This window comes from Peromyscus leucopus, chromosome 15 (genome assembly GCF_004664715.2).
Source record: "Peromyscus leucopus breed LL Stock chromosome 15, UCI_PerLeu_2.1, whole genome shotgun sequence".
Taxonomy (NCBI): Eukaryota; Metazoa; Chordata; class Mammalia; order Rodentia; family Cricetidae; genus Peromyscus; species Peromyscus leucopus.
The window spans coordinates 57,093,231-57,235,351 of NC_051076.1; the positions used below are offsets into that span (position 1 = coordinate 57,093,231).

The 142,121-nt window shown below is 46.0% G+C and overlaps 5 protein-coding genes and 1 pseudogene across 7 annotated transcripts in view; 1 reads left to right on the forward strand and 5 right to left on the reverse strand.

The window, feature by feature from the left end:
• Positions 1 to 15,729: 15,729 nt before the first annotated feature.
• Nucks1 (nuclear casein kinase and cyclin dependent kinase substrate 1) lies at positions 15,730 to 43,712 on the reverse strand. Of its 3 annotated transcripts, none has more exons than XM_028876521.2 (7): positions 43,611 to 43,712; positions 33,827 to 33,876; positions 30,246 to 30,351; positions 27,291 to 27,346; positions 22,910 to 23,062; positions 21,919 to 22,068; positions 15,730 to 20,740 (listed from the first exon to the last, which is right to left on the reverse strand). In XM_028876521.2, the coding sequence occupies exons 1-7, from the start codon at positions 43,625 to 43,627 to the stop codon at positions 20,541 to 20,543; spliced, it is 732 nt and encodes a 243-aa protein (XP_028732354.1). In that variant the 5' UTR covers positions 43,628 to 43,712; the 3' UTR covers positions 15,730 to 20,540. The 3 variants fall into 3 exon arrangements, with proteins under 3 accessions (XP_028732354.1, XP_037067322.1, XP_037067321.1); XM_037211427.1 differs by lacking the exon at positions 43,611 to 43,712 and adding an exon at positions 42,757 to 43,043; XM_037211426.1 differs by lacking the exon at positions 43,611 to 43,712 and adding an exon at positions 42,757 to 43,005 and having other exon boundaries at positions 21,919 to 22,065.
• Positions 43,713 to 47,261: 3,549 nt separating this feature from the next.
• LOC114698028 lies at positions 47,262 to 64,323 on the reverse strand (annotated as a pseudogene).
• Positions 64,324 to 78,840: 14,517 nt separating this feature from the next.
• Positions 78,841 to 84,521, reverse strand: Rab29 (RAB29, member RAS oncogene family). The gene is made up of 5 exons (XM_028876519.2): positions 83,969 to 84,521; positions 81,525 to 81,596; positions 80,653 to 80,834; positions 79,838 to 79,959; positions 78,841 to 79,566 (listed from the first exon to the last, which is right to left on the reverse strand). The coding sequence occupies exons 1-5, from the start codon at positions 84,090 to 84,092 to the stop codon at positions 79,452 to 79,454; spliced, it is 615 nt and encodes a 204-aa protein (XP_028732352.1). The 5' UTR covers positions 84,093 to 84,521; the 3' UTR covers positions 78,841 to 79,451.
• A 14,298-nt stretch (positions 84,522 to 98,819) lies between these two features.
• Positions 98,820 to 119,941, reverse strand: Slc41a1 (solute carrier family 41 member 1). Its single transcript, XM_028876516.1, has 11 exons — positions 119,558 to 119,941; positions 117,030 to 118,012; positions 108,507 to 108,614; positions 107,507 to 107,578; positions 106,812 to 106,956; positions 106,518 to 106,664; positions 105,689 to 105,836; positions 104,793 to 104,872; positions 103,737 to 103,871; positions 103,313 to 103,461; positions 98,820 to 101,124 (listed from the first exon to the last, which is right to left on the reverse strand). The coding sequence occupies exons 2-11, from the start codon at positions 117,402 to 117,404 to the stop codon at positions 100,939 to 100,941; spliced, it is 1,545 nt and encodes a 514-aa protein (XP_028732349.1). The 5' UTR covers positions 117,405 to 118,012; positions 119,558 to 119,941; the 3' UTR covers positions 98,820 to 100,938.
• Positions 117,767 to 120,169, forward strand: LOC119089098. The gene is made up of 2 exons (XM_037211045.1): positions 117,767 to 118,010; positions 119,556 to 120,169. The coding sequence occupies exons 1-2, from the start codon at positions 117,791 to 117,793 to the stop codon at positions 120,167 to 120,169; spliced, it is 834 nt and encodes a 277-aa protein (XP_037066940.1). The 5' UTR covers positions 117,767 to 117,790.
• Positions 120,170 to 129,943: 9,774 nt separating this feature from the next.
• Pm20d1 (peptidase M20 domain containing 1) overlaps positions 129,944 to 142,121 on the reverse strand; it is a 27,105-nt gene continuing 14,927 nt past the window's right edge. The window contains exons 11-13 of the mRNA XM_028876515.2: positions 137,057 to 137,225; positions 135,347 to 135,446; positions 129,944 to 133,401 (exon numbers count right to left, since the gene is read on the reverse strand). Of these exons, the coding sequence (XP_028732348.1) occupies positions 133,278 to 133,401; positions 135,347 to 135,446; positions 137,057 to 137,225 (393 nt within the window). The 3' untranslated portion in view covers positions 129,944 to 133,277. The remainder of the gene's footprint in view (positions 133,402 to 135,346; positions 135,447 to 137,056; positions 137,226 to 142,121) is intronic.

The following is a 142,121-nucleotide window of genomic DNA, read 5'->3' on the forward strand; positions in this document are numbered from 1 at the left end:
GCTGGTGGTGGTGGTGGTGGGAATGATGAAGATGATGAAGATGATGATGATGATGTGGTGGTTTGAACAGGAATGGTCCCCATGGACTTAGAGATCGGAAGGCTTGGTCACCGGGGAGTGGCACTATTTGAAAGAATTGGGAGGTGTGGCCTTGTTGGAGAAAGTGTGTCACTGGAGGTGGGCCTGGAGGTTTTCAAACATCCAAGGCAGGCCTGGTGTTGCTCTCTCTTCCTGCTGCCCGAGGACCTGGAGGTAGACCTCTCAGCTCCTTCTCCAGCACCGTGTCTGCTTGTGTGCCTCTGTGCTTCTCGCCAGGATGAAAATGAACTAAACCTCTGAAATTGTAAGCATGCCCCAGTTAAGTGCTTTATTTTGTAAGCATTGTCATGGTCATGACATCGAACACCAACACAGATAGCAATAGAGATAGAATGCCCAGCCTAAGGGTAGATGGACCCGTTGGGTCTAATCCCTACTTGTGAATGTCTCTGTTTGAAGCTTGCCTGGACTCAGAGAACTGCCTGCGTCCACCTAGCAGCTCACTGCCTAGGCTAGGCCCCGTCGTCTGTGCTCTAGACCCAGCACCTCCCCCAGTCGGTTTCAACTAGCCTGCCTCAGTGTCTATGTAACGGGGAGGGAGGCAGACAGAACTAACAGCTACTCTGGGGCTGTTGGGAGTCAAAAACTGTATACATACTGTCTTATTTATTCCATTTGATCCTCAGGACAAAGATCCGATCTCCATATTATAGACTAGGAGATGGAGTCGCAGAGAGATTGACCGTCTCTCTAGGACACACAGCCAAGAATGTGAGAGGGAGTGGGAGTCAGGTGGGTCCCCCCGAGCCCTGTTCTCACCTCCATCAGTGCTTTGGCATGCTGCAGGCCATCTTCACCTTGCCACACACATCAAACTACACTTTGGTAATTTATTTATTTTATTTTATAGGCCTTGCCTGCATGGATGTCTGTGTGAGGGTGTCGGGTTCACTGGAACTGGAGTTACAGACAGTTGTGAGCTGCCATGTGGGTGCTGGGAATCGAACCCAGGTCCTCTGAAAGAGCAGTCAGTGCTCTTAACCACTGAGCTATCTCTTCAGCCCCCTCAAACTATGTTTTGTTCTCTTGTAGTTCTTTTTTTTTTTTAATATTTATTTATTCATTATGTACACAGTGATCTGCCTGCATGTACGTCTGCAGGCAGATGAGGGCACCAGATCTCATTACAGATGGTTGTGAGCCACCATGTGGGTGCTGGGGAATGGAACTCAGGTCTTCTGGAAGAGCAGTCAGTGCTCTTAACCTCTGAGCCATCTCTCCAGCCCCTTTCTTATAGATCTAACCACCTTGTACTGTGGCCCCTGTCTTTAGGTGAGTCCTTTTTTTCAAACTGGGCCTTGGCTTTTGGTCATTGTTTTGTGCAACTACCATGAGTTTTTTCCTCCTCATTTTTCACTTCCCCTCCCCCTCACTGGGAGCGAACTCATTATCTGCAGCCACTACCAAGGACTAGCAACTGAGGGTCCACGGTGTGCCCAGCAGGATGCTCACTGAATAAAATCCCGCCACTGGCATAGGTGGGCACATAGCAACCTTCTCTTGCCTATCACTAAGCTAGGGGGAAACCCACATGTCCTTCAACAGGTGAGTGACAAAACAGATTGGGGTACTGTCTTAGTTAGGGTTTCTATTGCTAGGAAGAGACACCACGACCACGGCAACTCTTATAAAGAAAACATTTGATTGGGGTGGCTCACTTACAGTTTCAGAGGTTCAGTCCATTATCATCATGGTAGGGGGCATGGCGGCGTGCAGGCAGACATGGTTGCTGGCTACATCTTGATGGATCAGAAGGCAGCAGGAAGTGGACTGAGACCCTGGGCAGTATCCTGAGCAAAGGAAACCTCCAAGACTGCCCTCCCACAGTGACACACTTCCGCTCCAACAAGGCCACACCTCCTAATAGTGCCACTCCCTGTGAGATAATGGGTGTCAATTACATTCGAACTACCACAAGTACTGAGAGACCAGGAATAAAAAGCAGTGAGTTACTGATGCATGTCATTGCTTGGTTAGCTCCACAAACGATTGCGTTGAGAGACAAGCATCCCCAAATCACACAAAACATTCTGTTTAAAAGATTTGTATTTATTTATTTTATTTGTATTTATTTATTTATTATTTGTGTTTGTGTGCACACGTGCGTGCGTGCGTGCGTGCGTGTGCACGCCAATGCCCATGGAGTCCTGAAGAGGGCATCAGATCCCAAGAAGTTATAGATGATTGTGTGCCACCCAGTTTGGGTGCTGGGATCTAAACCCAGGTCCTCAGGAAAAGCAATTCCTCCCGCCCCCCACCCCGCCCCTTTGAAACATTTTGAAACAAAACTTTAGCTTTGGAGGCACAAGAAGGGTGGTGGGAGCCGGGGCGGTGGTGGTGCACGCCTTTAATCCCAGCACTCGGGAGGCAGAGCCAGGCGGATCTCTGTGAGTTCAAGGCCAGCCTGGGCTACCGAGTGAGTTCCAGGAAAGGCACAAAGCTACACAGAGAAACCCTGTCTTGAAAAACCAAAAAAAAAAAAAAAAAAAAAAGAAGGGTGGTGTGTTGATAAAGGTCAATATGGGAAATCCTTGGAATGTGTAGCATTCAGAACTTGATTCTAGTGATGATTGTTTATATATACATTGTATAGAACTAAACACGCACGCACTCACTCACTCACTCACTCACGCACACACACAGGCCCACTCATCTGTCAGCTTCCCCTCCTTGCTCATCGGACTCTCTGAGTAGGAGTGCTGGATGCCTCAGTGCTGATGCCTTGCTGATATCATATTGTATTCCCACAAATTGTTATCTCTGGGAGACAGGGCAGAGTGTGTGAGTGGGCTTTCTAAATAGATACTTATTCTCTTTTCTTCCCCTGTATATCTTGGTGTTGGGTAATCAAACCCTGATTCTGGGCATGCTAGGTAAGTGTTCTAGTTACTACTGAGTTATATTCTGGCTTTCTACTTGCCTATTGGTTTTCTGAGAAGGGGCCCCTTTACCACAGACTCATAGAGATTGACTTGCCTTTGCTTCCCAAGTACTGGGAGGCATGGGCCACCACACACACACACACACACACACACACACACACACACACACACACACCTGCCCCCGGTTTTTTAAGTAAGAGGATATACAATTGTCAAAGTTTAAAAAAATGTTTTCTGAGAAAGGGTCTCGTGTAATCCAGGCCTTGACTTTTGGTCTTCCTGCCTCTACCTCCCAAGTGCTAGGATTATAGGTATGTGCCACCAAGCCTAATTTAGGCAGTGCTGGGGATTGAACCTGTGGCTTTGTGCATGTTAGACAAGTATTCTATCAACTGAGCTACATGTCCACATCCACAGTAAATTTTTACACAATACATATGTGCGCACACACGAATCCAAAAGTCCTTGCTTTTCTGTTTTAAAATTTTTCTTTTTTTTTTATTTTATGTGCATTGGTGTTTTGCCTGCAGACATGTCTGTGTGAGGTTGTTGGATTTCCTGGAACAGGAGTTACAGACAGTTGTGAGCTGCCATGTGGGTGCTAGGAATTGAACTCATGACCTTTGGAAGAACAGTCAGTGCTCTTAACCATTGAGCCATCTCTCCAGCCCCCACAGTAAATTTTTTTTTGGCTTTTTTTTTTTTTTGTTTGTTTTTTTGTTTTTGTTTTTGTTTTTGTTTTTGTTTTTCAAGACAGGGTTTCTCTGTGTAACGTCCTGGCTGTCCTGGAACTTGTAGACCAGGCTGGCCTCGAACTCACTGAGATCTGCCTGCTTATGCTTCCCAAGTGCTAGGGTTAAAAGCGTGCGCCACCACCGCTCCGCCCCCACAGTAAAATTTTTAATTGAAAAAAAAAAGTTTGGCTCAGTGGTTTGTGCAAAGCCCTAAATTCTGTCCTATGGGTGTTAAAAAAAAAAAATAGAAACAAATGTTTTTGTGAGATCAAGAGGTCTATCCTTCCAGGTGTAAAAAGTCTCCAAAGTATCCCTGCTTCTTCTCCTTCCTGTTTCTGAAGGATCTGGCTGACCGTCCTGGTTCTCCTCAGGGAAGAAACTGCTAAATAGCCAGCAAGGGACCATACATTCACTCCTCTTCCTCACCTCCCATCCCTGTCACCTCAAGGCTGGTGTTTGAGTTTTCTGGAGACCTGGAAGAGATGACCGAAAGAGGAGAGAGCCCGGGAGGCAGGGGCCCAGAGCCTGCCCCCCCCCACTCTCTCTTCCCTCCCTCTCTCCAGTGGTCCCCGAGGGTCACATCCTGCACCGTCCTGTAGCAGCAGCCACTCTAGGGGAGCAGCAGCCCAGATGTTTCCTGTCCCCACAGCTGTCCCCTCACCTATGGTCCCACAGGGATTGTTTTCTAAAAGCCACCTGCCAGGGACAGCACTGACCGAGGAAAGCCTCCTGGCAGGGGTGCTCCTGCAGGCCTGTCCCGGGACCCCAGCCAAAGCCACCTGCTCCCCCTGTGTGGGTGCTGACCAGCCAAACTTAAAACAGCCAGCCTTGTGCCCAGGAGCTGTCCACAGCCATGGCAGGGGACAGCCACCCTGGCGGCCGCTGACAGGCTGAGATTAAGAACGTTGACCTCTTCAGGGCCCTCCTCTACCATAGAATCTCGTCTTTTCTGGAATTGCCCGCGTCTCAGCTTTGCCCGGGGGCAGGTTCGGAAGCTTCTGCGGACTTGAAGGAAGTGGTCTCTGTCCCAGGCTAGGCTCCCCACAGGGATAGGAAAGAGAAACTGCTTTTCCTCCTTTCTTTCCTGGGGCTCTCACGAGGAGGGGGCACCAGGAACTTGAGTTTCTCATCTCAGCCCAGAAACTATTTCCTTCCATTACAGAAGTGTATAATTTGCCTGGGGAAAGGGGAGAACTCCGAGAAGGAAAGCATCCCAGCGCCCCGTAGTCTATCTTTCTTGTTAGGGTTCAGAGAACAGTGTCTCAACAGGAGGGCCCCAGAGGCCTCAGTTGAGGAGTTCTCTGGTCTCCTGTCTCTCGTTCTTCATCTGCCATTGAGACAAGCTACGGACGCCAGACTTTCTTCCCTCCCTCAAGATGGGCCAGAGATACTGAGGTCCTTTCCCCAAAGCCAGCCCTCTTAGGTCAAGGTCAAAGACCCCCTACTCCAGCAGAGTCTCACTCCCCATTTCACAGAGAGGTCACGGAGAACCGAAACAGCCTTGCTGGGCCCTCCTTGGTTGTCACTGTGCCACACCATTTTCTACACGCCTGTCCCTTCTTCATCAACTCAACATAAAGAGACCGTTCCCTATGGGTCTCGGGCCTTCAGTCTGACGGCTCAAATATCACGCAAAACTTTGATGACGTAAATACACTTTCTTCTTTCATTAACTTGCCTTTTGTTTTAATGAAGGGCAGGGACAGTGGTCAGCCCTTTCCTCCTGGCATAGGCCATGGACACGAAGGCCCTCTGGGTACCTGGGACATGTGGTAAACTCTCTAGCAGTGCTACACTGAGCATGCTCTGTCAGGATACAAACGTGAGTCGGCCTCCGTGGGCTAAGTGGCATTCCAAACTGGCCTGGCTGGGTAGCTGGGTGGGCTGCGGTGGTCCATATGGAAAGCCCAAGGCTTGCCTTGGAGTCCTCTGAGCTGGGTATGGAAAGTGGAGACCAAGTGTTGGGGATCTTCTCATCAGCCAGCGCTACCCTTGACTCTTAGCAGAGGCCCCCGGAACAAAAGCTTCACATCACTGGGGGGAAATCCCAGGAAACTATTAGGTTGATAGTTTTTGACTCAAGGCGGGTTTTGTCCCCTGGGGGACATTTATGTGTCTGGAGATATTTTGTATTATACCATGGGCGAGCGGTGTTGTTGGCACCCAGTGAATAGAGGCCAAATTTGCTGCTAAAGCGTCCTTCAGCACACAGCACAGGCCCCACAGAGAGTCAAGGCTGGGAGGTCCTGATCTAGGTAAACCAATCCTCCTGAGATTTCAGTTGCAAATTTTCCCCATTCCAGAATGAGGCGTGAGCCGACCTAGACTCCCAGCACTTGGGAGGCTGAGGCAGGAGGATTGAGTTTTGTACTCTGCAGTCTCTCCAGGGAGCCAGAGGTACCTTACGTGGTACTGATGGGCTATCCCAAGTATAGTCTGCTCCGCAGACTCAGGCTCAGCCGGTGTCCAGCAAAAGAGAAGGGAGAGCGTGTAGGATCCTCCCATGAGCTACCTGCCCACCCTTAACCCTGCACCCCAGCATCAGAGCGAGCGGACCGGGTAGGAGCTCATGACGATGTGTCCCTTACCAGAGTAATCAGGGGGATACTAGTTATCTGGCATTCCCACCTGCTCACCACCCATGGTCCCTAACCAGAATGATCTGGCCAGCCAAGAGAACGTGGGGAGGCAGGCCTGGCTCGTGCCGTTCTAGATTCTAGGACATTCCAACAAGCCCTTCTGTGGATCGCTCGCGTGTGTAAAGATGTCCAGAAGCACCTTGTTTACCTGCTGGCTCTCAGGATGCGTACTGGTAAACAGTCAGCGCCTGAGGCAAGGCGTGCAGGAGGCCCAAGGAACACTGAGTGCAAGGCTGTGTGAGTCCCAGCTGGCACTCCCTTTCACGTGTTTACCCAGATGACGCCATCATTCCACCCTTAGAGAAAACAGCCAGAGAGATAGCTTCCCCGTGCAGCAAGAATGAAGGGCACTGTGGCTCCCTTCATTGCTCCCGGCTTCTGCTCGGGGCGTGTCGTTAGCCGACCGCTCCTTCCCCAAAAGAAAGCCTTCTGTGAGCCTTCGCGAGGTGTTTCGTGTGTGCTCCAGCCATGCTGAGAAGCAGGGGCTGCAGACAGCTCACAGCTGCAGACACTGGAACTCAGGGTGGGGGGTGAAGTGTCTCACCGAGGCCTTGGCTGGTGAGCGGAGGACCTGAACTCAAGCCCAGGCCCCTGGTTTGGCCTCAGGCTCTTCCCACCTAGCCTTTGGTTACCTGGTGCTTCTGCCAGGAGCTGTTCTGGTACACAAGCAAAGGGAACCAAACTGCAATCGATCCCTGTTGACTTTAGTCAATAAATATTTGCTCAGTGTTGGGGTACCGGGCTATATGTGACAGGGGGCACATTGTTTAACCATCTCTAGATCCTGGTTTCAGCCTCTTTAAGTCAAGGACAGCCGTGTTACCTGGACTTCCTACATCTGTGGTAAGGAGTCATGAGATGGGAGCTACTCTTTCTTATTAGTGAGACTCAGGGTTAGGAGTGCCAAGTGGCAGCCCCAGTGAGGGTCGACGTCATTACAGATGAAACTGTGTGCTCCGGGCACCACTCTCGAACATGAGCACCTGTGGTTTTCAAAGCCATTTGTCCAGTTGTCTTTCTAGATAGAGCAGAAGGAAGAATCTAAACAAAGCCTGAATCTGTGGGAGGTCTAATAGCAGGTGGGATTCTTGGTGAGTACGTGCATGTGCCTGTTATACATGCGTGGTGCATGCACACAGATGTATAGGTGAGTGTGCCTGTGCACACACATACGCAACCCAGAGTAAGACATCGGGCAGGTGTCTTCTGCCACCCCCTGCTTTATTGCCGTGAGATAGGGTCACACTGACCCACAAGTTCACTCTTGGCTAGGCTGGCTGCTACTCAAGTTCTCCAGATCCATCTGGCTCTGAGACCCAATGCTGGGGTTACAGGCATGTTCAGCTTTTCATGTAGGGGCTGGGTATTCAAACTTAGGTCTGCTGAGCGGTGGTGGTTCACACCTTTAATCCCAGCACTTGGGAGGCAGAGCCAGGCGGATCTCTGTGAGTTCAAGGCCAGCCTGGTCTACAGAGTGAGATCCACGACAGGCACCAAAACTACACAGAGAAACCCTGTCTCAAAAAACAAACAAACAAACAAACAAACACACAAATAACAACAACAAAAAAACCCCTCAAACTTGGGTCCTTGTGCTTACAAAGCAAATACTCGTACCTATGGAGTCATCTTCTCAGCCCCCTTTATTTGTGTGTGTGTGTGTGTGTGTGTGTGTGTGTGTATACACCTGTATGTGTGTGCACTCATATGGGCACACATGGAGGGCACAGCTTTCCAGAGTCTGTTCTCTCCGTCTACCATATGAATTCCACGTGGGGTTGGACTCGGGTGGCCAGGCTTGCAGCAAGCACCTTTCTCCACTGAAACACTAGCCAGTATTGAGGGTTATTTTTCTGTTGGCCTTTTTGTTGTTGTTTTTAGACAGGGTCTCAGCCAGGCATTGGTGGCACACACCTTTAATTCCAGCACTCAGGAGACAGAGGCAGGTGTGGACCTCTGAGTTTGAGACCAGCCTGGTCTACAGAGGGAGTTCCAGAACAGCCAGGACTACACAGAAAAACCCTGTCTCAAAAAACAAACACCAACACAAACAAACAAACAGAAGACAGGTCTCATCCTGTAGACCAGGCTAGCTTAGAAATCACTCTGGAACACGAATTGGCCCCAAACTTGTAGCTTCTGCCTCAGCTTCTGGAGGGGTGGGGTGACAGTTGTGAGCCAGCCCAGTGTCCACTGACAGACAGGACTCCTAAGACAGGATACAAAGCAGAGGAGTCAGAGGAGGAGTGTGATGGCCCCACGGAGGAGAAACAGGTCACTTCTATCCCTGGTGACTCCAACAGGGGGATGAAATATCCCAAGAAAGAAAAAAATGTATTACTTCCAGCCCAGAGAGGAGTCTCAGTGGGCAAAGGCACATGCCATGCAAACCTGAGTTCAAGCCTCAGAACCCACAGAAAGGTGGAGAGAGAGAACTAACCCCACCAAGTCGTCCTCTGACTTTCCATGTGCATGGGTGGTGAAGAAGAAAGGAAGTATTTCCCAGGAATGGCAAACGGAGATGCAGTGGTAAGATCTCACGGGGGCTGCTAAACTAACCATCAGTTCCCAATACCATGACTGCCCATGTCAGTAGCCTCACTCGGGCCAAGGCCGCCGGGGTGGTAAAGAGGAGCATGGGGGAGGGAACCATGAGAATTTAGGGCAGCTGATCCTTGGGCATACTTTATATTGGAAGTGGCTATATTGGAAGGATCAACTGGAGGGCTTGTTAAACCTGAACTGCTAGGTCCTGTGCCCAGTTTGGAATTTATTAGGTTAAGGCAGCACCCAGGATTTTACATTTCAGACAAGTTTCCAGCTAAGGTTGAGGCTACTGGCCAGGGCCATGTTTGGAGAGGCTCTGATATAAAGCACTTTTATGGGCAGCCAGGGTATCAGTTTGCAGAGTCCTTCCTTAATACTTAGTTCTGTTCTGCCTGGTGGATTAAAAGAGATGAATACACTTAAGTTCCAAACAATATCCTGAATTGGGCGTGATGGCACACCCCAAGTTCTAGCACTAGGGAGGCTGAGGCAGGTTAGGCTACTGTCTGAGGCAAGACTGTCTCAAAACTAAAGAGAAACATTAAAAACTGATTATCGGTTTTTATCAGTTCTACAAGAACTGGAGAGAGCTAAGCCTGGCGGGTAGAATACTATCCTAGTTTTCAGCCTTTTTTTCTTTTCTTTTCTTTTTTTTCAGTACCACACTCTTAATGGGAACAAAAATACCGTTCTCACGACCTCAAATGCTGACACTTGTCCAAAATGTCTAGTGAGGGGAAGCGTGTGTCATGCACATTAACGGAATTCAGTGATAGCAACTGAGCAGAGAAACTGAAAATTTGACTAAAGCCCAAACGAACAATCAGATAACACAAGAGGAACTTGGGACTTCTGGGAGTTATCTATCTAAAAAGCACAAACGATGCTCACACCAATCTGATGGAAGAGCGGATGACATGATAGCAGGTTCCTGACTGACTATTTATACAGGCTGACCATTGCCCAACAGACATAAATCAAACTCTTCACTATCTGCTGAAACTGGGTCTTTGTTCTCTGCAGATCGTGGGGGAGGAAGGCATCCATCTTGTAGCTTGTTCCTGGGTTCAGCTGCCAAAATACTGTTAGTCATAAAGGGACTCATGATTGGGCCCCAGAAAAAGCATTTCTAGTGAGGTTTTAGTATTTGAGAACATGAGGCATTACATTTCATCAGTTAAATGGCCCTGCACACCCACTTTTGTGTCTTCCTTTCTGTTTAGATCCCAAAGGCCAAGACACCAAAATAGGGTCATTTCACATACCAAAAATATGCCATTGTTTCCATTGCTGAGGGTTGAACCCAGGACCCCACACAACACCATGATCAGCAATCGATTTACCACTGAACGCTGCCCTTACCCCTTGACAGTTTTGTGTTTGTTTGTTTGTTTGTTGTTTTTTTTCCAGACAGGGTTTCTCTGTGCAGCTTTGGAGCCTGTCCTGGAACTCACTCTGTAGCCCAGGCTGACTTTGAACTCACAGAGATCCGCCTGCCTCTGCCTCCCAAGTGCGGGGATTAAAGGTGTGTGCCACCGCCGCCACCTGGCTCTTGACAAAGTTAGACATACTTGTCAAGTATTTGCAGACCCAGATCAACATTCTCCCATTTGAATATACCTAATAACTAGGAATACAGTTTGGAATCACTGGGCAAACTTCCTTTTTCCCTTAAGAAGCCGCAAAGACGAACGCCAATGCTTCTGTGTCCTCCCACTAAGAAGAAACTCCACCTCAGCAGTCAGTACAAGGGGCTCGGGTACCACTGTCACTTTCTCTCCCTTCCAAACCACGCTTCCTGTGGGCCTGTTAAAGATTACCTTCCTGCGAGTGTGTTCTTACTAATAAATAACTCATTTATGCTCGAGACAACGCTCAAGGCTTCGGTGTCGCAGGAATGGGGTTTAGACTCCAGCGCACCTTGCTTGGAGATAACATTGCTGCTTTTGTGGAGCTGGCCGGGCCACAATGCCCGCAGCGATGGCGTACAGACAGAGCCTGCTTTCCAGCCCGCCTTGGGCTACAATGTCCCTTTGAAGTCGAGAAACAGTCTCTTATTATCCTCATTGTAGGAGAGGGCAGGGGAGTGGAGGGTGGAGAGGCCGGTGACTTGCCCAAGATCTTCCTGTAAATTTATATTGTGACTTACCAAAACCAGCCACAAAACTGGGGGCGGGGGGGACAGCCACAAAACTCTGAGAAAAAAAAACAAACGAACAATACAAAACAAACCAGCCAGAAAACTGAGAAAAAAACCCAGCCACAAAACTGAGAGGGGAAAGAAAAAAAAAAAAAAAACCAGCCACAAAACTTTCCTGAGAAGAGTGACGGTGTGCATGTGTTGGGGTGTGTGAAATCAAACTTGTTATGCTACAGTGAGAACCCTGTGAGGTCCCGCTGCCCCATACCTGCCAGTTCTCTGCCACTTAGGTCAGTTCCCCGGGGTAATCTAATGGTCTATCTTGAGCTTTAGTTTCTTAAGCCATAAAAATATCGGACATGTCAATATTCAGAGACCCAAACTGCTCCTAGACTGGTACCTGCCAAGAAATGTGATGTATCCTTCATTTAGTTGGGGTGTGTGTGTGTCTTACAATCTAGTTGCCATAATTTCCACTGTCAACAAAAACTGCCGGCCACTTCTGAGGAACGGGCATTCTAGGAACTGCTGTTCCCACTGCCGAGCATTGCTAGCGTGTCCCCACTCAGACTTAAGTTTCCCAGAGTGAGCACCTACTTCTCAGACTGCTTAACAATGTTGACTTCTAAAGAAGGCTAAGTAGCCCAGCGGCCAAGTAGTAGGCTTTATTGCTCCGTGGGAGTGGGTGGGGAGAATCCAGGACTACTGGGTGTGAGAGATGGCCTGCTTTGCTCACGGCCCAACACTGACCCATTGTGCAAGATCTAGGACAATACCCACACTCTTGAACTAGATACCGTCTTTATCCTGCATACCTGAAGCCAGACCAACGTTCACAATAGAGCTTTGGAATCTAAGCTCGACACTGTTCCAGGTTTACAAGGAAATGCTGTTTGTCTTGTACTCAGGCCAACTGTGCAGCTCTCTACAGGACAGCTGGCTCCCCATCCACCTCCAGGGGACTGGTTCACATCTAAACAATGTACTTGTCTCAGAAAAATCTAAACCCATAGAAAACAACTGTTCATTCACAAAAACAAGGGAAGGAATAAAGAACTAGCAGCAGGTAACACCAGAAGCAGGAGACAAAGCTAAGACACTCAGCCTATGGTTGGGACGGGACATGCAGCAGATACAGTTAGGCACCTATTCCTAGGTGCTGATCCAGGATCTAAACAGAATGTCGAGGCTGATCCCAGCACTCAGGAGGCAGAGATAGGTGGGTTACTGAGTTCAAGGCCAGCCCAGACTACAAAGAGAATTTTGGGCCAACCAAGGCTACCTAGTGAGACTCTGTCTTAAAAAAAAAATAAAAGAAAATAAACAGAATGTCAACTGAGTCTTTGAAGACATTTAGTGACTTACAAAAGTTTTGTTACATCACTACTTTTAATTACTTTGGCAGTAAAACCATATTTTTTTTCTGTGCTCAGTATTTTTGTTCAGTTAGGTTAAATTAGTGAACTGCAGAATCACAGAGCAAGGATTCTAGTAAGTACCACTGTGTGCGTGGTCTTTGTTAAAGACCAGTGTTTCAAAACTTACTTTTGGTTAGGTATTTCACCAGACATTATCAGCTACATGTGGGTAAGAATCGCCTCTCACTACATATCTAGTCAGCTAGGATTACAAACTGGTAGTCATTTCCCCCTAAAATTCAAACCATCATTTTTCTTGGATCAATGACTGCACTCACCTGCTCTGGACTCCTGTAGTCAGGAGCACACACAGACTACCTATTCCTGTTGCCGCCCCAGATGGGAGAAATACAATTAGACACATACCATTCCACCTCAGCCAAAGAAGGGTCTTTTTCCTTTTGCTTTTTTTAGTGTGTGTGTGTGTGTGTGTGTGTGTGTGTGTGTGTGTGTGTGAGAGAGAGAGAGAGAGAGAGAGAGAGAGAGAGAGAGAGAGAGAGAGAGAGAGAGAGAGAGAGAATGAGAGTACAGAGGCCTTGAGAGGCCAGAGGCCTTAGATCCCTTGAAGCAAGTTACAGGCAGTTTTGAGCCAACTGACGTGGGTGCTGGGAATTGAACCTGGGTCCTCTGGAAGAGCAAAAAGTGTTCTTCACCATGGAACCTTTTCTCCAGCCCCCAAAGAGGTGTCTTTCTTATACACCTGAACAGAAAGGGCATATATATGAGTGTGCACACTCTCTTCCACACACACTTTAAGAGCTAAAACATTACCAATTACACACGCGCACACACACACACCCTTGCTGTTCCTTAGATAACTTAATAAATCATCATTCCAGTGCCTGCGTAGTAGAGCACTAAGTCAAGGCAATCATTTCCAACATTCTGTTATCACACTTAAAGTAACTATTTGCTTTACTAGGCTGGAAACCCTGGCTATACCCTCTAGCTCCCTGTCCACAGAATTAGCACAGCTTGTATTCCACAATATTTGTCCAGTACTTCACTATTGAAACAGGGAGCACACCCCAGAGTACAGATTTCTCCTGGCAGTGGCCCAGCCAAAGCATGCTAAAATGGGTAGCTGTCCACTGGGCTGAGAGAATGGAGGGAAAGAGAAACATGCCATCAAGATCAAGGAGTGGCTAGCTACTACATTTTCTCAAGAACAACGCTCTGTATTTGTTGCATGAATACTTGTCAGTGCTGAGACCTTCAGCGTGGGGGACACAACTGCTGAAGTCAACACTTGTTTCAAAACAGGGCCAAGAGTTCACAACTGAGCTCTGAAACCTCAGCGCACACATTCATTTTAGGATGCTGTCTGCAAAGCTTCAGAATTCTAAAGGGAACAAGCGCAGGGGAACACGTGCCTGACTCAAGAGATCCTGTTTAAAACCCTGGGGACTATTGCTCCATGTTCCAATGGACACATTGACCACAGACTGTCACGCAGAGGTGGCAGGCTGTGCTAATAGAAGGCTGATTGATAGACACAGGATCTGAAAATGAGCCAGAAAGCAGACATACCACTAGCTCAGTGTTGACAAACACTGCCCTCTATTGGCAGAGAGCAACTGTGTCAAGTCAAGCTGATTGTTTTCAATGGCCATCTTTGAGACGCTAGCTCTGGATATCCAAGAACATGTCCTCTTCTGATATCAGCAGGCACACATGAAAGCACAGATATACATGCAGGCAAAATACTCATACACATAAAATAATACAATAGATAATTTTTGTTCAATAGATAAATCTTAAAAAATTCTATTGGCCAACTTTAACCTGGTGTATATAACTCCATTAAGAATATAAAGTTTTGCCGGGGCAGTGGTGGCACACGCCTTTAATCCCAGCACTCGGGAGGCAGAGGCAGGAGGATCTCTGTGAGTTCGAAGCCAGCCTAGTCTACAAAGCAAGTTCCAGGACAGCCAGGACTGTTACACAGAGAAACCCTGTCACCCCCCCACCCCCAAATTACACACACACACATCTGTACACATACATACATACACACACACACACACACACACACACACATAGTTTTAGCTGGACAGTGGTGGCACAAGCCTTTAATCCCAGCACTCGGGAGGCAGAGCCAGGCGGGTCTCTGTGAGTTCAAGGCTGGCCTGGTCTACAGAATAAGATCTAAGACAGACACCAAAACTATACAAAGAAACCGTCTTGGAAAAAAAAAAAAATAATCCCAGTACTGGGGTGGCAGAGGCAGGCAGATCTCTGAGTTTAAGGCTAGCCTAGTCTACAGTGAGTTAGGGCAGCCTGGGCTAAACAGAAAAATCAAAACCAAAAAACATACCTTTAATCTGAGCACTCAGGAAATAGAGGCAGGTGGATCTTTGTGAGTTCAAGACCAGCCTGGCCTACATAGTGACTTCTAGGACAGCCTGAGCTATGTAGAGACCTTGTCTAAATATATGTCTAAATAAATATTTATTCATGGAAGATACAATAATAGCAAACATTTGTCTATTTCGACAACCCAGTAAGAGAAAAAGTTGGTGAGGGTGCCCAAATAGCCAGTCTCTGCCCAGTTCTACAGCGGGGTCACGCACCATGCTCCCCATCCCAGCACATCACAGACAGGTCCATGGTTCTTTACTCTTGGGGAGGACCTTTTCCTTAAGAAAGTGATTATGATGTCAGTAGCTGTCTGGTATTGTGTCTGTTACAAGATGGCTCAGTGTAGTTCTGGGGGCTATTTGGCACTGTACAGAAATGTGTTCTGTGAGCATAAAAAGCACGAATTTTCATTACATATCTGATTGTTCAACTTCAATTGCCCTTCTCACTTTGGAGATGAGAAAAACTGCAAACCAGAGTTCCTCACATACCCAACCCCTCTTAGTCAATCAAAATTAGCCAATCTATTGTCTTTTAGTTCAATGTTCCAAAATATTGACTTCTGAGGCAAGATATGAATTCCCTTTTCAATAGGCGGTCAATGAACAATGTGGGAAACAGCTGTCCACCCTTCAAGTCAGACGTAGTGATGGGCCAAGGTAACTGCTGCACAAGGGTCGGTGGATTTGCTTTGAATATCCCAAGAAGCACACAGAGCACACATCTGGGTTACAAAAGCCCTTTTATAAAGCCATTTTAAAACAAAACAAACCAAAACGTTTACAAAAGAAAAGAAAAAGATACAGAAAATAACTTGCTTCATATGTCCCCAAAAAGAGAAAAAAAAAATAAAGGGGACAATGCCAACATGCTTAACAATAAGGGGTACTTTTCTTTTTTTTCTCTTTCTTTTTTTTTTTTTTTTTAAATACAAAATACAAGCAAAGGATACACATATTTAAAACAAAGTTCAGGAGAAGACAGCAGTCCTGGAAATCCTCCAATCAGAGCAAAGCAAGAGTTTCTTTTTATGTAGATACATACAGACTGGGATATGTAAAAATGAAGTATCACATTAGACCATCACACAATTCTACCAATGCATGTTGCACCTATAATTCACAAACATGGTTAACAAATTCATGTTCACTTCAACTTGGTTTCATTTAAATTAAAGGAAAAAAGCTTTAAATAAAGTGGTTACATTCAAACTTTAACTTCCTTAGTACCATGCTGCACATTTCAGCACTGCTAAGGTATTGCAAGAATGCCCAACCCTCTGATGTCTGATCATGTGTCTAGCCACACTGAAATATGAAAAAAAGGATGCCTGGCTTTCCGCCCATAGTCTAGGATACAGTTAGGCTAGCTCTCTGACCCCTCCTGCTCAGAACATGAAAGATTAAGGACTAAAATCAAGGAAGACTGGGAGGTTTTAGAACTGGCAAATGAAGTCTAAAAGATGAATCAAGGCAAACAATTACTGAGATTGTGGCTGCTGCGTAACCTGGCAAGTCATGCCTTGCAGGAATTAAGCATGTAAGGTTTGCTGCAACATGTCCATGGTAAACTGACTATGTAGAGCTCTTATTTACAAATCTTGTAACAAATACTTCCAGAGGAAAAAGGAAAAAATTCACTAACTTCCAGAAGACAAAGGTTTAATTGCCAGACATTTACAAACACACACTCACACATACCCACACCCACACCACACTTCAGGGTTTTATACATGTTATTTTTAGGGCATGACTGAGTACTATACTCCCCAACCCATCAAAAAAGGAAGGAAAAAAAAAATCCCAATTTACCCTCCCCCCAAATCTAGAAAACCCTCCCTCACCCGATATACAAAGTGTCTGCACAACTGTGGTGCTCTACAGCCATATAGAGCATGCTCAAACAGATGTCACCGGTTCAGTTACTCATTGGCATGGCAACAGATAGGCATATGGGACCCCCCTCCCCAATAGTGGTTATTACAATCAGCACCACTGTGAATTAGGCTTTAAACCAAAGTATAATTAATGGATTTGATATTCAGAATCATGTATTTTGTTTCCTAAGACGAAGGGAAAACGAGGTTGAAATAAGAACATGGCTATTGATAGCTTGACATCCCAATACTAAAAAAAAAAAAAATCAACTCCCCATCTTCAAGTAACTCAGCAGCTTCCTCTGGAGAGAAAATGACAATACTCCACCCTCAGGAGCAGCCAGTGGCCGTTCAGTTCCCTCTGGCGAAGTGCTCACTGCCTGTTTTTGACCTCCCTCTAAACACCATGAAGAGCCTACCTTGGATTTCTTCCTACCCATTCACAGGTGGCAATGTATTCAGCGTAGCTTCCGGTGCTACAGGTAAAAAGAACTGTTCTAACAGACACTCCACAACACCAACAAGGCTTTCCGTTGCTTCTAAATTCTGCTCTTGCAGCAGCCCCTGAACCTGAGTTTGTTTACACTACTCCCCTCTCCAACCTGCTGGCTGAAAGTCCACCTGCCACCTGCACGTTCATGGTCATAAAAATAAAAACCTATCTTAAAAAAGTGTCACCTGTCATGGTGGCATTATTCCCAGCAGTATTAAGAGTGGAGGGGGAAGGACTCCCAGCCAGGCTACACAGTAAAACCGTGTTAAAAAAAAAAGTCAAGTTCAGCTGACTACATCCATCAAAAATCTTACTAGATTATAACCTCAAATTTTACTACTGATTTGTTATCTGGAAGAAAACGCTATTTGAACTAGTACCAAATAGAAATATTTTAAGACTGAAATAAAACAGTTGTTTAAAAAAAACAAAAAACAGGAGTTTAAATGAGGCAGCCTAGGGTACACAAAATGCTGTGTTGTTTGACTTTTTAAAGAAAAGGTGTTTGGCAGGGGATTGATTCTCTTACCATTCTAGAAGAAACATCCTACTATTAATTTTTTCTTTGTAAGGTTAATTCTGAGTGGGAGGTATTTAAAATATATCCATCTGAGGTGGAGGGTTAAAAGCAGCAGTAAGTTACCACCGGGGGAGACAGAGGCTTCCATTTCCGGACGGGGAGAGAAAGGCTTTAAACAGAGCCTTGAGAACTTGAATGTAGTGTTAGTCAGCAGAGCTGCAATCTGTTAGAGGTAAACCTAGCAGAGACTAGATAACAGACAGGCACCTTCAAATGAACACCCCATTTCCTGAGCACTGCAAAGCAAGACAGTGAATGCATTACCACCTCACTATAGGCACACAGGGGGGGAAAAGGCGGACAGTGAGCCATGGAGGTGCCCAGCGCCAGTCATTATGAGCCTACAGCTGTGACCTATCTGCTGTCGTTATTAGACCTAACTGCTAAGCACCTGTTTCCAGTTGAGTCACATTAAACGTCTTCCTATTTGCATGCATGATTTGAAGGAAGACAGTGTTACAAACAATGAAGTGAAAGCAAAGGTCATTCATTCAGAGCCTGTGTGCTCACTTGAGACACCAATCAATCTAACCAGCCTATGATTAGAAAATACACTTTTCAAGCTAATGAATTAGTTTTAAAAGGGCCTCTAAACAAGAAGCCCAATCAGACATAAGTAACCTTCAAGACAGTATTATTTCTCAATTACAGGTAGATAAAAATCAGAGGTTAGTGCAGATTAATATATTAAAGAGACTTTAAAAACCGAGGCTAAAGTTGAAAGACGCCCTACCCACAAATTCTCATGAAGCATGACCTAAGAGAAGCCCAAACGTCACTAGGAATGTAAGACTGAGTTGTAAACCGCTAAAAGGGAGAGATGCCTGGTGGAAACAACGGTGAGTCTCCTCTTTGCTTAAGGATGAGTACCTGAGCAAGCCCACGAAAGCAAACAGATAATCTGTAATACCCCACTACACAGCTCACAACTCTACTTCCATTCCATAATACAATAATCCAACCACTTATGTTCAAGTTTCTAGTTTTGGCCATAATTAATACTCATTTATTAACAGTGCAGGGTTGAAATGACTCTGCCACTAGGTGTTTTATTTATTTTATTTATTTTTAAAGCAGATCTAAGAATGTTTTTTAAAGTGTCTTAAAAACTTGAGTAAAAATATTTCTTAAATAACCCTTTGTCCTATGAACACCTATAAGAAATGACATTGTCTGAGACAAACATGTCACTTAAAAAACACAAAAGCAGAATACTGAGGGAGCAAATTTAGCTTAAGTGCAGAAAAATATACAGAAATTAATTCCACTAAATCTTTAATTTAGTAGCATAATAGGACCCCTAAACTTTGCTTCTATTGGTGCATGAGATCTGAATGTGGAGGAACAAACCTATAGATCTATGTCCTGATGCTCTGCTAAGGTGTCTAGACTGTTATCAATGGCACAAAGGCACCCTAAAATGGTTCACTAATCCTGCTGAGGCTCAGGCTCTTGCTTTAAGAAACATGAACAAAAAGGAGGGGCTCAGAAAAACTAAGAAGCAAAACAATTCCACAGTATGGAAGCAGCATTTAACATACTCCCATGCTGTCAGTAAATGAAAATAATATTCCATGGTAGAACTTCGAGAATTTGAAGTAGCAGGACAAAGTTGTGAGATGTGTTATCATAGTATGTTACTATGAAGAAAAGATTTAAATATCAAAAGGAAACTATTTCTATCCCCAAATAAAACTGGCATGGTTCATGGGCCCTTGAAAACATTTATAACATAAAAGAATTTCAATTATCTGTATTCATAAAGGATAAATCTCAATCCTTTACATCTGAGCTTCACATTAACTCAAACTTTATTGGCTTAAAACTTTAACATCATCAGCCTGTAAAGAAATGCACTGTGAAGTATACACTCATCTTGTCATCAAAATTCTAGAGAATCTTTTTAATTTTTTTGATCAGTGGTAAAATTTTATCCAAAAAAACAGGATATATATATAATATATATATATATATTTTAAAAAACATGAATCGATGAAAACATGAATGAAATATGAAATTAATGATGATTCTGGGTTCTGGTGGCCCCTTTTTTAAAAAGACTGTTATTGGGACAGAAGGACCACTGGCTCTGAGTCTGAGAATAACAAGTAAGAAATAAGAAAGCCCACACTTGCAGACAAGCTCCAGGAAGTCTACTCCCTCCACACCCAGAGGATAATGTGAGTACTCAGAGTTAACAACCCAGAATTCATGTTCACCTCCAACTGCCTCCTCAGCCTAAGTTTAGAGTCATGATTCTTTTTGACATTTACATTTTAGACATAGAAGCTCATGTTAAATGACAACTGGTCTGTCAAAAGTACAGGAAAAGGAAGAACAATAATTTTCAACTAAAACCTTCCTAGTTTTTCTGATTACTGTTCAAGTTGCTACTCTTTAGCAAAAAGCAGTTTCCATAGCGTCCATCTCAAATCTTATTGCTTTACAGCCGTGGGATTCCTAACTTCCATTAAAAATACAAAGACAAGCAGTCAACCCAGTGATTAATTGACATGGCTTTCATTGGGAGAGGGGGAGGGAGGGGTTGGCAAAGAAAGAAGACCATTAGACAAAATGGCAACTTAAACATTTCAACATACAATGGTTTTGGGAGTGAAAGAAAGAGAGATAGAAACATTATTTCAGACAAAGGAAACAGCACTGAAAGCCCATGAGTCAAGCCACAGCCAAACCGTGTCCTATGCAGGTTTCCTTTTTTTTTGTTTTTTTTGTTTGTTTTTTTAAATAAAATCTCTCCCCAAACATCACTTTTAATCTTCCCCAGATGGGGCTTCATCTTCAGACCCTTCATCTCCAGACTTCTCAAGTGGAGGGCTTGCAGAGGTCTTCTTTTCTGGAGGGCTTTCTGCTTCCTCATCCTCTTCTTTGGGAGAAGGAGTTTTTTCCTTTGATGCCTTTGAAGCCGTGGGACGACCCACTTTTCCTTTGCCTTTCACTGGACTGGGCGTCACTGAAATACAGGAAGTAACAATTTGGAGATGGAAAGAGAAAAAAAAATGCCTTAAAAAAATCAGTGACAAAAATAAAAGTTGGTAAGTATAAAAAGCAATTCCATCTCTCTCTCTCTCTCTCTCTCTCTCTCTCTCTCTCTCTCTCTCTCTCTCTCACACACACACACACACACACACACACAAAAAAAAAAAAAAAAAAAAAAAAAAAAAAAAAACACAGTCCATAGAAAAAGCATATTACTCCTAATGAGGATAATGTAATGTTCTCAGCAGAAACTGGAGCCAAACAGTTTTTGGAGCTCCATCATCCTTCAAGGTATGAGGAGATGAGTCAAAGTTTAAAACAGTAAGAAACTCATGAATTGTATTTGCCAGAATAAAACTATAAGCAAATCTAGACTTCTGGTTTAACAAACTAGCTCCAACTAGGAAAGTACCTGGAAGAAAAAGGCTTGAAGACCCAAAAATGACTCCTTATTGTCAAGGGTGGTTGTTTTTACTGTCAGTATTGTTTCATCTGACAGAACAGAGCCCTCCCTAGCTGCTGGGAACAACCACAGAGCAGTCAGTACTACGTGAGCACAGTGAGGCCACTATGCCCGATTTGTGTCATTCCCACATTCAGGAATCCAAGTCCACAGTTTTTCTTTTTCTTTTATTTTCTTAAATATTTATTTCTATGTGTACTGGTGTTTTGTCTGCATGCATGTCTATGTGAGGGTGCCAGATCCTCTGGAACTGGTGTTATAGACAGTTGTGAGCTACCATATGGATGCTGGGAATTGAACTGAGGTCCTCTGGAGGAACAGCCAGTGCTCTTTATCACTGAGCCATTTGCCAGCCCTTTCTTTTTACTTTTTTCAAGATTTTATTATTTTTAATTATGTGAATATGTGTGCGCCTGTGTGTGGGTATGCACACGTGTGCAGGTGCCTATTAGCTGTGAACATGAACTTGGGTTCTCTGGAAGACCAGCCATCATCTTAATCAGCAAGCCATCTCTCCAGCCCCCAGTAGTCTTGAAGGGACCAAAGGCAAATGTGAAAGCCTTTTGGATTTCTTGTACTTCTACCAAATCCCAGGCCAATGCCGAATTCGCAACAATGAACAATCTGTGTTGAGAAGCTTAGTTCTTAAAACATTTAAAGAAATGTGGTTTTACTTTCACAGGCCTTACCTGTAGCCTTTAGTCTGGGCTTGGGCATTTTCTTTTCTTTTCTCTCGGGTCTGGACTTCTTGACCATCTTTCTGTTTTTCTTCTTTGAACTACCGTAGTCACTGTCGTCATCATCCTCCATTAGGAAGTCTTCATCACTGCCAGAGTCTTCTGAGAGGAAAGAAGAATTTCAACGTCCAACTTAAACGCATACATCCTTCCAAGTGACCAGGAGAGCGCTGAGAGTGACTGGACTCTGTAACAGGGAGGTCCGCTACCAACGGGGCTGGAGCTGCCCCGGGCCCACCGGAGAATGAGTAAAGTGTGGACACAGTATCTTGGAGTAGGAAGAAACTCTTTTTAAAGTTCAGGATTGGATAGATTTACTGCCAAATTCTGATTTGTTAAAAAAATTTAATTTTTCACTTATATAAATATAAAAGTGTGAGGGATGCTCTAGAAGAGGATATTGGATCCTTTGGAGGAAAAAAAGCTAAGCCATGTCTCTCTCTAGCCTTATAGTTTTATCTTTTTGTTTTGTTTTAGAGACAGGATCTCACGATGTAGCTCTGACTGTCCTGGAACTCACCACTCTAAACCAGAGACCCGCCTGCCTCTGCCTCCTGAGTGCTGGGATTATAGGTATGTCCCACCAAACCAAGCTGCATAGTTCTACCTTTTAACTCATTAAGCAGATTTTAAGAATCTGCTTAATGCAAGAGACTGAATGAAACATTTAGCATCTCAGAAAACGCCAAGGTCATAACTACAACTGCAAAGGAGGACAGAACCGCAGCTGAAGCTCCACTGACACGATGAAGCCCTCCATCGAGTACTTGCCTAGCACGCACAGAGACCTGGGTCAGACCCTCACTTCTCCATAAAAATTAGAAGGGGTGGTGCAGGCAGACCAGCAGTTCAAGGTCATCCTTAGCTATACAATAAAGTGAGGCCAACATGGGCTACAGGACAGCCTGTCTAAACAAACAGAACAGTTGGTAGCTTCACGTACTCTCCTGGAATGGTGCCTCATCGTCTTCTTCTGGCTCTTCCTCACTGCCGACATCTTCCAAGAGCATCTCTCTCTGTTTAGAAGCGGCTTTTGACGCTGCCTGTCGTTGCTGGCGAACATTCTTATGATCATCTTTTTCATCTTCGCTGTCATCTGCGATAGAAAAGTTACTGTGATACAACAGTCTGCTGACAGGACAGAGTAACAGCTTAACTTCATTAAAAAAGGAATAAAATCTATCCTTAAAAACTCCTTAAAGTAGCTCGAGAGGCAGAGGAAGGCAGATCTCTGTGAGTTGGAGGCCAGTCTGGTCTACAGAGTGAGTTCCAGAATAGCCAGAGCTACACAGAGAAACCCTGTCTTAAAAAAACCAAACAACAAACAAAAATCCTTAAAGCCAGGCATGGTGGTATATACATCTATAGTCCCACCTAGAGAATGAAGAGTACAAGATCTATCTGCACTATATAGAGGCCAGTTTAAAAAAAAAAAAAAAAAAAAGAAAAATCCAGCAGGGTCTGTGGAGGCCACCATCAAGCAGGAGGCCTTGGCTGGCAGGAAGACATCCATGGGGCCCCTGGCGCCTTGCAGCATCAGTCAGGTGGGCTTCATTATGATAAGCCATTATGTGGTGGAGAAATGGGAGATAAAGAGGAACAGAATGGTCCATGTGTTATGAAAAGACGCATAAAACAAAAAATGCAGATGGTGAGGAGCAGGCTGATGTTGGAGGCCTGTTTGCCACCTGGGACCATAGTGAAAGTAGTGAGTAGGCTGAAGGCCATGAAGGCTGCTGCCAAGGGCCATATCTGGGTTCCTGTTGCCAACAAGTGCCACGTTGATTCCACTGGTCTGGACCGCCTCCTCGGGCTGTGTTGGGGTTGTGTGCTGGACATTACAGCAAGAGAGAGATGGCTGAACCCCAGCCAGGGTGAACCGACCTCGAGGGCATGGATGTAGGGGAGCTGACTCCGCCCCCTCGCCTGAGGTGGGTGGCCCAAGTGGCCAGGAGTGACCAGCTCAGCTACCACCCAGGCCCATAGCTGGGCCTTGGGGTGGCCCACCCTAGCATCTACCCCATCTAGGACCTGCTGGAGCCTGTGAAGGGACCGATTCTGTGGAACAACACCCTCAGGATCTCCTAAGACTCGGGGCGGCCACAGGATATCCCAGAGGAGTTCAGGTGAGAATCCAGTGATTATGTACCAGAAACCAGAGGCCTTAACCAGACTAGTGTGACTCATCGTAATAACATTTCCTAGTAAAGCTGACTGGACAAAAGGGTGTACCATGCGAGACACCAAGGCCCTCAATGCCATCAGGACAAATCAAGAGGTGTTGGAGAGGCGGGAAAGAAGGAGAAGCAAAGGTTTGTTGTTTGTTTGTTTTGTTCTTATGTTTGCTTGCTTGTTTACTGTGTTTTGTTTTCCTTGGTGTGGGGCACTGCAGGGGTGAGGGAGGGATTAAGGGGGGACTGGGAGTGAGCAGAACTGGGGTACAGGATGTGAAATTTTCAAAGAATCAATAAAGAAGTTAAATTAAAAAAAACACAATAAAAAACTTGCAAAATAGAGTGCTAATGTTAAGAACCAACTTAAATTAAAAATAAATGTACTTGTAATATATAAAGACCTGGGTGGCCTCAAAATTACAGACGACTACCTGCCTCTATCTATCATGTCTGATATAGGAATGTAGTTTTCAAAAACTGTAAAGCTGAATTAAACTATGAACACTTAAATTTACAACTGTATAATCCTAAAATTATCAATTATGTCAATTTACATTTACTGGTTTTAGAAGTTAAAGTAAGAAAAATATTTTAAAATAGAAGCAGTAAGTAGGCCTTTCCAATTATCTCTATCCCAAGATATAAAACACATAAAAACAATGCTAAATTATAACTCCTTACAATAGATTGGATGACCTTTCTAATTTAGATCCAGGCAAAGGGAAATCTTTAAAAACACATTCAGATGAGCTAGATAAAAGTCTGAGGAGGACAAGTTTATAAAAATATACTACAATGAACTAATTAGTGTTTCATTAATACAGTTATTTAGTCTGCTAAATGAAGGCCAAGATGCTAGCCTCCCAGCTCTCGACTAAGCTTTATTTTAGCAGTCTCTACTTAGGCTCTTTAACTGTAAACTTTTAGGCTTCCCTACTCTATTAAGGTTTAGCTATCATACTTCCAAAACAGTCCCATAAGCTGTTTTTCTTCTGAAAACAAACAAACAAACAACCCCAACCCCAACCAAACATAAAAAACCCCAGGGTGCTGGAGAGTTGGCTCTTCAAATAAGAGGACTTGTTGCTTTTGAAGAGGACCCAGATTCAGTTCCTAGCACCTACTTGATGGCTCACAACCATCTTTAACTCCAGCTCCAGAGGATCCAACACCCTCTTCTGTTCTCTGTGGACAGAAGGCAACCTATACATACATGTAGCAAAAACTCATACACATTAAAAAAAAAAAAAAAAAAAAAAAAGAGGTCAGACAGACAGTGGTGGCACACAACTTTAATCCTAGCACTCAGGAGACAGAGGCAGGTGGATCTCAGAGTTTGAGTCCAGCCTGGTCTTCAGAGCTAGTTCTAGGAGCAAAGCTACAAAAAGAAACCCTGTCTCAAAATGCCAAAAACAAAAACCAAAAACAACCCCCAAACCAAAAACATAGCATCTTTTATTTATTCTTTGAGAATAAAAACATATACATAAATGCATTTTGATCTTTCTTTCCTTTTTTTTTTTTTTTTTTTTTGAGACAGGGTTTCTCTGTGTACTCTGGCTGTCCTGGAACTCTTAATCTGTTCAAATCTGTTCACCTGCCTCTGCCTCCCTACTGGATTAAAGGGGTGTGCCACCACTGCCCAGCATGCATTTTGATCTCATCTATCGCCTATTACAGCGCCCCGAGGCTCCCCCAGCCCGTCACACATCCATACTAATTTCATGGTGTGTGTGTGTGTGTGTGTGTGTGTGTGTGTGTGTGTGTGTGTGTGTGTGTTTTACTAAACCAGCAAGTCCAATTAGTGCTGTTCATGTGTGAAATATATGAATGGGTGTGAGGCTTTCCATTAGAGCATGAGCAACTTACCAGTGGCCAGTTTCCAGTAAATTATGGTTGGGGCCTTATAAGGCTCTCACCCACTCCATGGTCAATGTTTAACCATTTTTAGTGCCAAAGATCTCATCTAGAAACACTTAGAGAATAAAGCTGACTATGGCAGACCCTAAACTAAAATTGAGTTGGCAAAAGTTGTGCTTAATACAAGCACAGAGTCACAAATTTTGAAGTATTAGAAATCTTAATAAAGGTAAGAAATTCAAATTAGGGCTCACAAAGCAAATGAATGCCAAAGCACATTACATTGGTCAAAATTAAAATAGCCAGAAGCAACAAGGAATACAGAAAGTGGTAAGCCACCAGATACGGGTTCTGTAAAAGCAGCCAGCATTCTAACTGCTGAGTCATTTCTAGTCCTTCTATAATTTTTTGACAGGATCTCCTTATGTAACTCCTGGCTGGCTTTGTACTTTACAGCAATTCTCCTGTCTCAGCATCCAGAATGTTGGTATTAAAGGCATATTCCACCATACCTGATTCACATGAATTCTTTCTTTTTTTTTTTTTTGGTTTTTTGAGACAGGGTTTCTCTGTGTAGCTTTGCGCCTTTCCTGGGACTCACTTGGTAGTCCAGGCTGGCCTCGAACTCACAGAGATCTGCCTGGCTCTGCCTCCCAAGTGCTGGGATTAAAGGCGTGCGCCACCACCGCCCGGCATGAATTCTTTTAATTAAATTTTTTACAAAATATTTTTTCTATGGCTATCATTTCAAATGACATTTACTTGGTTTGCTGTAATTTCTTTATTCATATAAAAGTTGAATAGCAGCTGGGTATGGTGGCCCACATCTTTAATCCCAGCAATGAAGAAACTGAGGCAGTTGGATCTCTGAGTTTGAGGCCAGCCTGGTCTATATGAGTTCCAGGACAGCCACGGTCATATAGTGAGACCCTGTCTCAAACAACAAAACAAAATATTTTTTTATGTGCATTGGTGTTTTGTCTACATGTATGTCTGTATGAGGATGTCCAGTTTCCTGGAACTGGAGCTATAGACAGATTAAACTGCCACGTGGGCAGTGAACCCCAGTTCCCTGGAAGAGCAGCCAGTGCTCTACTGCTGAGTCATTTCTCCAGCCACCAGAATAAAAAGGTCTTAATCTCAATTTTGCATGAAAATAACCTGTACATATTACCTGTGTGAAAACAGAAACATTCCTGTAACTCCAGTATTTGAAAGTATTTGACATACAAAACCGTTTGTTAATAAATGAGTATATGAATCATTTCTACTGCAATAAATATAGTTTACCTGCTGAGTGAGAATCATCCTTCTTAGTCTTCACATCTTTTTCTTCTGAGTCTTCACTGTAAGGACAAAAGAAAAAATGCTTGTAAGTCTTAGATCCAAGTCTAAATGATCGATGGGCAGGGTGGCTACACTTGTAATTCCAGCAGTAGGACTGACATAGTGCAGACCCATCCTGGATTTTGTTGTTTGTTTTTTGGTTAGGGGTCAGGCAGAATCTCAATTAGCTTTAGGCCAGGCTGAACTAAAGAACAGAACCTAAGTTGGGTATAGTGTCACATGCCTTTAATTTCAGCACTTGGGAGGCATTTCTGTACATTCAATGACAGCCTGGTATACAGGAGGCTTTGTCTTTAAAAAAGTTAAGACTCAGCCAAGGCTACACAGAGAAACCCTGTCTCAAAACAAAAACAAAAACAAAAAAAAACCCCCCAAAAAAACCCAACAACAACAAAAGACTCTTGTCTTGAAAAAAAATTGCAATCAGATTTCCAATATCAGAATTGAAAAGTACCCCTCTTACATATAAATTGTTCAAACAGGGTCCAGGCGGTGGTGGCGCACACCTTTAATTCCAGGACACAGGAGGCAGATCTCTGTGAGTTGGAGGCCAGCCTGATCTGATCTGCAGGGCAAGTTCCAGGACACCCACAGCTGGTTACATAGAGAAACGCTGCCTCGAAAAACCAAAAAAGTTCAAACAGATGCTGAGGAATGAAACTGCTTCATTATTCCCTTACCTTACAGGGATGCTTAGTGAATAGGTGTAATTTTACTCCTTATGGAAAAATAAACCGAGTCCAAGACTCAACAGGAAAGGGAGTAAGTATCTTAATCAAACAAAAACCGAAAGGCCAAAGGCCCAGTTTAATCCTTCTTTCCAGGAACACGACAAACAAAATTAAAAACAAAAAACAATAAAGGAAAGTTTATAAATCGAACTTATGATCAAGTGTATGACTTTTCTCTGGCTATTTCAATAAGCAAAGTCAGAGAAAAACCCAATTTTTAAGTAGAAATTAATAGAAAACTCAATAAAACATTGGCTTATAGATTTAAGATCAGCCCAAAGGCTAGCCTGAGCTAATTGAGATTCTGCCTGACCCCTGACCAAAAAACAAACAACAAAGAAAAAATTCAGGCCAGATATAGACACTGATGAGACAATGTAACAGACCATAAATAGTTCATATTTAGGAGAAATATAAGTGAATATAATAAAAAAAAAGTTTCTAAGTTGGGCTATTTATTTTTTTCCTGGAGCTGAGGACCGAACCCAGGGCCTTGAGCTTGCTAGGCAAGTGCTCTACCACTGAGCTAAATCCCCAACCCCAAATTGGGCTATTTAAAACTATGTAAGAGAGATATACTCTAAACTTAAGAAGATCTGTCTCCCAGTGGCATAATATTGATTTTCTCAAAAATCACATTTCTGAAATTCTCTACTAAAAACATTAGAAGTTAGGTATATAAACAAAACAAAAACTATTCAGTAAATGAATATATTTATAGTGATTTTAATATTCTAGGAGTCTTAATTTTGTTTTAAAATTATTATTTCATGTATATGGGTACTTTGCATGTGTCTGTCTGTGCACCAAATGTGTGCTGGTGCCCATCAAGTCCAGAAGATGGCATTGGATTCCCTGAATCTAGGATTACAGAGTTATGAGCTGTTATGTGGATATTGGCAATAGACCCTGGGTTCTCTAGAACAACCAATGTTCTTAATCACTGAGCCGTCTCTCCAGCCACCATAAGTCTTAGAATGATTGAGAAATATTATTTCATTCTTTGAACTGCTTATCTGTATGTAATAGGAGCACCTGGAAGTGGTATAAGCCTGATGGTTAAAGTGGAATTTGAGGTCCACCAGGTATGGTTTCAAAATCTGCTGGTCAATTTGCTTATTAACACCCTGCTTCTTTCTTTTTTTCTGTCCCCCCCGCCCCCCAGTGCTGGGATTAAAAGTGTGCGCTATCACCACCACCCGGCCCCTGCTTCTTTCATTGAACCCCTCAACCTAAGATGTGTTGTGAGAACTAAGTAGCAATGTACATTAAGCAGCACAATACAGTCTGACACTAATATTCTTCCTCCATCATCATCATCATCATCATCATCATCATCATCATCATCATGTCTTAAAAGTTATACACTCTGAAAAGTGTTCACTTTGAAAACCAGGAGAAAAATTCTATCATCCTGCTCTCAATGTAGATGATCTCAATGTAGTTATGTTACAGTTAAATTGCAATTCATGTGAACATATTTGTAAAACTAAAGGAAGAGGTTTGGAGAATGTTTGTCCAGGACATGTAAGGAAGGTCCTGGTTCCATTCTTAGCACTACAACAAGAAAAAAAAAAAAAAAAAAAAAAAATTAGGGAGAGGCAAGTATCTAAAATGATTTCTTGAACAAGACAGACTCATTTTGAGAGTAAAATTCAACAGGGTACAGAGCTTAGAATTCCACAAGCTTTAGTAATGGTTCTGCTATTGATCACCACAATGAAGTGTCAATACCAACCTTGGATAACAAATTACAAATTTAAAACATTCTTTTGGCTCATGCTCCTAAGTTTGAGGAAACAGCAAAAAACATTCTTAGAGATCACTTCTATCAAAAGTTCAGACCAAGTTGCTTCTGGGGATGAGGCGGACCTGCAGACCTACAAGCACAGCCTACAGAAGGTGAAACAGACTACATATAGAAACTTCACCCAGTTACAGCTTACAAACTGCCTTCATTTCAGAGTTCTGACAATGTAACTAGGAAGATAAAAACAATAATGGCGCACTCGGGAGGCAGAGCCAGGCGGATCTCTGAGTTCGAGGCCAGCCTGGGCTACCAAGTGAGCTCCAGGAAAGGCGCAAAGCTACACAGAGAAACCCTGTCTCGAAAAACCAAAAAAAAAAAAAAAAACAAAAAAAAAAAAAAAACAATAATGGCTCTTACCTGTCTTCTTGTGAATTCTTTCCAGATCGCCTCTTATTTTTAGCTTCTCGAGGAGATGATCGAATTTTCTTAGCAGGAGGGCCTGAATCTCTTCCATAATCTTCATCTAAACAAGCAATTTTTCAAATTCAGTTAATTATGACATTTACATGCTGAAATCACACATTACTGCTCATACTATTTAAATAAATGGGACCAGATTTCCCTCATGGTTTCTTTAATTAAAAGGGGGAGGGGGAGCTGGAGAGATGGCTCAGTGGTTAAGAGCACATGCTGTTTTTCCAGAATACCCAGGGTTTAATTCCCAGCACCCACATGGAGGCTCTCAACTCTAGTTCCAGAGAATCTAATGTCCTCTTCTGGCCTCTATAGGCACCAGGCATGCATGTACACGAAGGCAAAACAAGCAAAAACGTACTCTAGAAAATTCGGACTAGGAGTATTTATTACCTAATATGCAGGAGGCTGAGCTCTATCTCCAGTACCACAAAAATAAATAATTTTAAAATGGCCAGCGAGATGGCTCAGCAGTTAATAGCACTTGGCTGTGCAAACCTGAAACCTGATTTAGATACCCAGAAGAAATTTTTCTTCTAATCTCCATATGTCCACACTCATACATACATATCACAGGCAAGCACATACAACTAAAAATAGAACTTTAAAATTCCTCCCCAGTCCCACCTATTTTAATCCCATTTTACACATTATTGTCTGGTCCTTATATACATACATTTTATATATTTACACCACAGCTTATCATTTTATACCATTCCCATTTAATTTATGATTTTCCTATATTTCAACACCTTCATATTTACTCAAAATTCCAGTAATACGGGTTTTATTATAAGTGTCTTAGGAAAAAACCTAAAATCTACAATCTTAGATCAAGTAAATTAGTAAATTACTTTTTTTTTTTTTTTAAAGTTTTTTGAGAAAGGATTTTTCTGTGTACAGTCCTGGCTGTCCTGGAACTTACTCTGTAGACCAGGCTAGACTCAAACTCATAGAGATTCACCTACCTCTGCTTCCCAAGTGCTGGGATTAAAGGCGTGCAGCAGCAGCAGCAGCACCACCGCCGCCGCCGCCCAGGTATACATTACTCTTAAATTCAAGTATTAAATATATAATGCACTCTGGATACTTATAACTTTAAGAAAATACCTCCAATTGTAAAAGCCCTGTAAGAAAACCTCACCTTAAAACACCACTCCCACATACAATGGAGAGAAACTAGAAGTAGTATGGGACTTCACTGATTATTAAATTGCTGGATTCACTATGAATTCCTTAACAGAATAGCCTAAGCATTATCAGCAATATTATTTTAATTATGTATGTGTAGGGTGTATGTGGTTATGTGTATGAGCTCATGCATGCTAAGAACTGAACTCAGGTCCTCTGCAACAGTAGTATATGCTCTTAACTATAAGCACCATATTCTGCTGCTTAAAAATAACTAAAAGAAGAAGAAAAAAAATAGACCTAAGTGAGTGTGATAAGAGCAGTGCCCAAAATTCTACAGCATGACCCTTAACCATGCCGGGTAGTAGGGTGCACACCTTTAATCCCAGCACATGGGAGGCAGAGGCATGCAGATCTCTGTGAGTTTGAGGCCAACATGGTCTACAGAGCGAGTTCCAGGACAGTCAAGGATACACAGAGAAACCCTGTCTTGAAAAATCAAAAATGGCCGGGCGTGGTGGCGCACGCCTTTAATCCCAGCACTCGGGAGGCAGAGCCAGGCGGATCTCTGTGAGTTTGAGGCCAGCCTGGGCTACCAAGTGAGCTCCAGGAAAGGCGCAAAGCTACACAGAGAAACCCTGTCTCGAAAAAACCAAAAAAAAAAAAAAAAAAAAAAAAAAAAAGAAAAATCAAAAATGACCCCTAGCCACATTTAAAAACAAAACAAAAACCAACCAAACATTGATTTGTGTGTGTGAGCATGCCTGCCAAGTTGTACATGTAAAAGACAGAGGAGAACTTGCAAGAATCGGTTCTCTCCTTCCATCACGTTCATTCTGGAGATCAAATACAAGTTGTCGGGCTGGGCAGCAAGGCCTTTGCCTGCTGAGCCATATTGCAGGCCCTTAACTACATTTTTAAAAATCAAAAAGAAAAAGGCCAAAACAGCTAGGTGCCAGCTAAGGGACATAAGTATCAACTCTGCTTCAGTTTCCTTAACTGTAAAATCAAACATTTCCATAACAGTATGCTCTAAAAATCAACCTATTGAACACAAACATTTATAACAGTTCCCAGCATGCAGTACAATTTAATTATCTTCCAAGCCTTCTCAAAGGGCACATTATCGGGCTGGAGAGATGGCTCAGTGGTTAAGAGCACCGGCTGCTCTTCCAGAGGTCCTGAGTTCAATTCCCAGCAACCACATGGTGGCTCACAACCATCTGTAATGAGATCTGGTGCTCTCTTCTGGCCTGCAGGGACACATGCAGGCAGTATACTGTATACATAATAAATAAATCTTAAAAAAAAATTATTAAAAATAAATAAATAAAAAAGTAAAGCCACATGGTTAAAAAAAAAAAAGGGCACATTATCTTTATAAAGCAAAATTAGGAACTCAGCAGTTAAAGCCACTGGTTGGTCTTCCAAATGACCAGGGTTCAATTCTTAGCACCCACACAGCAGCTCACAATGGCAGTAACTCCAGTTCCAGGATCTGATGCCCTTTCATGTCCTCCGGAGCACTGCACACACTTGGTACACAGGCATAAATGCAGGCAAACACTCAAAAACATAAAATAATATTAAAAATTTAATAAAGTAAAATAAGATAATAAAAAGACCCATCTTAGTTCATTATGAAAAAAGCGTAACTTCTCTAGGCATAGATTTTTCTGTGATAATAGCTGCAACAATAGCACAATTTTCTTGTTTTTATTTTTTAATTTTATTTATTTATATTTTATGTATGAGTGCTCTACATGTATGCCGACATGCTAGAAGAGGTCATCAGATTCTATTATAGATGGTTGTGAGCCATACGCGGTGGCTGGGAATTGAACTTAGGTCCTCAGGAAGAGCAGCCATGCTCTTAACCATTAAGCCCTCAATTTTCTTGTTTTTTAATCAGCGTCTTGCTCTGATGTCACAGCTGGTCTGCAATTCCTGGGCTCATGTGCTCCATCCATCTCAGGTTCCCTAGTAGATGAATTATCGGCTCATACTACTGTGCTTAACTAGCAGTAGGTATTTTACATAAATAAACATTGCATCATAAATTACTGGACATTTAACCTTTGGATCCTAAAACCAGATAAGAAAAAAAAAAAAACAGGTGTTTTTTTTTTTTTTCAATGATTTACAGAAAAAGCTAAATGCCAGGCATAGCAGCACATACCTGCAATCCAGCAATTGTGAGGTTAAGGCAAGAGCATTTTGAGTTCAAGGACAATCTAGGCTATGTAATAGACCTTATCTCAAAGAAAATGGGTAAGTTCATGTTTTGTTTTCTTTGACACAGTTAGCTGGGTACTTTTAAAACCATGACAAGAAGCACATAAGCTCACAGTTCTGTCAGTACAACACATGACTTGTAAAAATCACAAACATACCTGCATCATCTGATTCCTGAAACTGTGAGTAATCAACGACCTTCCTATTTCTGCAGAAAGAGACAAATTTCGTAATTAAAAAAAAAGTGTGACTTTTAGGACATCAAGAATACACATTTTAGTTTTACAAACAGAATAGTTCTCAGGCCAGGTGTAATGATGCATGCCTTTAATTCCAGTTCTTGGGAGAGAAAGGCAGGCAGATCTAAGAAGAGTTTGAAGCCAGCCTGGTCTGCCTACATGGTGAAATAGTGAGACCCTGCCTCAAAACAATAACAACAACCAACAAAAAATAAAACAGACAAAACCAACTCTCAAACTTATACCACTTATCTCAGTGATAGCTGAACACTGTTCTTCCCCAGGTTTACACTTCCCACCTCCCCAGGACAGAAGAGGCAAGAGTTCACCACACATATTCACTGTAAATAGACATTCCATACACATTTATTATACATTGCTGTGGGACAATCTTTGTACAATGTAAATATGTATTGCTCTCACTGGTTAATAAAGAGCTGACTGGCCTATATCTGGGCAGGAAGAGATTGGGCTGGAGAGCCAAACTAGGAGGACACTGGGAAGAAGGGCAGAGTCTGAGGAGTCACCAAGAGGCAGAGAAGCAGCATGGGAAGTACATACATAAGGTAATGAGCCTCAGGGCAGCATACAGATCAACAGAAACAGGTTATAAGCGCTAGCTAAAAAACAAGCCTAAGCTACTGGCTGAAAATTCATAATTAGTATTAAGTCTCTGTGTGGTTATTTTGGAGAGTGGCTGGTGGGGCAGAAAAGTCTGCCTACAACACATAGACATTCACGGACGAAAATTTTAAGTGTTATTTTACACCCCACCCCACCTTCTTTCTGTATTATACAGCCCTGGCTGTTCTGGAACCTGGTTATATACACTCAAGAGATTCTCCTGCCTCTGCCTCCCCAGTATTAGGATTAAAGGTGTTTGACACCATGCCTGGATGTTATTTTATTCTTTTTTAATTAATTAATTTATTTTGGTTTTTTGAGACATGGTTTCACCATGTAGCCCTGGCTGTCCTGGAACTCACTCTGTAGATCAGGCTGGTCTAGAATTCAGAGATCCGCCTACCCTGCCTCCTGAATACTGGGATTAAAGGGTGCCTTTACGCCTGCCAGCCTTTGGGGGGGGATTTTATTTTTACTGTTATATACACAATCACTTATACTTGATAAAACAAGATTACTGCTAGGCAAAAAAAGTTTTTAAGATATAATATAGTTGTAACACTCCCAAATCATGATAAGACTAAGCCTTAGAAGAAAAAACTTTGCTGTAGTCAAAAGATGCTTAGAAAAAGGGTGTGTGTGTGTATGAGAGAGAGAGAGAGAGAGAGAGAGAGAGAGAGAGAGAGAGAGATCTATGCATGTGCATGCATGCCGTATATGTTCTGGTACCCACGGAGGACAGAAGGCCTCAGATCCTCTGGAGCTGGAGTTAGGTGGTTGTGGGGGTGCCTAACTTGGGTGTTTGCTTTTTATTTTGAGACAGGATCTCACTATGTAAAAAAAGCTGACTTCAAACTCAGGATCCTCCTGCTTCCTCTGCTCCAATTGCAGATGTGTACCATCACACATAACCAATGAATTCTGCCTTCTGTTTTGTTCTACGAAAACTATGAAATCTGGAGATGATTTTGAAGTATATAGGAGAAGGCACACAGGTCACATATAGCATTCTATATAAGGAACTTGAGAAGTGTACTTGGATGCTTATTGTATAAGGGCTAAAGTACATTTTTTTGTTTTTGTTTTTTAATGAACTCGTTCTTGTCAAACTAGAAGCTGAAAATCTACCATGATCAAAACCTAACATTTAAGAGGAGGATTACTTAAGTACAAGGGCATGAGACGGTCTATTCATTCCTAGCCAAAACAACAGAAAAGTCTTGTCAAAATCCTACTACAGAGCCAGAAATGGTGACACACACACCTGTCATCCCAGCCCCCAGGAAGTGAAGGCAGTTAAGGTCAAGAGAGTCTGAGGTAGACTAAACTGCAGAGTCCTAGTTTCAAACTATTCAAACGCCAAATGGAACTAACTCTCCAGTTGAACAATAACTACCAGAAACGTGAACAAATACACCATTTCAACATAGCACAGATGACTGAACTAAAACTCAATCAGGGCTTTGCCACAAACTAGTTCTGTCCTTGAGTAAGGGATTCCCCTCACTGACCACATTTTTCAACTGTAAAGCAGGAGGAATACAAACAGCTAGAGAGTGGGGCTGGAGACATGGCCCAGGGGCTAAAGTGGCTCTTGACCAGTTCCACTCGCAGCATGTGGCTCACAACTCTTGTAACTCTAGCTTGAGAGAATCCTCCTTACTACTCTGGACTCCACATGCACATACCCACACATAATTATAAAGATACATTTGCCTTAAATACAAAGGAAAGAATGTACCCTTTGGGCCAGAGTATAAGTCATTGGTAGAATGTCTTATTAGTGGCTCCCTACCCGAGATATAATGGGGTGGGGGATGCTTGTTTACAATGAACTATTGGGTCCTGAACATGGGTAAATAGTTCAAAGGTAACAGGATTTTAAAAGTGGGGCACGGCAGTACAAATATGTAATCCCAGCATTTGGGAGGTAAAGAGGCAGGAGAATCACGCCAATATCTTCAGTTACACAGGTGAGCTGAAGGGCAGCCTGAGCTACATAAGATGCTGCCTCAACACCCCCACGTCAAAACACTAGGATTTTAATTATAATTATCAATTTCTTTCTACCAAATAGTGACAGAAGGTTGAGGGCTGGTAAAATGGGTAAGTACTTGTCACCAACTCTGATGTCCTGAGTTCAATCTCTAGGACCAGCATGATGGAAAAGGAGATGGCTCCTAGTTGTCCTCTGGCCTCCACAAGCACAATATAACATGTGCACACCCACATACGTATCACACAAATAAATACATGTAATAATTTTTTTTTTAAAGAATGAGAATGTTGGTTTCACATACCAGGAATATCATTTTTGTCTGCTCTAAGAAAAAAGTATTCTGTCTGAAGAATGAAGGAGTACATTGTTTTAGAGTTAGAAATTGCCGTGTTTTGAAATTATTTCACTAAACTCCCTTAATTTTACAAGAAAAATGGAACTGAGGCCACAGAACTTAGCTCTGTTTTGTTTTCACAGACAGGGTCTCACTATGTAGCTCTGACTAGCCTGGAACTCACCACATAGACCAGGCTGGCCTTGAACTCATAGAGAACCACCTGAGGGCTGGAATTAAAATTGTGTGCCACAATACCAAGGCTAGAATTTAATGTTTTAACAAGTCTGCACATCTGTCTGAAATCTTCGTAAGGAAAGCTGAATTAACAACACAGTCGATTACAAATCCTATCTAATTATCAAGACCTTAAACTTTACACCACGGAGAACATAGCCTTTTTAAAATTAAGTCTAAGTAAGAGACTTTAAAACAACCTACAGTTCAACCAATGTTTTACTGCACTGCTACTTCCATCCTAAAGTTAATTATTATAAAAAACTGACTTTTCTTGGGGCTGGAGAGGTGGCTCAGCAATCAATAGCACTGGTTGAGTTCAGATCCCAGCACCCAAGTCACGTGGCTCACAACCACTTGTAACTCCAGTTCTAGAGGGTCCAACACTCTCTTTTGGCACAAGACACTCAAATAGCACACATATATACATGCTGGTGGTCAACATCTCATTTATCAGATGAATGAGATCCTGCAGAGCAGTGCTTTTCAACTTATAGGCCACAAACCTGTTACTGGGCCTTGGAGTCATTTATTGGTGCATAAACAGCATTTTAACAGAAAAACAGCAAATAGAAAATAACAGAGAAAACTGTATTCTAACACATCTAAGCTTACAATCTTTCAGGCATTTATAGTCTTGTACAAAGCTGATTATAATCTACACATATTTCAACTGGAATTCTATCAAAGTAGTTCAAGAGCCATTGGGGGTTGGGGGGGAGCAGACTGCAAAGATACTTCTAGATTTTTGCTTTTACCTTTAGAAGAAAAACTGTTGATGACCTATGGCCACAAAAGTGGTATTTTTGTTTGTGGAGTAAATGTCACATGTATGCAGGTACTCAAGCAAGAGCCCAGGAGGTCTGGGAGTCTACTCCCCTAGTGCTAAAGTTTCTGATGGTTGTGGGGAGCAGGGTCCTCTGGGAGAACAGCAAGCTCTCTTAATTTCTGAGACATCTCTTCAACCCTTCCTCTTCTATTTTGGTCTAAAACTGGTGATCTTTCTACTTTAAGCCTCCAATGTAGAGGAAATATGGAGCACACCATCAAACCTGGCTCAATATATTTTTCATTTCCGACAGCAAGCTTCTTAAAGTTTAAACATTGTTAGCCAGGTGTGGCTGCCCATGCCTTTAATCCCAGCATGTAGGGGGCAGAGAGGCAGGCCTGAGTTCTGAGGCTAGTCTGGTCTACATAGCAGGTTCCAGGACAGCTAGGGCTACAAGAGACCCAGTCTCAAAAATAAATAAGTAAAAATAAAGACCTACCAGACTTTGGTAGTAGTGGTTAGGGAGACACAGAGATGGATACTCAGCAGATTCTGTTATCGATACTGAATTCTAAACAATCTTATCCAACCTTGAATCTTGTCAACAAAATCCCAAAAGAGAACTAAGAACCACTCATGATCCAAGGTAAAATTCCATTCATTAAATGGTTCTTCCTAGGGAGTCCAAACCTGTCTCTACCATCTACTGACTAGGTCACGTAGTCTCACCTGCCACAATTACTCTGTCTAACCCTATCCCTTCATCTCAGAGCAGCCCTTGACATTCATGTTAACCTCACTTGTCTCTTTCATAGTAAATACTATGTTTTTGTTCGGTTGGCTGCATTTGTCTTCCTGAGACAGTCTCTACATAGCCCCTCTGTTGTAACTCACTATGTAGACAAGGCTGAACACAAATTCCCATATCTGTCTGCCTGCCTCCCCAGTGCTAGAATTAAAAGGATGTGCCACCATGCCCAGCCCCTAAACACTATGGTTTTAACAACTCATCACGTATTTCAAGTACCTTCTTGATACTCTAGTTGATTTCCTCCAAACACAATAGATAAAGTAAAATCTGTCCAGTAATGCCCACAGTAAATCTAACAACGTAGTTCATAAAAGATAGAGAGGGGAATAAATAGGGGCTACACCCTTCCTCTACTAATTCTGCTTTATGTTGCTAACACAATCCAAGATCTCAGATGTCCCTCACACCATTTCAACATATTTCTCCCAACTTCCTATCCTTGCAAATGTCATCAACCTTACATCAGTCCTCACCTATGTCACCAAGAATAAAATAGCTCCCCCTCCCCTTAAAAAAAAAAAAAAAAAAGACAAGAACATGATGATAGGCCAAGAACAGAAAGATTACAACTCTTGCCCATCCGTCTGAGAATTCATTCTGTTTGGGTTTCTCCATCTTCCAAGATCCTGATGTGAAACTGAAAACCCTTGTTAAAATAAAAACTCAGCATTTTCACAGAATTCTTTTGCTCTAATAAACCTTTTATGTTTCCCTCCTGTGATGCTGGGGTAGAATTTAGGGCTTCGTGCACACTAGCCAAGCACTCTACCAGTAAGCTACTGTCTGCCTCATTTAAAAAAACAAAACAGCAAAGAGTTTACTTAAATCAGTGAACTTTTTAGTGCATAAAATTGTCCATCTAAAAGTAAGATCAGAGCTGGGGATAGCTCACTTGGTAGAATGCTTGCCCAGCATGCATGAAGCCCCGGGTTCAAACCTCAGCACAATACAAATAAATTAGACCTGGCATAGGTTTGTAATCCCAGAAAGTAGAAGAAACAGAAACCCAAGGCCAGCCTTGACTACATATTAAGTTATAAACCAGCCGGCTATACACGAGACTGTCAGAAACAGTAAAATGAACATTTTAAGAGCAGACATTTGGGTGTAAAGGTATAACTCAGCAGTAGAAAACCAGACAGTAAATTTTCTCTTGTAATTCATATTTTAAAAATTTTGTCTCTTAGATTGGAGAGATGGCACATAAATCTGGAAGTAAAGAACAACAAAAAAAAAGGAAACAGGTTCATCTATAAGCACATTTAACGGGATACTAAATTTAAGTATGTCCTTGTACTTGTTTGTTAAATTCCAAAATCTCTCCAATTTTCAAATTTCCCCTTTAACTAGGGTCTTCTTTAAACTACTTTTTTGCTAAGAAAGAATATTAAATTTTAGAATTCAGACATTATTTCAATTTCCCTTGAAGACAACAATCCTGAAAAACTTAATTTTAACCACAACTACAACCAAAAGTAACATCCTATCAATTTATAAGAGTCTATACTTTTTCATTTAAGTAATGGCAAAGAAGTGTGTGTGTGTGTGTGTGTGTGTGTGTGTGTAGTGTATGGGAGAGCAGGGAATAGAGAACTTGACAACAAAACCCAAAACCAAACGTGCCAGCATTCGGGAGGTTAAGGGCAGGATTTAAGGTCATCTTCAGCTACACAAGTCTGAGGCCAGCCTGAAGTTACTACGTAGGACACCAATTCAAAAAACAAAATACCCCAAAACGAACAACAACAAAACACTCTAAGAGTGGTCTGCCTCAGTGGGTAGGAGTGTTTGCTGCACAATTATGGGGACAAGAGTTTGGATGCTAGCGCTCACATAAGCCAGATGTCCCAGAGCATGCCTGCAACTCCAGCTCCAAGAGACGTGGAGCCTGAGGGTCCCAGTGCTCTGTCTAACCAATCTAGAAAATGTGAGCATGAGATCTAGGTAGAGACCCTACCTCAGAGGGATGGAAAACACAAGATGTCTGCTTTTGGCCTCTTTGCACACGTGTATGTGTACATACACATATCTCAGAGGGAGAAATTTAAACAAAACAAAAAACACCAAGGCCAATGAGACAGCTCAGAGGCTAAAGGCACTTGTGCCAAGACTAGGTTCAGTCCCCAGAACCCACAAGAATGGAACTGACTTCCATAAGTTGTCCTCTGAACTCAACCAGACAGGTGGTATGTATATCCACACACATATACTCAAGTAAATGTAATTTTTTTTAAAAAATTAAAATCGAGTTTTTAAAAGGGAATAAAAAGTGATAAATCAGCTAGGTTACAAAGGAGTCCTAAGTGCTGATCTGAGTGAGTTCATTCAGTAGACAGGACGTATACTTACTATACTAGATCAAGAAACCTGGGTGAACCAGTAACTCTGAGCCTTCTCATCTTTTCTTCTTTTTAAGATTTATTTATTTTTTATGTGCATTAGTGTTTTTGTCTGCATGTATGTCTGTGTGAGGGTGTCAGGTACCCTGGAACAGGAGTTACAGACAGTTGTGAGCTGCCATGTGGGTGCTGGGAAATGAACCAGAGCCCTCTGGAAGAGCAGCCAGTGCTATGAAACCTTGAGCCATCTCTCCATACTCCTTTTCTTCTTCTTCTTCTTCTTTTTTTGGATCTTATTATATAGCCCTGACTAGCCTAGAACTCAGGCACTTGCTTTCTGCCTCAAGTGCTAAAATTAAAGGTGTGTGTCACCATGCTGGGCCAGTTCTCATCTCTTATAAGCAAGATCTTCCTTCTGTCTTTTCAAGGTTTAAGAGTCATAAAAGCACTCTGAAAGTTAAAAAAAAAAAAAGGGGGGGGCATGCTATGTGCTTTAAATTTTTTTCTTCCCTTTGAGTAAAAAAAAGTCATTTCAGAAAATACTATTGTTTTGTGGAATAAGGGGTCACTTTTGATGAGTTCCACTGTCATCTGGAGTTGTTTAGCATTAAAACAAGCTCATGCCCCCACCCTATCTGCAAGCACAATGTGAACGGGAAAGAGAAGTTTCATTCCAGGTATCTTTACTTAATTTAACTTTCAACAGCCACCCAGACTAGCAGGACAGGTGGTTGGTTACAAAGTTAAGTTGGGAGTGGTGTCTCAGATGTGAGTTTGAAGCCAGCCTGGTCTTGGTAGAGTTCTATGCTTGCCAAGGCTATACAGAGAGCCCCCACCCCAACAAATAAACAAATACATCTGTTTAACAAAGGGAAAAAATAAAGCAACCCGTGTTCTAGTCCCAACTAATGTACGATACAAGGGACCTCACTTGCATCCAGGTTCCAGTTAAGCTGCCGGTAAGCACCCCCGCCCCCGAGTTTACCTCTTCCTAACATCTGGACTATATATGTTATACAATTAACTTGAATCTAAGGCCTAAAGTAATTGTCCTGCAGATATAAATTCAGACAGATATGTCAACTCACTAAAATAAAAGCATCCAAAACACAGCGTGCTTAAATTAAAATGGAGTAAACTACTATAGTAATTACTTCCAAGTGACAAGAAAAGCTTAATACTGTCTGTGTTCTAATCTTAAAATATCTTGAGTAGATGGTACTCAGTTTTGTCCCCAAAGTAATCACTATAACCTAAAAGATACCGACTACTTCCCCAAACGGCAGCAACGCTCACAGAAGAGATGGTAATTTGGAGGTGCGGGTTCAAACAAATTGGAAAAAGCAAGCAGGTAGGTAACTGCTTCTCGGCATTCCCACCCCGCGCGTGGGAGGAAGTATGCAGTCCCAAACTACCACCAATAGGAGATCTTGTCAGGAGACACAACGGTGGGGCACAAAACCAAACCGTTGCCAGATCCAAACCTCTTTGGTATTAAGATATTTCTGATATCGAAACTTGGAATGACAACTGTAAAGAGACTCAAGGACTACATCTTTACCTATTTAGAAGACACTAGGCAAAGGAGCCATTCCTTTATGAGTAACAGGTATTGAATTCGGTCCGCCCCCCCCATCCCGCCATCTCAGGCCTCAACAGACTGGACTAAACCACACTCCCTCCACCCAAGGCACATTCCATACAACAGCCCTGGAAGATATTAAAGGGGCGCCCACCGAGCGAGGGGAAACTGAAAACTTCTTGGAACCATGTGAATAAAAGTCTGATCGCTAGCGGAGCGTAGTCCCTTTACGATTAACGTCACTCGGGAGAAGAGAGGGTCGGCTACAGAAGGATCCGGAACGTGTACGCGGGTGAAGGGGCAACGAGAACCACACGGGATTTGGGTGGCGCGGTGAACGCGCACGTCCCCGGAGGAAGGGCATTTGCAGGCGCAGGAAAGAGAAAACTTGGGGTTAACTCCTCCAGAGCTCCTGGGTGGGGAGAAGCAGCGGCCCTTAGGTTCCGGGGCTCAGGGTCAAAACTCACTCCTGCCCCCGGGGGAAAGAGCAAGCGCCGGTCCCGCCCAGGCCGGGCCAGGAGGCGGGGCCTGCCGCGACCCCGGAGGACGGAGGCGGGGCCGGGCGGCCAGGCGCAGGCGAAGCCGCTGGGCTGCCCGCAAGCCTCGGGAGGGGACGGGGTCGCGCGTGGCGGCCCCTGGCTCGGCGGCAGGCTCGGGCCGGGCCCAGGGGTGCGGCCTGCGGGGGCGCCGATTTGCGCGCTGCGCCTGCAGGGCCGGGGCGGAGGTCGGGACGGCCGCGAAGCCGACCCGGGCCCAGAGGGGTGGAGGCGGCGCGCCCCCGCCCGCCACCCCCCGCGCGCGCCCCCGCCGAGCTTCCCCCACGCGCAGGGCGGGCGGGCGCGCGCGCGTGGGGCCCCGTCGCGAGAAGGCCGCGCGTGGCCGCCAGGCGCACGGCTCCAGGCCTCTCCCCCCTCCCCCGCCTCCCCGGCGGCCCAGCGCCTTCGCCCTCGCCCTCGCCCCAGGCCGGCCCAGCCCGCCCGCCCCGGGGCCCCGGGACGCCACACTGACCTGACAGGCCGGGACATGTTCGCTGTCGAGGCGGCACGGCCGAGTCGCGGAGCCGCCGAGGACCAGGATTTTTCCCCCCCCCTCCCCGCGCGCTCGCGCGGCGCCCCACCCCCCACCCCCGCTCCGGCCGGCCGGCGGGGGCCGCTGCTGCCGAGGCCCGAGCTGCTTGGCTCCTTCCTCCCGAGTCGGCGGCGGCTGGTGTCGGGCCCCCCGGATCCGACGAGCCCCCCGCTCCCCTGTCTCCTCAAAATGGATGAATCAAACCAGCCGAAAATGCGCCAAAGCCGCGGCGCCACCAAACCCGCTAGGGCTCGCGCGCCCCGCCCCGGCGCGCCCGCTCATTGGTGGCTCCTGCCAGGCGCGCCCCGGCCATTGGTCCGTTTGAATCATCACGCCTCCCAGGCCCCGCCCCGCTCCCCGGCCGGCCCCGCCTCCTCCGTGGGGTCCTGCTAGTCAAGGTGCGCTGAGAGCGCAGGGACGCAAAAACAAAAATGGTCGCCCATGGCCCGCCCCCCGGCTTCCACGCCAGAGCTGCAGATTCGGCTTGGGTTATATCTTGAGCCCCCTAACCCCCCCCGCCAAAGAACCTGATTGATATAGAGTTCAGGGTGGACCAGGTGTCCGTGAAATCGATTTAATTTCTCCTGGCGTGATTTTTTTTTTTTGCAAATCAGCTCATTGCAAGACTCGGGGGATAGGCAGCAGATTCGTCACGAAGAGACTACTTGAGAATTGGAGGGAAATTTCTTTGGTTCAAAAATTTGACCTTAGTCTTAGAAACCCTGTACTCTGGCTCCAGCGTTAACCTCCCAGGGCTCAGCCACGCTGCTGGAGATGAGAGTTTTGCTCACAATCAAGGGATATCTTCGATCCCATGCTTCATTCTCCATTCTGATCTTGGAGAACTATTTCATACTCATTAAAATCCCATTTCCGACATTACCATTTCAAAGAGAAAGGGGTGGATGATTAAGAGTGGGAACGGTGAGGAAATACTTGCTTCAGAATTACACCACTTAGTAAATGAATAGGTTCCCCTCTCCACACCTCAGTTTTATGATAAATAGAATAGAAAACAACACTACCTTATTATTAGAATTAAACGAGATGCTGTGTTGAAAGGCCTTTACTCTGGGTTTAAGTACTAGTTCGGTTTTTAATAGAAGTAGTTGAGGCTGCTTCCAGACTTTCGAATCATAACTAAGGACAACTCAGATTATCTAGTTAAAATACATGAACATATAACTGAATGCCTAAATCTCTCAGAAGTAGAGTTCAGTATCCCTGTAGGAATGGCTAGAATTTACCTCATATTATAGTTCGGATTATGTGCCCCCCAAGGCTCCATGTGCCATAGTCCCCAGCCAAAGTCCACAGATTTTAGAAGTGTGTTCTTAAAGATATCGGGACCATGGCTTGACCACCCTTTGTCTCTCTTTGTTTCCCTGTGGCCACAATATGTTCAGTTTTACTTTACTGACATGCTTTTCACCATGATCTCATGATCTACCTATTTATTTATTTATTTATTTATTTATTTATTTATTTATTTATTTATTTATTTATTTATTTTTATTTTATGTGCATCAGTCTTTTGCCATGGGTGTTGGATCCCCTGGAACTTGAATTATAGACAGGTGTGAGCTGCTGTGTGGTTGACTGGGAATTGAACATGGGTCCTCTTGAAGAACAGTCAGTGCTCCTAACCACTGACCCATCTCTCCAACCTCCCATGATCTACCTCTTAATGGACCCAAAGCCATAGGACCAAGCAGCCCTCGATGGAAACACCTGAAACTATAGCAAAATGAACCTATTCTTATAAGTTGGTATTTCAAGTCACAGTGATAGAAAACTAACACTTTACTGTTATAAATAGGCTACAGTCCTTACCACGGCAGTATTAATAACCAACTGAATGGTAGGGCTGTTGCTTGGTTGATAGCACTTGCCCTGAGTTCAGTCTTCAGTACCAACTAAAACTAGGCATGGTAGCACACACCAGTAAAGCTGTTAGTCAAGAAGGTAGAGGCAGGAGGACCAAGAGGAGGTAGAAATTCAAGGTCATCTCTGACTATATAGGGAGTGTGAGGACAGTTTGGACTATGAGACCAGATGAAGACCACTTCAACCAAGTGAAGATATAGTCCCCAAGCAACAAACCACATCACTATCTGCTTCCTGAAAGTCTCTATTGTAAAACTGGACTTCTCTAAGTGAAGAGAACAGTATAATACAACAAAGAAATATTTTAAAAGTTATCCTTGATCCTTTCCATTCAACATCATTTCCTCTTCACTTAAAAAAAACAATAATGTGGGGGGAAAAGAAATCTCCAATGTACCTGGCTTGTGTTGGCGCACGCCTTTAGTCCCAGTACTCAGGAGGCAGAAGCAGACAGATCTCTGAGTTTAAGGTCAGCCTGGTCACAGAGTAAGTTCCAGGACAGCCAAGGCTAATCACAGAAATCCCATTTTGAAAAACAAAACAAATCTGTGACATAGAATGTACCAGCTTAGCCATTTTTAAGTGTACATTCCTGTGGCATTAAGGTCATTCATGTTGTGCAACCATCACCAAAATCCATCCCCAGAATTTATTTTTTTTATTACATTTCTCTCCCCATCCCCTGCAACCCTCCGTGTGTGTGTGTGTGTGTGTGTGTGTGTGTGTGTGTGTGTGTGTGTGTGTGTTTCACAGCATGAATGTAGAAGCCAGAGGAAAACTCTCAGGATCAGATTCTCTCCTTCCACTTTGTGGGTCCTAGGAATCCAAACAAATGCTTTTACCTGCTGAGGTGAGAGGGTCACCTGAGCCAGGAGTTCCAAACTAGTCTGAGGATCTGAGGAACAGAGTGAGACCCCCATGTCTACTAAAGAGGGGGGCAGTGAGCTGACTTAGGAAGTAGACTCTTATTGCCAAGCCTGCTAACCATCTCCCGGACCTACATGGTGGAAGATGTCTGCCTGCTGCAAATTAACTTTTTAAGTAAAGACAGTAGGGGCCTGGAGTGATGGCACAAATTGCCCTTCCATAAGAGTTAGGTTCCTAACACCAATATGGAGTAGCTCAGGACCTCCTGTAACTGCAACTCCCGGGAATCTGATACCCTTTTCCGGTCTCCATGGACACACACACAAACACAGAAATAAAAATAAAATTTAAAGACAGTAAGAGGTGGGGTTGGAACTCAATGGTACCTGCATGTGTTTAATATACAGGCCTGGGTTTATCTCCGGCAGTCCGCACCTGTACACACGTGCGTGCCCATGCACACACACACACCAAAGCAACTAAGGCTGGGCAGTTCTGAGATGGCAGGACTTTTGAGTCTCCCATGACCTGGAAGGGAACCCAATCCGTTTCCTTCCAGGGCTGTGCTGTAATACTTAGGACCTTTTCCTTCACCCTTCTCTTTAATGAGGCAAACAATTTTATTGACCTTTTTTTCAAACTTGGTTCCCAGGCTTCTTCAGCTTAATTTACTACAAAGAATGAATTGTGTATAAACAACAACCGAAAAAAAAGCTGCAGTGTCCAAGGGACTTGGACTTAAAAATATTAGAGAGCTAGGTTTTGTCAGGTTCATAAACAAGAGAATTTCTGAAAGCAGCCGTGACCTGAAAGAGCAAATCCAGTAACTTCTCCAGGTTACGTCTGTCTACCAAGCTGCCTCAATTCAGTGTTTGCCCCATTCTTCCAAGCCTCATCTAAATTCTCCACATGACCCGCAACTTCCTCCTCCTCCTCTCCAGTAGCAACTGATGCTTTGCCATTCCCTGTTGTCTGGACCATTCTCCTTAAACCGGTCAGGCTGTCTGCACCAAGCTGCTGGAGGACACTGGGAAGCATTTCTGCCGCCTGCTGTGTCTCAGCGTGGCCTGTAAAGGTGGAAGGAAGTGTTTTCAGCCTGAACGTTAGGGTGTGAAAATGGATCACTGGTCCTCTTCCATACCAGAGATACTGTTTACACCGAACTTCTTTAAAGAGAGCTGAGGTTCTTCTTCATCTGCTGTGGCTGTACTGTGGACCACCTTCTCTCTGTGAACAGTTCCTTTTCCACCAATACGCACTTTTGCCCACAGTTTCTCGGGTTTTCCCTGGGTCATAATAGTTTTCTTTCACTTTGCTGGAGCAGAAAGGGAGCCGTGAGGGGCACTAGGGTTGATGCTCAGGGGGTCTCTGGCAGACCGGCTGAGGTTAGGTGCACACACGAAGGGATGCAAGAAGGCAGTTAGAGGGAGGCGGGTTGTCCTCGGAGCTTTTTAAAGTGTTTTACAGTGCCTGCCTACCCCGGACAGGGCATGTCTAGTTCTGTTCTCCTTCTAACTCTAGTTCTGTTTCTTTTCCTTGTCTCCAGTTGAGAGCGGGTCTGTTATTTAGTGAAAGTTAGGCTAAAACTCCTGATCCTCCTGCTCCCTCCTCCAGAGTGCTGGGATTGCAGGCATGTGCCACCACATCTGGTTGTTCTTAAAATTTTCTATCTCCAGCCAGGCGCGCGGCGCGGCGGCGGCGGCGCGGCGGCGCGGCGGCGGCGGCGGCGGCGCACGCCTTTAATCCCCACTCAGGAGGCAGAGACTGGCAGATCTCTGTGAGTTTGAGGCCAGCCTGGTCTACAGAGCAAGATCCAAGACAGGCACCAAAAAACTACACAGAGAAACCCTGTCTCAATAAATAAATAAATAAATAAATAAATAAATAAATAAATAAATAAATAATTTTTTTTTTTTCTATCTCCAAGAACCAGGTTTGGTGGCACACATCTGTAATCTCAGCCCTGGGAAGTGGAGGCAGAAACATGAGAAGTTCAAGTTCGAGGCTACACAGGTAGTTTGGATCTAGCCTGGGCTAGAAACTCTGTCCCATTAAAACACCCAAATAACTATGTATTTTACGTGTGTGGGCATTTTGCCTGCATATGTGTGTGTGTACACCATGTGTGTGCACCATGTGTGTGCCTGGTGCCTGGGAGGCCAGAATAGGATACGAGTTACAGACAATTTCGCGCTGTCATGTGGGTACTGGGAATCAAACCTGGGTCCTTTGGAAGAAAAGCCGGTGTTCTTCTCACTGAACCGTTTCTCCAGCACTCCCCACCAGAAAAGCTTAAGTAAATAAAATCTTACCTCCAGTCTGCTGACTCTGCCACTCTAGATGGCTTCAAGCCACAGGAGGCTCTGTACCTTAGGTTAGCCCCTGTACAGCCCGAGGCTAGGATAGGACACGGCTACAAGTCTCCATCTTTTCAAGTGTTTCTTCCTTCCTTCCTTTCTTCCTCTGATCCTCCTCCTGCTCCTTCTGAAACAGGGGCTCAGGCCCAGGGCAGCCTTGAACTTGCTATGTAGCTGAGGATTGCTTTGAACACTTCATCCTCCTGTCTCTGATTTCTGAGAGCTGAGACAAGTGTGTGTTCCCACGACTGAGATGCACAGTGCTGGGGACTGATCTTGGGACTCGGTTCACGATAGGAAGTACCCTGCCAAACGAGCCACATAGCCAGCCCGCAAGTGTGTTTTGCTGTTGTTTGATCCCAGACATCTATCTTTATCTTTGCTTTGAAGAATGTTAAGAGCTAAGCTTAGGTGGCTGTCTGCTGCTAAAACAAGGGAGATGGACAACTCGACATTTTTTTTTAATTTTTTTAAAAGATTTATTTATTTATTATGTATACAACATGTATGCCTACAGGCCAGAAGAGGGCACCAGATCTCGTTACAGATGGTTGTGAGTCATCATGTGGTTGCTGGGAATTGAACTCAGGACCTCTGGAAGAGTAGTCAGTGCTCTTAACCTCTGAGCCATCTCTCCAGCTCCTCGACATTTATTTTAAGCTGAAGGAAAAAAGCCAAAGACTAGTCCTTGCTGTTTTACTAGACACCAATAAAATCCATAGAAAACTCCCCCATGGTTTTCTATATCTAACCCGCCAACAACACTGTGCTGTGAGTATTGCTAAGAAGACGCCCCGAGGTCTAACGAAAAGACGCTGAACTTGTAAACAAGAATGCCTGTATTGGGGCTGGAGAGATAGGTTAGCAGTTAAGAACATTGGCTTCTCTTCCGGAGGACCTGGATTCCACCACTTGGAACCCCAGTTCCAGGGGAATCCAACACCCTCTCTTCACCTCCCTGGGTACCCACATGCACATACATAACATGCCCGTCTCCCTCTCCCACATACATGAAAAACAATAATATAGTAAATCTAAAAAAAAAAATAAAATAAAAGAATATCTGTCTCTGATAGCCTAAAAAAAAATTCTAGGAATAGGGGGCTGGAGAGATGGCTCAGAGGTTAAGAGCATTAGCTGTTCATCCAGAGGTCCTGAGTTCAATTCCCAGCAACCACATGGTGGCTCACAACCATCTGTAATGAGATCTGGTTCCCTCTTCTGGCCTGCAGGCATACATGCAGATAGAATACTGCATACATAGTAAATAAATAAATCTTAAAAAAATAAAAATAAAATTCTAGGAATAAACCTAACAAGAAAGTGGAAGTTCTGTCTTAGGGTGACTATTGCTATGATGGAATACCAAGTAACTTGGGGAGGGAAGGGTTGATTTGGCTTGTGTCTTCATATCATTGTTCACCACTGAAAGAAGTCAGGACAGGAATAAAACAGGGCAGAAACCTGGAGGCAGGAGCTGATGCAGAGGCCACGGAGGGGAGCTACTTGCTGGCTTGCTTCACATGACTTTGCTTAGCCTGCTTTCTTACAGACCCCAGTACCACCAGCCCAGGGGTGGTGCCATCCACAATGGACTGTACCCTCCTGTAGATGAATTTTTCTTTGGGCCACCAGCTCACAAAAAATGGCATGGAGACTTATTACTAATTATGAAAGCTCAGCCCATAGCTTAGGCTTGTCCCACTACCTCTTATACCTTAAATTAACCCATTTATATTCATCTACATTTTGCCTCATGGCTTTTTACCTCACTTCATTCTTGCACCTCCTGTTTCCTCTCCATGTTCTCTGGCATCTCCCACAGCCTAGATTAATCTCCTCTTCTTCTCTCTTTCTGCCCGAAAGTCCCACCTAACCTCTTCCTGTCTAGCTATTGGTTATTCAGCTCTTTATTAAACCAATCAGAAGGTGCCTTGGCAAAGACACATCTTCACAGTGTACAAAAAGATTATTTTACAGCTCCCTCCACCACATCTATCACTCATTAAGAAAAATGGCCTTTAAGCTTGCCTGAGGGGGCTGGAGAGATGGCTCAGAGGTTAAGAGCACCGACTGTTCTTCCAGAGGTCCTGAGTTCAATTCCCAGCAACCACATGGTGGCTCACAACCATCTGTAATGAGATCTGGTGTCCTCTTCTGACCTGTAATCATACATGCTGTATACAAAATAAATAAATAAATCTTAAAAAAAAAGCTTGCCTGAAGCCTGATCTTATGGAGACATTTTTTTCAACTGGGGTTCCCTCCTCTCAGAGGATTTTAGCCTGTGTCAAGTTGACATAAAATTAGCCAGCACAAATCTAAACAATGAAAACTTAAGACAATGAAGAAAGAAATTGAAGACGACATCAAAAGATGGAAAGACCTCCCATGCACATGGATGAGAAGGATTGATGTTATGAAAACGACCACCCCACCAAAGCTGTCTAATGATAGATTCAATGCAATCCTTAACAAAATTCTAAGACAATTCTTCCCAGAAACTAGTTAAAAACAACCTTAAAATTTGTGTGGAAAGCTCCACATAGCCAAATCTATCTTACACGATAAAAGCATTGCTGGATGTACCACCACTCATAATTTCAGGTTATAATACAGAGCCACAGTGGTAATAACACAACCAGCTACAGTCATCAATGAAATAGAATCGAGGACCCAGTGTAAGCCCAAGCACCTACAGCAACCTGATGTATGTATTACAATGCCCCCAACACTGGAGAAAAGAAAAGACAGCATCCTCAGCAAATGGTGTTGGAAAAACTGGAGAACTATGTGTAGAAGAATAAAACTCGATCCTTTTCTCTCATTCTGCACACAAATCAATTCCAAACAGATCAAAGATCTCAATGTTAGACCTAAAACTTCTAGAAGAAAGAGACCAGTTCAGGCTCAGTTAAGAACGTTCTGAAGGTGTGGTGGTGCACACCTTCAATCCCAGCACTCAGGAGGCAGAGGCAGGCAGATCTCTGTGAGTTCAAGGCCAGCCTGGTCTACAGAGTGAGTTCCAGGACAGTCGGGGCTACACAGAGAAACCCTGTTATTGGTAAAATTATTGAGGCCACTCCACATAGTTAAAAGGGAGGTTTATTTTGTGGGGTAACTTACAAGTGAATAGATAGTTTACAGGGCCTGGGAAAGATGTAGCGCAGTCCAGCAGTGTTCTCTGGAGAACTCTGCTCAGTCTACCTCTAGTGTCTAGGGTCCAGGAACCAAGAGAGCTGGCGCATCTGGATCTCGGGTCTTCAGGGTCCTCTCTCAGACCCGCCTTTTAGGTGTGACAGTCACCGAAGCCTCAGTGGGGGTGGTACTTTCAGGTCAAAGCTGGAATGGCTACCCACTACACCCTGTCTCAAAGAAACTAAACCAAACCAAATCAAACAAAAAAGAACTTTCTGAATGGAATTCCAGTTGTTCAGGAATGGGATCAACAGCCAACACGTGGGACTTCATAAAATTAAGGAGCTTCTGTGTTACAAGGGAAACAGTTTATCAACCGAAGAGGCAGATCAACAGAGTACGAATGAATCTTTTCCAGCTGTACACGGGCAGAGGATTGGTGTTAGGGATAGCTAAGAAACTAAAAAACTAAACACCAAGAAAACAAACAACCAAGTTAAAAAGTGGGCTGTAGAGCCAAGACAGTGGTGGTGCACGCCTTTAATCCCAGCACTCAGGAGGCAGAGGCAGGCAGATCTCTGTGAATTCGAGGCCAGCCTGGTCTACAGAGTGAGTTCCAGGACCATCAGGGCTACACAGAGAAAACCTGTCTTGAAAAACAACACACACACACAAAGTGGGCTGTGGAACTGAAAAGTTCTCAGAAGACAAATGGCTAAGAAATACTTCTTAAAAGCTAGCCATCAGGAAAATGCAAACAAGAGCTACTTTGAGATCTCCTCTTACCTTCATCAGAGTGATTAAGGTAACAAAAGACAGAGGCTGGCAAGATGGCTTAGCGATTAGGAGTGCTGTTATTGTCACAAAGGAGCCAAGTTCGGTTCCCAGCACCCACACAGGGTGGCCCATAACCACCTGAAACTCCAGCTACAGGAGACCTGATGCTTTCTTCTGGCCTCCTTGGGCACTTAGCCTCATGTACAAGTACCCACATAAGACAAATAGACAGACACACAAATTGGAAATAAAATAAATCTAAAAAAAACCCCAAAAAAACAAATGAACAAAATCAAATCTACAACATGCTGGGAGGCTGTGGGGGAAATAGGGACTCCTCATGCATTGTTGTTAAGAATGCAAATTTGTGCAGCCACTATGGAAATCAGTAAGGTGGTTCTTCAGAAAAACTAGAAAAACTGTACAACTCCTGGGCATATGCCCAACGGACTCTATTTCCTAACACAACGACACATGCTCATCCATGTTCATAGCTATTCACAATAGCTATGCGAAACAGCCTAGCTATCCTATATACAGTAGAATTCTATTAGGCCGTAGAGAAAAGTGAAATTTGCAGGTAAATAAATAGAGAGCTAGATAACATCATATTGAGTGAGGCAACCCAGACTCGGAAGATAAATGTTGCATGTTCTCACTCATATGTGGATCTTAGGGTTAAATATTTACATTTCTGTGTTTAATTTGGAGTACCTGGAGAATCCAGAAAACTAGAAAGGGACCATTGGTGGGGAGAGGAAGAGATACCTTGAGGCAGGAGAGGTAGAAGAACATAGGTGATATTAAGGGGAAATAGAAATAATGGGAAGGAGCCAGATGTGGTGGCGCACGCCTTTAATCCCAGCACTGGGGAGGCAGAAGCAGGTGAACTCTGTGAGTTCGAGGCCAGCCTGGTCAACAAAGCGAGTTCCAGGACAGGCTTCAAAGCTACATAGAAAAATCCTGTCTTGAACAACCAAAATAATAATAATAATAATAATAATAATAATAATAATAATAATAATGGGAAGGACAATTAAGTGGGGAGAGGAACTGGATGGCAGAGCAGAGGAAGGCAAAGGGAGGAATAACTAACATTTAGGATGTCTGAAAAGGACATATGTAAACCTACTGTTTTACATACTTCATAATTTTTTTATTAAAAAGAGTTTAATTGGAGTTACCATACACAGAGGATTATGCTGTTCCTAGAAGCTGTGAGGTTGCCAAATAAAAAGTCCAGTGCCAAGTGTTCCAGACACCTCCAAAACAGTACAACCAAGACTCAGTGGAAAGGCCATATTGCTCAAGACGCCACACTCATTGGTCACAGACATGAAAAAAATCAAGTTGGTACTGACCAGGAAGCATCTATCCTGAGGGGCAGCTTTCTTAGGACTGGAGGTGCTATGTAGGCTGCTGGAGGAAAAATGTCAGCTGTGAATTCTGGGAGTTTCAATAATGACCATCGTGGCATGATACACCCATGGGTGCAATGGTGGCATGAACAGTATGTGAGTAAGCAACAACTTTCTGATTGGATTTAAGGCCAGCTTCCCAAGAGGAAACAGATGACTGGTACTAAATCCAGCTAAGGACTCATGATCGGGGAGCTTACAGGCCCCAAGGGTGAGTCTACTCCTAGTGTTCTGTTAAGTGGGCACAGTGCCAAATGACACTCTAAATTTTATCTCTCTATCCACAGGTGAATACAGCTCTCAGAACTCATCACCAAGTTCCTTTGGTGTAGTGGACAACGATTATCACGGAAACTCACAGCTAGTCAGAGTTCAGGTAATAAACGTCGGTGGAGTGTCAGCTACGAATGGGGTGTCTCTGTCAACCTCCCCGTAAGGCTTAGGGACCGTTACAGAAGAGGGGGGAAGGGATTTTCAGAGCCGGAAGCCAGGGACTACTGGAGTGAAACCGTGTCTCCAGGACATGACAAGCCTTCCGCCGCCCTCATGAGCTCACAACAGCCACGGCGGCCGGCACAAGGCCTGGACAACATCAAGCCTGTCAACATTCTAATATTGAGGGGGGAGGCATCCAAGAGTCCCCATTCCTAACTGAGTAGCTGTGGAGGGTTGGTGGCTTCTCCAGAAAGGAAAGCCATTGTTTGTTTGTTTGTTTTGTTTTGTTTTGTTTTTTAAGGGTGTGGTTCCTGGCAGGTCCATCATTCTTCAGAGGATAGTCCCCTATCCAGGAGCATATGAACAACACAGACGGGACTCAATGGATTATTAAAAAAAAAAAAAAAAAAAGATGACACAAAATTTAGTGGGATATGGAAGTGGATGGATCTTGGAGCAGTTATAAGGAGGAGCGACAGTGAATATGATCAGTGAATATGACAGTGAAAACAGTGCATGAAATTCTTTTTATTTTTATTTTTATTTTTATTTTGGTTTTTCCAGACAGGGTTTCTCTGTGTAGTTTTGCACCATTCCTGGAACTTGCTTTGTAGATCAGGCTGGCCTCGAACTCACAGAGATCCGCCTGGCTCTGCCTCCCGAGTGCTGGGATTAAAGACATGCGCTACTACCGTCCAGCTATGAAATTCTTAAAAGTTTTTTGTTATTATCGTTTTCTTTTTTTTTTGATACTGGGTTTTTCTGTGTAGCCCTGGCTGTCCTGGAACTCTGTAGACCAGGCTGGCTTAGAACTCTGAGATCCAAGATCTGCCAGCCTCTTTCTATGCTGGTCAAATGTGTGCCATCATGCCTGGTGAAATTCTCAAACATTAAAATATATACTATATTAAAAAAAATAATACCTGGGGGCTGGAGAGATGGCTCAGAGGTTAAGAGCACTGGCTGCCCTTCCAGAGGTCCCGAGTTCAATTCCCAGCAACTACATGGTGACTCACAACCATCTGTAATGAGATCTGGTGCCTTCTTCTGGCAGGCAGGGATACATGCAGTCAGAACACTATATACCTAATAAATACATAAATCTTAAAACAAAACAAAACAAGAATATCCGATGGAGCTTTGTGATTTACTACCTAGATGATGTTTACACATTTCCGACACACTGGGCAGTGGCTTCATCAGTAAAGGGAAGACAATGATGCTGGTTCTTTTCCGAGTCACAAGGTTAGCACACTCACAAGAGAAAAAAATGGAGTCACTGATGAGTGTAGTTCATATCTATGAAGTCCTGTGTGCACTGGATGGGATCACATTGTTTCCACTAGAGAACAAACTCACAGTCCAACAGCAGCTTTATTCCTTAGACAGAAACCCCCAAGGGACCAGTTAACAAAGTCCGCCCACAGCTCAGGTAGGGAGAGGCAAGAGGAGGCAAGATCACAGCCAGCTTGCAGCACTGAATGTTCAGGACGCTGTTTCTTGTTCTCAAGGACTGCTTAACTGTGAGCAGGATGAGTGTGTTTCCACCAACCTGCGCTGCCCCCGTGGTGAATCTGTGTTTGAGCCCAGGACCACAGTGTCTAAAACACACCTGTTTCCACTCAGGTGTCCAGAACTTCAACTTATCTGTGCCAAACAAGCCACCTTCCTTCCCCACATTCTTTTCTCATTGTCCCCAATTCTGTCACTAATGCCGCTAGATTTATCAAGATATAACTGACGAATAAAAATTGTATATATTTCAGCAGCTCATGACATTCAGGATACGGCATGAAATGATCACCAGAGTCAAATTAATATGCCTATCACCTTGCTTGTGGTGTGGGAAGAATATTTAAGATTTATTCATATTCATGAAGACAATCCACCATTATTAACTGCAGTTATTATGCTGTACATTATTAAGCCTATAAAATATATCCATTGTATAACTGAAAAATTACTCCCTTCTATCATCTTCGCTACCTCTGCCCCATGGGAATAACTTTTCTACTATATTCCTTGAGTTCAGTGTTTCAAGATTTCACACATCAGTGAAATATTTGTTTTTGTGTACCTGATTTATTTCATGTAGTAAAATGTCCTCCATGTTGTCATAAATGGCACGATCTCCTTTTTTAAAGCATGAATAATATTCTGTTGTTATGAATGTCACATCCTCTTTATCTTCTCAGCCATCAATAGATAAATAACCTAATTCTCGATCTTGGCTATTGTGAGTAATGCCTCAGTAACTATGGGGGTACCGTCACCTCTCTGTCTCTTGGTTTCTTTCCTTGGTGTATGTAACGATACTGGATCAAATGACCAAGTTTACATTTTTAAATGCCATTGTTTGTTTGTTTTTCTTTTTTTTCTTTTTTTTTCTTTTTTTTTTTTTTTTGGTTTTTCGAGACAGGGTTTCTCTGTGTAGCTTTGCGCCTTTCCTGGAGCTCACTTGGTAGCCCAGGCTGGCCTCGAACTCACAGAGATCCGCCTGCCTCTGCCTCCCGAGTGCTGGGATTAAAGGCGTGCGCCACCAACGCCCGGCTCTGTTTGTTTGTTTTTCTATGTGTGTATGAATGTGTCCTGTGTGTGCCAGGGTACACATGTGGAGGTTACAGGATAACTTTTGGGACTTGACACCCTCTTTCCACCATGAGAGACCTGGGAAACTGAACACATGTCATCAGGGTTTATGGCACATACCTTCACCTGTTGAAACATTTCTCTGGCCCTAAATTTTTAAAATTTTTTTAGGAATGTTTATACTGTTACCATAGTGACTGTATCAGTTTATATTCCACTAATACTACATAAGGAATCTTTTTGCTCCAAGTCCTCACTAACACTTGTTACCTTTTGACTTCTTTTTAAGAGATTTATTTATTTATGTATTTTATGTGTATGAGTGCTCTATTTGCATGAATAACAGCAGAGGGCATCAGATCCCATTATAGATGGTTGTGAGCCACCATGTGGTTGCTGGGATTCGAACTCAGGACTTCTGGAAGGGCAGGCAGTGCTCTCAACCTCTGAGCCATCTCTCCAGACCACCTTTCAACTTTTTGATGACAGCCATTCCAAAAGGTAGAGGTGATAACTCATTGTGATATTGATTTTCTTTTTCTTTAAACATTTTTCTGGTATTTATTTTATGTGTATGAGTGCATGAATGTATGTGCACCATGTGTGTGTCTGGTACCCAGAGAGGTCAGAAGAGGGTCTGGGGTCCCTTGGAACTAGAGTTACAGATGGTTGTGAGTCTCCATGTGGATGCTGGGAATTTAACTTAGTTCCTCCACAAGAGCAGCCATTGCTTCTCACCACTGAACTACCTCTCTAACCTAAATTAACGTTTTCTTGATGGCTAGTGAAGCTGAGTACCTTTTCAGAGATCTCCTGTTGTCCATTTATTTATTTTCTTAGGGAAAATATCTATTCAAGTTCTCTGTCCATTTCTTAATTGGAACATACACCTTTTGGCTATCAAGTTCTATGAGTTTCTAATACATCTGGACACTGACCAAGCCTTGTTGGATATGAGGAATGCAAGTAATTCTCTTCCTTTTTAGGTTGTCTTTTAATTGTTGCTTCCTTTGTTGTCCAGGACCATTTTTCTCTGTCATCTGATCTTACACCTTGATAGTCCTGACTCCACCTCCAGGTATCACTGTTAGCCCTCACTGTGCAAAATCTCTGGATTATTTTTTCATTGTATTTCTAAAGTATATTTTTTTCACTTGCTAGCTTAGTACAGTTTATGTGGCTATAATACAATACCTGAGGCTGGGTAGTTTATAAAGAAAGAGAGTTCATTATCTCAGTCCTAGAGCATTCATTGTTCGTGAATCTCCTCGGAGTCTGGTGAGGGCCTCATTCTACTTCAGCTCGTGGTACAGAGTGAAAGAGAAGCAGAGGACATGTAGAAGAGTGTGTGTACGAGAGAGAGAGAGAGAGAGAGAGAGAGAGAGAGAGAGAGAGAGAGAGAGAGAGAGAGAGAGAGGCTGAGGGTAGGGAAGCCCACCCACCCTAGCTAGCAACCCACTCTCTTGGTAGTAGTTAATCCAGTCCCATGTTGCTTCGTTCTCACGAGATAGAGCTTAGGCAGCCTCCAGAGAAAGACATTCATCTACTTAGGAGGGTAGTACCTCCAGGAAAATGGCCCTCCAGTAGGCCACAACTCTTAAAGGTCTTATCACCTGTCAGGACAGTTATATGAGGATCAAGTTTCTAGAATTTAGGGGGAGAGGGAGCCATATCCAAGTTATAGTGTCTGACTTTTCCATTACCCCTGTGGTAGTTTGAATATAATTGGTCCCCATAAGCTCATAGGGAGCTGCACTATTAGGAGGTGTGGCCTCATTGGTGTGGACTTGTTGGAGGAAGTGTGTCGCCATGGGAGTGAGCTTTGAGGTCTCTTATGTCCAAGCTACGCCCAGTGTCACAATTAATTTTCTGTTGCCTGTAGATCAAGATATAGAACTCTCAGCTCTTCCTCCAGCACCATGATGATAATGGACTGAACCTCTGAACTATGAGCGAGCCACTCCAGTGAAATGTTTTCCCTTTATAAGAGTTACTGTGGTCATGATGTCTCTTCTCGGCAACAGAACCCCAATGGAGACAGTGCCCATCCCCTGCTTACACCCCTAGAGCCGCCTTCCTCCCCCCCTTATTCTGTGATCTGTGGTAATGCAACGGGCAGTGTTATCTTTTTAAGATGCAGTTTTCAATTCCACACAGAGCTTTTCACGAAGTCTAGACAGGTTCGGTAAGAGTGTCTAAACCCAGAATTTCAGCTGCCACAAGCAGATTGATTGATCATGAACAAATCTAAGATCACTCTGCTTTCAATCCATGAACTGTCGGAAATGTTTATGAATACATACGGCAACCAGCTGGTATACTTAATGTGCCAGTGAGCTTTTAAAGAACCACTAAGAGTCAGGCACACTGGCTCACTCCTTTGGTCTCTGTTCTTAGGAGGTCAAGTCAGGAGGATTGTAGTGTGTTCCAGGGTGGGTTGGGCTCCATAGTGAGCTCCAGACCAACCTGGCCTTTAGAACCTGCCTCTCCATCAGGAAAAAAAAAAAATCACGAAGAAGACATCAGAAAAAAAAAATCACGAAGAAGAGATCGAGAGTGTAGGGCAGTTGTGGAATGCTCAGCCTAGTTCCATCTTCAGGGGGTTCCCTCCCTTCTCTGAGGAAAAAAAAAATTCACCAAGAAAAGAATAACAATAACAAAAACCCAAACCCAAGCAGTATAGAGCTCGATGCCTCCACAATTGCTACACTTAAAAGTCACTGCTTACCACCTGGCCTTGAGATGGGAGGCTAACTTGGTTTACCCACGTGGGTCCTAAGCAATCACAAATGTCTTTGAATGTAGAAAAGGAGGTAAGAAGATTGGAGGGATGAGCTGTGAGAAAAAAATGATCCTCTCTCTCTGGATTTGGAGAAGAATGGAAGAGCTCAAGAGGCAAGTGTAGCTAGAGTTTTCCTGCCTGGCCCACAGTCAGGACAAATCTTTGTCACCCGCCAGTCCCACAGCCGCTCAGACCCAACCAAGTAAACACAGAGACTTATATTGCTTACAAACTGTATGGCCGTGGCAGGCTTCTTGCTAACTGTTCTTATAGCTTAAATTAGTCCATTTCTATAAATCTATACCTTGCCACGTGGCTTGTGGCTTACCGGCATCTTCACATGCTGCTTGTCCTGGTGGCGGCTGGCAGTGTCTCCCCACCTTCCTGTTCTTTCTTTTCTCCTCTCTGTTAGTCCCGCCTATAGTTCCTGCCTAGCCACTGGCCAATCAGTGTTTTATTATTGACCAATCAGAGTAATTTGACATACAAACTGTCCCACAGCAGGCAAGGGTTGGGCGCAGCCTCTGGAAGCTAGAAAACACAAGGAAAAAACATGCTTTGTTTTCCATAGAAGCTTCCAGAAGGATGTGGCCTGGCACACACCTTGATGGACTTGAGACAACCAAAACTGTGAGATAATAAATTTGTCACTTGGACATTTCAAAAATTTTTTTTTTTTTTTTTTGGTTTTTCGAGACAGGGTTTCTCTGTGTAGCTTTGTGCCTTTCCTGGAACTCACTTGGTAGTCCAGGCTGGCCTCGAACTCACAATGATTCACTTGGCTCTGCCTCCCGAGTGCTGGGATTAAAGGCGTGCGCCACCACTGCCTGGCCCAATCTTTTTAAAGAAGTGATGATCTTGTATTTTTTTTTTCAGTAAGGAAAAAAAAAAGACTTAAAAAATCCCATCACACAAATACTTCAGTGTGATGTGTACCCTCCCGACATTTCTCCCCTCCTCCCATGTATGTGTGTGACTGAGAATTGAACCTAGGACCTTGTGTAAATGCTCTTCCACTGAACCAACTCCCACTTTTTAAAAGGTTTATTATTGGGTTTTATTTGAGACAGGTTCTCACACTGTAGCCCATTCAATCCTGAAACTCCTTTTGTAGCCCAGGTTTGTTTTGAACTTGAGGCAATCCTCCTGCCTCAGCCTCTCAAGTGCTGGGATTCAGGTATGAAGACAACCTAGTTTTTTAAGGTTTTGAGATAGTTTTGATAATTTGTGTAGGATAATCTTGAATTCACTCTGTAGACCATGAAGGGAGGCCTTGAACTTGGAATCTTCCTGCCTCACTTTCCCAAGTAGCTGGAATTTCAGTCCTAACTTTAACATGGCATATAGAAAGCTCCTTTATTTGATCCTACTGCTAACTTCGTTTTCTCATTTCTCCTCCTGCTAAGGTCTGCTTGTGTTCCTCTAAAATTCATATCTTGAAACCTCCAATGTGTGGGCATTAAGAGGTGGGGCCTTCGAAAGGTGACTAGGTCATAGGGTGGAGCCCTATGAAAGAGATTAATATCCTTTAAAAGGCTGAAGGGATCAGGGAGATGGCCCAGTGGGAAAGCATTTGCTGTGTAAGCACAAAGATCTGAATTTGAACCCCCAGAACCAGCACAAGAGCTGAGTACAATAGTGCATATCTATAATCACAGCACTCCTCGGGAGAGATGGGAAACAGACACAAGAGAATCCTTGAAACCTAGCATTTAGCTAGCCTGGCACACCCAGTAGCAAACAATAAAGAATCCCTATTGCAAGCAAGGTTGAAGGCAAGGCCAACACCCAAGGCTGTCCTCTGTTCTCCGTAGGCAGGCCATTGGTACACATGTTCCCCCAACACACACACACACACACACACACACACACACACACACACACACACACAAACACACACACACGCCAAACAAACAAACAAAAAACAGTTACAAAGTTACAAGTACTTGGCACCTGGGACATGGTAGATGTTATGCCCAAATCGTGGAGACTCCCAAAAGACCACCACAGAGATCAAATCTCTCGTATGTCAAAGCAAAGAGCCTTTATTTCAAGCTCAGAGCTTGGTCTCTCTGTCTGTCTGACCCAACAGTGAGAGCAGAGAGCCCCAGGGCCCTGAACCTGGACAGGGTGGGGTTTTTAATCATAGCAAAGATTGGGGTGAGGGGATTTCTAGGGTTCAGGACCCTAATTGGCTGACATTTGTTTAGGGGTATAGGTGTGTGCTGGGAATGTTTGGGATGTCAGATATTTCCCCTTAGATGTGGGCCCTCCCTGGGTGAGTTCAGCTTATGGGTCTTCCTGGATCTAGGTGTTGCCTGCCAGTAAGCCTGTCACAGTAGCCAGCTTTGATCCCTAAGCCTGTCATGGCAGCTGTGTGGTCAAGTTGTTTTGGGCCTCCCACAGTAGACATACCACTATTACTTAAGTGAATGACCTAAACAACGTGGCAATCATCTTTTTAACCTAATGAACACTGCCCTACACATAAACCTTTTAGACTCCTGTGTAAGAGTTCTAATAACTGCAAGAGTTCTAATACAAACTTTCCTCCCAACCTGCAACCCTAACCCAGCTCTTTCTGCATTTTCCTTCATCTTAACTCCTACTTTGAAAACTGTCCTGCTGGGAGAGTGAGGTTCGCCTGTGATCTCAGCTCCTGGGGGTGGACGCAGGCGCTTTGGTGTCAGGTCAGCGTAAACTGAGGTTTTGGTGGCGTTGTGGGACTCTGAAGCAGTATGGGGTTTTCACTTTTCTCTCCTTCGGTGCTGTAGATCAAAGCCCGAGTCTTGTACGTGACTGGTCAATGCTCTACCACTGAGGTGTCCCTCCAGTCCCATCTCGGTTTTTCTTAGTGAGTAGTTTCAAAGTGTTTCACTGTCAAAGTATCAGACTCTGGTCAGGTGTGCCTGTAATCCCAGCACTTGGGAAGTAGAGGCAGGCAGGACAATCAGAAGTTCAAGACCACCCTCACCTCACAGGGAGTTCGAGGTAAGCCTGGGTTACATGACACCCCCCAACCTCCCCATTTCATATACTCAGGAAAAGACATTGCTATCCTCTTTTTAAATTTTATTTAGGTCTTTTATCCAATTTGTTTGTTCACATAACCAAGGTTTAAGGTATGTCACATGATTTGTAGGTGTTAGACTCAAAGTCATTGAAATACGCTCCCTTCTTGCTGGATGTGGTGGCACACACCTGTAAACCCAGCACTCAAGACCAGCCTGGCCTACATAGTGAGTTCTAGACCAGCCTGGCCTACATAGTGAGTTCTAGACCAGCCTGGACTACATAGTGAGTTCTAGACCAGCCTGGACTACATAGTGAGTTCTAGACCAGCCTGGGCTACATAGTGAGTTCTAAATCAGCCTGGACTACATAGCAAGACTGTCTCAGAAAAGAAGGCCAATGAGCTGGGTGGTGGTGTGGTGGTGTGGTGGTGGCACACGCCTTTAATCCCAGCACTCAGGAGGCAGAGGCAGGTGGATCTCTGTGAGTTCAAAGCCAGCCTGGGCTACAGAGTGAGTTCCAGGAAAGGCACAAAGCTACACAGAGAAACCCTATCTCAAAAAACAAATAATCAAAAAAAGAAGGCCAATGAGATGGCTCAGTGGGTAAAAACACTTGCCACCAAGCCTGACAACTTGAGTCAATCCCTTGGAAACCGACATGTAAGAAGGAGAGAACAGGCCCCTAATTTCTCGAGACAGGGTTTCTCTGTGTTGTTTGGTGCCTGTCCTGGATCTCACTCTGTAGCCCAGGCTGGCCTTGAACTCACAGAGATCCGCCTGGTTCTGCCTCCCGAGTGCTGGGATTCAAGGTATGTACCACCACCACCCAGCAGTAAATAATTTTTAAAAAATAAAACTATATATGTATCTCCTATATCATATATATATCAAATATCATATATATATTATATATATGATATATGATATAGGAATGATTTTCCCAAAAAGAAGTCAGCCAGTTTTAGCCAGAGAGTTAAACCAATAATTACACAAAAAGCTCCTTTGTATATACATACCTATTTATGTATGTCTGTGTATTCTTTTTTTTTTTTAAAGATTTATTTATTTATTATGTATACAGAAGAGGGAGCCAGATCTCATTACAGATGGTTGTGAGCCACCATGTGGGTGCTGGGAACTGAACTCGGGTCCTCTGGAAGAGCAGTCGGTGCTCTTAACCTCTGAGCCATCTCTCCAGCCCGTCTGTGTATTCTTAATACTTATTTATTTGTGTGTATGGTGTGTGAGTGTGAGTTGTATGCTATGGCACACACATGGAGATCAGAGGACAACTTTTAGGAGTTACTCCTCCATTCCTACCTTGTTGAGGGGCTCTGGTTTCTGCTGTACTCTATATACTAGCTTAAGAGGCCCAGGCACTTCCAACATCCTTCCGTCTCTGCCTCACACCTCACTGTACAAGTGCCCCGGATTACAGGCACATACCATCACAGCAGGCTTGCTGTATTCCAGGGATTGAACGTGGGTCATTACCCATGAATCAATGATTCTCTTAAATCAGTCTCTATGTTTGATGCAACCCAGATGAAATCTACATAGAATTTATTAGGAGAGTATTTACTAATACTCTTAAGTTTATTGCAAAGGATAAATGCCAAGAATTTTTAAAAAATGTATGAAGAACAATTAGAAATACTTTGCCTGACGATACCAACATGTAGTTTAAGATACCAGCCTGGCGGTGGTGGCGCACACCTTTAATTGCAGTACTCGGGAGTCAGAGCCAGGCGGATCTCTATGAGTTTCAAGGCCAGCCTGGTCTACAAAGTGAGTTCCAGGAAAGGTACAAAGCTACACAGAGAAACCCTGTCTCGATAAACCAAAAAAAAAAAAAAAAAAAAAAAGACACCAGTAGACAGACAACATGTTATTGACAGTGTATGAGAATTAGTGTATGAAAATAGAACATACATTCCAGAAACACCCTTAATTTTAAGCTTGTCTTCATTGGAGCTTTCGAATTAGACAGGAAGTAATAGAGTATCTGATGAACACTGTTGGAATAATCATTGGTTGTGGGGAAGGAATCCTATACTTAAATTGAGTAGGGCTGGAGCACAGCTCAGTCTAGAGCACTCATTCATGGGGCCCTGGGGTTGACCTTTAGCACCACAAAATGCACCAATGAGCTTGTCTTTCCTCATGTTTTTCTTTCTTACTGTCATTGTGAAAATAAAAATGGTCCGTGTGGGGTGCCTAGGAGAAATTGTGGTTTATAGCAACGCTCAAGCAAACATTCTCTCCCACCAGCAACCGTTGGAAATTAGAATGTCTGTTACACTCCCTGGACTTGCAAACAAACGAAACCCAGCCAGTCACTGACTTGATGATGTGTCTCAGAACAACTGGTCACCGAAACATCGTACAAAATGCCTGTTCTGCTTGCTATTCACGTGACAGCTCATTTGCCCCAAATCTAATAACGCGTCTCTGTTCCACACGCGGATGTGTCCTTAAAAGCAATACACCTAACACAAATCAAGAGCCTCAAAACCCAGAGGACTCAGTTCTGTTTCTCTAAATGTCTGAGCTTAATTTCCAAAAAGGGTTTTTTTTTTTTTTTTTTTTTTTTTTTTTTTTTTTTTTTTTTTTTAGGCCAAATGTTTCCCAGAAACCCAAGTGACGGAGTGGAGCCGGGGGATGAGAAGATGTGCAGTTTTATCTTGGCTCAATTACACATGCAACCAGCTGCCTTGTCAGCAGCCACGTTTGGAGACATTTGTCCCCTCAAACACAAAATAGAAAACTGTTGGTTTTCTTATTTCAAAGGCAGCTGAAGAGGCACACACACCTTACAGATCTGAGTGACAAAATTAGGTATTAGTTGGTATGTAGGTCTTCTGGTTCATATCATGATAAGTCAAATTCTTAACCTTCTTCTTCCCAAACATCCTTTTTAGCTCCATTCAACATATTTAGTTAACTTGAATGTGAATCAAACTGAATTTGTGTGATGGTATCAAAATACTACCCGTTGCTTGCTAGGAATTATAAAGAATGTGTGGATAATTAGTTTCATGTCAACTTGGCCGGGTCAGAGTCCAGGTATTTGGCCAAATGCTCTTCTGGTTTTTCTGTGTTTTGATCATCATTTAAGTTGGTAGACTGTGTAAAGCAGACAGCTCCTCCCCGCTAATGTGAGGAGGCCTCAGCCAGTCAGCTGAAGGCCCCCGTGGAGTGGAACAAAAGGCAGCTTTCTCTCAAGTGTGAGAGAGCTCTGCCTGACAGCCTCCAATGAGACCGGAATAATGGCTCTCCTAGTTTTCTGGCCTTCAGAACCCACACTGGGACATTTGGATGCGCTCACATTCACAATCATGGGAAACAGTTCCCCATAATAAATAGGTAGGCACATCATTATTATACAGAAACTCTCTAGATTGCTCTTGAAACGACAGTAGAATTTTCCTAACAGGCCACATCTAGACATAGTCTGCATTTTCTGGCATTTATGTCTGAACTGCAAAAGCAGCGAGGGTTCTAATGAGTTTTTTAGTGGCTTCTTTCCTATTTCCACCTGCAGCCTTGAGAGTTATTTTGTGGTGATGATGATGATGATGATGATGATGATGATTACTATTACTGTGGAGACAGGGCCTTGTCTTGTAACCCAGGCTGGCCCGGAACTAGGCATCTTACCTCTGCCTCTGGAGTGATGGTACAGGTTTGTGAGATCATACTTGGCTCTATTTAGCAGAGAGTAATTTACCTAGTCGAGGAATCTTCTGGTACCCAGTAATCCCAGAAGGGTGGGATGGGAAAAGACACTGAGATTTGTTTCCTTGGGCAATTGGGTCACTGGATTTTACAGAATTCCATCTTTTTTTTTTTTTTTTTTTTGAGACAGGTTTTCTCTGTGTAGCTTTGCGCCTTTCCTGGAATTCACTCTGTAGCCCAGGCTAGTCTCAAACTCACAGAGATCCTCCTGGCTCTGCCTCCCGAGTGCTGGGATTAAAGGCGTGCGCCGCCGCCGCCGCCGCCGCCGCCGCGCCGCCGCCGCCGCCGCCGCCGCCACATGTCCTTCGATCATGTCAAATGTAAGCCACTGCATACAAAAGAATGACAGGTAAGAAAAGCCTCATGGGCTGGGCAGAGTGGCACTTGCCTTGAATTCTAGTGCTCAGGAGGCAAAGGCAGGTGCAGTCTGATCCCTTAGAGTTTGAATCCAGCCTGGTCTACTCAGTGAGTTCCAGACCAGCTAGAGCTACAAAGAAAAAAGAAAAGAAAACCCTCAGGCAGGATGGGGCAGTGCCCCAAAGAAGCAAGACAGACCATGTAAAGAAGAAAGTAGCCGGGCGGTGGTGGCGCACGCCTTTAATCCCAGCACTCGGGAGGCAGAGGCAGGTGGATCTCTGTGAGTTTGAGACCAGCCTGGGCTACCAAGTGAGTTCCAGGAAAAGGCGCAAAGCTACACAGAGAAACCCTGTCTTGAAAAAACAAAAAACAAAAAAAAAAAAAAAAAAACAAACAAACAAACAAAAAGAACAAAGTTAATCTGGAGATAATGCACACATCTGTAATTTTAGCATTCAGGAAGCTGAGGCAGGAGGATTGCTTGGAGTCTGAGGCCAATTTGGGCTGTATAGTGAGTTCCAGACCAAACTATGCTACAGATTGAGACTCTGACTCAAAACAACAACAAAAACAAGGAGGAGGGAGTTAAGGAATGAGGAATCCAACCACACCTTACCAGTCCCTTACGGAAACCTTGTGGCACAATCCTGGCTAATTCGTAAAGATAAAGAACAATCTTCACTCAAATGCTGATGAGCCCATCGGCTGTCCTATGGCTAGTTTCCTTTGTTTATTCAGTCTTCTGTTCAAAGAACAAAGCCAAGGGGGCCCTGTTCTCAGCCATTCATTGAGGTTTTCAGAATACACTGTAGAATATTCTTGCGTTTTCTTATTGGCCAGAGATTAGCAGAGTGGTTGGAGCGGCTTTATTCTAAACAATGTATCTTTAGAAACAGAAAGTCTTTATTTTAAACAGTGTATCTTGTTTAAATCACCCCCACTCACCCCTACTCCCCCCCCTGCATCCCAACACACCCTTTCCACTTATGTCTTCTCTCTCTCTCTCTCTCTCTCTCTCTCTCTCTCTCTCTCTCTCTCTCTCTCTCTCTCCCTCTCTCTCTCTCCTGGAAACCCAGTGCATACAATTACTACTGCCTGCCGGCAAGCTTGATCTTGCATGGGTCCTGTGCAGGTAACCATAGTGGCAGTGAGTTCGCGAGTCCAGTGCTCTCATCCTGTCCCGCCCGAAGACGGCATCTCCCAGCACTCTTCTCAGTCCTCCAGCTCTTAGGATCTTTCTGATCCCTCTTCTTTGATATTATTCGCTGAGCCTTTAAACAAAGCAGGTGGTAGTAGTGGTTGATACAGATGTCCCTATTTGGGGCTGAGCCCTCAATAATCACTTAATCTCAGCAATCTGACAGTTCTAAGTCTGCATTTAACCACTGCGGAGACAAGCTTCTCTGGCCGACGTTGAGGGCAGCACTAAGCTATGTGTATGAACATAAATGTTTAGAAGGCAGCTTGGCAGCACGTCTATTTAGTGAGATAACTGTACTAGGTTCCCCGCTAGGGACTACGGCCTTCCCAGCCACGGACTTTTGACTAAGTTTGCAATATCAAGCATGAATTTCCTCCTGGGGAACAGGCCTCAAATCCAAAGCAAAAGTAGGTGGTTGCCCTCATAACGGCTGTGCCATTATTTCACCAGTGGGTACACCTTGATTGGCAGCCCAGAACTGTAGCATGTAAGGTGTGATGGTGGGTAATACCATGGATGGCTTTTCTCCCTCATCTGTTTGCATAACATCTTCCGGCACTGTGAAAAGTATCCACTACGAAAGCTATCATGTCAATTTCTGCTTGGTTCCTCTATGTCCTGCAACTGACGTGTGTTGTACTTTCAGCGACAGCGTCTGGCCATCTAGTTCTGGTGGACAACCAAGAGCAGTGGCAATAGCCTGGTGTTGTTTTGGGGGGCTTCTTGAGTTCCCTGATAAATAATTTCCAGGGAGATAATTCCACACCCAGCACTGAGATTTTCATGTAATCACTCATGTATTCTGGGAGAAGCATAGTCCACCCATGCAGAATACCTGTATTGAAACTTTTCTAAATATATGTTTACATTTTTTTTTTTTTATGTCTAGGGTGTTTTGCTTGCATGTATGTCTGTGCATCATACTCATGCACTACCTGCAGAGACCAAGAGAGGACAGCAGATCCCCTTGGACTGGAGTTACAGATGTCTGTGAGCCATCACATGGATTCTGGGAGCCAAACCTGGGTCCTCTGCAAGAGCAACAAGTGCTATTAACCACGGAGCTGAGCCCCTTCTTCAGCCCCTCTGCTCAGTGGTTTAAGAGGACTTGTTGCTGTTCCAAAGGACCCAAAAAATTAAAAAAAAAAAAAAGAAAAAGATACAAAAAAAAAAAAAAAAAAAAAAAAAAAAAAAAAAAAAAAAAAAAAAACTAGCAGTAGGCATCTTAAGACGACCCCAGCTCACTCCTGTTCTTGCTGTTCCCAGACGGAGCTGAGTCCTCACGAATTCTGAATACTCTAAAGTTCCCAAGTACCCAAGTACGCTGGTCTCACGCCTTATTTTTCTCTTTCTAACTCCTGGTTAAGTGTTCTGATAGGTTCACTGTTTTTCATTCTGAACTCACAGAGATCCAGATTCTACTGGAATCTAGATGTGTCACCATTTTTTTTTTTTTTTTTTTTTTTTTTTTTTTTTTTTTTTTTTTTTTCTAAATTAAAAAGCAAACAATACAAAAATATCCAAAGAATGCAAACACAGATACAACAATGACATAACAGACAGATAGCAAAACCATTATATTACAATGCAGTCCATAACAAAACTCAACAAAATTTTCTTATTTCTTATTAAAAATAGTTTTTTAAATAATTATAATAAACCTTAAAAAATCATATTTTTAATTCACTCCCAAAGTGGTGGATTTCCATATACTATATTAGCTTTGCTGCTCTCACCCCTTGGTCTCCTGTTCTGGAACCGCCATCCTTACTTAAATCTTTAATCCCTAGGACCCCTTCCTTCTCTTTTTGTATCATACATGTTCTACCATCCACTCTTTCACGGGCCCTTTCTAGCTTCCCGAGCTCTACAAATTAAGCACACAAATCTAAAAATTCAAAGCTAGTATCCACACGAGATGAACATGCGTCGTTTGTCATTCTGGGCCTGGGTTGTCTCATTTAATACTGTACTTTACAGTTCAATCCGTTCTCTTGCACAGTTCACTTTTCTTTATAGCTGCTATTTTGTTGATTATTAGAATAGCAACATTGGCTTGTTTCCTGGGATCATTTGCTTGGAATCCCTCTTGCCACCCTTTTAGCCTAAGGTAATATCTCTCTTTTACGGTGAGCTGTGTTTCTTGGGGGCTTCTGCTTTTTGGTCCAATCTACCAGTCTGTCTTTTGAGAAACTGAGACCATTAATATTCACAATTGTCATTGAAGATTATACGCTGATTCCTGCCATATTTTGATTTTGTGTTGTTTATTCCTTTTTCTCTATTGTATATTATTATTCTAGTATGATTTATTCTTTCCTGTGGCCTCATCATGGATGGATTTATTTTTCCTTTTGAAGGATGCCTTCAACTGTCTTCTGCAGAGCTGGTTTAGCAGTCATAAATCCTTTAGTCTATTTTTATAATGGAAAGTTTTTATTGTCCTTTAATTCTGACAGACAGCATAGTAGTCTGGGTTGGTAGCTGTTATCTTTCAGAATCTGAAATACATCACTCCAAGTCCTTCTTGTTTTTAAAGTTTCAGAAGAATAATTTCACATTATTCTAAGGGACCTGCCTTTCTCTGTGAGTTGATGTTTCTTTCTGCGTTCAGCATGCTCTCTTTGTTCTGTATATTCAGTGTTTTGATTATAATCTGACAAGAGGAGGTTCTTTTCTGGGCTTGTCTGTGTGTTACCTACATTGGCCCCTCTTTCTCGAACTCTGGGAAGTTTTCTGTTATGATTCTTTTTGAAGTTTTTTTTTTTTTTCTATGACTTTAGGATGAGATTCCTCTCTATGCATATACCCCATGATTTTGGTCTTTTCAGAGTGTCTCATACCTCTTGGGATGACCACTGGTGCCTTCTTATTTTATCTTTGCCCTGGTTGGACTGTTCCAGGTCCCCCGTCTTGTCCTCAAGTGCAGACACTCTATCCTCTCCCTCATCCACTCTACTGCTGACACTTTCCACAGTTTTTTATTTGACTTACTGTGTTTTTTATTTATAGCATTTCAGATTAGTTTTTCTTTGCTTGGTTTATTAGTATTTTTTTTTTATCAGCCTTATTCTTTCACTTGACACATTTGCAGTGTTCAAGTGGGACTTGAATGTGGTAGTGTTGATTGAGTAGTTCAGAAAATAATTCCTCAGTCCAGGAGCTCTGGGTGCCTGGTGTCACTCTATATTAACTCTGAGTAAGGTGTTAACTAGGAGACTAACTGCATCTGTTTGATGTTACCACTGGGTACTAGCTGACCAATAACAGCGGCCCCTTCCTCTTCAATAACTGTTGGAGGGTAAGCAACCAAGGACAGCGCGGAGTAGACTGGATTTCTGTTGGTAAGATTAGAAGCAGAACAGAACCAGAATGAGTAAGGAGGAGAAAGTGTTAGATTAACTTTGAAACAAGAAAAAGAAAATTGAGCCAGGCGGTGGTGGCTCATGCCTTTAATCCCAGCACTCGGGAGGCAGAGGCAGGCGGATCTCTGTGAGTTCAAGGCCAGCCTGGTCTATAGAGCATTCCAGGACAGCCAGGGCTACTCAGAGAAACCCTGTCTCAAAACAAACAAACAAAACATAGCTAGGAAAGGAAAGTTGGGGGTCCACAGATTTTAGAGATTGTTAAAGCTAATAGAAGGCTATAATTAAGCAGTAAAAAGAGCAGGCTATAGACTGAGAGAAAGAAGAAACTGTGTAGGAATAGGGACTGTATGAGGTGTGACGGGTATAGCAGAGAATGCCTTATAGCAGACTGGTGCAGAAACATACCCAACAGTCCTAAGCCCTAACCCAGCAACGTACAAATAAAAGCAAAGCCATCACGAAACATATGCAAGAGTAGATATTAAGTGATAGAAAACAAGAGGTCAAGTCAGTAATTCTGGAATGAATTGCTGGCACAGCTAGGCTGAGTTGATCTCTGACTCTAGCAGTTTGCACACGGTACCATGTGGCAGTGGCAGCCTCGGTGCTTTGGGGGTCCTAACACATTTCTGTTCATAGTTTTGTCTCCTGTTTGAGTCAGGGAGAATATGTAAGTTATCTGGAGGAAAATCTTGTCCTTAGAGCGGGGTTGTGGTGATGAGAGAGCACGCTCGTGTGCATGCACGCTACACACATACACACACACACACACACACACACACACACACACACACACATACACACGCATGCGCGCGCGCGCACGCGCGCGCGCGCGCGCAGGCGCACAGAGGCAGGAGACTGATGTTAGCTGTCTTCCCTGGTTGCTTTCCACCTTATTTTTGAGACAGGGACTCCCACTGAACCTAGAGCTCACTGAGCAGCTGGACTGTCTGGCCAGCGAGCCCCTGGCACATGCAGCCTGTCCAGCTTCCTAGGGGAGTGCTCAGGTCCTCGCCCCTGCAGGGGACACACTTGGGTGACTGAGCCTTCTCCCCAGTGCAATGTCCATCTTCTCAGTATGCTACCACGATGCCGATGATGAGACGACGATGACGGTCAGTGTTTTGTTTTGTTTGCTTTGTCACCTTGACACAAACGAGGGCCACCTGGAAAGAGGGAACTTCAATCTAGAAAATGCCTCCTGAAGATCGGCCCGTAGGCAAGCCTGTGGGCATTTTCTTGATTAATGATTGACGTGGGTGGCCCCAGCCCACTGTGCACAGTGGCACCGCGGAGGGTCAGTGCTCCTGAGCTGTATGAAACAGCAGGCTGAGCAAACCAGGGAGAGCAAGCCAGAAAGCAGCATCCTCCATGGCCTCTGCTTCCGTTCCTGCCTCCAGGCTCCTGCTCCAGAGTTTCTGCCTGGCTTCCTTCCATGACGTACTACTATAAGCTGTAGGATGAGATAAACCTGCTCCCCAAGTTGCTTTTGGTCATGGTGGTTTTGTTTTGTTTTTGAGACCGGGTCTCTCTCTCTCTGTAGCCCTGGATGCCCTGGAACTCAGAGATCCACCTGCCTCTGTCTCCCTGGTGCTGGGATTCAAGGTGTGCGCCTCCCCTGCCCACTAGTCACGGTGCTTATCACAGCAATAGAAAGTAGGACAGCAGCGAGAAGCAGCGTCCAAACACCAGGTCCCAGTCACTTCTTACTACAATCCCATTTCTCACAGATGGCAATATTTCCGTCTGACTCATCTTAATTATTTTCTTATTTATAGGTAGGGCAGAAAAAAAAACTTAGTTATAATTCAATTCCTTCTTTTTTAAAAAAATATTTATTCATTGTATGTACATGCAGGTATGTGCATTCCACAGTGTGCATGGGGAGGTCAGAGGATAACCTTTTAGGAGTCAATTCTTTCCTTCCATTGATTCTGAGGCAGGGTTTCTGGCTGTTGTACTATGTGCTCTGTATTATCTGGTCTGCTAGTTAGTGGGCCCACTGTTTCTACCCATCATCTTGCCATCAGGAATGCTGGAATTAAAGGTGGGTGCCAGGCTTTTTATAAGGGCTCTGGGAGCAAATTCAGGTTGGTAGGTAAGTCTGTGTGGTGGTGTTTTTATCTACTGAGGCATCTGCTAGGCCCTCAGTTCCTTCTTTAATAAGGGTGGGGATTAGGATTATAATGTCTACCAATTATGAGAGAAAACCTAGATAAGGTGTCGAGCCAGCCTCTAGCAATGCTCAAAAAGGCATGTAGACCCTGAGTCAAGAAATGGGAAAGAAAGAATATTCATCTTTGATAATGGTCACAGCCAGGTACATGCTTGCAATTCCAGCAGGAGATCAGGAGTTTTAAGCAAATCTGAGCTATATGAGACCATGTCTGGGGGTGGTGTCACAAAACCAAAATAAAAGGTTACATCTTCAAGCAGTATTTGGGGTATTTTCTTCTTTCTTTCTTTTCTTTTTTTATTTTTTAAGAATTGAATCATTTCCTGGGCATGATGGCACATGCCTTTAATCCCAGCACTAGGAAGGCAGAGGTAGGCAAATCTCTGAGTTCGAGGCCAGCCTGATCTACAGAGTGAGTCCTTGGACAGCCAAGGCTACACAGAAATCTTGTCTTAAAAACCCTAAAATAAAATAAAATAAAATAATTGAATTATTATAGGCATTTGTACCTAAGCAACCAGTATTAATAACTTAACGGAGTATTTATAGTAGTGGGCTGAGGATGTAGCTCAGCGGGCAGAGTCTTTGTCTAATATATGAGATGCCCTAGATCTGAGCCCCAGGTCTATGTGATAGAAGACACCTGAAACTGTAGCATGGGGGGTGGGGGGTGGATAGAGGCAGGAGAATCCGAAGTTTAAGGTCATTTTTGGTTATATACCAAGTTTGAGACTGGCCTGATACGAAACTCTGTCTCAAAAGGAAAAAAAAAAAAATCCTTTCCATTTTCACAATACTCTTGAACTAATGGTATAAAACAGCACTTTAACAAACACGTTAAAGGTCAATAAATACTAACCACCATGAATACAAAGCCTAGTTCCCATTTGTGATTTTTTTCCAGCCATTTAAATCAGTTCATAAAAATCAATGTTCTCTTCACATAAATGGAATTTGTTAAGACATTTCTATCTCTACAACCTGACAGTGAGGGTGCCCACCTCTAATGACCACTGCAGTCAGGAGTGAGGGTGCCCACCTCTAATGACCACTGCAGTTGGGCCTGGCAGTGAGGGTGCCCACCTCTAATCCAAGCACTCCGGAGACTGAAGCAAGGTGATTGTGATTTAGATTATTCTGAGTGAATGGTAAGGTGCTTTCTGTAACAAACCAAGGCAGGGTGGGGGGGAGGATAACTGTAGTCAGAACACTATCTGAAAACGGCAGTACAAGAGAATCTCAAGGTCAGAAAAAGGCTGGGCAGCTGGCACCAGTGGTGCCTGCTTCTGATCAGACACTTGGAAGAGTGAGGCAGCCTGGGCAATGCGGTGAGACCTCATTTCCAAAGCCAAGCCCTCTGTCCTCTCATGTCCGGCTTCTGGAATCCCTGTTTTGTGTTTTTCTTTTTCTTTCTTTCTTTCTTTCTTTCTTTCTTTCTTTCTTTCTTTCTTTCTTTCTTTCTTTCTTTCTTTCTTTCTTTCTTTCTTTCTTTCTTTTCTTTCTCTCTCTCTCTCTCTCTCTCTCTCTTCCTTCCTTCTTTTCTTTCTTTTCTTTTTTTTTTTTTTGGTTTTTTGAGACAGGGTTTCTCTGTGTAGCTTTGCGCCTTTCCTGGAACTCGCTTTGGAGACCAGGCTGGCCTCGAACTCACAGAGATCTGCCTGGCTCTGCCTCCCGAGTGCTGGGATTAAAGGCGTGCACCACCACCGCCCGGTTCCTTATGGTTTTTTAAACAGGGCTTACACAGTCTGGCTGGGGGCTCTGGAAGTTTCAGCCTCAGTCTCTGAACATGGCTACAACCACACTAGTTACTTCTTTCTTTGGAGAGTGGTTTTTATCTTTCCCTTTAAAAAAAAAAGAGATTTGTTTTTATTATTTTTACTGATGAGTGTGTGTCTGTATGAATGTTTGTCGTTCCTGTGCATGCCCACAGAGGCCAGAAGTGGGCATCACATCCTCTGTAGCTGAAGTTACAGGTGGTTACAAGCCGACTGACATGGGTGCTAGGAACTCAGGCCTTGCAGAAGATCAGCAGTGCTCTTCACCTCTGGACCATCTCTCCAGCCCCTGGAGAGTGGTTTTCAAAGTCTAGTGTGTATATCAGAATCACTGGAGAGTTGGCAAAACATCCGGGTACCCACAAGCTTCACAGAGAAAAGACAGTGGTTTCTATTTCTACCACATTCTCCAGCACCAGCTTCCAAACCTGGCTGAATCTGCAAAGCTGTGAAAACACATTCCCATGTTTTCCTGGAAATTTTCATTGAAAAGATTTAAGATTAGCTGGGTGGTGGTGGTGGTGGTGGTGGTGGTGGTGGTGGTGGTGTGGTGGTGGTGGTGGTGGTGGTGGTGGCACACGCCTTTAATCCCAGCACTCGGGAGGCAGAGGCAGGCGGATCTCTGTGAGTTTGAGGCCAGCCTGGGCTACAGAGTGAATTCCAGTACAGGCTCCAAAGAAATACTACACAGAGAAACCCTGTCTCTGAAAAACTAAAACCAAAACAAACAAACAAAACTCAACAACAAAAAACAAGATTTAAGATTAATTCTCTTAAAAGCTTAAAACATGAAACACACACACACACACACACACACACACACACACACACACACACACACACACACACAGAAAATTTTTGATGGTTCTGATGGGCCAGATATGGGACATCTGTTTAAGCCCTAGCCTATAATTTCAAGCCTTAGGATAATCTCAAGTTCACTGAGAATATTAGTCTTAGGTAGGTTGTAAGTCACCATTCTGGGGAAAATTTAACAAATTTCTTGCTAATTTCTAGCACTTAAGTTATCATCTAATGGTTTTCAGTGTGTCCTCTCCCAGTCCTTAGGCCAAGATCCATGGATATTGGTGTCCTGTGGCTGCTAAGCACAGGCTACTCACTGTGTTCATAACATTAAATCGCCCGGCAGAATTCTGTTTGATAACCTCCCCTCTCTTTCTTACATCCCTGAAGCTGTATAGAACAGACCTACTACAGAGCACTAAGCCAGTCGGCTTCATTTACAGCATTATGCAGGAGACAGCATCCCAAGCTGGATGGGGCTACAGAGTGAGATCCTACTTTTTTTTTTTTTTTTTTTTTTTTTTTGGTTTTTCGAGATAGGGTTTCTCTGTGTAGCTTTGCGCCTTTCCTGGGACTCACTTGGTAGTCCAGGCTGGCCTCGAACTCACAGAGATCCGCCTGGCTCTGCCTCCCGAGTGCTGGGATTAAAGGCGTGCGCCACCACTGCCCGGCCTATTTTTTTTTTTTTTTTTTAATAAACCTGCCTAGAATGAATTCTTTTTTTTTTTTCATTTTTCTTTATTAAGAAATCTTCCACTCACTCTACATACCATCCACAGATCCCATCTTAGAATGAATTCTTTAAAGATTTATTTATTATGTATACAGTCCTCTGCCTGCATGTCTGCCTACAGGCCAGAAGAGGGCACCAGATCACGTTACAGATGGTTGTGAGCTGGGAATTGAACTCAGGACCTCTGGAAGAGCAGCCAGTGAGTGCTCTTAACCTCTGAGCCATCTCTCCAGCCTGAGACCCAATTTTTAAACAAAACAAAATAAAAGAAACAACAAAATACATCATCCCAGGACACCACCCTCTGAAATCCTTGCCTCTACTAATTGAGAAACTCTAGATAAATCTGAGCAAAAAAAAAAAAAAAGTGTGTGTGTGTGTGTGTGTGTGTGTGTGAAGAAATGTGATCATGATTCAGATAGGTAGCTTTACAGCTTAAGTGTTTCTGTTGTTTTTTTCCCCAGGGCCAAGGACTGAACCCAGGGCCCTGCGCTTACTAGGCAAGTGCTCTACCATTGAGCTAAATCCCCAACCCCTTGTTGTTGTTTAAACCTTTATTTTATGCATATGGGTGTTATGCCTGCAATGCCTGAGGATGCCGGAAGGGGGCATCGGATCCCCTGGAAACTGGAGTTACAGTCCATTGTGAGCTGCCATGTGGGTGCTGGGACTTGAACCTTGGTCCCCTGGAGGAGTAGCTGAGCCATCCCTCCAGACTCCTTTTATTGTTTTGAAACATAGTCTCATGATGTAGCTCAGACTAGCTCAAGACATAATCTCAAATTCTCCTGCCTTAGCTTTCCAAATGCTGGGATTACAGGTGAGTCCCACAACTCCTAGTCAAAAGCTTGCCTTGTTTTTTTTTTTTTTTAAAATGTGGCTGAAGATGACCTTGACCTTCTGTTTTGTTTTATTTTTAAGATTTTTAAAAATGTTTTATTATGTGTAGGTATATGTATGTCATGTATGTGTGTGTATGTCTGCATATACATGTGAATACAGGTGCTTTCTGAGGCCAGAGGTGACAAATCCCCCTGCAGCTGGAGTTACAGGTAGCTGTAGCCTCCTAGTGTGGGTGCCAGGAATCAGGCTCAGCCTCTTTCTAAAGGCAGCAATACTCTTAACTTCTGAACCATCTCTCCAGCCCAAAGCTTGACTATTCTTGAAGCCAAGACAAGGTAAAGTTAATTATGACTAAAAGTTTCACAAACCCAGTGATTCTGTATTATCACCAGTAGCCCAAACTAGTAGATATCTAATGCTGTCCTCCTGTACCCCAGAATCTGATGTAGAAATGTTAAATCCAATACAGGAAGAATTGGAAAGAAAATGGAATTTGGTTGACAGGCCGTCTGACCTTATTTCCCCTCAGTCTGAACTCATGGTGTTTTTCTACATCAAATAGAAAAAAAAAAAACAAAACTCAAAAACTATTGAGTGATGGTGTGAACTATTGTTATCATTTTTTTTTTTATTTTTTTATTTTTTGGTTTTTCGAGACAGGGTTTCTCTGTGTAGCTTTGCGCCTTTCCTGGAACTCGCTTTGGAGACCAGGCTGGCCTCGAACTCACAGAGATCCGCCTGCCTCTGCCTCCCGAGTGCTGGGATTAAAGGCGTGCGCCACCACCGCCCGGCTTGTTATCATTATTTTTAAAGATAGGATCTTATACTTTGTAGCCCAAGCTGTCCTTGTATGTTTAATCCTCCTGCCTCAGCTGCCCAGGTACTAGGATTGTAGGCATACATATCACAAGTGTCTTTGAGATCATTTTATTTGTACTTTATAGATTTACTTTGTATGTGTGAGTGTGCCGTGGTTGAGTTTGTAAGTCACAGGACAAACTTGTGTGTGAGTCAGTTTTCCCAACACGTGGGCCCCAGGGACTGAACTCAGCTTTTCTGGCTTGGTGGCAAATGCCTTTATGCACTGAGCCACCTTGCTGGCCCTGAGAATTATTCTCAAGCCCAGATGCTAGAGCTAGGATGTACATCAGTAGCCATGTGCCTGCCCAGCATGGGCAAGGCCCTGATTCTAATCCCCTGCACCACAAACACACAGGTGCTAATTTTTAATCCTTCCCATAAACTCATGCTAAGTTGAGAGATGAGATGATCACCGTCCCATAGGAAGCTCTAGCTGGAGTACATGGGCCAACAGTAAGTCAGAGACAATGTCCAAGAGCAACAAAATGCACATGAGTCCCAGGCAGCCCTTCCCAAGTCCCAGCTGGCCTCCTTTCAGGGCAGCGGCCGGCAAGAGACTGTTCAAATGTTCTTAACAGAACATTTATGCCGGGTGGGCAGCCAATAGGAAGAGGTGGGTGGGAAAGTTCAGTGACCTGGACAGAAAAGGAGCCACATGGACCTAGCAGCATGTCCAGCCAGAGGAGGACTTGGTTTGGAGATTGATGTAGTTCCCTTGGGTGGACAAAGACATCATATCTTCTCTGGAATTGTTCATCATCTTCTCAACGAGGACTCTTTAAAAAAAAATAAATAAATAAGGTATGGAGAAGGTAGATGGAGAGAAAGGAGTTGCCCCCCTCTTCCCCCCACATTGTCTTACACCAGGCAGCAGGCCATAAAGACACCAGGTTTAAGCACTCTGATGTCCTCAATTATTTTAGGGACACTGGCATTCCAGGGGCTTAACCTGTACTTGTTTGCTCAGAAACCGGAAAAGAGGGTCCATGGGGCCACGGTGGATAATAAGTCTGTGTGCCTGTCCCCAGAACACTGAGGGCTACTCACCTCATAGCCTCATTAATATTTCTGTTCTCCTTGACTGACGTTTCTGTCCAACCTGTGAAACCGTTCTCTTTACTGAACCGGTCAATCTGGTCCCGGCTCACCGCCCAAGGGGACAGATCACTCTGACAAAGAAAATACATAGATAGCAACACCATAATCTTCATAGGGACTTCGTGCATTGAGAACAATTTTCAACCAATGGCTACGACCACCAACATCCAAAATCTGCAGTCAAGATTCTTCCTTTAAAACAAAAGAGTCAGTCACTCTCAGGAATGTTGAGTTGGCTCAGCAGTTCAGAGCACTGGCTGCTCTTCTGGAGGACCCTGGTTCAATTCCCAGCACCCACATGTCAGCTCACAATGTTCTGTAACTCCAGACCCAAGGAACCTGACACTTTCTTCTGGCCTCCTTGGACACCAGGCACACACATGGTGTATAGACATACATGCAGGCAAAACACCCCCCCCCCACACACACACACAAAATATAATAGGAAGTAACAAACAAACAAACAAACAGAAATCCACTTTCTCAATATCTCTTCCAAAGAAAGCAGAGGTGACTTCCAACTTAAAAGGGGCAAACAGGCATGCTGGTGTGCTGGCGCCCAGGCACGGTGGCACTAATTATGGCATTTGATTAACAGAAGCCGGACGGTCAGCTTTAGGTCAGCCTTGGCTACACAGACTCTAGCTTGAAAAAAAAACACGATAAAATGGGGTGTGCATGCTCAGAAACACAGGGCCTTTTAGATACCTCTACTCTGGCCACTGACAGATGCTAGGGGCCATTTGCTTAGAATGGCCACACACCTTGTTGGCCAAGAGCAGGCAGGGTACAGGCTCTCCACTGGGCAGTGTGAGCTTGCTGTCCAGATCCTGTTTCCATCTTTGGCTGTTGCTGAAAGTCGTGGCGTTGGTGACGTCAAACATGATCACACAGGCAGAGGCGTCTCGGTAGTAGAGTCGCGTCATGGAGGTGAAACGCTCCTGCCCTGGAGGGAAGAGGAAGCTCTCGAAAGGTGATCCTGAAAGTGATTCTCTGGTATCCTGGCTACCCTTCCTTCAGCGGCAGACAGGGCGTTTTGTGTATGGTAGAGAGGCCCTCTGACTCCGTCTATCCCGTTAAGGGATTATTAAATTCAGTCAGATTCTGTATCTAAACGGCAATGTCCACTTCCCTGTCTGCCACTTACTATCTGTGTGACTAAGAAAATCAGGCTGAGCACTTCAGATCTGTCATGCGCTGAGTAAGATAAAAGCTTCTACGACAGGGCTAGTGAATCAGGACATTTGAAATACTTTGAAGGACAGTATATAATAAGGATCCACCATTATCACTGTCTTATTTTCTGGAGATCTTCTTTCTCACTCAAGTCAGTTGAAGATCTAGAGCCCATCCCTCCTACTAGGGGAGTACCCACCCATGGCCTGGACAATCTGCCACCTTAACAGCATCTGCACCCACACGGAGATGACAGGACATCTCTTTATCTTTGGGGCAATGCACCTTCAAAATCATCTCAAAAGCTCAGAGCAGCTCAAACTTGTAGCTTCAGGGAAAAGAAAAAAAAAAAAAAGATAACGGTTCCGCCATCCCATTTCCACCCTCCCTGCACCCCACCCGAGGGGGCTTGATGGTTAAATAATTTCTCCCTTGTTCTCATCTGGTCTTTCCATTTTACCTGCAATATCCCACAGCTGAAGCCGCACCATCTCTGAGTCAGACCACTGGAGGACCTTCAGAGCAAAATCCACTGAAAATATATGCATATTATACGTCAATAAAATCTGCCTTTAAAAACAAACCCAGGGATGGGCCAGTGAGATGGTTCTGTGAGTAAGTTAAAGGTACTTTCTGCCAAGCCTGTCAACCCAAATTCAGTCCCCATAACCTAAACTCTATGAACCATCTATCTTCTGAGTTCTACATGTATGTCATGATGCACATGTCCATATATACATACATACAAAATAAATGTTTTTTTTTTAATCCAGGGATAAGCTCAGATTAAATACACAATGACAACTCCTGGGTCTTGAAACTCCAATTAGGTTTCAGCCTTTGATAGATGGAGATGAGTCCACCTGGTGCATAAGTGTAGGACACAAATTTCACACTCAAAGGATATTCAGTGTTTTCTCCTCTATCAGATCAAGTTATTTGATACTAATTATCTCCATGGTGGCGCACGCCTTTAATCCCAGCACTTGGGAGGCAGAGACAGGCAGATCTCTGTGAGTTCGAGGCCAGCCTGGGCTACCAAGTGAGCTCCAGGAAAGGCGCAAAGCTACACAGAGAAACCGTGTCTCAAAAAACCAAAAAAAAAAAAAAAAAAAAAAAAAAAAAAAAAAAAAAAAAAAAAAAAAATTATCTCCATGGCTAGGAACAGGAAAGTGGGAGTGATTATGGAAATAATTCCTGTTCTCAGGTTAAGTGGTTTCTGGGTGTTTTTAGGGGATTTTCTCAAGGAAAGGGTGATGGGGAAGATGAAGGAAATGAAGCTAAGTGCGGTCCAACTTCACTGTTGGTACCTACTCAGATAGTATTATGAGAAAACACAACCACACTGTCCTCTATGTCCTCCATAAGGCTTCGCTAACTATACCAGGTAGGAACGGGATAGCTGAAAGGGTGCCGGAGGATGAAGTCTGCAGATGCTGAAACTCCACGACCTTGGGGTGAACAACTATTCCAGGGGAACCTCCCAAAGTTGTGTTGTGTGGGCTAGCACCAACTTGAGACTTTCCTGCCCTCACCTCTTGAGTGTGGAATTAAAGGTATAGAAAACCTTACTGTGCTGGGGGAAAGCTATTTGTCAAGGAGAGAAAACAGAGTAATTTCAGTTCGGAAACATACTCTTCTACATCTGTGACCGAAGTAAAAACTAGGGAGAATTTATAATAAACATTGGGAAGCAGACCAACAAAAGCAAACTTGCCAGAGTCAATTATATTCATACTGTAGGAAAACGAAGGCCACTGGGAAAAATTAATTCACAGGACACTTTTAACCCAAATCCATGGAACAAAGACTTATATTTAGGAGTGGTGGGCAAAGTAGTCAGGAAACAGTCTTTGAAATGTTAAGTAAGCCCTTAATTTTGCCAGATGCTTTTGTATATTAAAATGTTTATGTTTTATAGTGTGTGTATGTGTCTGTCTGTCTGTCTGTCTGGGTGTGTGCTCATGCCATAGTGCTCCCATGGAGGACAACTTTTGGGAGTCTCTTCTCTGCCCATCTTGTGAGGTTGTTTAGGCTTGGCATAAAGCACTGTTACCCACTGACATCTTCTCCCATCTTTGGTCAAATATTCTCTCAGGTTTTCATTTCAAAGTAAATAGTTAATTAAAAACAACTTTCATATGAACACCGGCACACACTTTCAAAATCTATGCCGGTACAAGTTTTACATAAATTTTTTAATTTTTATTTTAGGTTACTCTTTCATATCACCATTTTGTTAACTACTTTGTACTTGCAGTCGTGTGGGGGTGGGGTGGGGTGGGGGTAGGGGGGTTAGGTACAGTTCAGTTAAGTTCAAAGGCCACGCTAGGAAAGAAATTAATTAACTTTTTGTTAATTAATGTAACTCTCCCCCCTCCCCCAGCGTGAGAGAAGAAGGGTGGGAAGATTGGCCACTTGGGGTGTATTGCACATTCTTTCTTGAATTCCTCACATTTCCCACGAAGTCCTCGAATTATCTTTATTAAAGCGACCTACGGGGCTCAGCAGTCCTGACCAGAATCTGTCCCCCAACCTTCCCCACACCCGGTCCTTCTGACTGCCTAGCTCCCTGGGCTCTCCTCTTTAGCTTAAGTCGGTTCTTTCCTCAACACCACTCCCATGCTGGTGAGAAACAGGGCAACCCTCCCCAGCCTGCCCTTGAACCAGGGCTCAGCTGCCTCAGCTGATCGGAAAAGTTGCTCCGGGCAGCGCATGTACTACAGGCTGTGAACAGCCCTACTCAGACCCCTCCACCTTCTCCATCATACTTCAGCCCGATCTTTGCAGGCAGTTGGCAGAGGCTGGCACAGCCCCCCCCCCCCCCCCAGAGATGACCCCAGTACCCATCGGCTACCGGCTGCAAGCCCGGACGCCTGCTCCCAGCCGCCCGCGGCCTCTCACCTCCCACGGTGGACTTGTAGTGCTTGCTGAAGCTGTCCTGGGAGTAGCGCTGGACCAGTGACGTCTTGCCCACGGCGGCGTCCCCCACCACCAGCACTTTGAACAAGTGATCTCGGCTGCCCATGGCTAGCGGTGGGGAGAGGTTTTGTTTTGTTTTGAATGTTGTGTTTTCGGGAAGTCGCTTATTTTAACCCCTTGGGTTCCCGGGGTTTCTTCCGACTGAAGTCATGCATGCATCCCCACCCTTGGCTAGCTGAAGTTGCTCTGACGGGAAAGCAGAAAAGGAAACTTCTGCACTCGGCCTCTGCGCGCTTCCTCCCGGTGCGGTCGCAGCCAGCGTGGGGCGGCTACGAGCTCGACCCCCTGCGGTTGGCACCTTCCCGTCAGGGACCTCCAAATAGCTCGCCAACGCGTGAACCCTATTGGCACCTTGCTCTGCTAGGTACAGAAGACCTGGACTCTTCTCCCACCACATACACCAAATTGGGAGTGTGCAGAGTCCTTGTCCCGTCCCTGTCCTGCCACTGGCGGCGCACTTCCCGTCTTCCTTCACCAGCGTTGTCCGCCCCGCTGCACGGAGCACTACATTTCCCAGTGTACCTCTTGGTGAAGCGACCGGGGGAGTGTAGAGAGTTGCCGAGTGGACTCTTGGGAAATGTAGTTTCCTAACTACCTTGCACAAACCTACATAAAGTTTCAAAGTTTTTAAACTTTCAAGCATTCAGAAGTCTATTTTAAAACAATTCTAAAATTCGGCGTGGTGGCGCAGGCTTGTAATCATTGCCTTGGGAAAATGGAGACGGAGGGTCAGAAAACCCAAGGTCATCATCTTCTGCAAGTACTCTGTTCAAGGATACCCGGACCCTTTCCTCTCCTGAGACAGAGATAAGGGGTTTGAAGCAACTTCGGGGGCGTCCTGAACTACATAAGCCATGATCTCTCCTGTCTAAATCTGTGCCCAGATTTTTTAAAAACACATTTTAAAGGTTTCCAGATGGTTTTATCATATTTTTAAAGGTTTTATCACACTGAGATAAACTACTCCATTAACAAAAGCCCAAACATAATCCCTCATGTTCCAAGTGGAGTCCATTTCCTGTTGTGTCAACAACACAGTCATATCTCGAACCTTGTAAATGTGATCTCCTGTTTTCCATATGACCAATAACAGGCAAATTCAGGGACATTTCACCCAAGAGATCGATCCTTAGAAAAATCTGTCAAAAGTCACAAAACTTAAAAAACTAGCTCTGGCAATAGCAATATAGAATAAGCAAGAAACAGTTCCTCATTCATACTTCCACATTTCTTACACCAGCCACGGATATCATTTGAGCACAAAGTACTTTTCCTTTTGTTACTGCAATTGTTTCTGAATAATCATAAAATGATTGGCAAATATTTTTAATTTTTTCTACCTGTAATTTTTCTGTCCTGCCTGACCTTTAGATAGGAGTTGTGGCTGATAGAATAAGCTTCACTTTCCTTGTTGTTGCTGTTTTTTTTTTTTGTTTTTTTGTTTGAAAGAGGGGTTTCTGTAGGCTAGGTTGGCCTCAACTGCTTACACATGACCTTGAACTTGTGACTTTTCTGTAACCACACCCAGTTTTGTACTTGTGGAGATTAAATCCAGGCACACCCCCAGCCCTCTTCTTCTGTTTTCTTTTGACAGAAGCCCTGACAAAAGTCTCTGTAGCCAAGGCTGACTGAGCTCGTGATCCACTTGCTTGAACCCCTTCCACAGGAGTAGTGTACACCACACCCCAACCTGCGGGGGGTGGGGGTGGGGGTGGGGGGAGGGCAAGTCTCTCCCACCACTGCCTCCCTTCCCACTCCCTTTGTAGAAATAAAAACTTATAGTTAGTATACAAAGTAACACCTTCCATCGCAACATTTCCATTCACACATTGACATTCTCTGTTCTAATCACCACGCTTGCCTGTCCCCTCTCCACTTAAGGACTGCGTTTTCTCAGTTCCTATTGCTTTGACATAGTTCAGTACCCTTTGGCTTTCCCACCATTAACCCCATCATTTCTCTCCTCCATGTAGAATTCATATTTTGAGCAATATTAATTCTTTTTATCTACATTCATTTTCCTCAGTCCCTCCTTTGAAAAAGCCAAATACCACATGCCGATTCTTAAAAAACGCTTCTCAGGGATGCTCTGAGGCTCCAAACCAGTACAGACAACTGCTCCTGTTGGCTGATTGGCAGAACTAGATGGTAGGACGCTATTGTTGAAGACACCACATGCTTTGATTGCAGTTCATAGAGACATCAAGCTGTAACCGAACTGGAAGCTTCTCTGCTAGGAGGGGCTATCCAGGCTGCTGGAGGTGGGTGGTCACTAGTGGTGAACCCTGGTCGTGTGCTACACTCAGCATGCCAGCAAGTTGTGTCCAGTGGTGCAGAAATGGTGTGACTATTGTGGGGGCAACCAATCACTTACATTTTTATTATTACCATTTTTTCCTTTTTCTTTTTTTTAAAACTTATTTCTGGTCAGGAGGTGGTGGCGCACACCTTTAATCCCAGCACTCAGGAGGCAGAGGCAGGCATATCTTTGTGAGTTCGAGGCCAGCCTGGTCTACAGAGTGAGATCCAGGAAAGGTGCAAAGCTACACAGAGAAACCCTGTCTCGAAAAACAAACAAACAAAACAAAACCTTATTTCTGTATACATGTAAACCCTTATTACCAGTTTGTTATCTTAATTATCCTTAACAGTTTTTAATTAATTTATTTTTATTTCATGTGCATTTGTGTTTTGCCTGTATGTCTGTCTGTGTGAAGGTGTCAGATCCCCTGAGACTGGAGTCACAGGCAGCAATGAGCTGTCATGAGGGTGCTGGGAATTGAACCCAGGTCCTCTGGAAGAGCAGCCAGTGCTCTTAATTGCTGAGCTATCTCTTCAGCCCTATTATTACCATTTTTAAATTTTTATTTAATGTTAGGTATATGAATGTTTTGCCTGCATGTATATCTGTGCACCACGTGTGTGCTGGTGCCCATGGAAGCCAGAAGAGGGCATTGGATCCCCCAGGACTATGATTACAGTTGCTTATGAGCCTTCATGTGTATGCTGGGAATTGAATCTGGGTCCTCTGGAAGGGCAACAAGTACTCTTTTTTTTTTTTTTTTTTCTTCGAGACAGTTTCTCTATGTAGCTTGCGCTTTCCTGGAACTCATTGGTAGCAGGATGGCTCGAATCAAGAGATTCACTGGTTGGCTGGAGAGATGGCTCAGAGGTTAAGAGCACCGACTGCCTCCACAAGTCTCTTAAGTACCCAGCCACATTCGTTCACAACCATCAGTTTAATTTCCAGTCACCGTAAGCTAAATGTTACAATAAATAAATAGAATTAAAAGTTTATGGTCATCCTCAGAGTTTCAGGACAGAAAAAAAAAAAAGAAAGAAAGAAAGAAAAGAAAAAGAAAAGAAAGTGTCAGGTAAAGGAGATAAAAACATGCCATCATCCTGATTAGCTTTGTCCACTTGGCATAGCCTGTGGTCATCTAAGAGGAAAGCAGTGATGAATTATCTAGATCAGATTGGCCTGTGGGCTGTCTGTGGAGGACTCTCTTGCTAATTGGTGTAGGAAGGCCCAGCCCAGGAACCACGTGGTTCCTGGGCAGATGGTTCTGGATGTAAGAAGGCTAGCTAAGCGTCAGCCTGCAGGACTCATAAAGCTGTGTTCCTCCAAAGTTTCTGTTGTGTTTCCTTCACTGGTGATGGTGAGTGGAATAGCTTTCGGGTCCCCCGTCCTGAGTCTAAGATGAAATAAACCCTTTTCTGCCCCTAAGTTGCTTTTGGTCAGAGTGTTTTTTTTATCACAGCAACAGAATTGAAGTCAAGCAACCATCTCTAAATACGACAAAATGGATATGGCGATTCTTTCAAGCTGAAAGCCCTTGAGGGACTGTGACAGTAGGCAGTGCCCTTTGGTCCAGCCTTTTCTGTATGCCTGTAAGTCAAAATAGTCTTTCTGGAGGGCTGTCCTTCATCAGGCAAGGCTGGAAAATAGCCTTCATCACCCACAGGAGTCTGGTTGCTAGGGTGATAGTGAGTCTCAATAAACAAATTTTGAAATAACTTCCTTTTTCCTAGCTTCTATCCGTTCCTTTGTAAGACACCTCTAGAATAGAGCAGCTTTGTCTAGATAGCCACTCACCCTGCCATCCCGTCCCACGTGTGCATTGACCTTTGTCTAAAATGAATACGGCCTTCCTTATGCCTTTACTCTTGTTCGTGTAAACGTCTTACCATTTCTACGCTTTACTTTTTGTTAATCAGCCTTTATATAAACTGGGCTCCCAGATGGGGCCACAGCTATTGTTGGAAACTCCGGTGGTTCAACTGGTTAGCAGAACTTACACAGCGCTCAGGGTCGGGGAGCAAACGCGTCTCGCCCACACTGGAGCGCTCCAGTGACCTGGTCACGGGTCTCCATGATTTGAGGACTTGTTGCACAGTCGTTTGTTAATTTATCCCCTGAAACTTCTCTAAAACGTCACTGTTTCCTCATCGTCAGCTGACTAGCTTTCCCAAACTGACCAGCCATTCCGTAAGTATTCAAAGTTGTCCATGTGCGTGTTCCACCCTCTTTACCAACTTATCAACTTTATCTTTCCTGATCTTAAGTGAGAACTGCCCTCCTCCCACAAAACAGGGTCCTTTGTGTCTCCTCCTCTTTCTTTCTTTCTTTCTTTCTTTCTTTCTTTCTCTCTCTCTCTCTTTCTTTCTTTCTTTCTTTCTTTCTTTCTTTCTTTCTTTCCTTCTTTCCTTCTCTCTCTCTCTCTCTCTCTCTCTCTCTCTCTCTCTCTCTCTCTCTTTCTTTTTTTTATAGTGTCCTGTTATGTAGCCTGGATGAATCTGGAACTCATAGGAACCCTATGACCCATACACATAAAAACAATAAGGTGTTAAAGAAAATGTTTTTGAAATTATGTGGTAGTGGCATGGACTTCATGGCAGGGACCACTGCTGCTTGACAAAGTTCTAGCATTTCTCCTTTGCGGATCTCAAGTCTCCAAGCACCCTTTGACTTCCATTCTCACTATGCATCATGGGAGTTTTTGTTCGAGCTTTAAAGGATGAAAATGTGCCGGGCGGTGGTGGTGGTGGTGGTGGTGGTGGTGGTGGTGGTGGTGGCACACGCCTTTAATCCCAGCACTCAGGAGGCAGAGGCAGGAGGATCTCTGTGAGTTCAAGGCCAGCATGGTCTACAGAGTGAGCTCCAGGACAGGCACCAAAACTACACGGAGAAACCCTGTCTCAAAAAACAAAGAGAGAGAGAGAGAGAGAGAGAGAGAGAGAGAGAGAGAGAGAGAGAGAGAGAGGTATAAAATGGCAGCCTCTCTAAACAAAATAATTCTTTGGAAAAAAAAAATTCCTGCCACCTGCCACCGTGGAACCATATAGCATGATAACTCTGCCTACTCCCATACAAGTTAACACCAAGCTGTTAGAAAATTCAGATAAGTAACATTTGCTTGAAAAATAAGGTATATTTGATAAATAAGATTTATTTGATAAATGAGATATATTTGATAATCAAGATTTAAAAATTCCTAAGGTCTACTCAGGTTCACACTAATATTTGTCTAGCTTCCTCTTCGCTCACTTTAAGCTTTAGTTATTTGGACAAACTAAGCCATATAAAAAATGGCAATATACTATAATGCAGTGTCTGATCCCCCAGAAAAGTCCCTTTCCCAAGGTCAGGTATTAAGACAAAACCCCCATTCTCTCAGGGACTTGAAGAAAGTTCTTGCTTGCTATAAAAGGAGACATTCTTATCTCTGGCAAGAGGAACTTGTGGCCCTCCGTTAACATTATGACTGGTGCCTATTAACTTGTCAAGGTCAAGGCTAGCTTCCTCAATCCCTTTTCTCAAACCACACGACAGCTCATATGCCTCTCTTCTTCCACTTACTTTTAGGTGCAACTATAGAGTATAAAAAGTGTTTTTTTGGGGGGCGGGTATTTGAGACAGGGTTTCCTTGGCTGTCCTGGAACTCTCTTTGTAGACCAGGCTGGCCTTGAACTCACCGTATTCTTTTCTCACTAAACAGTCATCTTGACTCACCCTCAGACTGTGTCACGTGTGTCCTGTCCCCTCCCATGCCCATCCCTCCTCTTTGGGGCCTGAACCTGCTGGAACAGGTCTCCAGCATGACAGTTGATAATTATTTGACTTACAGCATATTGCAAAGTCAAGGAGAACTTCAAAGGTTTGTGTTTGGCCCAGGGCATTGGGGAGAAGAAACAGTTGTAGACTCTTAAATCAGAAAGGTGGGGAGTCAGGACTTAAGAGGGGAGATGTACAAGTCTGCTGCTCCCCAAAGTCACAGAATCTCTGCCAGAGGAGTGACCACAGGGCAGGTGTGACAGCACAGGCCTGCAATCTGAGCACTTGAGCAGACAAAGGCAGGAGAAACAGAAGTCAAACACTCCAGTCTGGAGAGCTGGCTCAGTGGTCAAGGGCACAGCATCTCCTACACCCACAGAGGACCCACGTTCAGTTCCCAGCACCCGAATAGCAGCTCACAATCTCACAACTATGTGCACCTCTACTTCCGGGGAGGCAAAGGCCTCTTCTGCTGAGATCAGATGTTTTCATGGTGGTATGCCTGTAGACACTGATGCCCTCTTCTGGCCTCTACGGCACCAGACACACATGTGGCTCACATACATACAAGCAGGCAAAACACAGGCATAAAAAAAAAAAATTCTAGGGCTGGAGAGATGGCTCAGAGGTTAAGAGCAGCGACTGCTCTTCCAGAGGTCCTGAGTTCAATTCCCAGCAACCACATGGTGGCTCACAACCATCTGTAATGAGCTCTGGTGCCCTCTTCTGGTCTACAGGCATACATGCAGACAGAACACTGTATACATAATAAATGAATAAATCTTTAAAAATAAAATGGTTTATTTAGGCCGGGTGCATGCCTTTAATCCCAGCACTCGGGAGGCAGAGCCAGGCGGATCTCTGTGAGTTCGAGAAAAGGCGCAAAGCTACACAGAGAAACCTTGTCTCAGAAAAAAAAAAAAAAAAATTCTAGAAAAGGTCAGAAGTTCAAGGTAAACCAGCTAGATGATGAGTTTGAGGTCACCCTTAGACATCTTGTCTAAGAAATCCAAAACCAATAATGAAAAAGGAAAAGAAGTAACTTTCCTCCTTTGATGGAGACAGGTGTCTTCCCGTCTTACTAAATTGTCATTCTGATGGTAGTATCTCCTCAGGGAGAGTTATAAACATGAGACAGGAAAATGCATTTAGAGTCTGAAATCTGAGCTGGATGGTGGTGGCGCATGCCGTTAGTCCCAGCACTCAGGAGGCAGAGGCAGGGGGATCTCTATGAGTTCAAGGTCAGCCTGGGCTACAGAGTGAGTTCCAGGACAGCCAGAGCTACACAGAGAAACCCTGTCTCAAAAAAAAAAAAAAAAAAAAAAAAAAAAAAAAAAAAAAAAAAAAAAAAAAAGAAAAGAAAGAAAAAAAACAAACAAAAAAGATTCTGGCAATCTGAATTGCTCGCACAGTTTGGGAATGGAGTTTGGAAGCCAGGAACAGCGGTCACTTTCGCACTCTTCTGGTGGATGTTTGCCTTCCCCAGTTTTCACTTTCGCTTCTTTTATTCTGAAATTTTCTGAGCCTATAGAAGAATACAGTTCACACCACTTTGCTCTTTCACTGTGTTGATCAATCATAGCGGCTAGTCTTGATTGTCAACTTGATAGAATTTAGTCAACCCACCATGAGAACATGTAGAAGGCAATGGTCTTCATGCTCACAGATAAGCACCGGAGACACCAGGACTGTTAATAATGCAGGGGCGTCTCCTCGATGGAGGAAATAAATACCCGTTTTCCACCCAGAAAACTGGGAGTAGATATTGTCAATGATCTGGTGACCTTTGCTCTCTGTAGAGTCAGATCTCACCCCAGTCTCCCAGGATGTTTATCCCAGACCTCCATCCCCAGACTTTTATCTTTAGCTCTAGTTAATGGAGCCCATTCTTTTTTTTTGGGGGGGGGCGGGGTTCGAGACAGGGTTTCTCTGTAGCTTTGGAGCCTGTTCTGGACTAGCTCTGTAGACCAAAGTGGCCTTGAATTTACAGAGATCCACCTGCCTCCCGAGTACTGGGATTACAGGCGTGCGCCGCCGCCGCCGCCACCACCGCCTGGCTAATAAAGCCCATTTTTAGGGGAGACGTCACAGAGGCTTGCTGACTGACCTCTGCTATCTCTACCACACTAGATGCTAAGCCCTAAGCTATGGAACCCATCTTCATGATCACATGTACTTCGTAAAGGAGTTTCTATGCAGTCAAACCTTAAGCTTTATTGTGAACCTGGAATTGTAATGATTGTTGCCTAGAAACCTTTCCAAATTGTACTGTGTTTAAATACGCTGGCAATGTGCAGTTGCCTGTTGTTAGACTTTCTAGAAGGTTGACACAGCACCAACTAAGTTGGACTGAACAGTTTTCCTTCTTGCCTCTCCAGGTTCATTTCCCTGTCTACCGTGATACTTGCAGGGACCCTGCCCCCAGAAACTTCTAGGCGTATCTTGAGGAGTTTCCAGATTAGATTACATTAGGTAGGGAGACCCACAGTAAATGTAGGTGACGCCATCCTATGGGCTGGGGTCCCAGATGAAATACAGAGAGAGCAAGCAGACGACCTGCCTTCATTGTTCTCTGCTTCCTGACTGGACACAATGTTACTAGTTTCACCCCTATAAGTTCTCTGCTAGGATACACTGTATCCTGGAACATCCTATCCAATCAAGTAAACTACACTTTAAAATTGGTTTCAATTTAATAGTGTCATCTAATAGTATGGATTTCTCTTTCTTTATAGGTCTCCAGACACTTTTTCTGGTTTCTCCCTGCCTCTGATTCAAAATTCGGTGCAGACTCGTGTATGGTATTTGGTTATTATCTGTTTGTTGTCAATGTTCGTCTCCCTGTGTCTCTGCCTCATTTTCTTCTTTTTGCACTAATGAAATGGAACCCAGAACCTCATGCACATTAGGCAAGCATTCTGTGAACTACATCTTTACTCTCTCAAGTTTCTTATAATCTAAGACTATGCTGAGCTCAATATAGGACTTAGTAGCCATGTGTTTCTATTTACATTTAAATTAATTGAAACAGAATAAATTAAAAAACAGTTCATCAATTACCTAGTCACTTTTTGAGTTTATTTATATTTTATTTGTGTTAGTAGTGACCTGAATGTCTGTGTGCTACATGCATGGGGTGCCTACAAAGACCAGAAGAGGGACGGTTCCCCTGGGACTGGGTCACAGCCAAGTGTGAACTGCCATGTGGCTACTGGAAATTGAACTTGGGCTCACTGAATAAGACGGTACTCTTAACCACCCAGCAACCTCTCCAGCCCCCAACCTACTTTTTTTTTTTTTCCTTTTGGAGACAGTGTTTCTCTGTGTAGCTTTGGAGCCTGTCCTGGAACTTGCACTGTAGATCAGGCTGGCCTCAAACTCATAGAGATCCACCTGCCTCTGCTTCCCCAGTGCTGGGATTAAAGGCATGCACCACCACTGCCTGGCCCCCAACCTACTTCTTAAATACCTTTGGCTAGTAGCCACCATGTGGAACAACACAGGTTTTTTTGAGGGTTAGTTTATGCTTTAGTGATTTTGTGTATGTGTACATGCGTGTATGTGTAGCTGAGTGTGTGACGTGGTGTGTGGCAGTCAGAGGTCAGCCCTGGGGAGTCAGTTGTCGCCCTCCACCCTGTGAGTGCCAGGGATCAAATTCAGGTCAGTAGGCTGGAGTTGGAAGCATCTTTTCTCTCTGAGCCATCTCACCCACCCACTTACTTTCTACCTCAGTCCGTGCCCTTCTGTTTGACTTTTGGCCACTTAATTATGTGATGGTAAGTATTTAATGTGCAAGTAACCAGTGTGTTGTGTTTGAGACAAGGCCTCATGTAGCAGCCTGGGTGATCTGAACTGTTTACATAAAGTAAATAATTATATATATATATATATATATATATATATATATATATATATCACGTGTATAACATATAAGGTGATCCAGCAAATGCTCCAGCAACCCAGAGGAAAAGGACAGACTCAGAGAAGGGGGAGGCTGTGGGTCTTCTGTAGGCATATGGCTCTTCTGCTCAGGTTTTGTTTTGTTTATTTGCACTGCTAAAGATTAAACCTAGGTTTCTTTCTTTTTTCTTTCTTTCTTTTTTCTTTCTTTCTTTCTTTCTTTCTTTCTTTCTTTCTTTCTTTCTTTTTTTTTGTTTTTGTTTTTCGAGACAGGGTTTCTCTGTGTAGCTTTGGAGCCTGTCCTGGAACTCACTCTGTAGCCCAGGCTGGCCTCGAACTCACAGAGATCCGCCTAGCTCTGCCTTCCGAGTGCTGGAATTAAAGGCGTGTGCAGCCGCCACCGCCGCCCCGCCGCCGCCGCCGCCGCCGCCGCCGCCCCACCACCACCGGCTAAACTCAAGGTTTCTTGCATGGGAAATAAATAAAGAAATATAAAATAAAATAAACTGGTTCTTTTACCTTTACCTCCTAAGCTCTGGTATTGGAATTTGATTGGACTGAGAAATGTCTAGACGGTTAGTACAGCACACGTGTGGGTGTGTCTGTGAGGACATTTCCAGAGAGGACGAGGAGGAGAGAATCATGATGTGTGTAGGGGCATTGGCCCTTAGGCAGAGGCCAGGGTAGAACCAGGAGGGAAGAATGGGAAAGTCTGCTGGCACATGCATTCGCTCTCTGTTTCCTGGCCTCCACCATGTCAACTGCTCTGTGCTGCCATGTCCCTCCTGCCTCCACCATGCACTGGAATCACGAGCCAAATGAAGCCTCTCCTCTTTTAAATTGCTTACATCAGAAAATTTTGTCACAGCACACACACCTAACTAATAGAGACATACACTGTTTCTGTCACTAGAGAAATTGTAACATCCGCCCACACCCCCCATTTGTTTTCAGACAAGGTCTCACTATGTAGCTTTGGCTGGCCTGTAATTCACCACATAGGCTGGCCTCAAATTTAGAGATTCACTTGTCTCTGCCTTCTGCTAGATTTTTTTTTAAAGATTTATTTATTTATTTATTATGTATACAGCATGTATGACTGCAGGCCAGAAGAGGGCACCAGATCTCATTGCAGATGGTTGTGAGCCACCATGTGGTTGCTGGGAATTGAACTCAGGACCTCTGGAAGAACAGTCAGTGCTCTTAACCTCTGAGCCATCTGTCCAGCCCCCTTCTGCTAGATTTAAAGGCATGTGCCACCATGCCCAGCCCCCCCCCTCTCAAGTGGCATTGCCTTTCTTTCCAAAGAGGAAGCCAGCAGCCTGGACTACCAAACCCAAATTCCGTCTCTAAGAACAAACCAGTCTAGTGCAGTTACTTGCTTGATAGAAAGTTTCCCATTCTGGATTGTCTGATTGTTTTCCTCAAGATTAATAAAACCGGAAAAACATTTTTGGCAAGTGCCTTCCTCAGAGGATGTGGTATGCATTCTAGTATGTTGTTACTGCCAGGCAACTATTGGTGACGCCAACAGTATGCACTCAACCAACACTTGCCAAAGAGATGACCTTGTACCAGGCAATTGCCTAAGAGCTTAGGAGTTTGATTTCAAATGTCCAGACCTTGGAGGCCCACCACTGTCCTGGAAACAGAGTGGAAAAATGTGTTGGAACCTATAAGGTGACCCGACCAGTGGCCCAGCAGACCCAGAGAAGGCTGTGGGTCTTCGGCAGGTGTACAGCCTCAGGCTCTCCTGACCATGTTTGTGTTGTTACTGCAGGGCTGAAGATCAAGCCCATGCCGGGTTTCCTGCAAGGAAATCAAGCACTGGAGCAACTGAACTACAATCCCAGTCTAATCCCAGCGTTTTGGTGACTGTTTCTGGGAGAGAAAGCAGATTGGTGAAATGCCTGGGGCCCAGCCAAGCCATCAGCCTGAGGCTCCACAACAAAGGTACCTGAGTATACGCCTGAGAGAGAGGCTGGGAAGTTTAAGGGGTAGCTGCTGATCACTCCTCTGCCAGCCTGTGCCCACATCTAGGGCAAGTTCTGAGCCTGGGTTTAGCTAAGGGAATCATTGAAAAAAAATTTTTTTTTTTAAACCACCTTTGTTGCCAGGTTGCCTCATTCACTAAATATCCCCCCTCTTCTTCCAAATATGGACTAGATAAAAAAAAGAGAGAGAGGAAGGGAGAAGAAGCTAGAGAGCAATTAAGGTTTAAAAACTGGGTGTGTGGTCACAGCTGCTAGCCTGGCTTTGGGAAAGTGGCATCTGTCGAAGGGAGGGGTTGGGAGGGTGCTGGTCTAGTTTCTGGTGTCCTTTTTCTGAACTCCTTTGCTCATCATTCCTGTGGGCCAGCTACCGTTGTCCACTGAAATGGCCCTACCCAGGAGCTTGGAAATACCAAGGGGCTGTATGAGCTATAAACATGTTTAGAGGATCGTTGATCGAAAGGGAAGTTGTTCGGCATAGATGCCAAGAGAGGAGCCTCTGCAAGATCCTGGCCACACATCTTAGGGCTCCATCTGGCAGAGGGACCAGTCTTCCAGGAGTATCTGGCCCTCTCTCACATGCCTCTATTGCAGACTTGTGCAGCTAACCAACACAGACTGCTGTCCTTGAACTCTGAAGTACTAAAAGCAACTTCTCTGTTATGATTCCCAGAAACCTGCTGATCAGCTGCTTGCCTATGAAGCTTGTTTCTAGAAAATGATTGTGCCTATCAGGCTAACATCTGTCCTGCTCACTGACCACTGGTATCTAGTCTTATGTACACATCTCTCTTTTTTTTTTTTTTTCTTTTTTTTCCAGAGCTGAGGACCGAACCCAGGGCCTTGCACTTGCTAGGCAAGCACTCTACCATTGAGCTAAATCCCCAGCCCCTTAGGTACACATCTCTATGACTTTTCGTGTCTGAAGCAAACTCTCTGTATGAGATGATTTCTAGGTGGGGCTGAGTTCCTGAGTTTTGGACTTGAGGCCATGATGCATCTAACCAATGAGAGCCTCTTTGCAGCTGGCTGGCCCTCTTCCCTGTGGGACACTGGGCTCCGTTTCAGCTGTCCTCCTGTCCAGTTCTTCATGTTATCCCAACTCCATATTCTGGGCATTTTTCTTTTCACGTGGCTTCTAAAAATTCAACCCATTCAACTCCCGTTGTCTTTGTAATAGTAAAAGCTTCTGTTTATGGAAATTTTCTGTCTGTCCAACAGTCCCATGAAGAGGCAGGCGCTACCGTCCAGTTTGGGGGCTTATAAACTAATTACGACCAAAAGCTGGGATCCAAGTCTTTGTCTATAACTACTAATACCTCTATTAGTATTTTAAGACATTAAGCTGTGTATGTGGATTAGGAGGATTTCCCAGGGGAAACTATCTTCCATGTGTTTCCTTATTCTGAAAGCAAGCAGGAGGACCCTTTACTTGCTGAAGTTAAATGAATAAGAATGTGGTCTGATGGAGGCAAGGCAGTGTCTATTTTGGAGTAGAACTTTTGGTAAACTGATTCATCCAGAGAATTCTGGCTGCCATCTTTCACCTTGATAGAGGAAAAAGACAACCTAGAAGCTAAGCCAATGAGGAATACAGAACGCAGAGGCATGGGCGGGCACACTCTGGGCTCTGTCTTCTGTAACACAGGAGGCCCAGGGAGAGGGTGAATGGTGATCCTCTTGTCTTGGGAATAGGTCCCCATGAGTCCTCAGGGCAATGGTGATGGATACCTTCCATTTTTTCCGAACCTGTTTTGCCTCTGCCTACCTAATCCTGGAATTACAGGCATGTACTATTATTTTTATCTAGTTGGATTTGTTTTTTGTTGAGATAGTCTTACGTAGCCACAGCTGGCTTCAGACTTGCTGAGAATGACTTTGAATTTCTGAACCTCCTGCCTCTTCCTCCCAAGTGCTGGGATCACAGTTATTCACAACCATGCTGTTTTATGTGCTATTAGGAATCAAACCCAGGGTTTTGTGCATGATAGATAAGCATGCTACCAATTGAATCCCCAGCCCTGGACTTTGGACTTTTTAAGAAAGACACCAATGTATGTGCAGGTGGCCATGGAGGCCAGAAAGAGGGCATCAGGTTGTGAGCTGCCTGATGTGGATGCCGGGAAATAAACTGCGGTCCTCTACAAGAGCAGCAAGGCACTCCTAAGCTCTGAGCCCTCTCTCCAGCTACCTTCCCTTTTTATAAGTTCATTATCTCAGGCGTTTTGTTACAGCAATGGAATGTTGACTAACTTATCCACTTTTAATATTTTGTAGTACTTTGGGGCTTAGTATGTACCGGGGAACAGAACTTCGTGCACCTCACAACCACCATATAAATGATATATATCCTATAAAAATTCAGGTTAGGAAGCAAGCTGAGAGAGGGTCAGTGATTTGTGGAAGGTCATATAAATCCAAGTACAAGCACGATTCCTTTGCAGCCGGTTTCGTAAATTTCTCACGGTTTACAGCATTGAACACAGTGAAGGTACATGGTAAATACCCCACGTAAAAAGCATTTCTACTTTGATTTGATTCAATTATAAACCTCTGCAAGAAGGAATTCTATCCATAGATACCATTACCACCGAGTTAATTCGGGGCGGGGGAGACCACAGTCTACTATCTGAACACAAGGACTCTGCTCTCAACCTCTGAAACAATTTCTCAACAGATGTGTTTACTGTTATTCTCTCTAAGGGGATTCCTTGCTTGTCACCCACTGGTCACTTCCCACTTCTGAAGAGGGAGTGGGACCACAGAATGGAGTCCAAGACAAACGGTCGAGGCTGCTTTTTGATGAGACACACAGGAACACCAACCATCGAAATAAACTTTCACTTTATTTTACCAAATATAATTTATCAGTTAAGTCGACATTTGTCAATTCAGTTATAGCAACTATAAATAATTCTCTTAAGACACAGTTCTGTAACTTGTGAAGAATATGAAAGTAAACCAATTTTGTTTCTTCCAGTCAGGCCAAAAGTACATGCAATAGGTGCAACCGGGAGAGAGAGAGGCGTCTCCTACTGACGTCAGCTTCCCTCACTCCAGGCCTCCTCCGTGCACGCGCGCTGAGCCTGGGTGTGCCTACCTTTCTGTTTTCTAGGCAAAGGAAGAGGGACGCTTCAGTCTCCAGACAACCTGATCCAACACCATAAATCAGGATAGGGGAGTGGCTGGGGAGCCCGGGGTCACAGTCTCGGGGTGTGGGGCCTGTACAAGTCTGTGTTTAGGGGTGGAGTGAGGCCAGAGGGCAGACCAGAAACAAGCCCAGATTGGTGTTTAAGCTGCTCGTCACAACAGCTAGACAACCTCTGTGACTCCTTCCAGTTGGAAGGTTCTATGACGTCAGGTGATGTGGGACGGGATGAAGGTGAGAAGTCTCTGTAGGTCCAGGCACAGTTTAATCCTCTCCTTGCAGACCAGTACTTTAGGCTACACAGGGGAAGAGTTTATGGGCTCCTGGCAAACAGGCTAGAAGGAAGCTGTTTGGGGCAATGTGTGGGAAGGGACTCCAGTTTCCTTCCAATGGTGTATAGGCAGATGCCGAGGCAGCCAATTGATACTCAGCTTGCTCTAAACCCTCTTCTGAGTGTGTAGTGAGATGTGCAGAGAAGAGAAGGGGAGGGAGGGAGGGAGGGAGGGAGGGAGGGTACTTTGGGACATGAAACTGCCCTAGCAATGGGGCTGGCAATCACCAGAGTTCAGGTCTAGAGGGAAAGAGGCAGAGCTTGCCTTGAAGTAGGCACAGATCCTACAGCGAGGGAACATTTACTGCCAGATTGAAAGGGGCACATGGCCTCTGTAACCTAGGGAATGAGGTGAGGTTAGGGCTGTGACCCCCTTAGCACTGGCTAGTCAAGCTTGGCACTGTACCCAACACAGTAGGCACCCCGTAACTATTGCTCAATGGAGAATTATTGCAGGCCATGCCGCGGGAAGGCCCATCCAGGGGAGGCTGAGATTTGCTGAACGAATGAATGGATGACGAATGTCAGTGGGCGGGAGCCAAGAGAAAGGCCAACTGACCTCTGGTATGACAAAAATAGGTGATTTTAGGAAGTGACAGACCATGCGGTTACGTCCTCGTGAGGGGGAGCAGTGAAACACCTCCAGGTTGCATCAATCTCGTTTGCCACATTTCCTTGTCCTGCCCCCAATCTTAGAAGCTCATCTGGTAAGCTGTGGCGAGAGGGAGTGCTTGGAGACAATTAGAACGGAGGCTTGAAGAGTCACTAGGGTCTCTAGACTCAGGGGGCATGTGGACCTTTGGAAACCTATGGACAACACTGACCCATGCAGAGCCAGAGCCCGGCCACCGCTCATTCGGTTGGAAAGCAATCAGGCAGTTTGGGCAAGGCACATGTGCGTAGACGGAACAGTCAAGTTCACCTGACTCTGCGTGCAGGCTGGCCTAGGACAACATGGCGGTGACTGGTGGGAGCTGAAGCAACTTTCTCCTGCCCAGCGCTTTGAAGTTGGTCCATAGCTATAAAAGTACATGTACGTGTGGGAGTGCTAATTAGCCCTTCGTTCAACCAAACTGAAAACAACCCAGAGCCCACTTACAAAGAGTTTCTCGTTAGGGCCAAGGCTCAGGTTGCTAAAGCTAATCCAAAGGTCCCCAGATGCCAGACAGAATGCCAAGGTCCCAATCTACCTCACCTGGAGGCACCCACCATGGAATTGCACTTGGTGATTGTCTCAAAAGTCTACTTTTACTGCTAACTCCAGTCCATCTGTCTTTCCGGAATTCTTGCTATCCAAACGTGGCTCAATGTATAAAAATTCCCATTGAAAATAATGAGAATTTGGTATCAAAGTGAAATCCCGGAAAGATGTGGGAGTGTAGTGTAGGGTGGGGTAGGGAAACAAAAGGGGAAAAAAAAATCCAAATAGAAAGTGCAGAGGGGTGGGGGAAAGGCTGAGTGGCTAAGCTAGTCCCCAACATCTGTGTCTCTGTCCCCAATGAGCCAGAGGACATGGAAGCTGAGTGCTAGGAGCCCAGTGCCAAGCAGGTCCCCCAAAGCAGTCAAGTATGGGATGGAGAAGTTGTCTGGGTCCAGGCCCCGACCCCACATCCAGTGCACCATCCAGTCTGCGATGTACAGGAGAATCAGCACCTGAAGAGACACAAGGGTTCTGCCTGGAGCCATCGTCTTTCTGCAGGGGGAGCCAGAGGCCACACGACTGGACTAGACTTGTTCAGTGGGTCCCAAGGCTTGGGCTAGTCACGACCTTTTTGCCAGGATGGCTCACACCAAGCCAAAGGCTTTTTCTAAACTAAACCCTACCCTTACAGGAACTCCGCCCTCGCCTCTAATTCTGGGTCAGACCGAGTTACTCCAATCCCTGCCATGATGGCCTCTGCAGGAGCCTGGTAGGGGCGGGCAGGTCCAGCCAGTTTCTCCTACCAGGATCGCTCTCCTGTCCTCTGGGTAACAGCTGGCTGTCTCGTCACCCTTTCCAGCCTGCTGCTGTGGGCTCCAAGAACCTAAGCTTATTCTAACATTCATCTGCAAAAATAGGTTCCTGAACAAGTCAGCTAGACATAAAGTCAGTGCCAGTGCAGAGCAGTTCCAAACGCATTTTGGATTATCTACTACTTCGATTGATCTGGACCCTCGCTTACCCTTTATCATTATAGATGGTCGAGAACAGCCAGGATCAGAATCTGGTTCTGGGTCCAGGACCCGTAGTATCGACTGCGGTGGGGTGTGTGTGCTACAAACGCACACTCTCAGGCCTAACACTGGGGCTTTCTGAATATGGTCAGACTTACACGCACTTTGCAATTGGAACTCACTTCTAGAACACTAATGCCTGATTTATGGGTCCCCAAGTGACCATATCTATATCAGAATGAGACACTTCCTTTTTTAAAAAAAAATAATTTATTTATTTTTATATGCATTGCTACTTTGCCTGCATGTATACATGTCTGTGTGCGGGGCGTCAGGTCCCCTAGAACTGAAGTTACAGACAGGTGTGAGCCACCCTGTGAGTGCTGGGAATTGAACCCAGGTCCTCTGGAAGAGCAGCCAGTGCTCTTAACCGCTCAGCCACCAACTCCAGAGAACGAGACACTTTCTGATGGTTAGGCTCTGCCATGGTCACTGGAGGGTGGTGGTGGGTTTATTCTTGACTGTACTTTGTAAAGGCCGTGGCATGAAAATTCTGCCTTAAAGGGACTCAGGTGCAGAAAGCAGAGATTCCTACTCCAGAACCTTTCACACCCCCTGCTCTGCACACAGCTACCTTGTGTTCCTGTGGCCCTGGCCCTGGCATTGCAGTCCGACCTCCCTGCAACGTCACAGCCTTTTTGACAGCTGCGGCAGAGTCCCAAATGAAGAGCGTGACTGGATGTGTGCTAGGAGGGAATGGCGGCAGCTGTCTTCACATCGAGCCTCCTGAGCAGCCCAGGGACACACACATGCTGGGACAGGTGCAAAGGGACCTGGCAGAACTCTGCAGGGTGCAACGGTCAACACTTTGCTCCTCCACAGATTTAAAGAAGGAGGCTCAGCTAAGACTGACCACAAGGGTCTTATTCACAAATAGGAGACGGAACGAAGCTTTGGCCTCCCAACCTAGGCGACGGGATGACCTGCAACAGCCACACCAGACCCCTGGCATGCCTATGCCCCCTTCCCACCCCGGGGGGTGCGCCTGATTACATCTGCAAGGGAGCGTGATGATGTGGCTTCCCAGCAGCAATCGGCTGATCCTTAGCTCAGCTCTGGCCAAGATTCCTGACACACGACTTTTCTAAGGACTACGCTGGGGGCTTGGAGGGACAACCGTCTATCGACAGGAGAATGGCTACACCAAATCTAGCAAGGCCACAGGGGGAAGGGACCACGGCAGGGCAGAAAGGCCAGGCTGGATGAGTCTTGAAGCTGGATGTGTCTTGTAAAATGGTTTTGATGCTTGTTCGAGCTGTGGGGCCCTTCATTTAAAGGAAGGCCCAGAATGCCAAACCATCAAGCGGGGTTTTGTGGCAAGGCCAGCAGGGGGCAGGGTATAGGTGGTTCAAAGCCCCCTGTCAAAACCACCTGCCTGAAAACCCTGCGGCTGGTCTATTCCTCTCTCTTTGAAAAAACGTTATCACTGAGGCTGAGCAGGGGACACAACGAGGCTGAAGTGGCACAGTATGGCAGGAACCCTTCCAGAGCTACAGCCTATTCTATTCCCCCGAGTCCTGGCCAGTGCTATCCAGATCCGGAGGAAGAAGTGGAAGAGACCGGGGCCAGACTTGGGGTCCGTACTCCCTGTGGGCCCCTGGGCTCCCCCGCTTCTGCTGGGCCGTACCTGGAGCAGTGCAGCTGTCATGTAGAAGATGATGAAGATGAAGGTGAGGGTGGTGTGCCCGCCCTGCATGCAGCTGATGGTGTAGAGGAACACCAGATGTCCGGGGACCACAAGGAGGAAGAGGACCCGGGCTGAGCGCGAATTCACGTCTGCAGGAGGGCAGAGGGAGACAGGAAGACCAAGGGGTCACAGGATGGCCCCTGCCACGCTCTAGGTCAGCACACAGCTATATTCCCCAGGGGGTTTCGGGAGAAGACAACGTCTTCTCTGGGATGGACTCTTCACAACAGCAGGCTCAGCTCGGCGGAGGAGAACCTTGAACCCGGGCCCCAAGTGCCTCTCTAGTGAAGTTCCTGTCTGTAGAAACCCCCCCCCCTTCCTCTACAGCAGGGATGGACCCAGGAGGTTGAGGTGCCGTGGTTACCAGGGCTGAAGAAGGTGGTGCACGGACTGGGGCAGCGACGAGGAGTTGGCTCAGAGTTCTCCCCGGGCATGCCGTTCATGTGGAGGAAGGTGGAGATGCGGCTGGCCTGCACAGCCACCAGATTGCCCCCAACACCTGCAGGGAGACACACAGAGGGACTCAGACTTGGCACAGGAAGGACTGGGAGGAAGCCGCCTTGTTCTTTGTCTTTTATCTCTGGGGGCCCTGTCTTCTTCCTTCACTAGACAGAGCCAATGCAGACGCCGCCCTTGCCCCACGTGCCAGGAGAGCAAAATATGACGGAAGAAGACAGATACTTCACTGCTTCTTAGGCATCTTCTAGGCTTTCAGCTTCCCTCGCGGGCAGGTGTGACAGCTCCATGCACCCCTGAAGTGCCTCTGAGGGCGCTGGCAGGGATGTAGCCTGACTGTAGAGCACAGACGCCAGCCTGCTCCACAGCAGGGGCCGCGGCCTTCCTTGCCTTGGCCTTCTCCGGAGCTGACCCAGGCCCCGGGTGCTCACAAGCTCAGTAACCAGCTTCCAGTATGGAGCGTGATCTCTGATCTGGTCCCGCCCCAGGAAACTGCCGGTTACTGTTGGCCTTTTATGCCACACCCCAACCTAGTCCCTGTGCTTCTCGGCTTTGCTCTGGTCCCAGAGAGGTGGACGGCTGTAGGTCTCTCCCTTGCTGGATGCTTTTACTCGGCTTGTGCAGGAGGAGGTACCAGCAGGTGTGCAGAGAGAGAGGGGTCTAGTGGGTTGTTTGTTTGCTTTTTTCTAGATCCTTTTCTGCTTTTTGGCAAGAGCTTACTCTTGCAGGGGCAGACTCAAATTCTAACTGGACTCCCACAGGATAATCTCTGGGTCCCCTTGGCCCTTCAGGGCTAGAGACTTCCATGTTGCTGATTTCTGCATGCCTCAGGGTCTCCTGTTGGCCCCTTTACCCCATCTCTAAGTCTTGTCCTCTCTGACTTAGGTTCTCCAGCCTGCTGGAACCCCGAGTGGCACAGAAGCCACGTCCAGCTGTTCCCCAGCCGCTGATGCTAAGGCCTCACCATTAATCACAGGTGTGAAGACAGCCATTCCTGCAAAGTTGGGGTCCGAGACAGTCTTGTCCAAGATGAGGCCGCCCACACTACAGAGACACGAGACAAATGAGACGGAGGCCCCTGAGAGGTTCTGCTCTAGTCTCTGGGCTGGGAGGCACAGGCCTATCTGACCTTGGGGACAAGGGCAGCAACGTGGCTTTTCCAGGAGTCTCCTTCCAGTCTCCTGCATGCAACAGTTGTCGCTCCTAATCTCCTGACTTGGCACAGTGGCTCTGGTACAAGACGTGTGAGCAGAGCCACCTTCCCGTGAGGACCCTGGCCTCTTGCCTGCTCAGCCCTGACTCCTCTGTGGAAACAGCCCTGGCTCCTCCCTCAGGGGACCAGCTCTCTCACTCCGGCACTGTGGGCCAGGTAACACTGCTTCGATTGTGGCTAATCTCCCCATCCAACCAGACAGCTGCACTCCCGAGACCAAATGACGGATTCAAGGACAGAACTGTGACCAAGTGAACGGGAAGCAACGACATCCTATACTGGGTCTTTGTGCAGCTGTCGGGGCAAAGCCTCTCTCCTCTTGCTGGAACTGGGAGGAAAATCAGAAGAGCGAAAACCCAGACGGTTGATCACCACAGAGAAAGCAGAGTGAGAAAGAGTCCCAGGGCCTTGACAGCATTGTGTGCAACCCTGGACACCGCTGCTTCTTAGTTCCCAAGGTCAAAATGGTCTGCTTTGGAATGAAACCTAATACAGACGGTTCCTGTCACTTGCAAGAGGAGGACACAGGACTGACACTATGGATGCTTTTCCAGAATGTGCGCCATTTTTCCTACTCTAGGGTTTCAGATGGGGTCTACGGTGAGGTGGGAGTGATACAGGGGTGAATACTGAGGGCCCCAGCCTACCTGCTGATGGCCATGGCAATGATGACGGGCTCCCAGCCTGAATACAACACCTCCCTTGTGGCTGGGCTCCTTCGGGCCAGCACCACCCAGACAGGCAGCAGGGCCACAAAGAAGGCACATACCAGGGGGTAGATGTATCGCCAGTGCTCTGAGAGGGCAGAGACCAGAAGGAGATAAGCACCATGGCCCCAGTGCCCAGCTTCCCCCAGCTCAGCCTGCAGATGTCCCAAGAGACCAACCCCTCAACAGTAATTCTATCCTAAGTTAGCGTTTCACCTCATCCGATCATCACTGCACACCCAGGCGGCAGTGTCCCCTCTGTACAGGAAGCAATGGAAGCGGAGAACTCTCGTTTTTGCTTTGAGACAAGGTCTTGCTACGTAGCCCGAGTTGGCCTTAGTCCCCCCATCTTCCTGCTTTCACCTCCTGAGTGGCTGAGTGCACCATCACGCCCAGCTCAGGCAGTAAAGTTAACAGAGGCAGACGCCAGACTGTACCTGTCCTGGTCTGATCCCAGAAATCCCCTGCCTCCCTCCTCTTCTTCAGTTTACAAACCGATTCTAGTCTTCTAGCCTTTCCTTATCTCATCCCTCGAGGGGAAACAAAGCCCCTAGATGAAGCAGGGATGAGTTCTGAATCTCTCCCTTCTGCCGCCTGCCTGCGGGCACTGACATGAGTGCCTATCCAGCCTCCCTAGGACCGGGAGGTGTGACGAACCATTCATAGTCAACAATAAAGGAAAAATCTTCACACATTTGCAAAATGGTCCCTACTTGCTCAGTGCCACCCCAGAGTCCACCCAAGCCATTCTCAGAGGCCTTAGCCTTACTCAGTTCCAGGTAGAGTCCCCAGCTGATGCCTGAGAGGAGTGCCAAGGTGATGAGGTCGCCCAGGCTGGCGGCGATGGGCGTGGCCACGTTGTCTGGGTTGATCCCAATTTTTCGAGACCCAATGATGACTCCAATCATGATCATACCTGGTGAGGAGGGAGAGGCGGGCCGGGCAGGGTGAGAAGGGGGAAAAAAAAAAAGCAGCGCCAATGAACAAAAGGGCATGGAGGTGCTAGGCGGAGTCAACACCTTGCGAGCAGCAGCCTCACCCCTGGGCGTCCTCCCTTCCTTACCCAGCACCAAGGAGGCGATGAAGGCCGTGGCCACACTGCTGGCGCACAGCAGGAAGGCATGCGGGATACTAAAGTGGCCGTCAGGGATCCAGCCAAAGACGACGGCTGCAATGGACGCCAGGAAGCCCACCACCGTGGCCTGCACCTGGGGAGAGACGGGGTAACGTGGAGAGCCTGGAGCAGAGTTCCTTAGCTGAGGTCACCGAGGACCCAATGGACTCTTCCTAGCCCTTACTCAGCAAGCAGGCAGGACTGGACTCTATAGTCCTTGCGGGGCTAGACGGATGCCTCTATGTAGTTTTAGCCCCGACCCGAGCACTGGGTAGTGCACCCTGCAAAAATCCAGGACACGTTACTGGCTGGTTGGAGATCAGTCAGAGTCAAGACCCGAGACTCAAGGGGGGAAGACATTCGATCTGTGTGGCCTCCTGGGGAGATGGGACAACAGTGGCAGAGGACACTCTCCGACACTCAAAAGCCCCAGAACCACCTCGAGCCTAGACATGTGCCAGGGACGCGGTGGGGGCTCTCCCTCGCTTGGCCATTTTCCTGAGTAACTAGTCACCTCCTAGCCTACTTTACAGGACACGCTGGAGAGCCAGCCACTTAGGAGCCAGCTGGGCTGACCTAAGCCTTTCAGGGATTCCTGACTAAGGAGATGCTTGGCCTCTTGTCTCTGGTCCGTGTTTTCTTACCTGGATGAGGGCCATATTCCCCGTGATCATCCGCCAGAGCTCCTTAGGTGTGTCCATTTGTCCAATGTTGGCCTGGAAGAGGGAGGGTGAGGGGTTGGAGTTCACCGCGCGGGGCCTGGGGTTCTTTCTATCTGTTAGACTGGACCAAAGAGCAAGGCAGAGAGCTGAAGACGCCGCCGCGACTGGAATATGAAAGCACCCGGGCAGGTGAGTTCCAGGATGCCAGGGGAGCTGAGGCAGAGTCCACTGTGGCTTGTTTATCTAGGCAGCAGGCTCCTGCATGGATCTGCATGCTGCGGAAGCAGCTTGTTCTCTTAGGGAAGGCAAGGTCAGTTGTTGGTCCAGGGCTGAGGCTGCCAGTATTTGGAAAGGAGCGGGTGGCACCAGCCAGGAGGAAAGAAGTGGGTTAGCCTGGCTCCCCTCTACACTGTCTTCTCCAGGCTTGGTCACAGAAGGACATGCCTGGTCTCCTGAGTTTTTAACACCCCTTGCCTCCCAGCCATGGCCTTCTATTGGCCTTCGTCCATGAATGGCTGTGGCAGGCGGGAAGGATTGTGGGAGACGGCGATGCCTCTTCTCTTGAAGAACAAGCTGCGGTGGGGAAAGGGGATGGTTTGGAGGGCGTGGGGAGGGCCTGGCTCTGCTCCTGCCCAGCTGCAGAGTAGGGCTAGAGATCAGAGGAGGCCCCCACCTGCGTGGCTGGAGGGACCAGCATGATGCCTGCCTGTCAAAGCTGCACAAACAGTCACGAGGCAAGGCTGCAAGGCAGGAGGTGGGGCAGGCATCCAGAGATGGCTGGGACATCCAGAGTCCGAGCCTGGGAACCATTCCGGGCAGGGAGCCCCTGCCCGGGGACAGGACACCCAGTCTGGGATCTCCCTCCGCGGCTTCCCTTCCCTCCACAGGCCCAGGCGGTTGTGCGGACACCTACTAGTCTCGGTGTTAACTGTTACCTTCTCCCTGCCCCTCTCCCCTGCTCCCCCATGGCTAGGACACTCACTGCAGTGGACAGCCTCGACGCCAGGGTCATTTCCAAGTTCCCTTTGAGTCCCAGCAGTGCAGGCACCAGGATGAAGACCTCTGTCACCTTCTGGAAGACCTCCCAGTGCTATAAGATGAACACAGAGTCCAAGAATTTCAGTACCTCAAAGGACTGGCATTGGAGCTGAACAGAGTGTGGGGTCAGGAGACAGGAGGGGGAAACAGGGACCAGCAGGAGCAAGGACACAGGCACCTGACCTCCCCCGTGAGAAGCCTGGGAGGAGAATAAGCCCAGGAATTCCAAAAAGCACAGCCCAACCCCCATTCCAGAACAGAAGAGACTCCTAGCCTGACTGACTGCCCCTTCTATATGCTTTTGTGGGGACCCCACCGTGGAGCCCCCCAAGTTGGCTCTTGCCCCAGAACTCTCTGGTAATGTCCTCCCAAATGGCACTCTGTAGCCCCCTTGCCTTAGCCAGTTTCTCTGTGGCCTCAGCCTCGGGAGGTGTTGTCTCAGCTGTGGAGAGCTAGGCTCCACAGGGCTGGGGCCCGGGTGATTAGAACGTTTGTTTGGTTTCTATTTCCAAGGGCTTTGGGTCTCAGCCACAGTGACTTTCCTAAGCAAGCTCTGAATTTAGATGGTGCTTCTCCTAGGCTGGTTTGCATGAGATTTTTTTATTCCTCTTCACACTCCCATTATCTTAGCTAACAGAAGCAAATATACCCCTATTGGGAGAGGCTGGACCTGGAGTCAGGAGACACGGGTTCTAATCCTGGGTCAATCAGTCCTGGCTCTCCCACCAACTTCTTTGGCTGACATATGTTAATGTATTTTCTCATCTAGTCACCTCAAAAGCCAATGAAGAGCTATTTTTATTCCCATTTTGCACATGAGAAAACTGGAGGTTCAGAAAAGCACTACCAATCGGGAGGCAGAGGCAGGATGAGTTTGAGGCCAGCCTGGTCTACAGAGCAAGTTCCCGAACTGCCAGGGCTACACAAGAGAAACTGTCTCAAAACCAAACCAAACCAAACAAACAAAAAAACAAAAACCAGAAACCAAAAACCCAAAACCTAACCAAACCAAACTAACCAACCAAACCAACCAACCAAACAAACAACCAAACAAACAAAAAACAAAAAGACAAAAGAAAAGAAAGCACTACCCTAGTTACTGAAGGATCCACGCTGGCAACTAAAAGCCCCTTAGTTGTAACCAAAACTGAGGCTTTCCTAAAGAAGATTATGCCTCCCTTCTTGGCCCTAAAGGGCCATGGGGTTTTAAGAATGGGCAGCCTGCAGGTTTGTGAAGGGAGGCGGGGTGGACATCAGGTGGGTGTGTGCAGGTTGGTTTGGGTGTCTAGAGACAAGGAGCTGTGACGGGCAGGCGCACCGGGCCGAGAGCTGAGTCTCTTATAAACGATAGAAGAAGGACTCTCACGCTGCTCTCCTCAGCTTCCTTCCCCACAATGGCCAGCTGGGGCCCTCGCTCCAGGGTTCCGCTCAGGGGCCTGACTAGACTAGAGTTACCCCACAAGGCAGTCCCGGCTCCTCTACTCTACTGCTAAAGAGCAAGGCTGTCAATCAAAACCACAGTGAGATGTCACCGCATACCTGTCAGGGTGGCTGAGGGGACGAACGGAAAACACCAAGTATTGTTTGTACCAAGTGTTGTACGGACGTGGACATCAGAACACTTTTACATTACTGGTGGGAGTAAAATGTAGCTACTATAAAAACAGTCTGGCAGTTCCTCACACTAACAGTAAATTGTATATGGTGGATACGCTTGTAACCCCAGCACTTGGGAGGTATAGGCTTTGCTGAAAGTTCAAGGCCAGCTATCTATATAGCAAGATCCTGTGTTAAAAATAAATAAGCCAGATGGTTGTGGTGCGTGCTTTTAATCCCAGCACTGGGAGGCAGAGCCAGGGGGATCTCTAAGTTGGAGGCCAGCCTGGTCTACAGAGCGAGTTCCAGGATAGCCAGGGCTACACAGAGAAACCCTGTCTCAGAACAAACAAACAGGCTGAGGTGATGGCTGGGTCAGCAAGGTCAATGCTGCACAAGCCTGAGTTTCCTGAGTTGGATTCCTAGCGCTCACATAAAAGCCAAGCACAGCAGTGCATGTCTGTAACCCCAACACCAGAGCTTGCTGGGCCTTGAGGATCACTGGCTCACCAGCTTAGCCAACCAGTGAGCTCCAGGTTCAGTGAGAAACTCTATCTTTAAAAAAAAAAAAAAAAAAAGTGGAGAGATGGGTCTGGAGAGATGGCACAGTGATTGAGCATTAACTGCTCTTTCAGAAGACCCAGGTTCTATTCCCAATACCCACATGGTGGCTCACAACTGTCTATAACCCCAAGAGATTTGACACCCGTTTCTGGCCTTTCCAGGCACCAGGCACGCACGTGATGCACAGACATGATGCAGGTAAAACACCCATACACAAAAAATAATACTAAACAAACAAACAAACAAACAAAAAACCCAAAAATGGTGGGGAGCAGCAGAGAAAATGTCCCATGTTGACGACTGGCTTCCATGTACATGCATATGCCCATTCAACATGTATACAATCCATGTAATACACACAGTAAATGAGTGAGTGATTAAATAAGAATGGCCATGTGATCTAGCAATCCTAGTACTTTTCCTGACTACTTGCCCTCAAGTCCTAATTATTTATCCAAAATAACTGAAAGCAGGATCTTAAAGGACTATTTATATACTGTTCGTAGCTTCACTTACTCATGACAGCCAAATGTCCATCAGCAGCTGAATAGACCAGTAAAACAGGGCATAACAATACTGAAGTATGACTCAGCCTTGAAAAGGAAGTCCTGTTCCATGCTACAACATGGATGAGTCTTGAGGACATTATACCAACCAAACAGCCACAACAAGGCAAAAACTGTATGATTCCACTTATATGAGCTCTCTGGAGTAATCATCACATTCACAGAAAAAAAAAAAAAAAAAAGAATTGTGGTTGCTAAGGGCTGAGAGCCTAGAGAAAGGAATTAGCGTTATGTGGATGAAGAGTATAAGTTAGAGAAAATGGAACTGAGAACACACTTTACATACTTCAAGATGGCTACAGTGTAGTTTCGTGTTATGTGACTTTCCCACAACATTAAAAGCAAACAAATGACCCAGATGGTATGTCTGTAATCCCAGCACTCAGAGGCAGAGGCAGGAGGATTGTGAGTCTGAAGACAGCTGAAGGTACAAAGAGAGAGTTTAATCTCAAAAACCAAACAAAGTCGGAGGTGGAGGCGCAAGTCTTTGATCCCAGCACCCAGAGGCAGAGGCAGGTGGATCGTTCAAGGCCAGACTGGTCTACGAAGTGAGTTCTAGGACAGCCAGCGAGGGCTGTTACACAGAGAAACCCTGTATTGAAAAAAACAAACCAAACCTACCCAATAACAAAACCAAGATTCACGAGGCCACCAGAGGGGGCTAAGGTCAGGGAGCAGAGGCTAAAACACCAGAAGGTCCTACAAGGCAAAGATCTTGACTTTTTGATAGTGTTCTTGGGGTACATGTGCAGTGAATAGGATCCAGAGAAGAGCTCATTTCTTCAGGGCTAGAGGTCCAGGGCCTAGGATTCTTCTTAGCATCTCCTAAAGGACCTAGACTCTCTGAAGACTCCTGTGGGGGAAGAGGCACTCCCGGGTCCACAGCAGTTCCGACCTTTCGGCTGTTGCCCCTGTGAGGTGCCTCATGAGCCCTGGGAGTGTTACTCTTGGACAAGGCTGGGGCCCACACCCCTGGGGATCCAGCTCCCTTTAGCTGAGGCCCAAACTGCCTTGCCCCTCTCAAACTGGATAAGCAGCTTCGGAGGGGGAAGAACTCTTCCCCTCCCTTGACAAGCGTGCTGACTGTGGGCTTTTGGAGCGCTCTCAGAACACAGCCCCACACCTTCTCACCCCAAATGCTTGCCTACCTGCGCCCAAGCTGCGAGCTCTCTGAAAGTTCAGCTCTCCAGAGAGTGAAAGCGAGGGGCACTGGCCAGCGAAAGAGAAATGTCCCAGAAGGGAACACTAAATGGATATGCAAGGGACATTTTCTGAACGGTTTGTAAGGAGTATAGCATGTCTTTATTATCAAGACGAGAAAAGATGCAGCTGGGCAGGGTGGCACGGGCCTGCAAGCTGCCATTCAGGATGATGAGGCAGGCTGTGAGTCTGAGTCTAGCCTGGGCTATGCAGCAACACGGTCTTGGAGAAGAGAATGTATAGAGTTCAGTTAACCCCTCCAGCTGACACCATGAGCACCCCTAGTTTTCTCCTTCCAATATATACGTGCCCTCTGCAGAGGCATCTGGAAGTTGTGGAGTTTTGGAAGGGATGAGAGGGGACAGATGAGCAAGGAAAAGGATCAGAGCCAGGAGCAGTCCCAAGCAGAAGTCTCCCCAACTCACAGAACAGCCTGGAACTCCCAACATCTGACCTTTTGATCCAGCAAAGCCCTAAGCTGGCATCTGGGACAGAAGAGCTAATCCCTACATCTATTTTTCCTACCCACAAGACCCTCTCAAAAATGTAGTTCAGAGTGGGAGTCTATGACCTGTATGCACGCACAGGATTCTGGGAAGCAGAGCCAGTCAGAAAGCAGGGTGGTCCTGAGGATGAGGATGGAGTGGAATAGATGAAGGTGGTTTTTCTTATTCCTTTGGCCTAATTCAGGCCCATCCTGTTCACCGTGGCTTGGGGTATCTGCCCCGGAAGTCACACCAGTCAGGTAAGCCATTAATTAGCTAAGCTACCACCCATACCTTCCTGTACCAATGGGGATGGAACAGGGTCCAGGAAGCTGCTTGCCTTGGAGGTTAGAGGGGAACACTTAGGGATTTTTTAAAAAATTGCTTCTCAGAATCCGAGGCCCTCTTCTCTTTGTTCTCTCTCCTCGATTCCTGATACTCTGAAAGTATGGAATGTGATGAGACAGGGGCCTCCACACTCAAAACTGACCCTGACCCAGAGCAATTGCCCAAGCCTCACAGCTCAGAGCTCTTCTGTGACTCCTTCCTTGGCCATCCAACCTGCTTTTCCACCTGCCACCTCATCCACCAGAGCCTTCAGCTCCGGAAACACATCGGCAAAGTCAGGAAGAGATAGAATCAAGACGTTGAAAGGACCCAAACTCCCAGATTCTAGCCCCAGGCACCAAGCTGCCCAAGGACTTTTCAGGCAGTCTGGGGTCAGGCTGGATCACAGTTTCCATCTGCTAGAGACTTGTCCCAGGTATCCTGGAGGTATCCAAGCAGAGGGGCCTCAGGGCAATGCCTGCATGGACAGAGCTGTGCACAGCATGGGAAAAGGAAATGGGCCTGATAGCACACAGAAGGCAGAGATGGGCAGAGCAGAGGTGGTCAAGGGAAACAGGATCTGAGTGTCCTGCCCAGGGGCTCCAGCAGCCTCCAGAAAAAGAGCTCTGTTTCCCTCCCGTACCACTTCCCCAAGGCCATGCCGCCATCCATGTCCATCTTTGAAGGCACTAGGGAGGGGGCCCACTTTCTCTGGAGACCCAGCAAGTAAGGAGTGCATTAAAAAAGAGCGGGAGAGCCCCCTCTTCCAATCTAGTTGAGAGGTCCTGTGGAGATCACAAAGGCTGATGGAAAATGGCCGTGATGCCCTGCAGGAGCCCAGGACAGAACTTGGGGAGAGCCGCCAAGCACGGGCAGCTTGAGGCTCCTCTGCAGTCTCTTTCTGAAGCCCCCAACCGGGCTCGCTCCTGCTTCCCTCGCAAAACATTGGCTGGAGTGGGCCAGTCCGAAGAGACTCCAGTCCGCTCTCCTGCTATGCTCTGGAAAAACCTATGCTCCTTATTTCACTGTGGAGGCTACAAGCTGGAGGTCAGACAAGAGACGGAAGAGGGTCTTCTAGGAAAAGCCCTGTCTTGGGCTGGAGAGATGGCTCAGAGGTTAAGAGCACTGACTGCTCTTCCAGAGGTTCTGAGTTCAATTCCCAGCAACCACATGGTAGCTCACATTCATCTGTAATGAGACCTGGCGCCCTCTTCTGTATACATAATAAATAAATCTTAAAAAAAAAACAACAACCCCGTCTTAGCTGCAGTGGGAAACGTGGGCCAAGGAGGTATCTGTACTAAGGTGGTCCAAACCACAGGGACCTTGGACAACCACCAGATGGCCTCATCTCAGGTACTTCTAGACTGTCTCCCTGGAGGTTATCTTATCCGGTGAGGGGAGGACACAGATGTGAACCCTGCATACCATCCCCATCACTTCCCTGGATGTGGAGTAAACGTCTTCCTGTGGCTCCCTGCCCCCTGGGCTCCAGTACTCACCCACTCCAGTCCTCTCGCTGTAGCCAGCTGTGGGCCCTGCTTTAGCCCAGCTGTGGTGGGAGCGTGGGGGGAGGGGCACAAGGACAAGCCAGTCATTGTCATCTACACCAACGGAACCCTAGCTCTGGTATAAGCCGAGATGCCACACCGAGGGAGATGCCAGCCCTCCGTGGGCAGGCTGGGCAGTTCCGGGTTCCCTACTGTCTAAATCTCTCCATGTCTCAGGTCCACGGGCACAAGGCATCAGAGGACTGTTCCTACTCTGGAACCCTGACATGTGGGGGGTCACAGGGGCTGATCCTCCTCTCCCTTTGGCTCTGGTTCACTTTAAAATCCAACGCCAATTTGTCCTGGTTCCCAGTCTACCCTGTTCTTCAAGACAAGACAGAAACAGCAGGCTCCTCACAGTCTTAAGCCAGGTTGCAAATCCCCGCCATAACAGAGGTTACGGACACCGGCTCTTGGAGCGATGGCCAGTGGCATATCCATGACCCAGTCTCCCACCTACAAAATGGAGAAGAATGCCTTTTCCCTGCTTTTTAGGCCTACAGTACAGACCCCCGATATCCCTTCCCCCTGCCCCCCACTATCATCATCGTTATCCAGAAACTAAGCTAAGCGTCTCCTAGTTCACCCCAGGATGCTGGCTCTGCAGCCCCCTTGTCTTCATCTTGTGGGGCTGGGGATGGGAACCGGGGCTTTGTGCATGCCAGGCAAGGACTGCACCACTGAACTACACCAGCAGCCCTGCAGCTCTTTATGGGCACGAAGCCAGAACTCAAAAAGTGGTAAGAATGAGAACCGGGGCCTCAGTAAGGAGAGGTGAGGCAGACTACAAGACCGGCCTCAGGTGTGTGTGTCTTCTCCCCGCCCCCTCTCAGCACCAGGAAAAAAGGAAGGCAGGGGGAGGAGTCCCCAGCTCTGGATTGGCTTCCCAACCTCCGTGTAGGAGCAGTCCTCACAATAACAGGTTTGAGGAGAGGGGAGGTAGCACCAGGTACTTTTGCAAACTATAAATATCATTCCCGTGAGCTTCCAAAGCTGGAAGGTTCGCCCGCAAAACTCAGGGTCTACACGGACACTTAAGACAGCACCTACAACCAACCACCTTCAGCCCCCTGGGACCGGCCTGCGGACCCCTGCCGTGGTCTCTGTGTGCATGGCTTGCTGCATTAACTGGGTGCAAGGGAGGTGATACTGAGCTTCATACTCTTTTGGGAGCTGTCACAGTGAGGGAAGCCTGGGTGGGAGGAGCAGTGGTCCCCAAGGCCATGGGCCAAAACACCTTCTGCCTCTGGACTCTGTAGTACCTAGGATAGAGCCAGCATCACTGGATCACATCCCGATTAGTTCAGATGAGCCTAGAACCGTGTGTCTCACTGAGCTCCAGCAACTTTTACTCAGAAACAAGACTTTCTCTCTCCAACCTGGAGGCTCTCGGTAAGTCCTGACTCACAGTGCACTAAATACAGCATGCCCCCGGCCTGGCTCTTAGCTCTCAGGTCCTACCAACTCTTACTGTTCTTTCTACCCACTAGCCCCATGGATTGCCCTGTTGGTCCAGAGGAGGTTCATGCCAGACGAGGAGCAAAGAATGATGGTTCTGCCCAGGTCTGGTTACATCCCTGGGCACTCACAGCCTTTTCAGATCCTAACACCACCTTCCCAAACCATCCTCACTTACCAAGGAGACTGTGCCAAGGATGCGGGAAGATAAGCAATACAAAATGCCTGAAGAGCTTTCTCACTGGACCTGAGACCCTCCTGACAGCTGAGTAAACTCCTGCCCAGCAGGGGAAAGGAAGAAAGGCTTGAAAAGGCGCTTTCTATCATGGGTACCCTTGAAACCTCCAGTAAAAGGAAAGCAGGCAGAGATGAGACCCATCTAGATCTCTCCTCCTGAGCTGGACTCAACAACATGGAGGCGTCTTGGCAAACAACAGCCCTGCCTCTCTCTCCTCCTTTCAGCCTGAGATCTGGAGTTACATCTGTTCCTGCCGGGCAACACTGCCCTGACCACCTCCCTGGGGCTACCTGGCTTCTTGCAGGCTTCTGTAGAAAGTAACAGAGGCAACGATGAAACCAAGGACGTGATCCAAAGGGAAACGGTATTCTAGGAAGCAGCAGCTGCTTCTGACAGAGGTGGAGAGGAAGTTCCAAGAGCCAGTTTCCCAGAAGGCCGAGGGAGCGAGGGCTTTCGAGAGGAAGCTATCCACGCGGGCCTTACCTGCACAATGTCCAGCACCATGCCAGCTGCCACGGTCCCAAAGCCTGCCAGGAGGAAGGGGAACAGCACTTGCAGTCCAATGGAAAAGGAGGTCTCCTTGAGCGGGGAGGGCGGCGCGGGGCCGCGGTCTGTGCTGACATCGTCGCTTTCATTGCTCTGGCTGCCGTTCTCCAGCAGCGCGTCCTCCTCCCGGACTCCCTTGGCGTTAGCTCGAGACTCAATCACCACCACCTCCACCCCAGCCCCATCAGGCCCCAGGAACTCTGAGGTCCCAGCCAAGGGCTCTCGCCCAGGGCCATCCGAAGAGCATGGAGAGGGAGTAGGGCCAGTACCGTTCGGCTGGTGGATGTCCTTTGGCTCTGGCTTAGAGGACATGACAGGCAGGGAGGAGAGGAGGGGAGAATTTATTTATTTTTTTCTTTCTCTCTCTGACTCTAACTCGGGAAAGAACTTAGTCTTGGGTTGAACCCAGGCTTGAGTGCCGCGGGACCTCTTCCCGCGGCTCCCCACTCCTACCTGGCACTGTAAAAACTGATCTACCAAAAGGCAGCCCCATCAAGCGTGGCGGCCCGGAGCTGGAAGGAAACAGACTCCTCACACCAGACGCAGCGGCTGCCACTGGGGGTGCGGGTGCATTTGCCCCCGGCTCTGCACTGTGCTGGGGGAAATCTTTGGTTCTCAGTGGCCGGCTCCTCCTCGGGAAAGGCTCAACCTTGAGTCTGCGGTGCCTGGTGCTGCAGCCCTGGCTTGTGAAAAGCTGAATGCGTTCAGACTGTTCAGAACACAGCCTCAGTGTGAGGCTGGGGCTTCTTCCCACTCCTGCTGGGTGCCTTCAGCTTCCCGCAGCACCTTGGGCTCAGCTGGTCCCAAAACGGTGTCTGCTGTCTTTCCCCACTCTCCCAGAGGTCTCCTCCCTTCTTGAGAAGATCTTGGACTTTCTCAGTTGCCTGGTCCTTAAAGTCACAAGAATGTGTGCGGAACACCTTATGTGGGAGGAAGGGAAAAAGAGAGAGGAGAAAATGTTAGTATATAGCAAGCCCCAGTTCCTACTAGGATGATCTCCAGAGCATGTCGTAGTCTGTTAAAGAGATGGCCATTTGCTGTTCCTTTCCCACTAAAATGACACTGTCCTGCCCCACTTGATGTGGAGGACCAGTGGGTTCTACATCCCCACAGAAGACACTGTGCAGGAGACCTTGGCATTGCCTTTTGAGCAACCTGGGATGGGCAGGGATGTTCCCAGGAGCTGTCTTCTGAAATCGTGATAAGAACTCAGTATTAAGCGTAGTTCCTTAGCAGGAAGTCACAAACTCAGACGCCAAGTCCCTCCACAGCCACTGCTCTGTGAATGACTTCTCCCAAGACAGCATCGGCAAGACGGGCCGAACAAACAGGGAGACTGATCACTGAGAGAAGCACCCCCAGACTCTAACTGCCCTAGCCCTCCCAAGAGGGAAAACGCCAGGAGGACTCACCAGGGCAAGCCTGCCAGACCAAGGCCAAGAGCCAGAGGCCTACTACCTCCTCCTGCCCTTGAGAATCAACAGTGTTACAGAAAGCTCAGAGGCGAGCTGAGCCTGCCGCGGGCCCTGTCTATCCTCCTCTCCCTCCACGCTTGGCCGAGGGAGCTTGGCCGACAGGACGCAGCAGTTAACCAGGCTGAAGAGACAGAGGGTGAAATTACTGGTGATTACCTACATATTCTGGTTACTAGGCTCCCCCTGTTCCCTAGGGTTACCAACAGCTGGACATGGTGCCATTCTTAAAAACAAACACAAGTAAAAGGTGGAGGAAGGGGAAAGAAAAACAAAGGAAGGCAAACCCGAAGTGTCTCAAGCTAATAGGCATTCACTCCCAAATCATGTCTCTGTTTCCTGTTCCACTTTTCTCTGCTTAAAGGAACCCCCCTCCCCGCCCCCCGCCTTGATTCCAACTTGTTGCATTTCACCAGCCTGGCTCTCAATAGTAAAACACTTCCAGACGGTCTTGCAGGTATCATGGACAGGCTGTTAGTATTCCAAACACTCACGGTTAGTCAACTCCAGTTTGGTTAAGGCTGAGTCAAACTCTAGGGCCCAAGTTATGAGGCTTCCATCCACCCGGTCGCCTGCCAAGCCACCTCAACACAGCACCGTTGTTTTCAAAGCTCCTCACCAGTCAGCCGAGAGGAAACACAGTTGAGTCCACCGCGCCCATGCCAGAAAAGTTTCTGAGTTCGTTCGCTAAAACCTGACACCACCACCCCTCCCATCTCGCTGGCAGGCCACTCGGACCAGGAAGGGGGCTAGCAAGGGGGCAGGCCAGTCCCTTAACTACATCACTAGTAAGGACACTACCGATGGGCCTCAGGCCCTAGGACGCCCCATCTCTTTCCTAGGAGGGGATGCACAAAAAGGACCTGTTTGGGTATCCCCAACTACAGGGGTGGGGTGGAGGAGTAACTGGACGGCTTCCGCCGTCTCCCCGCAACTCAGACTCTGCCAGAGCCCCGGTCCTCCCTCACCTACCCCAGACCCAACAACACTGACCTGCGCCTCGCTGGGGATGAAGGGCGCCTGGAGAGTGGCAGCAGGGGCCCGCGGTCTCGGGGGGTGCAGGGTACCCCCTCTTCTCATCACTCCTCCCCCTTAGCCGTCCTCCTCGAGCCCCAGCGTGTGCCCCGCTACACTCCCAGCCAAGGCGAGCGTTCAACCGCGACACCCGGCTCGCTACATTTCGCTTCTGCCTTCCTACGAGGCCGCTGCTCCGATTCCACGATGGGGAGGTGGCCTGGAGGGCAGGATATTCCGCCTCGGGCCGGCGGGGACCGGACGGGGCCTGGGGTGCCGAGCTCGCTCGCCCCCGATCGCCTCTTGCCCGGGGACTTCGACAAGAGTGGTTGGCTGTGGGTGGCAAACGTGATCTGGGGCAGAGCGGGTGGCAACCCCCCCTCCATCAAAAAAAAAAAAATAGATTCAGGATGGACAACCGCGTCACCCAATCAGAGCAGGAAGAGGGCGGCCCCGCCCCGGCCCCGCCCATTTCCCGCGCTTCGTGCGCGGGGGCGGGGGGAGGATCGGAGCCGAGTGACGGGAACTCGGTGTCGGAGGGTGGCGTGGGCTCGCGGTGCTCGAGCGCGCTGCCCGGTGGTGCGCGCCTGAGTTCCCGTGGCCTCGCAAGGCGAGCACGCCTGTACCCATGTACCCCTGCATCTAGACTATCTCTCGTGTGCCTCTGGCCCTTCCGGAAGACCCGAAACCACCCCAGCCGGCCGGCCAGCTGGCGATCGCGCGGGCCCCGGCAGCCATCGCGTGTTCCTTCCCGGCGCCCAGTCCCTACCTTCTTCTTGGGCACAGTTCTTTTTCCTCAGGCTCGTTCTCTGTCTCCTCTCTCCAGGTTCCGCGTTCCTCCCTGAGCGACTGGCCGAACCCGAATGAATCTGCCTTAATAAAGTTCCAGCCTTCAAAGGGGGTGGGGATGGGCAGGCTGGAGGGAAAATGTGTTAGACTCACGGCTGGGGCCACACACACCACCTGCGGTAAGGGTGGAGGGGAGCGGGGTTTGCTTTGACCAACTCGTGGCCCCATGGGAGAGATGTGTCCATCCCGGGCGAAATGAAGTCCAATTTTCCCTGACGCATCTTGTGGGATCAAAGAGGAGAGTGTTTTCACCCTCGCCTTTTTACCACTTCCTCCCTAGGGTGTCTCCACCTCATCAACCCAAACTCAGTTCTCTTTGGGATGTTTTTGTGCAGGGGATGTGACCTCCCTATAAAGGAACTCCCACCCCCAGGCTTTCCCCTCTTGTCGGTGGAACCTGTGACCAGTGGTTCCTTCCTGCCCCTTTCCCCTCTAGAAAGGCGCTTGGGGGCAGTTGAACTACCTCCAGACCTTGAATGAGGATGGGAGCAGAGATGTATCTTGCTGGCAACCAAGCTTTTGGCACACATGTGCTACAGTAACCTGAGCGGGCCATTCCTTTGGACAATGATGGCAGATGTATCCACACAAGCCTGCCCCCACCTGCCAATCCAGCATCCCTGGGTTCAGCTCAGCTGCTGGGACATCAAAGGCCTACATTTTTTTAAGGACATTAAGCAAATGTCATTGTAGTAGAATCCCAATTTTGGCTTCAAAGCCGAACCTGTGTTTGGACACAGAGGTTACTCCTAGACTGGGCAACACTAGTTCTCCAGAAGGATCAGCTTTATGGTAATCTTAGCCCTCAGGAGGCAGAGGCAAGAGAATCTCTCTTAAAAAAAAAAAAAAAAAAAAAAAAAAGAGGCTATTGTAGTTTACAGAGAGAGTGCCAGGATAGTTAGGGCTATGCAGTTGAGACTCTGTCTCAAAAAGACTAAAAACTTTCACCCACTGACAACATACAAACAAAATCGTTCTCGCCGGGCGGTGGTGGCGCACGCCTTTAATCCCAGCACTCGGGAGGCAGAGCCAGGCGGATCTCTGTGAGTTCGAGGCCAGCCTGGACTACCAAGTGAGTCCCAGGAAAGGTGCAAAGCTACACAGAGAAACCCTGTCATGAAAAACAAACAAACAAAAAATCGTTCTCTCTCTCTCTCTCTCTCTCTCTCTCTCTCTCTCTCTCTCTCTCTCTCTCTCTCTCTCTCTCTCATCCCCCCACTTTTTATCTCCTTTCCATTGAAGTAAACCAAACATATGGGAAAACACATAAAGCCTAGAGTATAGACCAACAAGTTATGACACAGGGAACAGGCCCATGTAGCCACCACCGAGAGGAAGAATTCAGTCATCACTGCCGCCCTAGAAGCCCCCTCGGTCACTACCCCTTTTCCCTAAGGTAGCCTCTATCCAACAGTTAGTTTTGTCCACCAGCTTTTGGGCTGTATGTAACGGAAGCACTCAGGAGGTAGGAGTGGTTTCTGTGCCTGGTCTCTCTCCCTTCTGCAGACACACGATAGCATCAGTTAATTCATCTTGATTGCAGTGTACCTACTATCAGGAGGCAAGCACACACGATTTGCATCTGTTGGTGGGTAGTTAAGTTGTTTCTAGGTGTGATTATTATATGAGTCTGCTATGGTATCTTTGTGCCATTTGGTGCACTTACATTCTTTTTTGTTTGTTTGTTTTTGAAACAGGGTTTCTCTGTGTAGCCCTGACTGACCTAGAATTCACTCTATAGGCCAGGCTGCCTCGAACTCCCGGAGATCTGCCTGCCTGTGCCTCTGACTCTTAAGTGCTAGGATTAAAAGTGCACGTGCCACCACGCCCAGCCTGAACTTGCACATTGGAACAGGATGGGGTCATAGGGCAGGCAAGTGTTTAGCTTTAGTAAATGCTATTAATAATTTTCTAATGTGCTTTTATTAATTATATTATTGCTAGCAGTGCCTTGTTGCTTCACAACCTTATTAATACTGGTACTATCAATCTGAAAAGATTAAAGTTGTAGCTGTTCAATCCTAGCACCAAAAAGGCAGAGGCAGGATGATCTCTATGGGTTCAAGACCATCCTGGTCTACATAGTGAGTTCCAGGCCTGCCGAGGCTGCTGTGATGAAACTATGTTCAAAAACAAACAAACAGCAATAAAAAAAATGGTAGTCATTCTGGTGAATGTGTGGTGGTATTTCATTGTGGCTTAAATTTGTATTGCCCCAATTTCCAATAAGTCTGAGCACTTTTCCTACACATTTCTTTGCCTTTTGAATGGTTGTTAAGTATTATGTCAACTTTCCACTGAGTTTTTGTCTTATTGCTTTTCGGGAGTTCATATATTTTGGATATGAGTTCTTCATTAGCTTTGTGTATTACAAATACCTTTTTAAGTCTTAAGTACAGAACACCTTATTTTGGGATATCCTGAAGTGTCAGGACCACTGGGACCAGGTTATAACCTCTATGTTTTGATGACTTATGTGTCTCTGGCACTGGCACACAGTAAGTACTCAGTAAATATGATGAATGGCTGATGAGTGAGATAGAGGAGATTCACCCAGCTAGTGTGACCTCTGTTATGCCGATTCCTAGAGTTAGACAGGGAACAGGCCTCAGGGAAGCACACACACTTCCTTCCAGCCCAGCCAGCTGTAACCTTGGGAAGAGGAAGACATCTCACCCTTCTCTACTGAAAGAGCAGAAATAGCTACAGTCTGTGAAGTGAGAAACACAGATGTGGGGAGCAAAGGTCACAGAGGCAAAGACAGGAATTAGCAGCAGGTAGCAAGCCAGCCAGAGACTTCAGGCAAGACTCAGTCGTCAGTGGTAGGAAGACAGTATGGGTCTCTGAGCGTTTTTTACAGCCCTTTGTAAGACAAGAACCTCCATGTGCCCAAGAAGCTCACATGCTCCTCATCTGACCTTATGGATGTGTCTACTCTTGGGCCAACGAAATGGCTCAGTAAGTAAAGGCGCTTGCTGCACAAGCCTGGTGACTGAGTTCAATCCCCAGAACCTTTGAAAGGTTGAAGGAAAAGCACTGATTTTACAGAGTGTCCTCTGACCTCTCCACATGTACCTGCCCACATACTAATAATAAATAAAAAAATAATAAGTTAAAGAGTCTTTTTTAAATTAAAATGTTATTTTTATTTAAAATTATGTGCTTATGTGTGTGTCTGTGTGTAAGTGCATGTTCACATGGAGTCCAGGAGAAGACATGAGATCCCCTGGAGCTGGAGTTACAGACAGCTGTCAGCTGATGTGGGTGATGGGTACCAAAATCAGGTCCCCTGCGAGAGCAGTAAGCACTCCGAAGCAGGTTCCCTGACACTCTGGGGGCAGTCTCAGTACTTCCCGTCATTGGAGATCTCCTTTTTCCGGTGTAGATCCGTCTTTAGCTGCTACACGGCCTGTGATGTTCATTCTGAACACAGGGGAACCATCATTTTCCACAAAGTCTTTCCAAAGGCCTGTTGTACTGTGTGGCTTTTCTGTTTGCTGTCTTTCTCTCCAACATTTTCATGTTTCTTCCCCCCTCCTGCTTCAGCTGCAGCACCCACACAGGTCTGCTGTGGAGTCTCTGAGTGGTCCCCACTACTCCTGTGGGGGTAGAGGAGTTGTCCTACCAAAATACTGTAATAAACTCACAGCGTCCTCTGCTGAGGTTCCTGAGAAGTGAAGCGGCATTGATCCCAAGGCTAACAGTAGCTCCAGAAATGTCTCAGTAGGATGAATTCGGGGCAGTGACTAAGTTGAAGAGAAGTGTAAACTGGCATTTGTGTAGGAAGCAGAGTTTCCTTTTGAGAGCTTGGGGAAGGTTTATGGGGGAAACAGAACTGTTAATCACAATTAGGGTCCTAGAGGAGCCCACAAGAGGAAGGCTTCTTGGAATAGCCTTCTCCAGTCTTGCTTGGCACTTTTCCTAAGGCAGTTCATTTCGCCTTCTGTTCTGTGGTTCTCCAAACCCCGTGGCCTTCCTTCAGGTACAGCTGCTGACCACTGAGGGCTCCTTCACGACAACTTGGAGAGTCATCTTGAAGCATCATAAAGTCCCAGAGTCCCTCACCACTATGCCATGGTCACAAGACTAGCCCAGCATGGTTGGAAAGTTTCCGGACTTTTGTTTTTCAGAGCATGTGTGGCCCCCCTCCTATTCCCCCCCCACTTCTGTAACACCTCCCCACTGCCACCCCCCCAGAGGTCAACTTCTTTCCTGCTGCTGGAGCTGAGGTGATATCCCCTTCCGGCTCCATTCAGCTCTAAAAGGATGTAGGGATGCGGGTGGTATGGGGAAGTATGGCCATCTGTCCTCAGAGCTGGGTGCTGTCCCGTTAACCTTGGCTTCTCTCTAACTGAACTCTGGGTTCCCAGCACTTCCTTGATACCCACACTGGGGTTTCTTCAAGCAGAAGAGTTCAAGGTATTTTACAGCATTTTATTGCACACAGCTGGGTGAACAGCAGCAGGCGAAATCGGCCAGTGACCTACAACAGGAGGTTGTGCTGTCCCTAAAACAGTGTGGCAGGGTGGAATGTGACACAGCTCTGCAATTACATGAATCATGCTTAGCCACATGTTAGGTATGTGACCTTGAGTGAGCGCCTTTATATTTCTGAGCCACATCTCTAATGGGGAGACACGACTGCCTTTCTCAGAGATTCCAGATAGTAGGTAACACTGCATTCGGAAAATTCCCTCACACTGTAAGACTGTTCTGATTTCACCAAAAGGAAAGAGCCAAAACCAAGCATGAGACATCAGGAAGGGTCAATTCACACCCTCTGAGCTTCACGTTGAATTCTAAAGTTTGCAGAGTGCAAAGCGTTAAGGATGGGCAGTCTTGGAATATGGGCACTGGCCGAGAGCTAATGGGATTGCGTTCCTTCAGTGGGCTACAACCTGGAGATTGGAAGCTTCATCTTGTAAGAGCTAGCATTCCAGAAGAACATAGCCTGCAAATAATAGTATCTGGTTTCAAACTATCCTCTGTATTTATTATCCTTTATGGGGGACTATGGGGGTCCAGCTCCTCGATAGTCCCTTCCCAGGGTCCTGGAAGAATCTACAACCAGCTGATAATTTAATTTTTGAGGATAAGAAATGAATCTATGTACACAAAACTCCTTAGTTCATACACTTTATTATTCTGTGATAGTTCTCTCTACACAGCTTCTATTCTGCTCTCATGACTAGCTCCTTTCTTGCCTGATTTCTCTCTACATTTATCTGCTGTTCCTCTAAGTTCTATCTTAATTCCTTCATCTTAATTCTGCCCCACCTAGGTTCCATCTAGTTCCTTCCCATCTTAGCTCCTCTCCCATCTCCTTCTTTCTCATCTTGTTCTTCCTCATCTGGCTCTTCCTCATCTTCGGTCTTGTTCCTCTAGTACTCTCTTTTAGCCCTTCAATCCAGTTCTTACCTATCTAGTTCTTCCGTTCTCTTTTTTTCCTCTCTCTCTTCCTCTCTGCCTCCTTATTCTCTCCATTCTCTCAGTTCTAAGTCTCTCAGGAATCCAGTTATAAACCCAAGCAATAGCAATCCTCTTGCTGAGCAAGGTCACCAGGCTTGAATTCTTAGGGGGTCATAACGACAGGTAAGAATTTGCCTCAGGCAGTGACCACCAGGCTTTCTTTTACAACCCAAAAGGGGAGTGGTATAGGAGGAGGTCAATAGAGAGCTAATGATAGGTTAGTACATCAAGAAGGGAATTTATGTGCTCAGTGCACATTCCTAGAAGTGGTTAGGTAAGAAATTAGGAGTCTATTAGTAAGGCTGTAAGGAAAGAGGGTCTCTCCCTAAATTGCACTATCCTCCTGACCTAGGAGACAGTGTTGTTAGGCCTTGGATGCTTAATTCTGTTCTTAGAGAATACAGAGGTATCTCTGATAAGGTACTTTCATCCCTCCGGGGATGCTGCCAATGATGAGAATTACAGGAGGCTTGACCTGGGGTTCTGGCTGAGCACAGCTGTCAGCACAGGTTATCTAAGTATTCCTTTAGTAGAGGGGACATGGTCAATAAATGATGGAAAAGCTACAATAGCACACAAGAAACTCATAGCAGGAAACGGCTGATAATCAAAAGCCAAGTATCACCAAGGCTTCTTGAGCCTCAGCTTGACCTCTGGAAGGCCCTTGGCTTCTTCCAGGTATTAGCTTTGTCATAATCAGCTGAAATCCTACTTCATATATTTTTGCGGCTTGTAGCAATCCTTTGCTTACCTGTCTTCAGTTTACTAAACTGGCCTGGTCATAGGAATCACCAATGGGCACTTTTTTTTTTTTTTTTTGGTTTTTCGAGACAGGGTTTCTCTGTGTAGCTTTGCGCCTTTCCTGGAACTCACTTGGTAGCCCAGGCTGGCCTCGAACTCACAGATATCCGCCTACCTCTGCCTCCCAAGTACTGGGATTAAAGGTGTGTGCCACCACCGCCTGGCGGCACTTGTTTTAAAATACAGATTTCTAACTTCCTGAAAATTTTGTTTACAAAACTTTGGGGAGACAGACCAGAAAAATATATTCTTATGAGGTACCCAGGTAACACTCCTGAGCCGGTTAGTTTGGATCTAATTAGCACTTGCCTGCTGGCTCTCAGTCCTGACTTCATATTGGATTCTCTAGGAGCTTTCATAGAAACATCCTTTAGCAAGAGAGCTTTGTCTTTGCCTGGGAAGCCTCTGCCAGCTCAGAAAATCTTCAATGACCCAGTGGAGCTCTGACCAAATCTGACAGTGTAGGTTCATATGAAAATTCATTTGCTCTTAGTAATCACCCTATGAAAATGTTTGCTGCAGTATAAGGAGTAGAAAATGGAGTCAGTGGACTGAGAACAAGCTAGGTAGATTAGAAAAGTAATTGAAGTTAGTCATTAGGGAAATGCAAATCCAAACCACAAGATAACACGCTGCATCTGCTACATTGGTCATATAAGTAGTGGCAGGGGAACAAACCCAGAAAATAACACCTGTCAGTGTACGTTACTGCTGGGAAGGTAAGATGGTTTTGGCTTCTGCAGCGAACACGTGGTGTTTTCTCAAAGTTAAGCACAGCATTTCCACATGACCAAGCATTTCACTCCTAAGTGCTTGCCCAGAAGAATCAAAAGTAGGGAGGAGAATCATCCTGGTTAAAAGGAAAAGGTGGAAATGGCAGGTAGTCAGGCGAGGGAGAATGTGGCATATGCAGAGGACAGCATTAAGTGTGCGGCTGTGTCCATGTGAAGAGTATGCAAGATGAGATGGCCACTTACACAGCTCAAGATTTCTCTCATGCATATTTCTTTTTCATTCCTTCCTTCTCCCCCCTCACCCCCCTTCTCTCAGTTGCTGGGGATAGGATCCGGGCTCCATGGATGCCCAGCAAGTACTCTGTCACTGAGCTATACCTCCAGCTCCATGAATTTCTTTTAAAAAATAAATTAACTTAGTGTGTGTGTAAGAGGGTGGCACACATGTGCCAGACTGCATATGAAGGCGAGAGGATTATGTGTAGGCCCTGGGGATTGAACTCTGGTGGTAAAGTTTGGCAGCAAGCACCTTTTACGCCATCCTGCTGGCCCATGAATGTCTTGTCTTATTACATTTGTTTTGTTTCCCAATCTACATCACAAAGTCTTTGAGCATAGATAGTGTATATAATTTAAATTGCATACATTAAAATTTTTTATATTTAAAATTTTCTGTGATGTCGTTTTTTGGGGGTGCACAAAAAGGTGTTTGAGGGCCTGTTGTTTTCAGTTCTCTTGACCACACTCTTCGAAGTGGAACTGCAGGGTAATACGGCAATTCTCTGGTTTCAGAGGAAACACCGACTGTTTCCACAGTTGACTCCACAGCTGCCGCACCATTTCACATTCCCACCGGCGAAGGCACAGGGTTTCCAGCTTCTCTACATCCCCGCCAACATTCGTTTTTTTCCACTCTTTTGATGACGGCCACCCTGGTGACTATAAAGTGGTGTAGCTCACTGTAGCCTCAGTCTGCCTTTCCCTAAGGAGGACTAACAACTTTCACATTTACGTAGCGTTTTCCATCCCCCTGCCTCTGTTTTCCGCTTGTTACACTGCAATGGCTTACTCTATGGGTTAATTATATCAGCACCCGGTGCCTTTATGTATCACAGCGCCTGGTAGATAGTAAATTCCGTACCAAGGTCAGAAGGGAGGAACAAAGTGAGACAGGACCCAAGAGAGGGTCTCTGCTGTACTTCTCTTTCCCTCCCCTGACTTAAAAGGCCCAAGCTGACATCATCCGTTTTTCTGAAGGTCCCACATGTCCATCTCTTCATCATCTTAGCATGCTCTCAGTCCTTTATCTAGTTCTCATTCAACTCTGAGCTCTCAGTCGCAATAGTGATCTCTTCACCCAAACTAGGCAGCGCGACACATACAGAATAAGACTTCCTCTCCGACCTAGGCCTCTTGCTTTAGAACGAGCCGTGTATCATAGCCCCGATGTGTCTCATGCTCAGTCCCTTGTCATTTAATATGCAGTGTTGATGGGGCAGCTAGTAACTCTGAGCATACATTCCTGAGGGATTAGGCTCCAGGGAAACACTTCTCTATCTTGCCCTAAGTCTTTATTATTTCTTATAACTTATTTTTATTTTATGTGCATTGGTGTTTCACCTGCATATATGTCTGTGTGAAGGCGTCAGATCCCCTGGAAGTGGAGTTACAGACAGTTGTGAGCTGCCATGTGGTTGCTGGGGACCGGACCCTGATCTCCTGGAAGAGCAGCCAGTGCCCTTACTGCTGAGCCATCTCTCCAGCCCTAAGTCTTTATAATACTAATAATACTTTATTAAAATAGTATATATTTTGGTCTATCTTGTAGTGTTCTGAAGTAGGTATACATTAAAAATATGAGGGGATGGAGAGGTGACTCAGTGGTTGAGAACACTCGGCTGCTCTTCTAGAGGACCAGAGTTTGATTCACAGTACCTAAATTGTGGCTCATAACCGTCTATAACTCCTGTCCCAGGGGATCTAGTGCCTTCCTCTGGCCTCTACAGGCACTGCACACATGTGGTACTCAGTCATTCAAACACACTGAAGGCCTGTACACATAACATAAAAATAAAGGAAGACTGATTTTAAAAGTATGGAACATCTTACAAAGTCCCATGCCATCCTTGCAGGGTGTGTGTGGGGGGCACACTAATTTTTGTTTGCTTCCAAGTTTGGTGTATGTGCTTGTCAAAGCAAGCATGCCCTCCATCTTCAGAAAAAGTTAACAATGCCCGACTGTCCTAAAGGCTTGTGGGATGTTGTAACCTAGAGGCAGGCATGGCTATGGAGTACAGGGAAGAGCCGAGTTGTCAAAACACTTGGGACAAAAGACAAAGGAAAGCTGCCATGCTCTCTCCTTGGATACAAAGAGGGCAATGGTCCTTGTGTGATGTGTTATTTATCGGTAATATTGACCGTCTTTTTCTTGATGGCCTTGAGTGCTAATCCCTGGTTTGGGGTATTCATGAGTAAGTGTAATATTCACAACATTGCAGAATGGCCAAAGAGCTTTTCTTAGTATTAAATGTTTTATTCAATTCTGAAATTTTTGTATTTGTAGATCTAAAAGTAACATATGCAAAGGGACAATTTCATGACTGACAGTGTTCTGGACATCAGACAAGAATTTCAAGTTGTTTTATTCAATTAAAATATTTGTTTTCAAAAACATTTGAGGAACTATTCAGCTCTTACTGGAAGAAAAGAATACTAAGTCAGAGGTGGCCTTTAATCACAGCATTCAGGAGGCAGAAGATCTCTGTGAGTTTAAGGTCATCCTGGTCTACATAGCAAGTTCCAGGGCAGCCAGGGCTACATAGTGAGACCCTGTCTCAGAGACAAAAATAGAAATATTTTTAGCTCAAGACTCACGATCAAGGATCACAGCCCAATTTTTGGTTCCCCATCTTTGATTACACATATTTTGTCTTGCATCCCACCTAGGCAGGGATGAAGTGAGATCCAAGTAGAAAGCTTGAGCTATGTCTTTGATTAGGGTCAGGGGATATGTGCGTAGTATAGGTATGCTGGATTTCTTGTCCATCCTATGGGGAGTCTAATTCTAGCCAGGCTAGCTAACGCTTTGGGCCACCTCCTCCGGGAGCCTTCAGGGCCACCGCCCTGGCTTGAGTTCTCAGGGACTCAGCCCTTCCCTCTCACGCCCCTTTCTTCCCATTGGGGGTTTCAGAAAGCTTATCCTTTCTAAAGCTGGAAAAGGAAGTGAGATGGATCGGGACAAGCTCCCTGCTCATTCTCCTCCCGTCACTCCAGTCACTGGAGGCTCAATTGCTCTCAAAGGGAAAAGAGCTGAACCTCGAGAGGGAGGAGGGCAGGAAGAAAGTCAGGCCGACAGGGAGAGGTGTGGATAGGGGGAGGTCAGCCAGAGGAACAGAGCGCTAGAGCACGGAAATAATTCCAGATGGAGGAGTCTTTGTTCTCCGCCTCTCTCTGGGTCACAAGGAATAAGCCAAACCCCACAGTTTCTCGGGGGAGGCAGGACTTGGGGATCTGGACCTCCTTCTAGTCCTAGAACAATCCCTTAAGCATCCTGTCACCTTGGGCTTTTGGGAGTCTGTCTTCTCTTCAGAACTATTAGCACAGACTTTGGGTTCAGAGAGACCCCGCCCTTAGCACCTGCACGACCTTGGGCAACCTTGACATCTGCGAACCTGGGACTTCATTTATGAAATGAGCAGTAGCACATCCAAGTTGTGCTGTTCGGTTTTCTGGTTTCCAAGGACACAATACTGCTAACTGGGTTGAGTTATAAAGAAAGGGGGTTTGTTTTGGCTCACAGCCCCGGAGCTTTAAAATCACGTGGGGAGCACTGGTCTGCCCCGTGGAGGTCTTCTTGGAGAGATAGCATAGGTCATCACATGGCAAGATGCAGGGAATGCACGTATGAACTTGTCTGTCTTCTGGCCTCCCCCTCCCCTTCTCTCTTTTCCATGGGGTATTGTGCGATATTTTGAGACACGTATTCATGTCCAAATCAGACTAAGCATGTCTATCTTCTCAAACACTATTCTTTAAAGCCACAAAGAAGTCAATGATGAGGCTCAGGCCTGACGGCCTTGTCTAGTCCTAATAGCCCCACAAAGGCAGACCACAGTGGGTTATGTTTCCTCCCTCGGAATACTTTTCTCCTGTGATTGAGTTCACAACATACAAGCGTGGGGGACACACTCACACCTCAGTAGTTGTTATGAGAACTCAATAAGAAACCAGTGGGGAGTAGGCGGTTCAGGATCGGAGAACAGTGGTGCCTTTGGGAGCCAGGTAACGTGGGTTCAAGCAACCATTCAGCTAAATGTGCAACCCACTCAGAATCCAGTCCATCTCTGTAGGAAGGAGTCCCAAGAGCGTATCCACAGGGCTGAGATAAGGTGCATGAGACTACTTTGTAGGGCTCTGCAAAGGATTATTTTTGTTCTTAAGCTTGCCCTCCAACAGAGGCTGAATAAGTACTGAAGCGGCCAAAAAGGGAGAGTGAGGGGAGGAATGTGAATCTTAGCAGGAGTAACAAAAAAAAGCCTGAATAATTCCCACACTGTTCCTAACGCTGACAATTAAGCCAGAGCTGCAAGGAACAGTTCTCATCCACGGGAGGAAGGTAAGGACTCCGGAGGGAGGGAGGATGGGGTTCCTGAGGCGGGGGCAAGGAAACCCAGTGCTACCAATCCCTTAGGAGACGTGGAAGGCCCTAGCCTGGAGAGGGAAAAAGAGGGAGTCCTTCCAGTCCCACTTCTGTGTCTCCCCTTGTGACCTCGACTCCCTTGTGATCCACAAAGCACAGATCCTGGCCTGGCGTCAAGAAATGCTGCTTTCCAATGCCCCCCACCTGGCAGCGACTGGGCAGATTCAAATACGCTGAGGGTTGGAGTCCAGGGAGAAGACAGGAGCTCTGCTCTGCTCTATTGGAGGTCACCTCCCTGTGCCTCTCTTGCCTCGGAAGAGCCCCTCTAGCCACCCACTCCTTCCTTGCCCCCCACTTCCCCTTGGGCATTCTGAAACAGGACATGGTGCCAGGGCCACTGGCTCTGCTGGTTCTGGGCTCCAGTGAGAGGCTGGATCTTGAGTTCCTGTCGGGGAGCTCGGTAAACAAGGCTGTGCCAGGGAAATGTTTCCACAGATTAGGGCCTCCTGGGGTGGGGCAGCAAGAGCAGGTGGCAGGAACTGGGCAGAGAAGGGAGCAAAGTTCCAGGAGCCCCGGGACAGCAGCTTGCTTTTTCAGGCCCCAGCCTCTGGAACCAGGAGATCTGGGGTTCCCTCAGAGCCTCCCCTCAAGCTCACCTGCCAGAGACCAGCTGACGCTACACAGACCCCTGTATTTGGTGGACCGTGCTTGGGGGAGCTTCTCAGTGTGACCGAGTTACTCAGATGTGGACTAGAGAGAGAGTGGAGGAAGGAAGCAGAGGTGGGGAAGGCAGCTCCCAAGTCCACGAAGAGAGCGGGTGGCAGGAGAAAGGGAATTCTAGAAGACAGGCCAGCTCAAGTTAGCCTTCTATCTAGATAAAAACCTGCTTGAGATTTTTCCAAAATCTGCACTTAACAAATGGGAAAGCAGACAAGTTGAACAACCAGCATGTGACAGGCCAAACACCTTCCAACACAGGACAGAGGCCGTAGAGGCCGCTCAGGGGAAGAGTACAGACGTCAGAGGGACGCCAGGCTAGATCTGTATTTCTTCTCCGCCTCCTTGGAGCTTGTTCTATGGTGAGTGGAGGAGGGGGCCAGGCAGACGAACTCTGCATGACAAGGCGGTTTCCACCAAACCTTTTGTCAGAACCAGCTCTCGCTCCCCTCAGGTTGGTCCTGGCCCAGGGCTGGGCGCCGGGGGGGTCTCACAGTTCATGCAGGTGAGGAACTGGCTCCTTGTAGGTGTCAGCATTCTGGATCAACTCAAAGATGAACTTCACCTGGTTCTCGTAGTTCTGGACTGAGATCTTCTCGTTGATTCCATGGATACTGAGGGAAGAAGCGTTTGGGGGGGGGAGACAAGGGTCACACGAGCTGTCACAGGATACCCCTCAGCCCCCCCCCCATGACTGGTCTTTGCCCCTCCACGGGGGGGGGGGGGCAAGGTGAGAAAAGCCATTTGCCAGCTTATGCGTGACATACCAGTTATTTCTCAAGGACCTGTGCTCACACCCAAGAACAGTGGGGGAAACAATGAGTAAACTCTGGGGGAGTTTAACCCAGTCTTTGGTTCTGAGGTCCGTTTCTCCTCTGGTAGAATTATCTTCCTGATTCTCCTTTTCTTAGAATAGAGTCTCCTGCCTGAGTTTTCCCTACGGTTTTGCTCACAGGGGTAAGAGAGGGCAGGAAGGCAACAGCCGGGGCACCCTTCCCTCAGCCTCTAGCTAGGGACACTGCCATTAGAAGATGATGGAAACAGAGGGGCCACTCACCTCAACTGGAACAAACCCCACAGCATAATTACCATGCTTTTTGTTTGTTTTTTTTGAGACAGGGTCTCTCTGTGTAGCCCTGGCTACCCTAGAACTCATTATGTAGAGCAGACTGGCATTGAACTCAGATCTGCCTGCTTCTGACTCCTGAGTACTGGGATTAAAGGCGTGCACCACCACTGCCCGGCTCCCCCTTATTTTTTTAAATGAACATAATATTTGTAATTGTAACCATTTTTAAGTTCATAATTCAGTGGCATGGATTACATTCAAGATATTAATTACACTCATGATATTCATTAATTACACTCATGATATTAATTACAGTTGTGGTATTCATTGATTACATTTGCAGTATTCATTCAATATATTTATGATAATGAATGCTATTCTTTTTTTTTTTTTTTTTTGGTTTTTCGAGACAGGGTTTCTCTGTGTAGCTTTGCGCCTTTCCTGGAGCTCACTTGGTAGCCCAGGCTGGCCTCGAACTCACAGAGATCCGCCTGGCTCTGCCTCCCGAGTGCTGGGATTAAAGGCGTGCGCCACCAACGCCCGGCGAATGCTATTCTTAAGATCACATTCAAACACTTTTATTCTGTTTCCAGGGACTTGTGGTGCGGTGAAGAAATCAGGCCTGGTGTAATAGATTGAAGAAGGCTAAATGGAAATTTTATCTTCTCAAACTTCAAGAGTCAAAATTTGCTGAAGAGTCACAAAATAGTCACACATGACAGTTAAAACTGGTTCTCACATTTTGTGTTTCCACAGTATTTCTTCTGAGAAGGCCAAGTAGCATGCCCATCTGTGAACTCACGTGTGTTTGCTTATCAAAGAATGTTGGAGGGTCTCCTTAGTTTATAGGTGGAGAAAGTTAGGTCCAGGGGTGAGTGGTCTCTCACAGTGAGAAAGACTACTTAAGGGTCTCTTTCTTCCTTCCTTGACATGCTTTTGTTACATAGCTCAGGCTGGATTTAAGTTTGGCAATCCATGGGGCTGGAGAGATGGCTCAGCAATTAAGAGCACTGTCTGCTCTTCCAGAGGATCGGGGTTTGAGTCCCAGCACACACATGGTGGTTCACAACCATCTGTTGGGGCGCCCCTTATGGCCCCCAAAGGCAATGCATGCAAATGTGTACAGCTAGCTATACATGCAAACAAAACACTCATATATAAAATAAGAATATTTTTTAAAAAATGGCCATCCTCCTGTCTCAGTCTCTTAAGTGCTAGGATTATAGGATACTACATTCAGCTTTACCTTATTTTCAACAAGTTCAACAGTCACCTGATTCTCTCCATTTTTTAAAAGAGGAGTTCACGTGGCGAGGGGGTGGGGTGGGGTTATCGCCACAATTCCTGGAGCCATGATGCCAGACTGGGTTCTAGAATCTCTTTAATTTGTCAGAATCTGGTTTTCCTCTATTCTGAAAGTCACCCAAATGGGAGGGGACAGTTCAGATATATCTCCTTTCTGCCTTGCTGCTTAGCCCTGTTCCACTTACCTACTGAAGCCCTGAGAATTCAGGGAAACGGGGTTGAACAGGTAGATGCCGTTGGTGATGTTGGTATAGTGCCGGCTGTCTGTATTGGCAATACAGATACCTAGAAAGGCGAGAGTAAGAGGCAATGGGCTTTATGTGAGCCACCTGGCCAGTGAGGTAGGGGAAGCTGGGTGACTGACTGGGAGCCAATTCCTGGGACTTCCTAAGAGCATCCGCCCAGGACAGGGCTTCTCTGGGTAGCCCTGACTTTCCTGGAACTCGATCTGTAGACCAGGTTGGCCTCAAACTCAGAGATCTGCCTGCCTCTGCCTCCCAAGTGCTGGCATTAAAGGCATGCAACACTTAGCACCTAGGACACTTTTTATTGTCTAAGCTTTTCAAATTCTTACAAAAACTAACTTTAACCAGGAGCATGGAATGTCCGGGAAGCACTGGTGAGGTAGCCCTGAGTGGTCAGAAGCTAAGTTGTTCTGGTCCCAGGATGACCAGGAGCCCTCATTGTATCCCCACAGTCAAGGCCATTTGCTCTTTGAGGAATCAAGAGTTCAGAGAGACCCCTTGGCCTGTATTGTGTATCACTTAGGACAACTGTGGGTACATTTTACTGAGGTAGAACAAGATCCCTCCTCATGGAGCAGAATGTTCTGCTGGTCTCATCTTCTGAGGGATGACTCTGTCGGGGAGGCAAAGCTATGATAGGAAACTCCTCCCAATCTCCTACTGTCCCCAAGGATAGGTCACCGGGCTGGGCTGGGGTTTGCCTTGAATAGGCATGGCCTCTGGGAAAGGACATTCCCAGCATCTGTTTGAGGGCAGTGAGATGGTTCAAGGTGGTATTTTGTGTTTTGCTCTGTTTTCCTCTTCTCCTTTCAAATGGGTCCCTGAGTCTTATTCTGTGCTTTGTGGATTTCTTCCTGTGATTTTCTCCACCCCTAAAGCCGTCCGACCCTACTGACCGGATGGCGGCCAGTGGGAAGGATGGGGTGAAGAGAGCCTTTGAGGCTGAAAGAGGAGGATATGGACTGCGAGAGCCGGGGGTTCTTAGAAGTTCATAGAAAGCCATGTGTAAGCCTACCTAGAAGGAACTGGACACAGGCTTTCACATTAGAACATGCCCACACATCGAGACCAGAGATTTGGAAACTGCTCAGTCATCACTATGCCAAAATCCTCTGGGAGCATCTTTCAAAGAGGCAGATTCCAGCTGGGATATACGAGTGGGTCCAGGTGTTCTACAGTTTATGAAGTTCCCTGGGAGAACCACTGGCAGGTTTAGATGGTCTGCTGGAAGGTGGGGGAACGCACAGGGATCTGCAGGCATTAGACTGAGGAGCACTGGTATAAATGGACTCAGACAGAGGCTTTTCTGGGCTGCCACTCTGAGTCCGGGGGCTCGCTGTTATTCTCCCGGAGGTAACTCCTCTAGGAGAGGAATATTCTAAGCCACCCCCTCCTCTATGGCAGAGGGACCTGGGACACTGCTGCTCTAGGTTAAGCAAGGACCCATCCTCGACTGACCTAATTTATTGTTTCTCTCCCTTTCCTGTTTCCTTTCTCACTTCCACCCCAAGGGAAAAATACAGTTCCAGGGACAGATGCAGCCAGCTGTTTCCAGGATGAATGGCTGGCTTGGGGGCAGGGAATGGGACATCAGATAGGAAGCAGCCCCAGCCACCACCACCCACCAGCCACAGCCGATGAAGTCATTACCGGGGACAACAATATTGACTTCCGGGAAGACAGACTGTATGGTCTGTTGAAGCAGCTGGTAGCCCATGGCCTGGGCATCTGAAGGGCTGATGGGCAGGGGCTCAAAGGATCTCAACACATGTAACTGGACACGGTCATCAGCCACGATGTTCTTGACGAGTTCTAGGACCTTCAGGGTAGAAACAAAGAGGGTCACAGATCTGCTATCTAGGCACCAAATTCAGATCTTTTGTTTCAAAGCAAGGCAGCAGCACTCTTGGAGTTTAGAGAAAAGAATGTTTTTGCAGTGGGACCCCAGCTTTTCCTGCCTGGCCGTGGTGGGTGATGTAAGAGCTGGCACTTCCTAGAAAGCATGGCAGAATTCAGCTAAGTGTTTGGGAGGATTATCTTACCGCTCCGAGTCAGATGGGGAACTGGATAGTCTGGAAATTGTTTCTTTCCCTTGGGTTGTGGGCCATGGGCTTAGGTAAAGTATAAGGAATAGTAAGTAGGATGGGAATCTCAGCCAACTCAAGGGGCCGATCCTGCTCCGACCTGAGCGCTTTGGGGTGCAGCCATGGGTCGCAAAGGGCTAGACCACGTAGTTTTCTTTTTCCTCTCGAGCTGCCGCCGATTTGTAACCAAATACACCAAGCCAGAAAGATGAGCTCACCATGCACACAAAATCAGGAGCGTGGTGCTGGGGCTGAAAGGTTTCCCTTTGCCTCTTTTTATTGAGCAGGACCATGAGAAAACTCCCAGAAGACAGAGCCTGAGGTGAATCCATTGAGATCCCTGCTCCCGGGAAGGATGTGGAGGCTCAGGTCACATGAGGAAATGGACCTGGAGGCTTACCATGGCCCCCCAATCCAGTCAGCCCCACCGGGAAAAGAAAAGCTCAATATCAGCCATTTGATCAGTCGTGAGTCTGAAGCTGCTTCTACCCTACTGAGGCCCGTGTCTCATAGCTGGAGGTCACCCGAATGGGGGCATTATTGGGAGCACTCATTTTAGGCCAATGGACCCTAGAAGTGTGGTGGAAGCCACATCTGGAGAGAGCAGTGAAATTTCCCACTTGTAGCTCAGAAACTCCATAAGAATCGAAGCAAATGCCCTTCGGGGAATGGGTGAGGGTTATGAGAACTGGTTTTCCATCAGAGCTCAGTTTCACCTTAGCACTAGTACCCCCAATACTCTCGAATATCAAATTCACCGTGGGCATGGCTCAATGGCAGAATGCTCGCCTAGCATGCATAAGGCCCTAGGTTCAAGTCCCAGTACCTTAAAAAAAAAAGCTATGTATAGTCTTCATACATTGTTTTACCCAGGGAAAGGCTCCTAAGTTATCATCTGTGCAGTAGATAGGGGCTGTGCCTGTTTTTCCTTCTTCAGTCACTCCAGAGGTTTCTGCATCTGGAAACTGAAGAAGGTATGATGACCGGCTCCTTTTAGTGAGGGGTCGGGGCCTGATTCAGAGGCAGACACCGCATCAGCCTCATTCCCTTAGAGTGTGGAGCAAGTACAAAGGAATAAATGTTGGCTACTTGAGCCAAAACAGACAAGAACCAGTAAAAATGATAACAGGCGTGGTTCCCCTAAGTACCTCGCCCATTGTACAGTTAGCAGTGCTGGGCTGAGTCTCTGAGTACCTAAGGAAGGTGCTTTACTGAGTCCTGAGTACACCGGAAGAGGAGGTGAGGACCAGAAAAGAATTCATCAGTTAGGCAGTGATGGTGCAGGCCTTTAATCCCCAGCACTCGGGAGGCAGAGCCAGGCGGTTCTCTGTGAGTTCGAGGCCAGCCTGGGCTACAGAGCGAGATCCAGGAAAGGCACCAAAGTTACACAGAGAAACCCTGACTTGAAAAACAAAACAAAATAAAACAAAACAAAAAGAAAAGCATTCATCTTAGGTGTGTAGTTTGGTGCAAGGAATTTTGAGTCTGAAGGGAGGATATGGTACTGGTAGAGAAGAGGCAAAAGGATATTCCTAAGGTCAAGAAGGATGAGCTAAAGAAAACGAGGCATGACAAAAATGTCATGCTCTGGATAATTGCTCACAGTGGTGTGACTTTGGGCAAGTTCCCAGACCTCTCTGTGCCTGTCTGCTCCTCTGTGACCAGGAGCCCAGCTTCTTCTCCGTGTTTATGACGTGTCTACTATTACATTCTGCTCAGTGCAGTATGCACGGTATGGAAGAAGGAATTTGGGTTAGGTGTTACGGCAAACCACGCCTCAAAGGCATCACAGGGAAGATATTCATAACCAGCATGCTAAAAAGTGGGACAGCATATATTGAGTGGTTGCCTGCTGTGGGTCTTCCGGTAACAGCCTACAGAGTGGGATGGAAGCTGGATTCACAACCATTAAGACCCAACCAAATTTCAGATAGCCAATATTCTTACCGTCAACAAACATAACACTCATGTGAAAGGAAAATATCTCTAGACATAAAAGAGAGCACCAGAGACTGTGGTAATATGTCGGAAGGACTGTAGACCGAGAACTAAACGGTCAGTGCACTCCACAGCAACCTTGGAGATCTCTCTCCCCATTGGCAGTCCCTCCCTCTAGTCCCATTATTGTGACTCTGACTATTGCTGGAGGGGTCATGTCCCTTCTTTACAAACAGACAATTACTGTAGCCCAGTGGGGCCTCTAACATCCTATATGAACCTCCTGAGGGCAGGAGTAAAGGCCGGTCTGGCTGGCTGGGTGTGGATGAGCATAGCTTTAATTCCAGCAGAGGCAGAGGCAGGAGGATCTGTGAGTCCAAGACCAGCCTGATCTACAGTGAGTTCTAGGCCAGTGAGGGCTACATAGTTTTTTTTTTTTTTTTTTTTTTTTTTGTTTTTGTTTTTGTTTTTCCAGACAGTGTTTCTCTGTGTAGCTTTGGAGCCTGTCCTGGAACTCACTCTGTAGCCCAGGCTGGCCTTGAACTCACAGAGATCCGCCTGCCTCTGCCTCCCGAGTGCCGGGATTAAAGGTGTGCGCCACCACTGTCCAGCTTGAGACCCTTCTTAAAAAAAAAAAAGGCATGTCAATATGCCCAGCTAACACTTCACTGCCCCTGCATGTAACTCTGCATGTCCCCACTGCCACTTCACATCACTGTGTGACATGGCAGCCAATTACCTTATACTACTTCCCACTTCTGCTACCTGCTGTCCCTTCTCGCTGGACCACACACAAGTACCGTTAGAATGGGAATCTTGTCTTTCTGGGTCAGCGCTATCCCAAGGGCTTAGAAGAATATCTAGCTAGGTCCAGGGGTGCAGGCCTGTAATCCTAGCTACTTTGGAGAATGACAAGTTCAAGGCCAGTTTGGGTAACTTAGCAAGGCCCTGTTTCAAAATAACAAAGTAGGAAAAATGGGGAGGGGCTGGGAATATAATGGGAGGGCTCTCAACTAGTGTGTGTGTGTGTGTGTCTGTGTGTGTGTGTCTGTGTGTGTGTCTGTGTGTGTGTCTGTGTGTGTGTGTGTGTGTGTGTGTCTGTGTGTGTGTGTGTGTGTCTGTGTGTGTGTGTCCCCTGCCACCTTCCTCTACACTGTGGGGAAGAACAGATGTAGCTAGATGGGAGCTGTGGCCTCCACGTGTGTTCCCACTGGACCCAGCGTGAAGCTCTGAGCTTGTGGCCCCTGGACAAGAAAGAGCGGTCAGAACAAATGGATTCTCTGAGCTTTCTAAAGGATGGAGATTTTCCACCCCTGACTGGGGCAGGTGGCCAGGATGAGTCCAGGGATTCCAGGAGTGTCAGACAGATAAGAGGGAAGGCCTCTGTGGTTAGGAGGGGAAAGTGCCAGGGAGATGAAAGCCTTAATGGGTGGAAAATAGCCTTTGGAAAAAAATAGAGTTGGAATGGGCTGGAAAAAAAGAAAAAAAGGAAAAATAAAAGCAGGTGGAAAGCTCAGTTGATTAAATCCAGTGATTTCCTGGTCCTGAGCCTCCAGGGAGAGAACAAGGTTGGCACCTGATGAAAAGCAGCTGAATCCAGGGTTCACTCTGAGCTCAGGCCCCTCTCCCAAGGCCGGGCAGGCTGTTAACCCACACCTGTGTCTATCATGAGTGCCCCTCCCTCCCTGCATAGATAGAGGCAAATGAATCTTACGTGGGAAGGACTCTTGAAAACCAACAAGGAGAAAGAAACCTAGGTGTGTCTGACCCTTGAGGATATGGGCCAGAGTCCCTCCTGTATTCTAGAATGTACTATCCATCTCCCAGCTGCTGGGTTGCCCTCTTGGGGTTTTCTTTTTTTTGCTGTTATTGTCATTATGAATGTGTGTGTATGAGCGCGCGCGTTCATGTGCACATATGTTCCTATGTGTGTGTATGTGTGATAAACAGAACAGAGGTCAGTGTTGGGTGCCTTTCGCTATTGTTCTCTGTCTTACATTTTATTTTTGAGAGAAGATCTCACTATGCAGCCTTGTCTGGTGTAGTTGTTTGAATAGCAGTGGACCCCAGAGGCTCATGTTTGAATGCATTGTCATCAGGGGGTGGGGCTGCTTAGAAGGATTAGGAGGGGTGGTCTTGTTGGAGGAGGTGTGCCACTGGGCATGGGCTTTGAGGTGTCCAAAGCCCAAGCCAGGCCCAGGGTCTCTCTCTTCCTGGTGCCTGTGGATCCAGATGTAGAACTCTCAGCTACCTCTCCAGCACGGTGTCTGCCTGTGTGCCGCCATGCTTCCTGCCATGGTAAGAATGGACTGAGCCTCTGAACTGTAAGCAAGCCCCCAATGAAATGCTTTGTTTTATAAGAGTTGCTGAGGTCATGGTGTCTCTTCACAGCACCTGAACACTGACTAAAACATCTGGGCTTGGAACTTGCTATACAAACCAGGCTGGCCTTGAACTCAGTTTCACCTACCTCTGTCTCCCAAGCTCTGGGGTTAAACGCATGTACCATCACATCCTGGTCCACCTTAGGTTTTTAGGGCAGGGTCTGAACTTAGAGCTCACCAAGTCAGCTAGATCAACTGGGTAGCCAACAAGCTCCAAGGACCCTAGCTCTGCTCCCCCAAGTGCTAGGTTAAGAGGTGCACTGTGGAACAATCCTTTTCTACAGTATGAATATGTGTTACTCTCACTGG

Bases quoted from the DNA above. Each gene is read 5' to 3' on its own strand.
- Nucks1 (XM_037211427.1), bottom strand. From the start codon at position 42,791: ATGGTTCCAAGAAGTTTTCAGTTTCCCCTCGCTCG. The intron at 30,352-33,826 runs GTATGTTTGTGA...TTGCTTGTTTAG, and splicing joins TCAGGAATCAGATGATGCAG to ATGAAGATTATGGAAGAGAT. The intron at 20,741-21,918 runs GTAAGGCCTGTG...CCTGTATTTCAG, and splicing joins GCCCAGACTAAAGGCTACAG to TGACGCCCAGTCCAGTGAAA.
- Rab29 (XM_028876519.2), bottom strand. From the start codon at position 84,092: ATGGGCAGCCGAGATCACTTGTTCAAAGTGCTGGTGGTGGGGGACGCC. The intron at 80,835-81,524 runs GTAAAATGGAAA...TCTTCCCTCCAG, and splicing joins TCAGCTGTGGGATATTGCAG to GGCAGGAGCGTTTCACCTCC. The intron at 79,960-80,652 runs GTGTGTGGCCAT...TTTCTTTGTCAG, and splicing joins GCCTGCTCTTGGCCAACAAG to AGTGATCTGTCCCCTTGGGC.
- Slc41a1 (XM_028876516.1), bottom strand. From the start codon at position 117,404: ATGTCCTCTAAGCCAGAGCCAAAGGACATCCACCAGCCGAACGGTACT. The intron at 106,957-107,506 runs GTAAGAAAACAC...GTCTCTCCCCAG, and splicing joins GGAATATGGCCCTCATCCAG to GTGCAGGCCACGGTGGTGGG. The intron at 103,462-103,736 runs GTAACCACGGCA...GCCCTCCTGCAG, and splicing joins CACCACCTTCTTCAGCCCTG to ACGTGAATTCGCGCTCAGCC.
- LOC119089098 (XM_037211045.1), top strand. From the start codon at position 117,791: ATGCGTTCAGACTGTTCAGAACACAGCCTCAGTGTGAGGCTGGGGCTT. The intron at 118,011-119,555 runs ACCTTATGTGGG...CCAACAACACTG, and splicing joins CACAAGAATGTGTGCGGAAC to ACCTGCGCCTCGCTGGGGAT.